Source organism: Strongylocentrotus purpuratus, unplaced genomic scaffold (genome assembly GCF_000002235.5).
Source record: "Strongylocentrotus purpuratus isolate Spur 01 unplaced genomic scaffold, Spur_5.0 spur5_scaffold_13, whole genome shotgun sequence".
NCBI lineage: Eukaryota > Metazoa > Echinodermata > Echinoidea > Camarodonta > Strongylocentrotidae > Strongylocentrotus > Strongylocentrotus purpuratus.
The window spans coordinates 7,106,573-7,237,318 of NW_022145598.1; the positions used below are offsets into that span (position 1 = coordinate 7,106,573).

Below are 130,746 nucleotides of genomic sequence, written 5' to 3' on the forward strand. Positions count from 1 at the left end.
TCTCTACAAAATATGAAAAGAGCATATGGCTGATATAGGGAGAGAGAGACAAACAGAGACGGAGAGAGAGAGCCCCTGATATCACTAAAAAAAAATAGAAAGAGCATCTGGTGTGGCTGATATAGGGAGAGAGAGAGAGAGAGAGAGAGAGAGAGAGAGAGAGAGAGGAGACAAGCAGAGAGAGACCCTGATATCACTACAAGGGTAAACCATAGAGCTCCATGGATAAACTGTAAATTGCCCTTTTGTGCACATCGGGGGAGACCTCAGGCACTTGTTGCTTCCACACCTGCAGTAAGTTGGGGCAATCTCTTGAAGGCCGGACTCCCCTATTTAAAAAGTCTTGTTTTCGGCCAAGACAGCTTACATGAGAACAGGGTCATATGTTGAGATAGAGAGGGAACGAAAGAGAGAAGGATAAATTGAGTAAGTGAATGATGATATGAAATTACCCATCACATGCATGTATTCTCTGAGGAGACTCTCCTTTAGAGAGCTAGAGAGAGAGAGAGAGAGAGAGAGGGGGGGGGGGTAAATTGACAAAGTGAATGATGATATGAAATTGCACATCACATGCATACTCTCTGACAAGGCTCTCCTTTAGAGAGCTGAGAGAGAGAGAGAGAGAGAGAGAGAGAGAGAGGGGGGGGGGGGGGGGGGAGATAGAAAGAAAGAGAGAGAGAAAGAGAGAAGGATAAAGTGACATAGTGAATGATGAAATGAAATTGCAAATCACATGCATACTCTCTGACAAGGCTCTCCTTTAGAGAGCTGAGAGAGAGATAGATAGAGAGAGAGAGAGAGAGAGGGGGGGGGGGGGGGGGAGAGATAGAAAGAAAGAGAGAGAGAAAGAGAGAAGGATAAATTGACTAAGTGAATGATGATATGAAATTGCACATCACATGCATACTCTCTGACAAGGCTCTCCTTTAGAGAGCTGAGAGATAGATAGATAGAGAGAGAGAGAGAGAGAGAGAGAGAGAGAGAGAGAGAGAGAGAGAGAGGGTGAGAGATAGAAAGAAAGAGAGAGAGAAGGATAAATTGACTAAATGAATGATTATATGAAATTGCACATCACATGCATACTCTCTGACAAGGCTCTCCTTTAGAGAGCTGAGAGAGAGACAGAGAGAGAGAGAGATAGATAGATAGAGAGAGAGGGGAAGATAGAAAGAAAGAGAGAGAGAAAGAAAGAAGGATAAATTGACTAAGTGAATGATTATATGAAATTGCACATCACATGCATACTCTCTGACAAGGCTCTCCTTTAGAGAGCTGAGAGAGAGATAGAGAGAGAGAGAGAGAGAGAGAGAGGGAGAGAGAGAGAGGGTGAGAGATAGAAAGAAAGAGAGAGAGAAGGATAAATTGACTAAGTGAATGATTATATGAAATTGCACATCACATGCATACTCTCTGACAAGGCTCTTCTTTAGAGAGCTGAGAGAGAGAGAGAGATAGATAGAGAGAGGGGGAGAGATAGAAAGAAAGAGAGAGAGAAAGAGAGAAGGATAAATTGACTAAGTGAATGATGATATGAAATTGCACATCACATGCATGTCTTCTCTGACAAGGCTATCCTTTAGAGAGCTGAGAGAGAGAGAGATAGAGAGAGATAGAGAGAGAGAGAGAGAGAGAGAGAGAGGAAGAGAACGATAAAGTGACAAAGGGGATGGTGATACGAAATTGCACATCACATATTCTTTGACAAGATAAATACTTGTAGCATTTACTCAGAGGAGAGAAATAGAAAGGTGATGGACAGAAAAATAACAATAATCAATCAGCAACATTTATAAAGTGCTTGATACCATGTATACCATGTACAGCACAAGTGAAAGTCCTGAAAGTGAAGCTTAATGTTGAAAAAGACCCCGTTCTCATTCACTTCGTTGGAGCTGTATTACTAAGACCCGTTCCTCAGGAGCAGTTCTTAGGTGAGTGAGAATGGTCAAAGTGGTCCAGGAAGTGGACTTCTGGACCGCTCCAGAAGACCACCTCGGGAGGTGGTCTTGAGGAACGGGTCTTATTAAGAGCGGTTTGGACCGCTCTAACGTGCAATGTGAACGGAAGCGTACTTTGACCGGAAGTGAGCTAGTGACGTTCCGTGCGAAACATGTAGTACGGTACATACGGTTTGTATTCCGCGCACAAAAAATTGACCTGCTGACCTGAGCTGCCATAGCAACAAGACCACTTTGACTCGTGGAGCCATAAAAAACTGCTCGGAGTGTGAACGCTCGCAAACAGTTCCTCAAGACCTGTTCCTCTGGAGCGGTCTAACTAAGACCACTTTCAAAGTGAGTGAGAACGGGGTCAAAGTGAGAGAAAGAAGTAGAAAGAGAGAGAGAGAGAGGGGGGGGGGGCAGAAAGGAGGGGGAAAACGATACGGGGGGATAGAGTAGGAATACAGAAAGGGATGGATGAAGGAGAGATGTGAGGAGAGAATGGAGGATTCTGGAGATTCAGAGTAGGCAGACAGAAATTAAAAAAAATATGGGGGTCGAAGAAGAGGTAGAGTAACACATGAAAGAAAACTACAGCTTGAAAGTTGAAACTTCTTTTGAAAGAGAAATTGATGGAATGAAGGGATCGGATAAATAAAAATAGATGAATATAGTACTTTATTTTGCAAATATATCACTTGTACATTTGGGCTAGATATATTATCGCGGACTTAAAATGGCATGCTTACAGTATTTACATATTGATTTCTTTCAATGCTGTTTGATTGGCGTATACGATTATATGATTATATGATAGCGCTTAGAGACTTCGGTGATAAGCGCTTTATAAGTAACGTTTTTATTATTATTAATATTATACATTTATTTTTTATATCATGCCCAATAATGTGTTTACATTTTTTAAGTAGCTCCCTCTCTACTATCTCTGTCTCTGTCTGTCTCTATCTCTCTCTCTGTCTCTCTCTCTCTCTCTGTCTCTGTCTCTCTCTCTCTCTCTCTCTCTCTGCCTCTCTCTCTCTCTCTCTCTGTCTCTGTCTCTCTCTCTTTCTCTCCCTGCATCAACTAACCCTCAGGATAGGGAGAGCGGTGGCAAGATCACACTCATTTGAAACATACATGGGATATAGTATGCTAAATATAATTACTCGTGTGAAGGGGGGGGGGGGGGGGGGTTCAATCTGTGCTATACATATATGCTCTGTGTCTGCCTGCAGGCACATAGAAACATGACAGAAGAGTGCAACAAGCAATTAGTGCACACTGTAGTCAACAATGAAGTGTGAGTTACATTTTGTGAATGCTGCCCTCTATAGACAGCATACATGAATTTTAGGTACTGTACACAAGTGAATGCACCCATTGGCAGAAATAAATGAAACGATGCATTCAGGAAGATGCATATCATCATGTTCATTTTGATACGTTGCAAATACTGCCCTCTGGTGATAAGTGCACTAAAGTATTTGTCTGCTCCTAGAATGTACATGTACGAGACTCCTTTCTTAAAAATTTACAATTGGTAAATTCACTGTTCAAATAAAAAAGGATGTTGACATACAGTTACAGAAAGTAGGTAGATTTTATATTTCATAGAATATACTGTCTCATTTGCTCTCTGGCTCTCAGCAGAAGATGAGTATGAATTGAATGTAAAGCATCTCATAAAATGTGTGCACCCTGTAATGGCTTTGCATTACCTTCTTGCCTGATGTGGCAACATGTTATTAAAGGCCCACTGCACTACTTGTAGCTACTTGCGCCCTCTATATAACAAACAATGCCTAATCGGTGACCATTGGTCCCCCATGATCCTCTTTTTCTTATGTTAACTGAGAGCTGAGTTGATGAGATAACCACCTGTCCAGTGACCTTGCAGGGCGGTGTAATCCCTCCTATAAACTAAGGCAGATAAGCTTTAAAGGTGAATAGCACCTCAAAGAAATTGTTTTAATTATCCCTAAATCATGTGCATGCTGATGTACGATATGAACTATACTTTTATCCATGTAAAAATGGTGTAATTAACAATACTTGGGAGCTGATTTGACTATCTAAGGTGATAAGTAACTCTGCCACACTAGAACTATGCGTACAAAATATATTCAATGTAATTTGTGGCCCCATCCCAACGAAATAATGTGCTACACTGACATACATGTAGTCATGAACACACGTCTTGTAACCCCCCCCCCCCCATCAAAATTTGGTCACATTTTGTTTTCTAAACACTTTGGACAATGACCCCCCCCCCCCCCCATCTCCCCCACCCCCTTGCATACACGCCTGGTTTGGCCAGTGCAATCAGTTTAATTGAACAGAAACTATGGTATACAGAAGACAATGTATAAGCAGAAGGGCATGTACAGGAAACTCTATTCTTGTACATCAATCAGTGTGATGAGAAATAAACAGACTTTAAAAAAACAGAATTTACTTGACTTTTGTTCCTGACAGATGTCCAATCAGTCTAACTACTAAATAATTATCCTGCTACACGTAAAGGAATACATACACAGTGAATACATCTACAATCAATTTGACATAAAAGGTCCTCACAATTAGTTTCTTGATTTTGCGACTCCCCAATCAGTCTAATTGCGGCGAAGCTTCCAGGCCTTTGTTCTGTGACCTCTTTCATTCTGATAATGGTATTTTGAAATCCTTGACGAAGCCAGCATTAATCCCATGAAAGGATGTATCTACATGGTAAGAGATCCCTCTAAGGCTGCGTTCATGCTTAAATTTTGAAGGCAGAATGAGCGATCTGAAACGCTCATCGTAAACGCTCATCGTGATCGCAGTTCCACGATGTAGTGTTCATGCTTACTTCTCTGGCTCCCCAGGCAATTCTCCGTGTGTGGCCTTAATTGGTCTTCCAGCTGGATTCGCAAACCTTCACTGTGCATGCTACGTAGACCCACTAGAGGTCAGTGCGTTGACCCCATTTAATGTAAACGCATCTTTTTGTGAGTTTACGATCGGCGATCGTGATCGCCGTTTTTCGGTGATTCTACAAAAGTGAGCTAAGACGCAACCGTGTTTTAAACTAAACGCGTAACAGATGCCTGATTCTGGCCGTCAAAATCAAGCATGAACGCGCCCTAATACTCTTTTCACACTGGTTTTGCTTAACCCAGTACTTTGCTTAGCCCCGTACTATCCTTAACCCCGGATTATTTTTTTTGGCATTTCACACACGCTGTTTTTAGTCCCGTACTAGCGCCTATTCCGGAATAAGAAAATTCACGCTGTTCTCACTGCAATTCGTTAGTCCCAGATATCGTGAATGTTATGATTGGACAGTGGGCTCCTTACTTCGCATCTGGCCAGCTGCGATACGCACCATTGCGTAGTACCGGACTATTTTTTCGTTTCTGTTCTCATTCATTTGCTTGGCACCGCAATTGCAGGGTTAGCAGGAGTTAGCACCACAATTGCGGGGTTAGCCCTGCTATTTTGCAGGGTTAGTTAACCCCGTTAGCTAGCCCACTGTGGTAAATAAGGGTCTGAATAGAAAGTGGAATAGGCTTAACCCCGGACTATAGGTGGGGCTAAGACCCCCCTTAACCCCACCTATAGTACGAGGTTAAGCAAAATTTTGCCAGTGTGAAAACAGCATTACTGTGAAGAGGTGCCACCAAGGTCATTTCATCTTTAAGGCCTGTCCTCATCAGCACGAGTTTGCCAAATAACCTGCTAGTTTCAGACTCTGGATTTTATCCCAAAGCTCAAAATTGCTTCCTCACCAGACCGATATGCTCATCACAAACTAGCTCAGACGGGCGCAAATTAGCCTGCTTTTTCCTAAGTAGTGAGATATTTTGGAAACAAGACCCAAGATATCTAAGGATATTTTCTCGACGAAATATCCCGCTTATTGTAGATGCGGGCTGATGAGGACGCAAATTGACTGGTATTTCGGGAGAGTTAAAATAGCGGGTTATTTGGCAAACTTGAGCAGATGAAGACAGGCCACATGTGTATTGCATAGCAGGGGGATGGGCACAATCCTGAGAAACAAAGAACATAGGAGTAATTTGTAAATCAAAGTTACTGCTAAAAGCTGACACATCTTAAATTTACAAATAAAACTGCAAGGTATGAAATACATGCATAATGTACAATTTAAAATACGTAAATATGAAATTAAGACATTCAGTAAGTAAATTGATATGATAAAAGGAATTTTAAAAAAGAAGGAGAAGAGAAAGAAGAAAAATGAGAAGGAGGAGAATAGAAAAGTAATACATAGGGAAAAGAAAGGAAGAAGAAGGAAAGATGACTGAGAGTAAAAAAAGAGTTTATATATTGACATGTTTATAAAAACCAGCAATAAAATTCAATAATAGGGGGTTTTCGTTTGTCACGTTGACATAGTCGACGTCTAATATGTGACGTCATTTCCGCGATCTGCGCATGCGTCGGGTCGTCTGGCGTCGTCAGGCCACATTTGCGAACCCGTTCATCGATGATTTGAGGTTCGTCAGAAAACTAGTGACCCGTCGTCAGAATGACATCATCTTGCTACATCGCAGCGTAAATCAGAAAGTAAAAACAGAAAGAGAAATTGAGAGAATGATTAAAAAACAAAGAATAACATAAGGAAAGACAGAAAAAAGTGTGATAGAATGATAAAAACAAAGAATAACATAAGAGAAGATGATAGAAGGAAAAAACAAAGGCTAACATAAGGGAAGACAGAAAGAGAAGGTGAAAGAAGGGAAAAAACAAAGAATAACATAAGGAAAGACTGAAGAGAAAGTGTAAGAAGGAAAAAACAAAGAATAACATAAGGAAAGACAGAAAGAGAAGGTGAAAGAAGGAAAAAACAAAGAATAACATAAGGAAAGACAGAAAGAGAAGGTAAAAGGAAAAAACAAAGAATAACATAAGGAAAGACAGAAAGAGAAGGTGAAAGAAGGAAAAAAACAAAGAATAACATAAGGAAAGACAGAAAGAGAAGGTGAAAGAAGTGAAAAACAAAGAATAACATAAGGAAAGACAGAAAGAGAAAGTGAAGGAAGGAAAAAACTAAGAATAACATAAGGAAAGACAGAAAGAAAAGGTGAAAGAAGGAAAAAACAAAGAATAACATAAGGAAAGACAGAAAGAGAAGGTGAAAGAAGGAAAAAACAAAGAATAACATAAGGAAAGACAGAAAGAGAAGGTGAAAGAAGGAAAAAATAAAGAATAACATAAGGAAAGACTGAAGGGAAAGTGAAAGAAGGAAAAAACAAAGAATAACATAAGGAAAGACAAAAAGAGAAAGTGATAGAATGATAAAAACAAAGAATAACTTAAGAGAAGATGATAGAAGGAAGAAACAAAGAATAATATGAGGAAAGATAGAAAGAAAAATGATAGAATGATAACAACAACAATAACATTAGGAAAGACAGAAAGAAAAGGTGAAAGAAGGAAAAAAACAAAGAATAACATAAGGAAAGACAGAAAGAGAAGGTGAAAGAAGGAAAAAACAAAGAATAACATAAGGAAAGACAGAAAGAGAAGGTGAAAGAAGGAAAAAAACAAAGAATAACATAAGGAAAGACAGAAAGAGAAGGTGAAAGAAGGGAAAAAACAAAGAATAACATAAGGAAAGACTGAAGAGAAAGTGAAAGAAGGAAAAAACAAAGAATAAAATAAGGAAAGACAGAAAGAGAAGGTGAAAGAAGGAAAAAACAAAGAATAACATAAGGAAAGACAGAAAGAGAAGGTGAAAGAAGGAAAAAATAAAGAATAACATAAGGAAAGACTGAAGGGAAAGTGAAAGAAGGAAAAAACAAAGAATAACATAAGGAAAGACAAAAAGAGAAAGTGATAGAATGATAAAAACAAAGAATAACTTAAGAGAAGATGATAGAAGGAAGAAACAAAGAATAATTTGAGGAAAGATAGAAAGAAAAATGATAGAATGATAACAACAACAATAACATTAGGAAAGACAGAAAGAGAAAATGATAAAGAATAGACAATGGAAAGATAGAAGAGAAGATGGAAGAAGGAAAAACAAAGAATATCATAAGAAAAATAGAGAGAGTATAATAGAATAATAAACGAAGAACAAAATAAGAAGTGAAAGAAGGAGAAAATGAATAAGCGCATTACGTCATCGTGTAGAGAACGTGTGTCAACTTAAAACGAAAAGGGTTATAAGGTAGTGAACAGGACGGGTGTCTGACGTCAATTTGCATCGTTAGAGGACGTGAACGCCGTCCTCGTCCACACAAACGAAAAGCCCCTCATGAAACTGTTTCTGACCAGTGTAATATTAGGTAGATAACTTTTGTTATCAATACAACAGGCTTGTCAATGAAACATTGAAAGGATTTATACTATAGTGTTTATAGGGCGCGTTCATGCTTGATTTTGAAGGCAGAATGAGCGATTTGTAACGCTCATCGTAAACGCTCATCGTAATTGCAGTTCCACGGTGCACTGTTCATGCTCACTTCTCCAGGCAATTCTCCTTGGGTGGCCTTCAGCTGGATTCGCAAACCTGTGTGCGCATGCTACGTAGACCCACTAGAGGTCAGTGCGTTGACCCCATTTAAACGCGTTTACAAATTGTAAACGCATCTTTTTGTGAGTTTACGATCAGCGATCGTGATCGCCGTTTTTCGGTGTTTCTATAAAAGTGAGCATGAACGCAATCGTGTTTTAAACTAAACGCGTAACAGATGCCTGATTCTGGCCGTCAAAATCAAGCATGAACGCGCCCATAGACAAGTAGCCATATCATAATCATACTTATACACAATATTGTTAAGAATAATGGTTTTGCCAATTTGTTTTCCAAAAGGACCACAGGTAAGTTGTGCCCCTCCTAAATCTACCAGAGTGAGTGTCTCATCCTCATTTCTCATATTCTCAAATGAAGAGTTTTATTCCAAAAGGAGCTAAATCCATTTTTGTAACTTCAGAGAAAAAAAGAAATTGTTTACCAGATTTTGTACAGGCATCTATGGAAAAGTGATATTAGAAGGTGCATTTTTTCATAATTGCTCCCAAATTTTAGGTAAATAATTTTGTTGAAAGACGAGTACTTAAGCGAACAATGTTCTGATATCAATAACTCAATTTTTATCAAAAGAGAATTTAGCTTCTTTTGTAATTAAGCTCTTCAAATACAGGAGCAACTTAATTGGTTCCCATAGACAATATGCTACGTTAGATATACCTGGAAGGTTGTCAAACAGTGCTGTATAGTGCATTCCCCATAATCATTGCCATGAATTTTAATTTGGCTGCAGCGAATTTACGTCATTTTTAATTAAATGCATACCAAAGAGCGGTATAACAAAAGAAAGCAATTTAATCTCTCAATGTTGATATAGTTGCATCATGTTTGTTGTGACATTCTTTCTATATTTATCTTTTCATGTGTTCTATTCCAGTATTACTTTTCCCCCCCCCCCCCCCTCTCCCTCTCTCTCTCTTCTCTCTCTCTCTTTCTCACTTCTCATTGTTTCCCTGATTAAAGTACCAACTATCTTTTTTCATACACTCTTTCTCATATTATTTTGGCTATCGATAATGCTATATAATAATAATAATAATCTCTTTTTTCTCTTTCTGTCTCTGTATATCTGTCTCTGTATGTCTGTCTATCTCTCTCTCTCTCTTTCATTTCACATTGGCTAGTATGCTCTCTCTCACAATCTCATGCTATTTCATCCACTACCTTCTCCTTCTTCCAATCTCTCTCACTTTCCACCTCTCTCTCTTTCAGTCTCCCTCTCTCTTTCATCTCTCTCTTTCTCTCTCTCTCTCTCTGTCTCTGTCTCTCTCTTCTCTCTCTCTCTCTTCTCTCTCTCTCTCTCTCTATCTCCCTCCCCCTCTCTCTTCTCCCTCTCTCTCTCTCCTTTTCTCTCTCTCCTTTTCTCTCTCTCTCTCTCTCCCTCCCTGTCTCTCTCTCTCTTCTCCCTCTCTCTCTCTCTCTCTCTCTCTCCCCCTCTCTCTCTCTCTCTCTCTCTCTCTCTCCCTCCCTCCCCCTCTCTCTATATATTGCTATAATTATGCTATATATGCTATTCTTCATGGCATCCTGCTACAATTTAATAAAGTATGTGGTTGGGTAGAGATGAGAGAGTTGAATTGAATTACAAGGCACTCCTAATTAGTTACATCTGACTGGGTAAACAAGGACTCAGTATGTTTGCTTGGATTCATTGGTTGTCAGTGACTTCATCATTTAACTATAGAATCCATAGGGAAATCACTAAATTATATCCATCTCTCTGATGCTCTTTTGGCATTATTCCTGGGGTATGACCTTCGAGGAAGAGGTCATAATGTTGTGTACTATTATATTGCCATAGCACCTTTTTGGCTAAGAAGTGATTGTCTGCATCATCATGATACACATTTTGTAAGCGAAAAATGTGTTGTGACCATTCTCTTCAATTTTGTTTTAGTGTGAAGAAAAAAAGAAACTGTTAAAGGCCTATACTGCACTACTTATAGTTACTTGCGCCCTCTATGTAGCAAATAATGCCTAATCGGTGACGATTGGTCCCCCATGATCCTCTTTTTTGTATGTTAAGTGAGAGCTGATTTGATGAGATAACCACCTGCCAGTGACCTTGCAGGGTTAATCCCTCATTTTGATCTAAGTATTTTGTAAATGTGGTCACTTTAAATTATACCAGTTTGTACTACTTTTGTTATAAAAATACCAGAAAAATATTTTTAATACAGGAAAAATGTATTCAATTCTTAAAGAAGAACATTTTGAAGTTCGAACTTTGAAGTTCGGAATGTGTATGGAGTGTTATATTCAATGTATGTAAAATGTTTTTGTTTGTGCAATTGTGTATGTGACGGCTACTTAATTGTGATGGTGCATTTTCCCCTCTTAATTAGATTTGGAAAGAGCTAAACCAAGATGCTCGACTGTTGCTGGTAATTCAAACTCACATTTTGGAGGACCACGATTCGCCCACCCGTTGCCACAAACATGAACAGAATACAAATTACTGTGCACATGCTGCTTCTCAAGTGCTTGTGGTTAACACACAGAATGTATACATCACGTTTTACTTGAGTGTCTGCTTTAAAGATAAAGACCAGTTATGGTCATCAATTGCATTGTGAAATAAACGTTGTGAAATCGATCAGAAAAGGTTGATCATCTAGCATAGATGTACTGCAAGGTTCTGGAATCATCAAAATGATAAGAAATTTGACCCAGTCTTCATAAAGGTACAAGCACTGTACACAGAAAGATGTATATGGGATTACGCACACGTGCGCGACACATACATTTTTATCTCTCACACGATGATAGATTAACTAATTTACCAAATATATCAATTAGTAGGTGGTTCCCAGCAAAATTTGTATCATCATGTATTATTCAAAACATATTCTTTCACATGATTGGTAATAAGAGCCTCCATTTCATTTTTTTAAATGTGGGCGTTTCCAATACTGGTCTTTACCTTTGTTTAAAGGTAAAGACCAGTTATGGTCATGCGATTGCATTGTGAAAGAAACGTGGAATCGATCAGAAAAGGTTGATCATCTAGCATCTAGCATCTGCAAGGTTCTGGAATCATCAAAATGATAAGAAATTTGGCCCATTCTTCGTAAAGTTACAAGCACTATACACAGAAAGATGTATATGGGATTACCCTATATCTCTCACAGACCATGAGAGAAACAAATTTACCAAATATATGAATTAGTAGGCGGTTTCTCGGCAAATTTTTTATCATCATGTATTAGTCAAAACATATTCTTTCACATGATTGGTAATGAGAGCTTCCATTTCATTTTTTGAAATTGAGGCGTTTCCAATACTGGTCTTTACCTTTAACAATGTTAAATATGAGATGCATGGCCCTACATGTTATCAGTGTCTGTGATATGGTGTAAAATATTGAACCCTAAAAAAATTGCGCTTCAAAATGATCATGAAGCGACTCAAAAATCTTTGAGTGACCGGTTTTACCATACTGTAGTGTTATAAAAACCGTTAGGAAAACGTAAAATGAAATTTCGATTTCCAATCATAAATATTTTGATAAGAAGTCAAGCGATCGGCTTGTAAAAATCCCTGACTATATAACCTAAAGGTTTGTTATTCTTTATTCCTATCTACTTTTCTCATTCACTCCCTGTCATATACTGCCATTCTTTCACTCCTCTTTCCTGCCTTCTTTTAATATGGCTTTCTCCTCCTTGTCCATACAGTTTTTACTTTCTGTCTTTCTTCTTCTGTCTCTCTTTACCCCATCTTTCCGTATCCTTTTGCTGCTCCCCATGTAATTTCCCTATCTTTCTCATCTCTCTCTCTCTCTCTCTCCCTATTGCTATATGTTCACACAGGGCCTTTGTTATTATAACCTTTGTGTTTGTAAAACCTCAAAGTTTTGAACAATGACTAACTATTAACGATGCAGGTTTTCAACAGACGAAACAACTTGTCTACAAAAAAAATTTATAACACGCTGGGCAAGCAGTTATTGTTACTACAGGCTGGCAAAGAAAATTGAACTTAATAAACCATTTTCGTAATGTAATCAAATGTAATGCACGAATCTTTGATAAGTGCCTCTAAACAAATTATACATTGCATGTTGCTAGGTACAACAAGCCGTAATGTTTGTCCTACCTAGCAACAGTTAATGTATGTAATTTGCATTCTGACTATTGAAATACAATTATTGGCTTCAGTTGAATGAAATAATGTGTACATCCCAACAGCACATCATTTAGAATGAGGAACCTCTGCTGCTTACAGTTATTGTGTTAATTGTATTGATAAGATTACTTGTGGTTTATAACGTAGCATTTCAAAACCACCAGTGCATCTGCATGGTCCTGAAGTACAAGATAAGTTTAAAACCACAAGCTAAATGTAAATGTTGCCGAACTCTCATGCAAACCCACCTCTCTCTCTCTCTCTCTCTTGCTTTTTTTTCTCTCTCTCTCTCTGTCTTGCTCTTGCTCTTTCTCTTTCTGTCTATGTCTCTGTTTCTCTGTCTGTCCGTCTGTCTCTCTCTCTCTCTCTCTCTCTCTCTTTCTCTCTATCTCTCTCTCTCCTCTCTTTATCAGTCTCTGTCCCTTCCCCCTCTCTCTGTCCCTCCCTTTCTCTCTGTCTTCTTTTCTCTATCTGTCTCTTTCTCTCTCTCTCTCTCTCTTTCTCTCTCTCCCTCCCTCTCTTTCTTGCTACACTTCTTACTTGTATATATCTTTCTTACCATATTCATATCATAATCAACTTTCTCATCCCTATCTGGCCTCTTTGCTCCTCATTCCCTACCCCCATCAATGATTAGGCCTCCACTTTTCCCTTCAGTAAGTGCAGAGAAACTCTTTTCCTTCCCTTTCTCCTAATTACCCCCAACACAGTCTCCTGGAATAAATTATGTTCTTAATTGTCCTCAAAGGGCAAGTCCACTCCAAAAATAACTTGCTCTCAATAGAAGCAAAAAAGTCAGACAAACCAATCAAAAAAACTTTGAGCAAAATCGGATATCTAATAAGAAAGCTATGAATTTTTAATGACATGAAAAACTTTGAAAATCACAAGAAAAATTGGCAACTCGCTCACGAGTCTGTGACGTCATTGTTTCACTATCCACTCATTTTTTCTTTATATTGATAATATACAATTCCAATTCCCCCTATATGAATCTTAATTCCTCACACCAGCATCCAAGTTATATTAATAGTAATATGGTTTTGTGTGGATGCACTAATATAGAGTAATTATTTGTTCAGTTAGATCATTAAAAACTGAATTTTTATAAACTATTTATATCAAAATCAATGATTATGAATATATACAATATTCAGAAAATAGTATCAATTCTTTAAATTTCATGATACAAATCATATAACCTGGGCAAAGGCATGGGGCAATCAAGTTTTGGGGATAGCAAGAGAAATTAATGGGATAAAAATATATAAAGCAATTGATAAATAGTGAGGCAATGATGTCACAAACTGAAAACCAAATTGTGTAGTGATTTTTTAAGTTCCATAGTTATTTATACTTCAAAAAAAATGTGTAACTTCCTTATGAATTATCCGGTTTTACTCAAATTTTGTTTGCTCTGTTTTTCTTGTTTTTCTGCATCTATTAAAAGCAAATTATTTTTTGAGTGGACTTGCCCACTAAAAATAAACATGAGTTCTGGTAGATATAAAAAATATATTCTCTCTGAATCCAAAAAAACTTTATTCACTGAATGTTCAAGAGTACAAATAAATGACAATTGCCAAATAAGTTTGGTAGAAAATGTATAGTGGCTGAGTGATGAGCAAAGAAAGATAAGAAATTATGTGCGTTTGTTTTTATTTCACTGGTTCAAGGGTTTGCTGTTTGTGAGACTTTGTACTCCCATTATTATGGTATTTCCACCTAGACTGGTGTCAGCGAATTATGTCCTACTGCACATGAAAATGGACTCCCATCTCCCTTTAAATTCATCTCACCCTCTCTCTCTTAAAGACCGTCAATACTACTGGGCCAGAAGGGATTAGACCACACAGCGAGGTCACTGACAGGTGGCTATCTCATTAACTCAGCTCTCAACTAACATAAGAAAAAGAGGATCATGGGGGACCAACAGGCATCGATTGGGGAAGTTTCAATATAGAGGGATCAAGTAGCTACACGTAGGAAGTGGGGCTTTAATCTCTCCTCTTTCCCCCTCTTACCTTTATCCCTGATAACGATACCCTTAAGCTTTCCTCAGTGCATCTCTTCTTTAATTGATATTAAAACCCCACCAAAAACCATGGGAGCTCATAGACTATATCTCACAAATGCGCACACTCAAACCACTTCATCATGAGTATCTGTATAATACACATTTGGTAAAAACTCCCACACTGCTTTTCATCCCCTCTCCCTTCATTCCTCTCTCTCTCTCTCTCTCTCTCTCTCTACTTCATCAGAAGCACCTGTGTAATACACATTTGGTAAAAACTCGCACACTGCTTTTCATCCCCTCTCCCTCCATTCCTCCATTCCTCTCTCTCTCTCTCTCTCTCTCTCTCTCTCTTTCTCTATCTCTCTCTACTTCATCAGAAGCACCTGTATAATACACATTTGGTAAAAACTCCCACACTGCTTTTCATCCCCTCTCCCTTCATTCCTCTCTCTCTCTCTCTCCCTACTTCATCATGAGTATCTGTATAATACACATTTGGTAATAACTCGCACACTGTTTCTCATCCCCTCTCCCTCCATTCCTCTCTCTCTCTCTCTCTCTCTTTCTCTATCTTTCTCTATCTCTCTCTCTCTACTTCATCAGAAGCACCTGTATAATACACATTTGGTAAAAACTTGCACACTGTTTCTCATCCCCTCTCCATCCATTCCTCTCTCCCTCTCTCTCTCTCTCTCTCTCTCTCTCTATGCATCTTACTCACTCGCTTCCTACCATCACTGATATATTTCCCTCTCTTTCTCTTTTTCTCTTTCTCTCTCCCTCTCCATAATACTCACTTCGCTTCCAACCATCGCCGATATATTTCTCTCTCACTTGTATCATTATACGGAATTAACAGGTCTGGGCTCGTATCACGGCAACGGCGTGCCGCCTTGATTGCTTGGGGATTCTCTATCCCATTAAAATTTGCCTCGTTCATTGGTGTGCAGAATTTTTCATGGTTCAATTTTGTTCTCCCCGTCTCTCCATCGGTCAGCTCCGTGTGCGCAGAGTAGTAGGCTCAGTTTGCGTGTGATCTTGCTAAGGATAGCTCACATTATCGAGTGCCTCTATAGCTATAAACTGACTCTCAAAACGGACATAATATTTGACTGCTAGCTACTGGCATGTAAGTCCACTATCTCTCGAAGACTTGTTTATTTTTCTGTTGCACATTCATCTATACCCATTATTGACTAGTGTAAGGTTCATTGATAAACCGGGATACTTGTGTGTATGAGTAAGCGATAGGTTGAATGGCATTTAATGGGCATCTTTATGGCAGGCTTTAGGTGATCGGCTATTAAGTAAAGAAGTAATGGCTGCGCAGTATGTATCCTATAATCACAAATAAAATGTGAAGAGTGTTTATGATTGAGAGGATCTTTGCCCTGTTTTACATACCGCGGCTGTAAAGCATGGAGATAATCAGATATGTCTTTGCTAATGTGACTTAATTCATTTAATAGTACTTCTCCTCGTGTTGATATCGCACTAAATTCTGCAGTATATCCACAGTACAATATAGGAATCAACCTACACATGCAGACCTACAAAACGAGGGTGATGTTTTCTAGTTTCTGCATTTTTGCTCATTCAAGTTGCACAAATTCCTTAAAAGATGTGGTTATCATTTAACTGTAAAAATGTTACGACGTCAGTTGTTTACGTATTTGCATTGATTTGCTTTTTACTTAAAGTGATCTTTCCATTCTCAAGTACGTAGTACCATATATTTAAACATCAATTATGTACAGATGTCGATTTGTCCATATAGAAAATTTAAAAATGATGTAATGCTTTATTTTTTTAGCAATACTGGTAGTTCATCTGTTTTGCTATATGTTTTTTTATTTCCCATATTAAAGTTCTATAATTTTGTGAAAGTAAAGTATTTTTCAGAGTTTGTAATATTGTGCAAAATTTGATATTCTTATAATATGATTTCAAAATAACTTCATTCTATACATACATATATTACACATTAATAACAATTATAGCTTCTAGACATTTTGATTTTAAATAATCAGTTCCATCTTCAGTACAACTTTAAAGCTTTCTTTATTGATAAGTTGAAGATTTTTATAATGCACTCTATCTTTCGATACATTCTTTTCATTAAAATTAAAAAACTGAAAGAAACACTATTACTTTGTGTTTTAGATATGGCACATGTCCCTTTCCCTGTAATGTGATTTCTGTGCGTGTGCTCATATTTGACAAACCTGGAAAAAAAATTCTAAAAACCTCTTGCAAATATTCCTTTCTTTGTTAGCATGAATGAATAAAGTGGGAATGTAAATATCATGCGTGTGATAATGTGTCCCTAAATAGAAAGCTGTTGACAAGGTACATAGAGGAGAGAGTTTGTGAACATGTTGAACAAATAGGGGGAAGGCTGTAGGACCAAAACAACATGATGAAAAAGGTACAAGGGAATTAAGGATGAGATGATAGGAGGAAAGCAATAATTAGTGGAGAGATGGAGAGCGAGCTAAAATTTAAGAAGAAGTGAAAAAAAGAAATAGATGAATAGCAAATAGAAATAATACTTATGATGATAATAGTGATGGTGATGATGATGATGATGATGATGGTGGTAGTGATTAGAAGAAGGAAAATAAGAAGAAAAGGAAAAAGGAAGATGAAGAAGCGGAAGCAGGAAGATTACCAAATAAAATAAAATAAAAATAGAACAAAGGAGAAAGAATAAGAAGGAGAAGGATGGAGAGAGAAAAATTCTAAATATTGCAAAAAAATGAAAATAGTCCTTCTGCATGATATTCATGTAGTATAGTCTTCTCGCTGCTCAACCAAAACACAATTTACCACCCACAAAAATGCACTTGGAAAACATCCAGATATTTAACACAAACAGTGAGCACTAAGTCTTTCATAAATGAGTTATTTTTTTATGAAATTGAGGAGTGGAAATCTCACAAATGACAAACAAAATGTATCTCCCATGCGTTAGACATGTTAACAAATTGCTAACTTACATTTTGTAAACAGTGTTGTTCAACACTGATAAGATAAAGAGGACCCATTGCCTAATATATATTTATGTACAGCTCATATATGTATGTATAAAATTGACTCCATAAAAACACTGTAACACCCCAAAATAGCGAAAACAAAGGCATCCTGGCATACAAAAGAACACAGGTTGACAAATCTCATCAGCAATGCAGAGGTAGATCTTTTTTTCTGTTATAAATTAGAAAGAAATCCAAGTTGCTTAATCAATACCAACTGTTCCTGGGACTATCAATATGATTACCGTATAGATGGTCACTACAAAATCTCTGGTATCAGATCCACCCCTTAATTCCCTTCTGTAATTTTTTTTACAAATTCTACATTAATTTGTATGATGAATTTGAAAATGTCATTTTTTATTTTCTCTTTATATCAAAGGAAAGACAAAGATGGTGGATAGGTAATCATCATTTTTGTTTTGTTAAAGGGGACATTGAGGATATACAGTTTAAAGTGAACTATTCATATCCCTTGTGAAGTTTGATGTTTACTGTGTTTGTCATAACGCAGGAATAAAAGGTGGATTGGTTGAATTAGGGCCTTTGTTGAATACTTTAAGATATAAGCTTTGATATGTCATATTCTCAACAACAACAAATTACAAAACTTGGTAAGGGTATGAATTATGTTGTTTGTACATGTGGGGTTGTTAGTAAGCTTGGTTATGTGTATTCAAAGAAAATCAACATTCTGTTCATCAGTGCTGATTGTATTAGAAATTAATAGAGGTAATTGTAATTTTGTTTAGCTTGCATTTTCAAAAGATTGGTATTTTTAATCCTGCTTAATTTCCAGCTTAAGTACATGTAGCTTAGAAGACGCTTGCTTGAAAAACATACTTTTCTTCACACACAGGAAGATTCACATGAATAGGATATAGAGCTTGTAAATGCATACAAAATCATCACAAGGCTTAATGTTAGCTTACATTTTATTTAGATGTAAAAAAAGAACTACTGATTAACAAACATCACTGAATATTGTGCCTTTTTCGTTATGGCAGTGTATTTTTGTCTCACTACATTTCACTAAGGTACCTTGAATTATTTAAAGAATTTATTTTAAAGAGCAAATTATTCTTTAGAGGCATTTTTGTGCACATTGTCTGTTAAAAGGCACACAGGGTTTGATGTAACCTTCTCTCAAAAAGGATAAGAAAATGTTTCTGCCTCTCAAGAGTTTTTCAGAATTTTTCAGAGTTTGTTTTTTTATCTTTCAAAAGTTGAATCTGCGTCGGCTTCAACGTACGTATTTGTTTTTTACCGCCTTGTCCAATTATCCATGTTTAGCCTGTATGATCTAATGTAACTCGTTGCTACACGTATTAAGCTATGTGACATTTTCAAGAATGTTTCTCGTGAACGTCTTGTGCCGATTCATAACTAATTAAATTAATATATGCCCTCGTTGAGCTGCTTCATTTCACTTACAGTATTACGTCAATGTGAGGGATTCGGGCCTCGTCGCAAATATGAATTCGTTTGAGCTTATATACTCTAATGTTTTATGAAGGGAGGAGAGAGAGATGGAAAAAGAATAGAGGCAGTGATGCAGATAGAAGAAATAGAAGTGAGAGGGGGAAGCAGTAAAACAAAAATGTATATATTTTTTTGTATTATATTTTGTATTCTATCGTTTATTACGTCAATGTGAGGGATTCGGGTGCAGTCGCAAATATGAATTCGTTTGAGCTTATATACTCTAATATTTTATGAAGGTATGGGAGAGAGATGGATAGAGAATGGATGGATAGTGAAAGAGAGGGTTGATGGAGAGAGAGAAAATAGAGAAAATGGAAAATAAAAAATAAGAGGATGGAGGAAAGAAAACAAATTGAGGACAAAAAGAGAAGGAGAGAGACAAAAAAGAAAAGTGAAAGAGAACAAAAGAGGAAAAAAGAAAGAGGCAGTGACAAAAAAGAAAGAATTAGAAGTGAGCGGGGGAGCAGCAATGGAAAAATGAAGATATTTGGTAGCTCAATTGATTACATATAATATAAAGTGTTTGATTGGCCATTTTTATTACTTTTCTTTGATTGTTTCATGAAACTAATTCGGACAGATGGTATTATTAAAAGTGGTTTAGCACATGGACGATTCCATGCAATGTGTCTGTGAAGACATATGATATGTATCCATTTCATCTATGTATGGAAAATCTCTTGGTATAACTATGACTAAAGGTAGTAATACCAGAATGCGCCATTATTCAATGGTCATGAAAAATATTTGTGCAGACTTAGATTTTTTCAAAGAGTTTTTATACTTGTATCATACAATAGTATAATAATAATAATAATAATAATAATGGTGGCTTCTTATATAGCGCACATGTCCGTCACGTTGTGATGCTCCTGGCGCTGCCAAAGTATCATTCCAAACTGACATTGCTAACTATGATAATTAGGATATCATGTTTTCTCAGAACTTGGATTTATGGATGTAGTACCTTTTGGCACCAAGCTCTTCATAGGTGTGTGGAAGACAATTTATTTCATACGGTACATCACACATTGCATGCAATCACCCACATGCTATTGTGCTGCCCAGAAATAGTGGAAGACAATCATTTCATAAAATGTATTCCTTTTTTTATTTCTTGTTTTGAGGATAAAACAAACTTAATGGACATTTAAAACTATAAAATCATTTAACATCTACTGCGGATCAAGTTGCAGCTTCAATTCTACCTAAAAGAGCTCTCAGTTCAACTGTTACATGATAGTGGTATAATAGTATAGTATTAATGACTGCTTTGAGAGAAATAGTTGTTTTATTACGCTCAAGGGAAGGTTAGAATTGTGCTATTCCCCGAGGCATGCCGAGGGGAATAGCCCAATTCTAACCTTCCCGAGAGCGTATGAAAACAACTATTTCTCGAATATTAAAGCAGTCATTAATACTTTTATATGCCGAAAAAAAATAGACTAAAAAATGAAAAATTAAAAATATTTCTCATTTTTGTCGAAGACGGGATTCGAACTCTTGCGTACAACAAGAGGTATACTGTAAACCAACGCTTAGACCACTCGGCTATGGCCCGCCGCTAACATGCTTGGCAGTTTTCTCCGATATATACATTAAAATGGATTGAAACCGGCTTCGCGTGTGATGAATGCTTCGCAAAAGCTCCATATACGGACTCTTCTTTTACTTTTGCAATGCATATTGGCACGAACTTAGATCAAGATCTATCGGCAGATGTTGTTTTTAATACTAGCAGTCATTAATACTTTTATATGCCGAAAAAAATAGACTAAAAAATGAAAAATTAAAAATATTTATCATTTTTGTCGAAGACGGGATTCGAACTCTTGCGTACAACAAAAGGAGTACCGAAAACCAACGCTTAGACCACTCGGCTATGGCCCGCCGTTAACATGCTTGGCAGTTTTCTCCAATATATACATTAAAATGGATTGAAACCGGCTTCGCGTGTGATGAATGCTTCGCAAAAGCTCCATATACGGACTCTTCTTTTACTTTTGCAATGCATATTGGCACGAACTTAGATCAAGATCTATCGGCAGATGTTGTTTTTTTGTTTTTGGAAGTTTATTTTCGTCTTCATGTCAACAATGCAAGATAAAATTGTCGGTAAGATCGATCGAGATTCAATCGTATTGAAATTACCGACCAATCCTTCGCACACATACGGCATCCTCCATCGCTCAAACCATTTTTTAACATGTAAACCTATGGGGTAACCATGGACGCTGACCAACTTTTTTTAATAACCATGGTTATTAAAAATATTGAAATGTTTTATGCATGGTTACCGAGAATTTTACAGGAACAGTTGAAGTTTATGAATGCAATTCGACCAATCAGATGGCTGGATTTCTTAAGTGAGGTATATAATGTTCGATGTGACATTTGATCTATACCATTACATTACATAGTGATAGTGATATGAGGTTTGACTAATCGAAAGGGCAAGGTTCCAATTTCATGATTTCTAGAATGTACGAATGTATTTTTTTTCCACAGCTAACGGTGATGTTGAAGGGGGAAATGTCTTTCTGGTGCATTACTGAATATGACCCATTTGGATGTTGAAAGGCTGTTTCCTAAATTGAAAACTTGATAGTTTTTTCAAAAATAATATCACTAGCGATATTATTTTCGATACTACATCCGCAATGAGTAATATATTTAGCATTATTGATAGTTTTTGTTTTGGCGAAGACCTTAGGTACACATGAAAGTGTCTGCTGAGTAATAGAAGGACGTAAATTTACTAGGCTTTTACTGTATGGAATTATATTTTTCTAGCTCTTAACAGGCTATATGAAGTTACCCAGTACATTTGGAATAAGAAATAGTTAATATTTGATACCTTTGTACACTTGATTTATGAATTTTCTTTCATCTTTGGTGTTAAATATTACTGAGGCATCTCCATGTTTTTGTTTACCTCTTTTTAAATGCAGATCAAATTCCTTGGCTTACATCTGTCATTGACGCCTGAAGTGATCGGTAAAGCGTGACAAAGTTTGACAGGGTCTTCTAAAAGCCTCATTGCGTGCCATCGATCAAGGAGCAGATGATAGAAGCTATAAAGCCCTGTAATACGATTATTCATCGTGGATCTCTGTAAACACACCCCTCTCATTAGCGACCATCTTGATATCTCATCAGCTCACACCTCTTGAAGATCATCGCATGCTTAATTTGACCCGATGTCCTGAGGTATCGAGACACAGCCGGCTTGTTTTTCGTGCATACTCAGGATGGTGACTAAATTATCGCTAATATCATAATTGATTTCTGGTTGACTGCCTGTGTCGTGTTACGTCGTGCGGCACGCTTCAACGGTTCCTCAAAAGACTTAACACGCTGAAGTGATATGTGGGGCAGTATCTTTTGTTGTTAGTAGCGTTTAAACAGCTGAGCCCCTGCCAAGTAACGTCAGAAAGCACGATCGTATGGATCTCATCGTGTGAAAGGAAAGAAAAAGCAAGTTAATGAAGCAGAAGCCATTGTCAATATGACATGAATTTAGACCTAATAGTAACCTGGTGAGTCGCTATATCTTACAACGTGAACATTATCATCTGGCTGGAATCAGCTAGACAAACACCTTCATCTATATTTGGTCTCGTCCTTCTATCAATAATTTCCAGCATCTTTGTGTCTCATCATTCCCTCACCAAGCTTTGATCATAAACCAAGCATGAAATGATTTTGTTTTGAGGAGTAAAGGCATGCCCAGTCTTTGAAGAAGAGCAAACATTTCAACTTTCAAAAGTGTTATTTGTAAAAAGGAATGATTATAGTCGAAGTTAAAGGGTAGACAGTTTATAAAGTGGTTCCTTTCAATGGACTGGTTCCCTTGGGGTTGTGATTTGTACTTAGGGGTCACTGTTAATTTGAAATGAATGTCTCTGACAAAGCGAACAGCGCGTGGCATCCCCTCCGACTCCAAGCACAAACGTCCCTACCCTTTCTTGGCGCACGCCGGCCGTCACTCCAACAACACCTACTACGCACCCCTGTCAGGGGGCGGTGATCTTCGCTTCTACCCCCCTCCCGGCACCACCAACCCAACCAAGCTCCGGCAACACCACCACCCGACAAGGACTAAGATGTCTAATGCATCACGGCAGGTGGGGAACCGCAGGCTTCCTCCGCTACCGGCACCGGGTCAGAGCAGACGGACCCAGCCGACGAGCCCCCATGGGGCAGGGAAGAGCAGTATTGGGGGATCTACCTACCATGGAAGCCAAACGTCTAGCGCTAGAAGCAGAGGTGGTAGCAGTACGTCCAATCACTCTAGTGTTCGTGTCAGTGTCAGCTATGACATGATCGTCAAAGGTAAGCAAACATTCAAATCATTACCTCATTTTGCCCTTTTTTTCCCTTATTTGTGAAGATGTGGGTAATCAATAGATGATAATATCAAATAATCATTAATCTAGTGAAATGTGAATGAATTTCAAGTACCATTACTACCAAGAAATTCTAATTATCTAGAATATAATGTGGCAAATAAAGATTTGATTCTTGAACCCCCCCCCCCCCCCAATTTGTTTGAAACTCTATTTATCCCTATCCCTTACCTTCATTCCTATTGTAGCAAAAGGTTTTTTTTTATACATGAATTTGTTTCATGATTATACAAATATCTTGAGCTATTCATAATTTTCATTTTCTTATACATCTCTATTTACACCGGTATAGCTGTATCATAGACAAAATGTATACAAACTTATAAAGGTATAGAAAACTTGATGCACATTGAAAGGATGTATTCTATTTTAATTTTTTTTATGAAAAGAAAAACTTTTATAAAATGAATCTACTACAAGTAGATTTTTCCACATGTCTTTTCTGTTTTCCTCCTTCATTATTTCTCTAAATGAAGTGCTCTTAATGTGAAAAATTGGTTTAAAAACATAGCCTAACTTTCCTACAGATTTGTACTAGGCTGGAGTGATTTTCTGCTTTTTTTGTGTGCAATTAAAGAGTTTATTCATTCTAAGGTTATAACTATAATAGTTTTGAAGATGGAGTTTTCTTTATTAAGCAAAGAAGGGACAAATGAAGAAATAATGAACCTCATTACCAATTGATTGTAAGATACATAGTGAACAAAGCATCACATTTCTTACACTCTGTTCATATCTTCTTGAGATTGTTTTTGTATAATAGCTCATGTATTATGAGTTTCATTTATTAAGGAAAAACAATTTTTCAGTTGAGAATCTCTTGTTTCTGCCGAAAGATATACATTTCTAACAAATTTGACATGTCCAACTACTATTACTACTTCTACTACTACTACTACTACTACTATTACTACTACTACTACTACTACTACTACTACTACTACTACTACTACTACTACTAATACTAATAATAATACTACTACTACATGTAATACTACTAGTATTACTATTGCTACAATGTTCTACTGCTAATTCTACTGTTACATGTACCACTACTAATTCTACTATTACTACTTCTACTACTACTACTGCTACTGCTAAAACTACTGATAAAACTATTACTACTACTGCTGCTATTACTGCTACTAGTACTTTTACTACTACAACTTACTACTACTACAACAACGTACTACTACTACTACTTCTACTACTATACTACTACTACTACTGCTACTTTTATAGTATGTACAATATCCTCATAATACAATCATTAGCCCAATCATCTAGAATATCAAGCTGCTGCTAGCTCGCTATAAAATATATATACCTGTAGTCGGATATGCTCACAAAACATGTGACCTTGGCTAGCCTTAAAATAATTGTAATTGGTCATCTAATTTATTATGAAAGCTTTTAATGATAGTCACTCTTGAGGACCATGGAGATAGATAGGATAACACGCTCGTAACCAAGGCTGTTGTGAGGGAGATTCAAAAACCTTCTCAATCAAACCTTCACAACAGTAAACAGAATGGAGGACATAGTATATGATATACTGTAACTAAATATGAGCATACAAAGCCATTATATACACATACTTTTGGAGGTTATTTTGCCGTTACGATGTAACACACAATCTTCCACTACTCTCTCTTCATGCAGTACACTTAAAAAATATGTCTCATTTTATTAATATCTGTACCTTTTTTTTCTCTCTCTCTCTCTCTCTCTTTCTCTCTCAACATTTACTTTTCTATCTTTATCATTACATGTTAGCACCATCTTTTGCCTGGCTCTCTTTCATAATTCTCCCATTCGCTTTTTCCCCATCTCTTTATTTCTCTCTATATATAATCTCATAATTGTGAATTGCTTTCTTTCACTCCCATTAAAAAAAATCTATCTCTATTTCTAGTTTCTTCTATCTATTTCTCTCCATCTGTCTCTATATTTATCTCTTTGTATGTATGAATTTAGATATCACATCCTCCCACCCTCTCTCTCTCTCTCTCTCTCTCGCTATCTCTCTCTCTCTCTCTCTCTGTCCATATCTCTGTCTCTCTTTCTCTATCTATGTCTATCCTGGTGTATATCTTTCTCTGTCTATGTCACTATCTCTGTCTTCATCTCTGTATATCTATCTTTCTTTCACCCTGTTACCCAGATCTAATTACATTAATATGTCATCTTTTCTCTGATACTTTGAGTTATTATTTTGTAGTATATTAATCTGCGTCTGTCTTTTGCTTTTTTAAATTTCTTTATTAAATGTATACATTTAGTTTGCTATGATTATTACATTAATATATCTGTACTGTACAACAAACTCATTTAAAATGATCAATTTATTATCCATACTGTGTGTGTTTTCTTCTTTTTTTTAAAGGAAGAGAAAAGGCAAAAGACGTTAAAAGTCCATACAAAATTCTCTGTTTGTTTTAAAAACACCGTGGAAATTGAATGAGGAAGAAAAAATGCCGCGGTAGAACAAGAAAAAAAAAAGAAAAAAAAGGGATTCTCTTAAATCCCAAGCAAGGTATTTGACATTTGTTATTTCTTGCTTTGGTTTGTAGTATTAGAACACACAATACACACTTCACTTTCATACATGTGTACACAAATATCTGAACAAAAGCCTTCGTTAATTTAAAAGCATTGCCGTTGGCAAAAATAAATACTCGCTCTTTATTCACGATATATCACACGAACTATAACTCAAATCTTGCTCTATTGTCCATCTGTACAATCATTGACATTTGCGCTTGCAGATTCCATCTAAAAATGGATCTTTTGTCTGTTTGCAGATATAAAGAAGATGCCGATACAATAGTTTGGGTGAATGGGCACTTTGCTGAAAGAAGTTAAATTGCCTTTTTGTTCTGTAAACCAGTTCAGTATTTGAAATACTGTAACTACTACTACTACTACTAGGGTGAACACACTGCCTGTGCAAACAGTCTGCCCCGCGAACACACACACACAACAGCAGTCAGTTGGTAGAAATAGCAATTTATGTAAATGTATTTAAAAAAACTAAACAATATTTTTAAATTTTTATTTCACATATATTTCAAGCATACCTTTAACTACAATTCTGTGTAGTTTTATTGTTATAGGCATGTGGGAAATATGTTAATTATTTAATTAGAATATTGTCTTTTCAGCCATGTGTGACATGGCCCGCTGATCGCCCATTGACTCGCGCTGCTATTCTGCGTGGTGAAAATGCACCTCAATGTATAAAACTCCCCTACAAAAATGCAATATCCTCATGTGTTTCACTCGTTGAATCAATTTGTTTTTTACACTCAAGGTAGCTACAACTGTACTGGGGTCACCAAAATTTTTCAGTCTGAAATTCAGTCCCTGTGGAATGATATGGCCTGTTAAATGGTTTCTCGGAAGATTGTCATAAATCCTCAAATCTGACATATTTTAAATAGGCAAATATACTGTGATGTAGCTGAAAGTCTACAAATTCTTATCATATGATCGGTCTTTCTGAATTATTTGTGAAACACATGAGGAAATAGCTGTGACGGTGATCCAAGTAATTTCCATCTCCATAGTTTATTGGCATTGCAAAAATATTTGGAATTTAAGGTTAATATTTGGTGTAAATATGATCTATGAATATATGATTTAACAAATGCCCCCAAAATGAACAGTTTGACTTTCCTAATTTGCATAATGAGTGCGCGAATATATAATTAGCTGAAATGCCTAATTTGTATATTTGATGAATATTCATGACTTTTTTAAACTTCAAATGAAATATATTTCCATACGTGTCTGATATACATAGGTTTCACTGATGTATCATGTTCGGTTTTGATTTTATCACATATGCACATATTAATTAGGCGGACTTAGTTATTTTCACAACTTTTTTATATCTGCAGATTCGCAAAAATTACTTATTTTGTTGGCTTCTGTTTTCAAAACGGTAATAAATATATGAATTGTCTTTTTTGTATTTTTTACCACAAAGATGATATTTTAGTGTCTGATAATTTAATTTATTATTTGTGTCCAAGAAAGTGATGAATTAAGTTGTCAACTTTGTCGTATTATGCCATTTTTGCCAATTTGACCAATTTTTTGGTAATTTTGCGATATAAAAAAAAATGGTATAAAATCACAACGCATTGACCGATTTCAATTCTGTTTTTAGTTTTTTGAAGCTTTCATGAAGCTTGATCATTTGCAACCATCAAATAACATGTGTTTGTTTTAATTATTGTTGGTGTGCTATACCTACTACTACTTCTACTACCACCATCATTATACTACTGCTGATGATAATAGTAATGATTATGATAGAAGAAGGAGGAGGGGGAGGGGAAGGGGGAGGGGAAGGAGGGGAGGGGGAGGAGGACAAGGAGGAGGAGGAGGAAGAGGGGGAGGGGGAGGAGGAGGAGGAGGAGGAGGAGGAGGAGGAGGAGGAGGAAGAGGAGGAGGAGGGGGAGGGGGAGGGGAGGGGGAGGAGGAGGAGGGGAGGAGGAGGAGGAGGAGGAGGAGGAGGTGGAGGAGGAGGGGGAGGGGAAGGGGGAGGAGGAGGAGGTGGAGGAGGAGGGGGAGGGGAAGGGGGAGGGGAAGGAGGGGAGGGGGAGGAGGACAAGGAGGAGGAGGAGGAAAAGGGGGAGGGGGAGGAGGAGGAGGAGGAGGAGGAGGAGGAGGAGGAGGAGAAGGAAGAGGAGGAGGAGGGGGAGGGGGAGGGGAGGGGGAGGAGGAGGGGAGGAGGAGGAGGAGGAGGAGGAGGAGGAGGAGGAGGAAGAAGAAGGAGAAGAGGAAGAAGGAGAAGAGGAAGAGGAGGAGGAGGTGGAATCCTATCCATTTGTAATATTTTCATTGACAGCCATGGATACATTCACATCTTCCCTAGATATAGATAACGTGCTGTCAAGTAACTAACATATTTTCATTGAAAGCATTGAAAGACGGTCCTTAATTTTTTTGATTTTTCAATAAATAAATGTTTTATTGATACTTTTCATTTCACAAAACATATTCCATGGATGGATACAATAAATCTTTTGTGTATTGATGCACATATAGCGTGAAACATTTATTATTAAATTATTCATTCATGTTCATCATTTTTTTGCAATTGGTTTCCTTTAATTCCCTTTTAAACTCACATATGCCTTTTGTATCCACGAATGTTCTAATATTTGTACAGTCAAACCTGCTTTTACGACCACCTGTAAAGAAAGACCACCTCTCCATAAAAGCCACATTTTGAATTTCCCTTGACTATGCTTCTCATTGAAACCTGTACTAAAGGAACCTGTACATGAAGACCACCTGCCTATAAAGACCACTTTTCTTGTGTCCCTTGCGAGGTCTTTATGTACAGGTTTCACTGTACCACTGACATGACTGTATTAGTGTTGTTGTTTGTCATCGACTCTTTTTAATAGGTTGCATTTCTTTTTCTCTCTCTGCAGGTTTGTCGACATATGGGAATGGATACTCTAAAAACAACAGAATCAGCCATTCACAGGCAACATCAGACCAGACTGGCCATATTCCAGGTAACCCCCTCCCTTATTCTTCCTTAAAGGCATCGTTTAACAATGTTAAATCTGAGATGCATGGCCCTACGTGTTATCAGTGTCTGTCATATTGTGTAATACTGAAGCCCTTAAAAATTGTGCTTCAACATGATCATGAAGTGCCTCGGAAAAGTGAAAAATAGTTGAGTGACCGGTTTTACCATGTTCATTTCTCCCAATAGACTGTAGTGTTGTAAAAACCATTAAGAAAACGAAAATTAAATTTTGATTTACAATCTTAAATATCTTGATAATCAGTCAGGCGATTGGCTTGTAAACGTCATTTGATTCCTGACTGACCTGAAGGTTTATGATTATGATTGCAGCATGAGCTAAATCCAGGATTTTGTTCCAGAATCTAAGGCAATGTTACCGATTTATGGCCAAATGATACATTAAACAAACAAAAGGAAAAAAAAAGTCTACAGCAAAAATCAAATGACATTACAAGCATATGTTTGTGTATTCATCCATTAATTAATTTGTTCTATATGACCGTGAAACAGATTGTATTGCATTCCACATTTCTATACTGTACAGTATACAACATGCAAATATTTCAAGTACTTATTACTTTTGCTGCAGTAGTTTGTAGAAGTGCTTCAACACATCATATATAAAGGAAGGCAGATTAAAAGTGTTCAACTTCAAAGCTGGGTATAGGTCTATTGATAAGCTAAGATTAATGAATTATTTCTGCTTTTTAAAAATTTTTATGATTGTGATGTGGAATATGTCCCCTATGTTTGTGTAGACTAATTTTCTGCTACCCTAAAAATATGTTAAAGTAAAGGGACTGAATTATACAAAATGTATATCAGTTTAATCTCATTTGATTGCATTAATTCTGTAGTAGATACAATGCAGGAGAATTCAAAACAATTGTGAAATGACAATATTAATGATTCCTTTGTATCTTGTATAAAATTTGTTTTAGTATCTATAGAAACTAGGTGGATCCTGTATTAAGCATTTGAGATTTTGAGAAAATGGTTGTCGGTGGGTTAAATGTCACTTATTTCTTTAAATTTTTTCCTACAGAAAATTTTACACAAGAACATATCCGTCACTACCTAGATGTATTAAAAATATATATTCTTGGGAGACTATATTATCAATCACGCCAACGGTTAAACACACTTATTTGCTGGAATTTTGTCGTACAGAAAATGTTGCACAAGAACATATCCTCACTACCTACAGTGTTGATAAAAAACCCCAGTTCTTAGATGACAATGTTATCAACTACACCAACGGTTAAATCACATTTTCTTGTTGTAATTTTGTCCTACAGAAAATGTTGCACAGGAGCATATCCGTCACTACCTCAATGAAAACCCCCAATTCTTAGATGACTATGTTATCACCCGCACCAACAGTTAAATCACATTTTCTTGTTGTAATTTTGTCCTACAGAAGGTGTTGCACAAGAACATATCTGTCACTACTTAGATAATTAAAAATAAGTTTTAGAAGACTATATCAATAATTACACCAACTGTTAAATCACCTTTTCTTGTTGTACTTTTGTCCTACAGAAAATGTTGCACAAGAACATATCCGTCACTACCTAGATGAAAACCCACAATTCTTAGATGACTATGTCATCAATCACGTCAACGCCGAACAGGTAGAGAAATGGCTGAACAGCATCCGCAAGAAACCTTCACCGACAACGAGTGCGGGACGAAGCCCACGGCACCAGACGCCAAGTCTGAAGCGACCAACCTTGCAGAGTACAACGTCCACCGTGGGTATCACTGGACCACTCAACACTAAGTTTGAGGGTACATTTGCAGGTAAGCATTATACAGTAAACAATTCCATTATTCATGCCCTTACCAGGTTTTGTGATTTTTTTAAAGATAAAGTTGGGTTTTGGTCATGCAATTGCGTTGTTAAAGAAACGGTGTGGAATCGATCAGAAAAGGTTGATCATCTAGCATATAAGTATTGCTGTGTACTGCAAGGTTCTGGAATCATCAAAATGTTAAGAAATTTGGCTCAGTCTTGTTTTTAAAAGTTACAAGCACTGTACACAGAAAGATGTATATGGGGCTACATGAACATGTGGCATAAAAATCTGTCTTGATTTTGATATTGTTACATGCCATATTTAGAACATGAAAGCATTTGAAGAGCCATGCTTTTCAGGGAACATTTTTCATCCGATGTTCTTCCACACTTACATAATAACAATGATAACGCTCATTCACCGTATTTCACCTCTTCCCAGAACGCAAAATTCTCTTTAATTATGTGCAAAATGGATTTGCCCCGGTGTATGATTCAGGATTGAGAATGTGACATATTTGTATGTCAGATTTCTTTGTGGCCCGAAACTAAATTTTGTTTCCTCTTGCAATGTTTGATATGTTTTTTTTTTTTTTACAGTTTAATGTGTTGTCTTATTCTAAACATAGTTTATATCAACTATGAAATCAGAAAGATGTAATAACTAACATGCAATCTGTAAAAACATTTCCATTTTTGTACAAATCAATATACCTTATTTAGCAGAAGGTTGCAAACACAATTTTTTTCTAGTGAGTTTTCTATTTTGGAACAGAAATGTTCATATGTTCTGTGACATGATTCATGACTACCCAAATCAATTTAATCATGATGTAAGCGATCGATATCAAAAGGCCATGAATTCTCCGGCTATAAATGTCTCCTATGTGGAAGGTAAAATCAGTAAAATTTAATGAGTAACCTTTTCATGGCCAGGATGGCACAGCAAAAATAGAGGAAAATAACTGTTCAATAACTACTCAACATGCAGACTAAGTAAGGACTGCTCAGCAAAAACTGAGGGAAATGATTTGTCAAATTATTAATTGGACTGCATGTGTATTTTTACATTCTGGTTGGATGTACCGTAATACATTTAAAAAAAATTATAGTCTTTTTAAAATTATCTCCGCAAGGCTTTCTAAAGTAATGAGCCATCACTGTTAATGACTTGCACATTTTAGGGAATGAGATGTGTTATGTAGATTTCAGTTACAGTCAAACATTTCAAAACACATTTTCTTGAGATAAACATCCGCCATACGGGCATCCCTATGCAGCCTCCCAATGGAGCTGATGATACTTGTCATGTTAGTACTCGATGTGTAGATAGAACAATGATATACTTTTGTACTCTGATGTACATGTAGATACATGTTTCAAAGAGAATTTTAAGTTCTGGTAGAGGTCAAAAATTTATAATTTATGACCCTTTTTAATTCTCTTTTCTTATCAGTTGAGAAGAATATCATATAAGTCCCCTGAAAATAGTTGCTTTTCAAATGTCCCCATGCTTATATAAGTACCTTCATGCATCATGTATTTGTGTAGTCCCATATATTTATTTCTACCACACTTCCATTTTCCTTGAATTCATTTGCCAATTCTATTATTTTGATGAATCTAAAAGTAGCATCACATTTTGTGTAGCAATGGAGGCAAATTAAAGGCTACAAGATACTAAGCATAAATGCATGCTTTGTCATCAGGGAGCAGTAATAGTAATTGTACATACAGGGCACTACAGAACATGTGACACAACTTACTGAATGTCAAAAGATCATAATTCAAAACTTGTATGATATTGTAACCCAACCAATTATTTCTCAAGTGTTGAGATGTTTTCAACATTTCAATTTAATGGCAAGCCAAGTCTAATTGCCATTATCGTAATGATGATTAAAACAGTCACAGTAATTAATGCTCACAGAAACCTTGTAAAATGAAATGTATACATGTATATAGAAATAAAATGATCAACTAAATTGGCTGTGTGCAACAGGGCATGACAATACTGCTCTACCATTTCATTTCAATTATGTAGAATATAGAAACACATTGTGTATATGTATGAATACATAAGAACCAATTAAAAGGAGGCAGTATCAAAGCCACAAGTGCACTTAAATGCATTGCTCCAAAGTACAACATTTCTCCCAGTTTAACTAGTCGACTCCCAAATTATCTTAATTCCCATAGGCTTAAGACAGGGACCGCCTGGCTACAGTAGGCTATGGGTTAAAGTATTATTCAAGCAATGATGACAGAAGTGCATGATTTATCAGTTAAATGTCATGTGATATTGGGATTCTTTTCCGAGGCAGTCCTCTGGCAGCTGCCAAAGCTTTACACCAAACAGTGTATCAAGGCATCATCCAACAAATTCAATAGCCGATCGATATGCCATCGCCATGGTAACAGGAATTGTTTACACAGCTTCGACGCACGGTGCGCGGGCCGGCTCCAAACACCTGGTGCTGTATAGCTAACGGGATGTACAAATATAGAATTGTGGAAAGCTAATGCTTTTGAGGATCGCTTACTTGAAACTGTTTGCGATGGGAAAACAGTGTGGGATTGGGGGATGATCCTTTTCATCCTCTTGTTAACATCGTTTGGTTAAAGGTAAAGACCAGTATTGGAAACGCCCCAATTTCAAAAAAATGAAATGGAAGCTCTTATTTACCAATCATGTGAAAGAATATGTTTTGACTAATACATGATGATAACAACTTTGCTGGGAAACCGCCTACTAATTCATATATTTGGTAAGTTTGTTTCTCTCATGGACTGTGAGAGATAAACGCACGTGTGGCGCACGTTTGCGTAGTCCCATATACATCTTTCTGTGTACAGTGCTTGTGACTTTATCAAGACTGGGCCAAATTTATTACAATTTTGATGATTCCAGAACCTTGCAGTACACACCAATACTTATATGCTAGATGATCAACCTTTTCTGATCGATTCCACAAGGTTTCCTTCACAATGCAATCGCATGACCATAACTTGTCTTTATCTTTAACTGCAGATGAATAACAGTGGATCTTATCATAGCAGACAATAATTTAATACTTGTAATAAAGATAGATTCTCCATCACTTTCTTTAATTCTTGTCCTTTTTGATTTATCATTATTGATTTACCAATAGAAGCCATTGGACTAGAACCATTCAGCATATGCATAATGAGAATATGTATGCTCAGAATGTAAACACACACCAGTACTGTAATATGATGCAACGACAGGACCTATACGTACTTGAATGAATACAGGGGGGTGTTTCACACATACTTAGATCGACTTTAAGTTGGACTTAACTATGGCAGGCCGTTCATGCCACTGTTTGCTCTCACCATTAAACTGGCATTGGTCTCTCAAAGGACGTACAAATCATGGTCACAAATCTACAGAATTTACATTTATGGATAATTCACTATTGAAGGAAAATCTAAAGATCATAATGGTGAGAGCAAGCAGTGGCATGAATGGCCTGCTGTAGTTAAGTCCAACTTAAAGTCAACCTTAGTCTTCATGAAACACCCCCCCCCCCCCCCCCCCCCCCCCCCCCCCCTCCCCGTCATTGAATCACATGCAAGACACTGTTCAGAATCATCACAGTGATAAGATATTGACTTGCATATGATCTTGCTTAAAGTCGTGCCCTTGGACTTTTTCCATTATAAAGAAAAAATAAAAGCAAAAAACACATACAATACAAATATTGCAGCATATTCTTGACTGCAATGTAGACCATGACAACTAAAGGGTCAGGCTGAAATATATGCACACTTGGAAATTCAATAGAAAATATGTTGTAATTACTAATATTTTCTAATCAAATGGGTTTCATTAGAGTCATTTTCATGTCATTTAGATACATTCAGTTTTGCTATTTTCTGTTGTTGCAAACTTTGGTCACTAAATGATTCATCACCTTAATTCAAGCATATCTTTTTCTCACTGCAGCATAATCACAAGATTAATACTACCAATGAAGAGTATAATGTAATAAACTTCTTAATTGACACACTAACTAAAAACACTGAAATGATGTGTAAGATGTTTAAAGTAATAAAAACAACGAGTGCCAAACAGAGGCGGATCCCAGATGATACAAGAGCCATCATCACCATATAAAGGAGTTTTTGTTACAGAAACTGTCATTAGGTGAATGTTACACAATATGAGCTTTACCTATGTATGCCTGTACAATGATTTGTGTAATCAGTAAATAGCTATACATTTTAAACTGCTTTCCGTGGGTAGCGCAATTGTGATTTTACTTGCATACGTGTACGTGCCGACAAACATGCATTGTTCATGTACTAGCTTGCAAACAGCATCTGAGACTCGTGTTGAAATGAATAAATCAAATAGGGACTGTTAAAGAGAGAAGCATGACATCACAGAAATACAGAAAGAATTTTCTTTCTGTTAAACCAAAGAAGAAAAAGGCAGAGGAAGGAAAGACGGAGATGATGGGAAGACAGAGAGAGACAGACAGAAATAGAGAGAGAGAGAGACAGAGAAAGAGACAGAGAAAGGGAGAGAGAGACAGACAAAGACAGGCAGACAGAGAGAAAGAGAGAGAAAAAAAAAGAGAGACAGACAGACAGAGAAAGAGAGGGAGAAACAGAAAGAGAGATAGAGACAGACAGAGACAGACAGAGAGACAGAGAGAGAAAGAGAGAGAGAGAGAGAGAGAGAGATGGGGAGGGTGATAATGAGGTTCATTAAGAGTCTTATTTAAAACTCCATTTGCAGCCACATGGTTGAATTGCGTTGAATTGCACAATGTGTACAGCATGTAAATCGTAATGATCAATCATTGTTACATAATCTATTTTGATCATAACAACATATCATATTATTATATATTATATTGACATAAACAGGTAGAGACAGAGAGTGACCAAATGGGACAGAAAAAGGGAGAGAGAGAGAGAGAAAAAAAAGAAGAAGACGGAGACAGATCAACAGAGCAATACATAGGGAAAAGAGGTGACAATGGAATCAGAAAGCAAAACTGAAAAGAAAGAGCTATACGTACATGATTGTGATTTTTAAAGTGGTACTGCACAATTTTCTCCATTAATTACCTGTAATTTCTAATTCCATACATTATATTAATTGCATTTTGTCAATATATTTTTCACTCTCTAATTATTTCATTTCTTTCCTTCCTTGCAGGAGAGTCGATACGAGCCTCACACAGCAATGCAAGGCAGTGGAAGGTAAGTGTATTATCTCTTGGACCCTTTTACTTTTTCTATTTTTTTTTTACTACACTCTCTGTGGTATTTTATCTATTGTTTTTGCATTTAATTTCATTAATTGTCCATATGATGTAAATACAATGACATCATTACATTCACAATTCAATGTGTGTAGTACTACTGAATAGACCTATATGTATTATTATGACTATTGTAGACCGTTTTAGATTATGAAAATGATTTAATCTTTGTAAACAATTGTTGTAATGTCATATATATCAAATCAAAATTAGGACAATTCATTGATTATTGACTGCACAAAGCTAGCTGCATTCGCATAAGTTAAAAGACACGTCTGCATTAGCACCTATGCATGGTAAGTGCGAATTTCATGCCATTTTAGTTTGTAATGAGAATTAACATTTTTTCCTCTATCAGAATAATGCCCTTGTTAAATATGTGTCAGATATATGAACGTCACTAGAATACCCATGGAATACCTAAATTGTATGACTGATATGATAGGCTGAAGATATTCCAAAAAAGCTTGTGGTTTATAAAAATATGTATGATGTCACTACAAGTTCCTTACTTTCGTGCCATATATTACCATTTGAATTCTTTTAATCTTATTTGTCGGTTAGAAGTAAAGTTGTAGAATTTCTGTGATCGAAGCTTGTAGCACTTAAAGGCTGGTGATTGTCTTAAACATTTCAAGGATATGTCTATTCCACTTCATCAGATAGCAGGAAACAAATCTAATAAGACAGTTACTGGTTTCAAGATATAGGCCTGGCAAATTTGAGGTTAGAGAAAGTCATTTAAGGCTCAAAAATGCAATTTAGCAAGGGACATTACCGGTAGGCATGTGCCGTGTGGATTAAAAGAGTCTGATTTATTGCACTTAGTGCTTGGGCAATTCCGCAAAATAGTCCTTTCCCTGGTGGCCGATTACCAAATTGGTCAAAAATAAGTCACACGAGGTGAGGAGAGAATATAATGTGTGAAATCTTCTGGAATCGGGCATGGTGCGACTGATGCAAACAATAGGGGCATTTACATCGCAAGCAAAAACCATGGATTCTTGTCACGTTTAGGAGTTTCATTGGAAGTTGCTAGGCAACGACCCATAAACACAACAGAGTAACTCGATTAAAAGAACCCGCCTCTGGACTGTGGTTTCTTTAAACTCCTGCCAAAACTGCCGGGTCTTTTTGCAATGAAATGCTCGCTTTGAAATGCCATTGAATTAGTTTTTGCTCATGTGACCCCTCTCACTTTTGAACCCGGCATCGCATGCAGAGCAGCAACATGTCTCAAATGCATAGAATTTACAAAAGTAACTAAAAAAAAGAACAAACTAAAAATAATTCTGGGTTTTTTCAACTAGTGTGAATAGGATTTTACACAAAATCATGATCTTTCGACCTGGGTTTTCTACGGTGTAAATGAGCCTAATATCTCCTTTCCATAAGCACTGTCATGTATCAGGATGGTGAGGTCAACAAGCAGGAGAAAGATGAAGGGTAAAATATTACCATGGTAACCAGTAAATGGAAAGGATAGCATCTCAACGTCACTAGGGGTATATATCTTCCCCTGGGGGTAGTGTGTGGCAAACTCGCCCGGGCTTAAAAGGCATTTTCGGTAAATTCTTCTCTCCTTTTATCTTCTCTTGTTCTTTAAAATCTCTGACACTCCCGGCTTTCTCTCCTCCTCTCCCTTTCTGTCTCTCTCTCTCTCTCTCTATTTCTCTCTTATTCCTTCTTTCGTACACACCTCACACCCTCACTTTTCTGTCTCTGCTCAACTGTTTCTCTGCCTCTCTATCTCTAACTTACCCTTTTTTCATATCTCCCATCTTCTCTCTTTCTCTCTCTCCTTCTCTGGCTTGCTCTCTAGCCCTCTCTCTCTCTCTCTCTCTGACTCTCCCCTGGCAATCTGTTTTTTTTTTCTCTCTGTCTCTCTAGGTCCATGCTCTCTCTTTCTCATTCTTTTTTTTTCTTTCCTACTCTCACTCCCTCCATCTGTGACCCCCTCTCTCTCTCTCTCTCTCTCTCTCTCTCTCTCTCTCTCTCTCTAATGTGATCCTTGCCATCATTCGTTAGGGTATCAAGAGACACGCGATGGTAATGGCATGGCTTCATAATCAAGTTGGACTCCCATTTTCAGATGATTTCCTTCAATTTGTGGATAATAATTCTTTTTGAAAAATAAAAAAACTTTGGAGCTGAGGTATGGCACTAAAAGACCTTGAGAAACGTCAAGAACATGCTTAAGTGCTTAAGCATGTTATTGTCCTTGGAGAAAAAGAAATCATATTCCTGATGAGAAACGTGCATGTATTGCTGTAAAGAAATTTCATAAAAAGCTATTAGGTGTTTGCTGTACTGTACACATTCATGCGTTTTTAAATTTTTTTTAAATCAAAAAAATTTCATTAAGAATTGATGATCATAAAATGCAATTCTGTGTGCCTGACAGAAAGGCTTGGACACATTTTGGTTGAGTTCATTGCTATCATTTTTTTTAAATAAAAGCTATGATGGAGTTATTTAATAAAGAAACACCCCTATCTTAAATGCATGTATATAAACTAAATAGGCATTCATTCATGTACATAAGTGAGTGGATGAAGAAATAAAACAACAACCAGATGTCTCTTTAATAAGCCATTTCTTTATTTTGGTCAATCTTACAGAGACAGATCTAAACACATTGAATAGAATGTTTGAATTTGAATTTGAATGTGAATTTATTAACAACAACACATCACAATAATGACAGTACATATGAACAATCATACAATGCAAAAAAATAACACTGATGCATGTACATGTATATATAACATAAGAGTAGTGTCGATTGAACAGTAATGGTTTAAATACGATATTTAGACATACATCTGCATACTATTACGTAAATATGTGTATTACTATATTTAGGTGAAGTTGTTAATGGGAACTAGAAGTTAGCACAAGTGCTAGTCGAGCCTAGTTCCAATCTTTGGCAAGATTTTTTTCTGTTAATTTGTTTATACATATGAATGTAAAACTTGTTTGTTTTGTATTTACATATATACAACAAAATAATACAGTATCATGTAACTTTTGTACATACTAAAATGAAAAAAAGAAAAAGAAAATAGTTTAAGTGTTCAGGCATTATAATGAAAGAAGACAAATCTTTGAACAAATAAAATCATCAAAGTGTTCATAAAAATGAAAAGGGTGTATTAATGAAAATAATATCATACAGATGTGCGTACATGCACAAATCCTTTAAAAGCAGCTATAATAGTATAGAAATCAGTCTATCCATGCATTAAGCATATAGAAATGAGAGAATTCAATCGTTAATGGGTTAATTCTATCGTAACTATGACAGACGCTAATTAATCCACCATACCAGATATTAATTATTTAACACTTTGATTGCTCGTTTGCCAGACATGCAATTGTGCACAAAACAATTGTGCACAAAACAATAGGCACCAATCGATGAAAGGATTGCTTTTTGCAACACAATGGCTTTGCAAAATGACAGATTTCTGGTCTTGACTATCTCCATGGTAACCATTTTAACACCTGTATAGATTAATCTTGAAATGGAAACAGTTTAATAATCTTGACACCTTTGATATACCTATCCCACAAAAAACACAATGGGGCATAGGACGTTGTTAGTGTGTGGCATATATACAGTAACGAGTTCAGCATGTACTGAAAAGCATGAAAGATACAAATTATGTACAAAACTAAAGGTACTAAATGTAAAACTTGTTATTATTTTAATATGTTGATTCTTTGAAAACGGAAAGTAAAGTTTAATTTAAAGTTCAAGTTCAATGCGTCGTGGACCATTCCTCACATATAATAATATGGAGGAGGGGGGGGGGGGGGTAAAAGTTCTTTGGTGCATGCACTCAAGCATAAACTGTTTTCCTTGTTTGAAAATAGGGGAACCAATTAGGAGCAGGGCTGGATATGAATGGTCAACTGACAACAAAATAATCAACATCAAATTTAGTAATGAAAAGAAATGCCTCCAATAAATAATTTTCTTGTCCAGTTCCGTTTATTCCACCCACCTGGGTAGGTTTTCATAGGGATTTATTTAATTTTTCACCACAGTCTCCAGAAATGTGCATAGAAATAGTTTAATATTGGAAGTTTTAAAAGGTGAGAAAAAAAACTGGCATTCAAATATTCAAACAAAGATGAGAAATCAGCATTTGTCAAAAGACCTAGTTTTTCTGGGTACTGGTACATTTCTGTTTTGCTTCAAATGTACTTTTGGCACTTTAAAAAAAATTCTCAAGCCAAAATGTAATGTTTGCTTTAAAATTTTTGATTTCTATACAAGATTGAATTGACTTGGAAACATTTGTTTCCCCTTCTGTACCTGTTCCAATTGCTATAGTATATGGTACATTAGCACTTACAAAAGCACTTCATTATCGCCCGCAAGAAGTGTGGGGGTGGGGCAGAAAGAAATGTCATTAAAGATCACTATTTGTTTTATAGATAGTATTTGGGAATGACCTATAACTTGTTGACAAATTTACAGCAACTCTCAGTCTCACACTGTTATTTGCATATATATAATGCGGGTAATCACGGGATGATCAACATTATGTAATTAGGAAAGTTTAAATTAACCATCTCACTCTCTCACTCTCTCTCTCTCTCTCTCGTTCTTTCTCTTCATTTAAGCAAAAGGATGAGGCATTACACCACATAATACGTGCAATTCATGTGTCCCCTTTGTCTCTCTTTCTCTCTCTCTCTCTCTCTCTCTCTCTCTATTGCTTTATTAAAGGTACTATGTCCCATTTGCAGGCCAAAAAAATGAAAAGGTTAAAGGTAAAGACCAGTATTGAAAATGCCCCAATTTCAAAAAATGAAATGGAAGCTCTTATTACCAATCATATAAAAAAATATGTTTTGACTAATACATGATGATAAAAATGTTGCCGGGAAACCGCCTACTAATTGATATATTTGGTAAATTAGTTTATCTATTGGTATGTGAGTGATAAACGCACGTGTCGCGCATGTGTGCGTAGTCCCATATACATCTGTATGTGTACAGTGCTTGTAACTTTACGAAGACTGGGCCAAATTTCTTATCATTTTGATGATTCCAGAGCCTTGCAGTACACACCAATACTCATATGCTAGATGATCAACCTTTTCTGATCGATTCCACAACGTTTCTTTCACAATGCAATCGCATGACCATAACTGGTCTTTATCTTTAAACTCCAACAGCTATTGAAAGATAATACTAATTTAGAACTTCCCTCAAAATGAAAGGGCTTGAAAATGTCTTCAAGTGGGAAAATAATGACCATTAGTTGATTTTCAGACCCTAGTACCAAATGGTTGTGCGTTTTGTGCCTCGCAAAGATTCTATCAGTTTAATGTTGGCCATTACAAGAATACACCCTTTCACGGTTGAGGCCGCCATTTTAATTTGTGAGTAAACATCGCGTCATCAATGTTTTCGGATACGCATGCATTGTTGCGTCACTGCCTGGTGTGTGTGCTCACATGATATTGACATGGGCGCCATTTAAAATTACGAGTAAACAACTTTGTTTACTCGTAATTTGATGTCAGCGTATGCACATTCTTGTAACCGTGAAAGGGGGTATTGGGTTATTGATGTAGACAAATGCTCATGGACCCTTTACAGCTCATTTTATGTATGTTACATGTATTACCAAAGAAAAAAAAGAAAAAGAAGTCAGTCAGTCACTCAATAGTGTTTGACAGTGAAGTCTAGAAAGTAAACAGGTTTCCTTGCATAATTTAAATACTAGGACACTGCTAACGTTTAAATTTCACAGACAGGAAATACGTGACATGTTCATAATTTGTGCAAAGTTCTACAGAATTTAATGTTGGCTGCAAATGGAACATATAACCTTTCATGTAACAGAAAGGGGCATTTCATCTAATGCAATTCATTTGTCTCCTTTCTCCTACCCTCTCTCTCTCTCTCTCTCTCTCTCTCTCTCTCTTTCTTTCTCACTCTCCCCTTTCTATCACTCTGACTCATTAATTTTTAATTTCTGGACGTATGGTTCTCGTCACGTTGCTCATCAATTTACTGTTAACAAATTTCCTGTATGACCTCAATCTTAACATGTACATTCATGAGTACAGAGGTGTCGAAGATCATATGGCCTTCATTACGCACATATGCTATGTAGCCGTGGGCTGACCTAATTCTATAATGTGTTTTAATAAAGCGCCTTTCTACTCGTGATGGAGGTGTTTGCATGTAGAGATGTACCAGGAGAGAGAGGGAGGGAGGGAGGGAGAGAGAGAGAGAAAGAGAGAGAGAGAAAGAGAGAGAAAGAGAAAGAGAGATAGAAAGAGAGAGAGAGAGAGAGAGAGAGAGAGAGAAAGATAATGAGAATGAGAAAGAGGGAGTGTGCGAAGGGGGGGGGGGGGGGTAGAGAGGAGAGGGGATTGGAGGGAAAGAGACAGAGACAGGTAGACAAAGAGAGACGGAAAGATAGGGAGGGAAACCGACAGAGACATATAGATATACAGAAATAGAAATGTATTACTTTAAAGACAGATACAAAATGAATGGAGAGAGGGATGTATCTAGTAAAACTAGAAGATTTTGTGAGAAAAGTAAAACAGAAAGAAGGGAGGAAGAAAGAAAGGGAGCGACAGAGGATAATACTTATCATAAATCTGGATTTATCTAGTTCTTCCTACAAAATTCGTCTTACAGCGCTTTACAAATATTATCATTACCCTGATCATCGGATTCACTCCTGCCTTTTTCAGAGCCACCACAATCCCAAGAAAGAATCGCCAAGTAATAAACACAAAGCATGATAATAAGGGGTAATATAATTGGGTTAGAAGGTAGAGAGAAAGCAAGAAAATAATTAAATAGAGAGGGGATTGACATAGTAAAAGTATTACATTTATTAGATTTTCATACTTATCTGTATCCATTCCATGGTATGCTCAAGCAACAGCATATCGTCCCTATTTTCACGAGGTGACGGTAGTGAATGAAAATCACATACAATTTACATGCGGATTTTCCTCACTACCGTCACTTCGTGAAAACAGTTACGATATTATCAAAACTTGGCTGCCCTAGTTTTTAGTTAGATCTAGAGCTGCCATTTGAGATGCTAAGTAAAAGGATTTCAATATTTCTTCTTGTATCAGTATCTCAATTAATGCCCCTGGGTTGAAACGGTACCAACATTGTATCACACATATATACCGCATCTCTTGCATGTTTATTGTTCCATGTCATCTTAACTCCACAATTCATAAGCTAACTTCAAATTAAGAAGAAATACATTTTTCATTGTCCAAAGGTATTTGAAGGCTTTGAATTTATGAGTGAGAAAAGTTCCGCCTTTGTACATACAAAGTGTGATTAAAATCTTCTGGTATTTGTATAATGGTAAATTATATTACTATATGCATTATGTCATATTATTACAAAAAGAAAAAAAAGAGTGTTTCTGATGGATATAATTTTACTTCTGTTTTGCTTTAAACACTGCATTGTAAATTGATTTATACAGTATATGGGTGGTATTCTCGAAAGCGGCCTAAGTTAAACCTGGCCTAAGTTAAACCGTGGTTTAGTTAGGCCAGGCTTAACTTAGGCCGCTGACCTAAGTCATTTTCATTTCTCGAAAGGTGGCCTAACTGATCCATGGTTTAAACCTGGCCTAACTTAGTCCATGGATTATTCACCATGGTTACGGTTTCTGCACATGCTCAGTACCGAAGCTGCGACGTCACAATGCACTAAGACAATGGATGCGCGCAGTGTGGAGAGGATGCATCACCTCGATAACTTGAGCAATATGACGTCACAATGCACTAAGACAATGGCTAAGACAATAGATGCGCGCAGTGTGGAGAGGATGCATCACTTTGACAACTTGAGCAATATGACGTCCAGGGGCGGCGGAGCGACTTCCAAAGCGGGGGGCAGCACCAACAAAAAGGGCACTTGCTGGAATTGTATCATTGTTAAAAGGGAAATTATCAGAGGTGAAAAGGGTCACATATCACACCTGAAAAGGGGCATTGAACATATTTTAAAAGGGGCACTTATGAGAATGAAAAAGAGGCACTTAAAAAAAAAGGAAATGTGCATTTGTTGTTAATAGGGGCACCTCTCAAATTTAAATAGGGCAATTATCAGAGGTGAAGGGGCACTTCTTAAAAGTGAAAAAGGGGCACTTATTGCAAAGGAAAATGGAAACTTGTCAAAGGAAAAGGGGCGCGTGTCAAAATTAAAGGGGCACTTATCAGAGGTGAAAAGGGGAAGGGTCACTTTTCCTATGGAAAAAGGGGCATTTGAAAAAGGGGGCACTGTACCCCCCCCCAACTCTTTCTCCCTATCTCCATCTCTCTCTCTCTCCATCTCTCTCTCTCTCACACACACTATCTCACATCATTGTTTATTTCTCTCACCATTAAATTGTTCTTTCTCATTTGGTTCCCTTTCTCTTTTACTCTATCTCTCTCTCTATCTCCCTCTCTGTTCTCTCACTGTTCTATTTCAAGACTTTTCCATGTATAATTCAATGAACCCAACAGTATGCACACTTAAAATCAAAAGATATGAAAAGAATATTGTATATAACATATCAACAATTATGTTCAATTTATTTATTTTTCTTAAAAAGAGAAAAGATTGTAATTCACAATGAATACGATTATAAAATTGAAGGTCAAATATTAAGCTCCAATAGCCTCATAATCTGCTACTTGAAACTATTAGAATTAAATGTTATGTATTTGTTACATTACTTTTTCCCATTTTTTTAAAACAAAGCATAGTCTACTTTTGAGCCATGTTTCATGACTTGCACTATATTATAAAACACATCATGAAACATGATTTCTTAAATGATTCTAAATCACAATTTTTCCAGTGAAACAATGAACATCTGATGTACATAAAAACATCCTTATGAGTGATGGTTGCTTTGTGGTTCACATACACAACAAGGACATATCAGGCTTTTTATCAATGGTTGCTTGTTTGTTACCATAGCTTCATGTTATGAGGATTATAATACAAAGGTTTTGATCCCCATGCAGTCACAGTTACAGCAGATGGAGTCTGGTTCATTGAAGAGGCTAAGTAGAACTTCATAGTCCTTGCAAGTATGTCTGTTGAATGAAAAGAGAAAAGAATGAAAGGAAGCACATTGAAACCTATTTCTGTTAAACATTAAAAAGGTCTTGCATGTACATTGTGGTAAAAGTGGAGTGCATATTAATCAATTACATGAAAGTATTGATGGAAAAATGTGAATGAACAAATGCCATCCTTGAAGTACCTGGGCATACAAACAACAACTTATTCGTACAGCCTACCTGTCAGATATTCAGCAGCTCAGTAGTTCTCCTTCCTCTCTCTGAATTTGTCTCAGTTATCAGGGAATTTGAATTCATTTATTTTACTGAAGAAAAACATCATCCTGAAACAAAAATAAAAAGGTTTATACCTCATTAAAATATCAAAGATCTACTCCATTGATAATTGGTCTTAGTTATAGTGTCAATCATATTCTAACTTTAAAAAAAAACTTAAGGCGCCTTTCATGTAGGCAGTGACTAGGCACCCCCTCCCCACTCAGTTACTAGTAATCATTGATTTACAGAATGACTACCGGTTTCTCTTTTAAAGTCAAGAACAAACATACACATTCTTGCAGTACTATCTCATAAATATGCTTGCACCAAGTTGTACTTGCCATGTCATGGCCTAAGAAAGCCCTAAGTAGTTAAAGTCTATAGCCAAGTTAGTTCGTTCCCTAAAATCAAGTCTAGAGGTCTACATCTTACTTAGATAACCAGCCGACAGTTGGCCTAACCTAGATGTAAACGCAGCCTGGAATGGAGATTTTACAAGGCCCTAATCGTTAGAGCCCAACTTTTCCAATTTGGTTCAATCTAGCATTAGACCAAAGATTGTCTTTGTTTATGTTATCTCCCAAAATGAGCTTCGTGAAAGGGAAAAAGTAAAATGAAAATTTACTGCACTATACTGTACTGCAGTTTGTAGGTCTCTAAGTCTTATATGGTCCATAATTGTTAGTGGTAGGTTTGAATTTTCTTCTGACCCAAATTTGAAAGTAATTAATCAACTGTTGATTATTTGTGTCTTATTTTCAGATAGTTCCGCCCAGAAGTCTAGGCCAAGCTGTCACTGTCAGGAGTGACTGGTAGCCATGGCAATCGAGCTGAAAATATTAGCTCATGTCGATTTCAAATGAATAAAAGTTTGAGTGTAGATTGCACCTACATTCATCAGACAAAACAATTTTAAATCACTTCATAATGTACCTGTAGACACATCTGCAGATTCATAAAATCAGCAGATCTGTTTAATAAAAATTGTATAAACATGATTTAGTTTACAAAATTTAGGCGTAATTACAGCTTTACTCACCAGCAGACTTTCCAAGAAAAATGGAGTATCTTTTTTTCCTGTTCAGGAAATAACTGGTGTTTGGCCAACTGGCTTGGAGACGCCTATGTGGGTGCAATCAATAGCACCGACCATATTAACGCCAGGGAAATGGCAGTAATTATACAATTCATGTTGGGTCTGCACTCTGCAGGACTGCCTCTCTTGTTGAAGGAATTGAGAAGTATTGCTCCCATCTCCTGGCAATGGCTATTGAGATGGACTTCACAAGGCGGGACACCGTAGCTTGGGAGAGGCCTTCTTTTTTCATCCCCATGCATCAATTGAAAAGAACCTGAAATAGCAGAAAATCAAGATGAAAAATATGTTGATATTTGATAAGATATTATAATTTCTCTTTCTCTGTAGCTTACTAATAGTATTATTAGACTAAACTACTGTAACATTATCAACAAATGTATGTCAAAAAAAGGAAGCTTCTGTCCATTTCCTTTCAATTTCTATTAGACCTGTCTAGACTAGACTCTTATTGATGAAATTTAGATCTAGGTCTAGTAATATTGTTTTTAAAAAATGATTTACTTGGGGGGGGGGGGGGGGTGGTTCTGAAAATCATAATCGTCCTGTAGAAAATTATTCACCAACAGCCACAACTACTAGCACTGCAGCTCAGGCAGAGGTGATACCAGACCGAAATTTCTGTCTCTTCGTTCGTTAGCCTCTGATTTGGGTAGGGTCGGCTCCTGAAAGAGAGGAGCCGATGTTATGTCTAAAAACAGGTTCATTGAAACTAACATGCAATTGAAATTAACATGCCACTTAGAAATGCACTGCAGCTGTTAAGGCACAGTTCATTGTTATTCATATTATTAGATGCATACACACAAAGAATGTATGCAAGGTCCTCTGTTCACTACATTATACATGTAAAAGCACATGGATATTGAGTCTGGATTAAACTACCAAAGCAACCACACGTGTTTCTGAAGGCTCCATTTTGTTTGTCTCTATACTTGCATTTATTTAGCTTAATAGTTATTACTTTCCAACCCACAACACAACAGCCGACACTACCCAAATCAGAGGCTAACGAACGAAAGAGACTGTATGCTAGTCCACTTTTAGGCAACAGCGTCTCAAAAATCCACTATAAAAGTAGTTTCTACGTCTAGCAATGATAGTTTTAAGGTGGTGTTAAGGTGGTATATGCGTACGAAAGTACAATAGTGCCAAGAAAAAATTATCCGGTAAGAAATTGCTCAATCTCAGGAAACGAAAATGTTAACCGACAATTATTTGCACGTATGGGACTGGTCTGCGAACACCATGAAACTTTACCAAGTTTCCCCAAAATGTATTCAGTTAAAAGCATTTTAGATTATCACCAGTACAGCAACATGAAAGTAACACAAATACTTTATTAGCTGGTGTAACTTTCATGAGCGCTTATCCGTACAAAAGAGTGTAAATTGTTATCAAATATAGAAATTCAAATGCAAAACTTACCGTTCACTCTCCGCGGACACTCGATTTCACTAAAACGTGACGTCACGCGAAGTTAGGCCGAACTATGACGTATTTAAACCTGCCCTCTGAGCGGCCTAAAGTTAGGCCGAACTATGACGTATTTAAGCCTGGCTTATCTTTAGGCCACCTTCGAGAATAGCAAAAAAGATAGTCCATGGTTTAAACCAGGTTTAGGCCACTGATTTAACTTAGGCCGCTTTCGAGAATACCACCCTATATGTTTACAAACAGAATATTAATTTCTTACTTTACATTTTAAATTGATTTATATGATATATATCTTTCCAAACAGAATATTGATTTGTTACATTACATTATAAATTAATTTATATGTTTATAAACAGAATATTGATGTACATCAATGAAGTTTAATAAATACAATACATTACAAATTACAATACATGTATATACTGCTAACATGTAGATTGAATAAAAAAGATTTTATTTGCCTTCCCAACAAAAATTGTCATATTATTAGCATTTGATGGTTCCATCATGTATTGGAATATAATAAGTTAGTCTTTAGTTGAAGCCTTATAAATGTAGATGTTTGTACGCTTACTTTATGAATTCATATTCTTACACGATGTACATCATTGTTGCTATCAGCAATGCATCAAATTGCATCTTCAAAATTGAAAAGAACTGTATAACCTTTAGAGAGATTAATCCTTGTAGAGCTCCATTGTGAGTAAACTCAGTCAGCGGAATTTTTATATTGACTGAAATGGTCTGAGACACTAATGTGTATTTACAGGCACTCTACAGTAACCCATTTCAAACTTGCCGTGATTAAATGGTTCGGATATGCTGGATGGAATTTGGGAGAGAAGGGTGGAAAACGGAGAGTGGCAGGGAGGGAGGGAGGGAAGCTTGGAGAGAAAAAGATGAGAGAGGAGGGATGGAGGGAGGGAGCGAGAATACAGGAGGGGAGATGGCTGAGTAAAAGAGAAAGAAGAGAAGTGTGTGTGTGTGTGTGTGTGTGTGTGTGAGAGAGAGAGAGAGAGAGAGAGAAAGGAAGAAAGTTAAAGATAGAGAGAGATGTGGGGAGCAACAGTATATCTAAATATAGATGGAGGGAGGGAAGGATGAAGAGAAATAACATTAGAGAGGAGGGGTGGAGGGAGGGAGCAGGAATACAGGAGGGAGTGAATGAAAAAAGAGAAGTGAGAGAGAGAGAGAGAGAGAGAGAGAGATGAAGAGGGGAAGAAGAAAGTTAGAGAGAGAGGTGGGGAGCAACAGTATATATCTAAAGGAGGGAGCAGGCTGGACTGACAAGAGCAGAAAGGGAAAACGAATTCTTCCAGAAATACAGATTGAGTAAAGTGCTGTTCATATAAAGGGTAGCAGTGTAGTGGGGAGAGTGGAATATGATAACATAGAAAAAGGACTAAAAGTAAATATGTTTATGTAAATCATTACTCAAATATTGCTTTGAAAATTGAAGTAAATATTTTCATCATTATACATTTAATGCTATCATTCATGAGGAACAACATATTAAATTCCATGCTGTTTGCAAATGCATTAGCTTTCAATTGTAATCCTTTCCAAAAAATATTCCCCCTGCATACAGTATCACACCCCAACTAATCTTGTTATAATTTTTTTTGGAAGGATGGATGGGGGGGGGGGGATCAGATATTGGCAGGATGGGAATCAGTGCCTGTTTCCATAGCAACTGTGTCTATGGCAGGTGGCTGAAGGTGATTGATACTACGATCGTCTCTCATCTCAACCACCTTGGGTGACCGTTCGTGATCGCTGCCTTCCTCTTGTATCCCACTCACTCTTACGCATGTAACTAATATCAGCGTCACAACAACTTACAACTTATGTTCTCTGTTTCTTTGTTAGTCTGGCTGTTTTTTCTAACTCGAATATTGTATAATTTTAATAATAATAATTACCGTACTGTTTTTTAGTCATTTTTTTTAAGCAGTAAAGCACTTCACCAGTTTAATACAACAGACCAAAGCGCTTATGGTATTATTATTACCCCGATTGCTGGATTCAATTTCTATACTGTACAAGGCATGCACATTCTCCATTCCCTGGGGAGCATTCCAGCTAGTTGCCTGTTTACGATGACAATGATGTTGCTTTTCAAGTTCAAATTTCCATGTCTCTATGTCATTCAATATTTCATGCAGATCCCCCCCCCCACTCCGCCCCTCCTCCTCTGATAACAACATCCCCTTACATACAATTTCTTGATGTTTCTGAAAAAGGGGTCGGACCACTGAAGATTTGATAAAGGGAAGGGAGTACATAATAATAATAATAATAATAATCTTTTAAAGTCCACTCCAAATTTTATAAAACCGAAAATGGAAATTCTTTTTGCCCAATTGATCGTGAGCCCGGCAGCCACTGAGCAGCGCCAGATCGATGTTGCTTTATCCACAAGGTAGCAGCAACTCCCGTCTTTTAACGTCTTTTGGTATGACGCGGCCGGGGTTCGACTCCACGACCTCACGGTTGTGAGGCAGATGCTCTACTGACTGAGCCAACACACCGGTATCTATGTACTTATCTATTCACCCATTTTCAACCCCATATGTTTCACGCAATAATTCTATGAAGTACAATGGATACATGTAAATTTAAATCATTCTACATCAACTCTGGCATGAGTAATCTCAGGCTTTGGTATTTTTTATTTGTAAGCTTGGTTGGTTTAAACATCCTACAGTGGCACTGCAAGGGTTTGTAAATCACTTATAATAATTGGAACTCACAATCTAGATTTGGATTCAAATAAATCATTCTTGCCTCTCTATTGTCAAAATGCTATTATCGTCATGACTATACCAGTACATTTCTTTTATATCATGCATAGTTTTCAACTTTCCCCTCCTTGGCAGTCGATCTGTCCTTTGCTCGATGAAACTGTTTATTTTTCTCATCAATTTATCCCTTGAATCTACTCATTTCTACATCAGCTCTATCACGGCTTCATACTTTCCATAACAGATCACTACTGCTCCTTCATTTGGCAATCTAGGTTTCCCTAATGACATACCGCTTCACAAATATTATCTATCTGGATTACTCTGCAGCAAATCTTATCTTGATCGATCTGATATATTTGCAGCTCTCATTTAATAATATAGCCAAAATGTACATCACTGATATATCTTCTCTCTTCTCTTTGCAAATCTAGCTCCTCTTTCTCGGGGAAATTGCATCTTTTCTTTTTTCTTAAATCTCATTATCCTAAATTGATTGAATCTTTCAGTAGCATTCACAAGTGGTACTCCTCTATTGAGTTGGAGTGAGATGTGTCTCATATCGATCCCATACTCATCAATCGTGGTTCTATTTCGTCCATTCATCAATACAAGGGTTTGACCTCATCTATATTCTAGTATCTGTGTAAACTCCAAGATGGTGTTCGTGAACGAGGATGAAAATGAGGGATAAACTATATTCAACGCACACACACAAAAATTGAAAGATTAATTCCTGCTTGGGTCAGAAAAAAAACATCAGCTCTTTATCTCTGACTGCTATATCTCTTTTTCCCTCTCCCTCCCTCTCTCTCTCTCCCATCTGCCTCTTGTATACTCCCTATTTCTTCCCTTTCATCAAGTTTGTATATCTTTTGTTAATTTTGCTCATAGTGTTGTCTGTTGAAACCCAGAAGGATGTTAATTCATATATTTTTACCCCCTCCCCCCACTTCCTCTCAACAGACAATTTTTTTTGTTTTATTTGTTTTTTTATATTTTTTTATTTCCCATATTCATTTTGGAACTATAATCTGAGCTAATGTGTATGTAATCATCAAAAAGGTGTTTGTGAACGAGGATGAAAATACTATTCATCCCACAAAAAATTGAAGAGTTAGTTCTTGCATGGGTTAGGAAAATATGTGCTTTTTGTCTCCGATATAATACATCTCATTCACTCCCCCTGCTGTTTGTGGGTTTTGATATTTCTCCCTTTTATTAATTTTGCTTAATGTTGTACTATTTATACCCAATGTTTACATTCTGATTTTGTTCTCTTAACCAAAGAGATATGAGCCGCCCACTTGACAATTACAATGTATGTTGCTCCTGTCATCATTTAAATAATCTGAAAATGAAGGGCGTGCAGTAAAATGATTGGAAACTTGTATTCATCAGTTGAGTTAAAACAAATAAAGCATTAATTTGAAAGATAGCCAGGAAGTTACCCTTCAGATGTGGACACAGATATCATTAGGTTGAGCAACAAGGAAATGTATTAGATAAGAACAAGTTTTTTTATTAAATTATAGCATAGAAGTTTGGTTGAATCATAGCATTGAGTTTTTTTGTTGAATAGTGCAGATAAAGAAATTGTTGGTTTGAATGATAGCAAAACTAGCAACTACTTGTAACTACTTGCGCCCTCTATATAACAAACAATGCCTAATCGGTGACCATTGGTCCCCCATGATCCTCTTTTTCTTATGTTAACTGAGAGCTGAGTTGATGAGATAACCACCTGTCCAGTGACCTTGCAGGGCGGTCTAATCCCTCCTGTAAACTACGGCAGATAAGCTTTAAATAAAAGGTTTGAATTAATGATTTGACGATAATAGCAAACTACAATTTTTCCCGATCTAGAGCATAAGTGTTGTGGTCTAGTGGATAAGTCACCCGACTGCAGATCACAAGGTACGGGTTTCAAGTCCTGCTGTGGCACTAATGTCCTTTGGCAAGATGTTAATCTACATTTGTCACTCTCCACCCAGGTGTAAATGGGTACCTGATGTGCTTGAGTGCTGGTTATTTTGGCAGCTCGGCTATAACCAGGGTAATATGGCAACGCGCGATGAGCGTCAGAGCCTGGCGGATACCGGCTATATATAAATATCCATATTATTATAAGGAAATAACATTTCTAACCTTTAGACAGACCGTGGCAATTAACGTAGACAGGCTTCACTGTATTTTAAAAATAACATTGATTCACACTGAACGTATGTCATCCTTGGAAACCTCATACGTCAAATCCTGAAATAAAGGACTACACTTTCATGTGATTCTGGTCCCTAGAGCTCCTGCATGTTGTCCAATTATTTACCTCAAGCACTCGCTGTCCTTCAGATATAGAGCAATTAGATTTTACAGCGCAGATGTTGCCAAAATTATATTTATTTCAAATACAAGAAGTTTTCAAAAGGCAGTTTCAAAAGTAAAGTCCTAATGGCTGTTTCGCAGCTCAGTGAAAATATGAAAGCATGCTGTTCATTTGGTAAGGTTTCTACCTCATTGAGTGATATTAACACTATTTTACAAACCTTTGCGGATCTTCATTTTTGAACGTGAGATTCATTAGAATGCAAAGGAAAAGGAAAGGAGCCAGATTAATCTTCTCAAGCAAAGGATGTTTTGAGCATTAAAGAGACCAAAAAGGTGTAGATCGCATACCAAAAAAATCATCTAAGAATTGCAGTGAATTGGCATTGTTGCCAGCATCAAATATTACCCAGGAATCCACATTTAAAAAAGGTTGAATACCATTTCTGTCAGAGCCGTGTGTCTACCTAATTATAATTTGTGGGCTTGCTATATCGTCGCTGTTTTCACGAAGTGACGGTAGTGAAAAAAAATTGCATTCACTTTGCGTGACGATTTTCCTCACTACCGTCACTTCGTGAAAACAGGGACGATATGTATTTGTGTTTCATCCAAGAAGTAACACTAGTGCCCCCCTCCCCAACCCCCACACTCCCTCCACCCCATAATACCAGTGCCCTAGCTGTCAGTGCCCGGACTTGTACCATGCCAACAAATGTAGACATGTATACATCAAGATAATCATAGTATGTACAATTTCTATCAGTTTATGATGAAGAAGTCATTCAAATTTTCTAAAATCTCTTTAGATGGAATATAATTTTCCACCCTACTTCTATTTCCGCTATCTCTTTCGACTTGAGCTCTAGCTGTAACCCCAAATTCCTAATCCTTTACAAGGACCCATATGTAGGTAAATGCATGTATACATCAAGATAGTCATAAAGTATGTACAATTTCTATCAGTTTATGATAAAGAAGTCATGCGAAAGAAATTAAATCTCTTTAGATGAACTATTATTTTCCACCCTACTTCCATTTCTTATCTCTTTAGACTTGAGCTCTGTGACCCCAAATTCCTAAACCTTTTAATACAAGGACCTATATTTTTCTTTGACCGTCATTTTGTGTTTGTTATCAATCAGTGGGTAAATTGAATCTTTACAAAAACATTGAGATGACAATTTAGTTTCCGCTGAGAATCAGGGCTTTACTAACAGGAAACAGAGAACGGAACTAGAGCCCTATTTTCACTTTGTCTTTTATAATTTAATTCATGAGAACACAGTTTTAGGGATCTTTCCAGATCTGTAGAGAGAGAAATAAAATTATCCCATGTTAAGGCCCACACATAGACGACGCACGGCTGGTGCATTGAAAATCGGAAAAGGTCGTGCGCCCGGCTTTTGTCAGGATTTGGGAGAATAGCGAGCTGACACCGAATGTGTAGTGTCTTGCTAGGTGCTGCACGTATATAGGGCCTGTGCTCCACGTATGTCTGGCGTTGGTCTAGCGGGTCTGGCGTCCTTTTGGCGTTTACGTCCATGCGTCAAGCTCCGCGCACACCTTTGAGCATGCACAAAAAATCCTGACGCACACAAAGAATGATTACGAATGCATAGTATTGGTCCAGCGTTGGTCCAGCGTCCCCTATGTGTGACCGGGCCTTTTAGCTATTGGAATAAGTACTTTTACATGTACGTGCAACAAAAGAATACACCTGACAGTGGCATGTACCTATTGCAAAGAACAAGAAGAACAATTATCTATCCATCTATCTATGTCCCATAAACTGTTGCTTGGAGGCTGTTGTGGTGACAATGAAATGGACCTTGTGGTACAGGTTCTCCATAACTTCCTGTTTTCAACGGTTCTAGTTAGCTTCTCAAATGAAACCAGTCCAATGCTTGATGTTTTCAGTCCATGTACTAGTTTGTCTGCCCCTCTTTCTTCTCCCATCAGTTCCTCCTTGCAAAATGATGTTTGCCAAGCTATTCTTCCGTCTATTTACATGCCAAAACCACTGTAGCTGCCTTCTTTTCACAATTGTCATGAGGGGATCATGTTCCCCTTTATAACTCGCAATTATCTCTCTCACTTTCTTGTTGGACATATGCGAAGCGAAATGGATATGCAGAAGCTTTCTCATACAATCTGCCATCAGTGTCCCTTTGGCAAGACATTGATCTACATTTGCCACACTCAACCCAGGTGATGTAAATGGGTACCTGGCAGGAATTCCTTGAAATGCTAGAGCGCCGCAGTGGCCGCCTTGCAATTCTAGTCCTCTGGAGTGGAAGAAGGAACTTTTGAGAAATCCACATGTATAATGACATTTTTTTTTAGTGAATAATAAATGGGAGATTGATATTTTAGCATACAACAAATGGAAGAATTTTCCCCAAATATATCACCAGTTTGTAACTCTTGTATGCATGTAGAGATTACAAACCATTTTGAAATTATAATTGTCTAATTATTTGACAGGTTTCCTTTAACTTTCCGCCAAACTTCCCACCAAACTTTCCACCAATCTGCTGTTCTTCTTATTTTTTTTAATGTTTTCATCCATTCAACTCATTAAGAAGGTTGGACTTCCAATTTAAATTATAATTATACCAGAGTGATGTGGTCTGCAGATTCCATCGAAGAAACAGGTTAATTTCTTTCCTTTCAAGCGGTAAGGATCGGTATCCAAGGATATTCCAAACCTTTCAGAAGATTATTAGATGACACTGTGCAGGGATGGAAAGCTCAAACAAGGCAAATAAAAAAGGAAAAGGGGACATTAGTGCATCATGTTACCGATTCCAACAGCAGTGCATAATTCATCATAATGTTCCATCGATGACAAATGTGAAGCTCCCTTGTTTTATTTTGTATCAATTTGTCATATCTCTAGAGAACCTGAGGGGCTATTGAATTGCCTCAATTTGATGGACTGCACTGCTGCCCTTTAAGTTTCATATTTCTTAGATATAAAGTTTTTTTTGCTCACACTGAAATTCAAAGTTGCAAAGCTCCATTGACAATGACATTCTGTAGTTTCAAAATACCAGTATTAACTGCACAGGTACCAAAAGTGTCGTTCATATGTCAATCATATTGACTGATAACACTCACCAATATGTGTATGTGTGTTCCTGACACTTCCTTAGGTAACAATTTGTTTTGCTATTTATGTTTCACCAGAAATTGACAATTTGTAGCTATATATGTACATCACGTCTGACTGTGGATGGCGGGGGGGGGGGGGGGGGGGCTGAAATGTAGCATTTTTTTTCTTCATGAAGGATAGAACATTTGCTCGCTAGGAATAATAATAGTCATTTTCTGCACTGTATCATCTGCAAACACACCGTCTAAGCACTTTGATTACGACATTGTCATTGGTTACTAGATTAGAATCGAGCTGTGAAAGCGATACATGGGATAAGATGAGACTTCCTGCCATGTTAGGCAAGCTTCCCTTTCATTCCAAATATCAATGAACTATCCATCTCCTGTTCTCTATTGTTCCCATACCTCCCATCACCTGCACGTTTTGACGCAGCGCCCGGCCCTCGCTTGACCCACGCATCACTACGCTTCCTCTCGCAATTTCCTGCCGAGTTGCTGAGGTGTTTCTAAGGGAGACAGCTCTGAAAGGGATTAGAAAGACGACTTGATTGGATTTCACTTTCATTTCACGAATTGTGTCGCACATTTAGAGGTGACCTAGTCCGAATGCTTTGATGGAGCATGTAGAAGTTGTGTGACATCTTTGAGTTGTACGCTTGTTTGTAGACGGGGAGGGGGAGGAGGTATGGGTAGCCTCGTTCCACTTTGGTGTTTTTTTTTGTGGTTTAGACCTAAGAAAATTATCTTTCATGTTCTGATGGAGACATATACAAATGAATAAAATAAAGCATTTACGTTCAATTTCGTTTTTTTTTTAGTTAATGATTTCATTGAAGTGAATACTAGTTGTAATCATGATTTTATGTTATTATTGTATTTTGTTAAGATCATTTTAAACAAGCCATTTATGTGCTTTTTATGACCCCCTCCCCCCCCCCCCCCCTCACACACCCACTTTAGACACTTTATAACATATGTTTGGATTGTGAAAGTTATATTTAATATATTGTTTTTATCTTGACAGGTGAATAAATCAATCAAATTAAATAAAAAATAAATAAATGAAACTTAGATAGCATTAGAGAAGACATCCCCTCGCCCCCCCCCCCAACTTCGGGGTTCGGAACGACTGCATGCGTGTTACCAAAATGTCTGGTAAAGGGGTACTTTTCACTCACCAAAGTCTAGCTCGTACATACATAAAATTTACTTTACACACCGGACTTAGGGGCTGGTTTTAAAAGGAGGGAACACGCATATGCATACCCTAAATAACAGTGAGTGGGAGGGCCAGTGACATCCCCCGTACCAGAACTACATATTAAATGTAACTTTTTGTTTCCTTGTCGTTTAAGAGAGAGAGAGAGAGAGAGTGGGAGAGAGAGAGAGAGAGAGAGAGGTAGAGAGATAGACAGAGAGAGAGAGAGAGAGACAGAGAGACCCACAGTGAGAGTGTGTATCATCTTTTCCCAGACACCCACTCTTGACCTTCAATTTACACCAGCTCCCTATCTTTGCTACTCTTCCTCTTAACTGGTACAAGGAAGGACACTTTAATCTACTTAATCCAGTCATGTCCATCTTTAATAACATGTAGTGATGTTTAACCTTGTACATGGCACTCTAAAGCTCAATAATTAACTTTTGGTATTACCAGGGAATGGAAGGTTATATGTATACACAGAGAGGTCGCAGTTGTTTTTATTTACATTTTGGCATATCAGTATTTAAGGGGGAACTGCTAGTATTAATTATAGCATTAGTGATGATTTACAATTTTGTCAAGTGCATTATAGTGCATGTTCATGTTCATTTAAAATGCCCCTATGCTTTTCGTAAGAGCTTTGGAAATTATGTTAAAAGACACGAGACAGAATAATGACTCTATGAACATATAGATTTTTTTTTAAATAAGAGAAATTGGTATGGTTCTGCAACATCCTTTTTTTGTCGCAAATCTATCGCTTCCAGACTGTATTCACTAGTTAAACAAATTCTTAAAGGGATTTGGTTTCTTTGTCTCAGATTCTGAAACAAAATACCGGATTTAGCTCATGCTGCAATGATAATTTTAAACCTTTAAGTCAGTCAGGAACCCCAAGACTTTTACAAGCCGATCGCCTGTCTGATTAATAAGATATTTATGATTGGAAATCAAAATTTAAAAAAACGTTTTCCTAACGGTTTTTATAACACTACAGTCTATTGGGGAAAATGAGTACCGGTATGGTAAAACCGGTCACTCAAAGATTTTTTACTTTTTTGAGGCACTTCTTGATCATTTTGAAGCGCAATTTTGTTAGGGCTTAAATATTACACCATATCACAGACACTGATAACACGTAAGGCCATGCATCTCAGATTTAATATTGTTACACAATGCTTTTAATGTACAATATTATATTTGATAACTTCATATCTTCCTAAGATCTGCATATTCTAGATGGCTGTCTAAATACAATGTTGATGAAAATGTCATTATTTAATTGTCAAATTAGCACCTGAATATGTATTGTGAAGCTTATACATCTGAATTGATCATACTACTCAATCATATCAACTATTTAGTTTGTTATAAACTTACGAAGCAGTCATTCTGCCAGTATGTGCTGGGGATCCCACTTCATTTTGAAGTAATCTTATTAAAACAAGTGTTCAATCTACTTGCCAGTAGTTAATTAGCAATTTAATTAACCAGCAAAACATGTAACCAACCAATTAATCAAGCTCATCATCATTATAATTGATTATAGTTGTTAAGGCATTGTATTTGTTTGTTTTCCCCACAACTAACTGAAAAAGTTCTTACACCATGTGTTTAATAATTGGGTTAAGAAACAAAACATTGACTTTTCAAACACTTTGTTGATGTTCTGTAGTGTTGGAAAATAACAAAAAACAAAGAGAAGAAAAAAAAGGTGACATTTCAAATCCTAAAAATATTCTGGTATTGCTTACCATTCCCTTGCTATCTGAAGAGTGTTAGTTTCTATGGTGATTTAATTGTGGACATGTCTATCGAATCAAGCTTTCACAGTGTTGCGGAAGCAGTTTTACAGCTCTGTGGACGGCATCTCGGAAAATACAATAACAATTGATTTTCCAGCCACTTAAGATTTGTTAAAAAACCTCCACGCAATTAAGTGTATGCGTGGCTTGCGTAAAATCTGTTATGTGTCCGTGTGATTGATTGAGATTTCCGCCACAGGAGAGGAGTCAAGAGATATATGACTTGGGGGTGTTTCACAAAGACTAAGTAAGATCGACTTTAAGTTGGACATAACTATGGCAGGCCGTTCATGCTACTGTTTGCTCTCATCATTATGATCTTTAGATAATATTTTTTCCTTCAATAATGAATTATCAAAAAATGTAAATGCTGTAGATTAGTGACCATGATTTGTACATCCCTTCAGAGACCAACTCCAGTAAATGGTGAGAGCAGACAGTGGCTTGAACTGCTTGCCATAGTTAAGTCCAACTTAAAGTCGATCTTAGTCTTTGTGAAACACTCCCCTGGTGTTTAATATGACACCCTGTGGGTAAAACAGAGAAGAGTAACCAGGAGAAATTTCCATAAACAAAGCCCCACCATTTGATTAATTTGAGGTGATAGTCAGCAAATATTAAATTAAATAAATAAATAAAGTGGTGGGTCCTTCATATTTGTGAATCTTCTGGAAAATGTCAGACTTCTACATCCATCACAAAGGTTTCAGCCTCATATGTTCATTGTCTGTGTGGAGCTACATATGTATGAAGTACTATACCTTAACAAAGACTTTATGCCCTCGGCTCAAACCACTTGACACGATGCGGTAAACTGCGTAAAAACACCAACGTGCCAAAATATAAATCATTTGATGTGTTCAAAGAAATAGGCCTAGCAAGTAGGGGTGAAAGAGAGCAGTTGCAAAACAGACAAAAATCTCCTTTCTATAATTACTTATTTATGTATTATGAGGTGAAATGTGAAAAGAAACTCTGTGATACAGATTTAAACAATGGGTACCCGGTAGGATGCGAAAGCTAATGTGCTTAGATTAGCAAGTGTGCGCTTGTAAAAATGACGCCTGGCTGGAATGCTCCCCAGGGAGTGGAGAATGTGCATACATTGTGTGCGGGTAAGCCTGAATCCGATGACTGGGGTAATAATATATATATCTGTAAAGAGCTTTGAGAGGGCCTTCAGTCCTGAAAACCGCTACATAAGAACTAGCTATTATTAAGGAATACTATATGTCAGATTGTCCACACACAGTTTATCAAGTATTCCAGTTTCAAAGACAAAAAAAAGTGAAATCTTCTTTGATTTTCAGTGAAGATTTTAATGCTTCCTTCTTTTATTCTTTTCTTGTTTTTACAGAGTTCAGCTTTTCAGGAGAGGAGAAAACAGATGTATGATCTTGCTATTGACATTCAGACGTACAATCATAGATTAGGTCTCATCAATGAACTAGCTGTGTGTATTGAGGAGAGGATACATGCTGATGGATATACACTCTATGCTGTTACTGGAAACGGCTCAGTAAGTCAAACAACTTTACCTACCTCGGCCCTGTCTTACAAAGAGTTGTGATTGATTCAAATCAATCGCAAGTTTGCAGTCTCCTATCTGTTATATACATAGTTGCAATTGATATCAATCGCAAATAAGTTGCGATTGATATCAACTCTTTGTAAGACAGGGCCCAGTTCATAAAGTTTAGTTTTTTAAAAAGAAGGATAGTTTTAAAAGAATAGCTTTAGGAAAGTGGAGAGAAGAGAGAGAAGAATCTGCTAGTCAGGGGTGACAAAAGCTATTGGAATTGCTATTACTTGAAAGCATGTCAACAATGGTTCATGTCAGGAGTGGAAATGCACTCATCTAATACGATCACTTGATTTTGGATTGGAAATCAATGCTCAAATATAATTGAATCCATGATCAGCATAGTTTTATCCACTCCTGAAAGAGTTTCAAACCACTACTTCTTAGTGGATTCCACTCTTGTTAGGAGTGAAATCAAGTCCAAAATGAAAGCTTAATATTATGACTTCTAAAAGAGAGCATTTCCACTCCTGCGCATCAAGACAGTGAATATATCTTGCTTGTCTTTTTTGGAATTTGATATTTTGTATGTGTATTTCAAAACACCTTTTTTGTTTCTTTTACTTTGTGCCTATAACAGGAATTGTATGAATACAAGAACAATGAAAAGAGGTGAGTGATTATGAATATGTATTTATTATTTTTTTATTTCTTCTAACTATCCATTTTCTCCTTGTGATTTTACAGCAATATTTGTATTCACTTATTGCTATCAATGTAGTAAAATGAAACTTGGATATAAAAATATACATGATATATTAAAGATATATTCTGGGACCTTTCTACCCAAATAGCACAACATTTGGGCACCCCACTGTCAAATAGAAGGATCTATATCCAGGCACCTCGTTGTTCAAATAAGTATGGAGGTTATCACGCACCTCGCTGCCTGAAATCCTTTTGTTTCTAAATGTTGTGAGCAACCAATGAAGAAAGACACTTAATTATCTTTAAAATCTTATTTCCTCATGAAATACAAATCAGTTTCTACTACTTTGTTTTCCTGAAATTGACATCATTCCAAAATGATAATCTGAATATTTATTTGCGATACCCTGGTTGAAACACATGCCCTTAGCTTATGGGAAATAAGGCCTGTTTCCATCAGCTCAAGTTTGTAAAATAACCCGCTATTTTAACTATCCAGAGCAGGACAATATCTGGTCGAGAAAATATCCTGAGAAATTTAGGTCTTGTTTCCAAAATATCCTGCTATTTGCGCCCGCCTGAGCTAGTTTGTGATTAGCGTATTGGTCTGGTGAAGACGCAATTTCGACCTCCGGGATAATATCCTGAGTCTGAAAATAGCAGGTTATTTGGCAAACTCGAGCTGATGAAGTCGGGCCTTTAGAGAATCTGCATGGTAGTCCCTAGGTTAATAGACCCTGTAGTAATCAAAGCATTGCCAACCTTGCCCCACCAGCAATCGCGCATCTCAGCTCAAGTGAGTGAGTAATGATGATCTATCAGACATAATGGGAATGATGGACGGTTGGATCTGTCCGGACCTCATTGATTTACAGAGCTATCACAACAGTCTCTTGTATTTCTCGTATGTTACAATATCTGTCTTGTTGATCGGTGCCTCTTTCAAGCCTTCCCTTTGGACACCATAAGCGCCCTAGCTCAAGAACTGCTCCAGCAAAACTAATTGACCTGAATGGATTGGGCTTCATATTTTATGTATTAAACACAAAAGAACAAGTGCCCTTTGGGGCCTTTATTGCAGGTTGCCTTCCTTTTTCACCTCTAACTGCTATTCCATTACTTAAAATACAGCATTTGTCTTTTATTTTATTTTTTTAATAGGAGGGGGGACAGGTTCATGTTCTAACAGGGCTTTAATCTTCAGGCCTCCCCCTTGTATAAAACTTACCCCTGATGATAAACTTGCCATCAATATTAACTACCATTGTGACATCACTCAAGATGCCAATCAAATCTAGGTATCCATTGAAGTTAATTACCATTAATGGTATAGTTACCATCAATGGTAAGTTTTATGCACGGGGGGGGGGGGGGGGGGGGGGGGGGCTGTACGATATAGGAATGATTATGATTTATTCTCTCTTCTCCTCTGATACTCTCTCTCTCCCTCTTTACGACTGGTTTTTAAGCTGTCATCACCTCTCACTTTCTTTCATCTGTTCTTTTTTCTCTATGCTTTGTACCTTCTTTCTTCATCCTCATTCTCTCCATCTCTCTTCTGTATTTGATATGCTCTCTTCCCCCTTCTTATAACTGTCTTCTATTTTCTTTACCCTGTTAAAACATTTTTGAAAGAGTTAATACAAAAACATGATAAGCAGAGATGCATGAATTTATTTTTTGTATTATTTACATACATAATTCATATATTTTATTTATTTAATTTTCAGTTCTCAAGGTTGACAGCCTAAAGCTTCAATTTCTTTATTTTCTTTATTTAGAAAGCTATTATTCATGTATTTTTCATGAATATATCAATTTCTTATTTTTCTGTTTCTTTTGTGCATTTGAAGTATATAAAACTCCACATTCATCACCACGAATGTTCCATGATTAGGGGATGTTTATGAGGCAGCCCTGCATGTACAGCTGTGGAAATAAATCCCCTAACATTGACTGTCAATGGTACAGTTCTTGATTAGGAATTTAAAAGAAAAGTGTGCACGGAGGAAAGAGATGGCTACAAATGGGTTGCAACCTACTAGGTTATGAATCTGAAAACTCTGGATTTGTTATACATCTAATTGCAGTCAAACATAAGAGGCTGTAACCAGACTGACAAAAGTAAACTAAAGAATAATAATAACAATAATATATAATAATAATAATAATAATAATAATAATATTCCGCTTTATATAGCGCCCAATACATCAATACAACAATGTGTCTTAGCGCTTAACAGATATATTATTACCCCGGTCATCTAGAATTGCCAAGAATTGGTCAGTTTTGAGTAGGTTTGGCAGAGTGATTCAAGTATCATAGGCTGGTTCTGAATAAGTATATCTTTACCTAGATCCGGGGGGTGTTTCACAAAGATCCTAAGTTGACATTATCTCTAAATTGGACTTAACAATTATGGAAAGCCATTAGCATCCTTGAAAATATTTTGTAAAAAATATTCTATAAGGCATAAAATGTGATTCAAATCATTAATTTTTTCTATTATCTTGGGATATTTCAGGTTCTTGATGTGGAATTTATGACAAGTCTAAAATACTTGAATTTTGCTTTTGAATGTATTTCATTTTAAGGCTACAAATGGCTCTCCATAATATTTAAGTCCAACTTAAGAGTTAAGTTTGACTTAAAATCTTTGTGAAACACCCCCCAGTTAACACATGACTGTTTGCATGCGATGATGCATATTGGCAACCTGAAATGCAAAGATTAGCATTTATCAAGCAGCTGTTTCAATACATATAGGGAAGAAAATAAACTATGCTTCCACTTTCCTAGAATTATGTCCGTAAGACACACATTTTGTCATTTGTATAGGCCTTATACAGGCCCGTTTGGTTCTCGTAGGCAATTGATTAAAGAGGATTGTTTGGAAAAGCTGGCATTCATCTATATTAGGCAAAGTCTGGCAATTCCAAACAGTTCTTGTCAGATTATCTTGTCAAATTATCTGGTGTGAGTTATCTTCTTCTTCTTTTTTTCCTTTCTTTTAAACTTAAAGACTAAAATCCATATTAAAGCTAAATATTTCTCTCTCAAATAAATATCTCTTATATGTTTTGGTCATTTTCACATCCCAAAAAGTTTTTTTGAAACATTTATTTAGAAAAAGAAAAGAGGTATTTTGTTCCTTTTTATATTAAAAGATGAGTTTTGCCATAATATCATCTTGGAGCTAATCTTGAGCTCTGCTGCGGGCATCGAATGATCTTTATCTACTGGGTGCAAGCCCAAAAAATTACTTTAACAACAGATAATAACCCAGTTTGCTTCAGTTTAAGTTTATTTATTGGATTCATTTTTAGGATTCCAAAACCTCTCCTTCTATGTACATGGACTTGATCAACCTTTCAGAATCACTTCTTGCACAAAGTACTAACACATGTCTAGAACTCAATGTTATCCTTAACATTCTTCCCATCTCAATCATCAAGTCTGTTGATCCGTGGGCAGATACTGATTGGTCTGAATCTTAATGGGCATTTACAACGCAAGCAACAACCCTGGGTTTTTCTCACTTTCCTTAGTTTCGTCTGAAGTTGCTAGGCAACCAACCATAAATAGAGCAAAAAACCCATCTCGGGGAGTGATTTTTTTTTCATTGTAAATGAACACTTTCAAAACACCAGGGAATTAGTTGTTTTTTTTTGCTCATTTTACTCTCCTCACATTCATGCTATTGCCTGCAGAGCAGCAACAAGTATATGTGCACTTCTCAACAAAAACAAAACAGCATTTTTGTTTCCAGTAATGTCAATGATGATTGTTTTTCATTGTTGGGATTGTTTATGGTGTAAATGGGCCTAGCTAGTATTGCGCTATAAGAAACACCCTCTTTTGGATCAGAGCCTGGTGCTCGCGCTCTCATTAAAAACCTAGCAAGGGATGTATGTAAGACACGATGATGGATTGTAATGGCCATCCATACAGGGAGGATTTATATACAGAGATGAAGGTTTGTTCTTCTGACATTCTTCATCTAAGCAGCTTGATCTTTTCCATTGATGGTGGGCTAAGGGGCATAATGAGCATATTAACCCCCCCCCTCCTTAACATATCTTAAAATGCACAAAAATGCCCTCTTATATTTTCTTTTGTGCCAAGTTCAGATTCTATACCCAAATGGAAATATTCATCCTTTTTATATATTACTAGTATACCATTATATGGTACAGTCAAACCTGTATACAGAGACTGCCCAAGGGCCACAATAAGTGGTCTTTGTAGACAGGTTTCTTTAGTACATGTTTAAATGAGAAACCATTTTCAAGGGAAACAAAAATGTGGTCTTTGTAGACAGGCGGTCACTAGAGCAGGTTTGACCGTATGCTTCAAGAAACAGACAGTATGAGTTGTGTGCAGTGATTAGAGTGTCAATGTAATTTTTGCAAATTTATATTTAAAATCAAGACTTAGAAACCTGATTTCATTGTGACTTTCATAGGAAATAGGATGTCTCTAGGATTTAGTATCCTCGTAGTTTTTACTTGCTTTTGTTATCTTTTTAATTTTCAATTTAAAAGTTTTTTCTTTTATTTGATTCCTTTCCTAATTTTGGCTAGTTTTATCCCTTTACCAGCAGTTTCATTACCGGTATGTTGTGAATGTCTATTTTGTAAATCACAAGGAAGTACCAATTCACAGTATATGTCAATAATATTTCATTTGAAATGATGTGTTCTTTGGAATATTTGTTGATTTTTTAGTGATTCCGGTCAGCGACCTAGCTGGGCAGTGGCTAAAGGTCAGACCATCACTGGTTATGTGGCTTACTCCGGTCAAGTGGTCAATACCAAGGATCCTACAGGGGTAAGTTATCTCACCAACTTAACTTTTTTTTCTTCCAAGTTGTAATATTGAATTAAGCTTTACAGTTTTTTTATTTTTATGCCTCCGCCACCGAAGGTGGTGCCGGAGGCATCATGTTTTCGGGTTGTCCGTCCGTACGTCCGTCCGTACGTCCGTACGTCCGTCCGTACGTCCGTCCGTACGTCCGTCCCGTTTGACCGTTATCACAATATCTCAAGAACCATTTAAGATTTAAACTTAAGACTCGGGAATAGTATTTATCACCATAGGAAGACGATCTGATTAGATTTTGGAGTACGTAGGTCAAAGGTCACAGGTCACAGAGGTCAACTTATGAAATTCCTTGTATTGAGTTTGTTATCATGATATCTCAAGAACCACTAGAGATTTAAACTTCAAACTTAGTGATAGTGTGTATCACTATAGGAAAACAATCTGATTACATTTTGGAGCACGTAGGTCAAAGGTCAAGGGTCATAGAGGTCAACTTTTGAAATTCCATACATTGAGATTGTTATGATATCTCAAGAACCACTGGAGATGTAAAAACTTCAAACTTAAGGATAGTATGTATCACCATAGGAAGACGATCTGATTAGATTTTGGAGCACGTAGGTCAAAGGTCAAGGGTCACAGAGGTCAACTTATGAAATTCCATACATTGAGATCGTTATCGCGATATCTCAAGAACCACTGGAGAATTTTCACTTCAAACTTAATGATAGTATGTATCACCATATCATAATATCTCAAGAACCACTGGAGATTTAAACTTCAAACTTAATGATAGTGTGTATCACCATAGGAAGACAATCTGAGTAGATTTTGGAGCACGTAGGTCAAAGGTCAAGGGTCACAGAGGTCAACTTATGAAATTCCATACATTGAGATTGTTATCATGATATCTCAAGAACCACTGGAGATTTAAACTCCAAACTTGTTTAAATTGCTCTATGGCGGAGGCATCATTTTCGACTGCGCGCAGTCAAAATTCCATCTAGTTTTATTATTGAATGTGTATGTTTTACGTATTACCTTGATTTCCTCTTTACCTATTTATATTTTCTTTTATTTATTGATTAATTAATTTATTTGATTATACATTCATTCATTATTTATTAATTTATTTATTCAGTCATACATTCAGTCATTCATTCAGTCATTCATGCATTCATTTAGCAAATATTTTATTTTATTTTTTTGATGAATACATGTACATATATTTTGGGATATATCGTCGCTGTTTTCACGAAGTGACGGTAGTGAAAAAAAATTGCATTCACTTTGCGTTACGATTTTCCTCACTACCGTCACTTCGTGAAAACAAGGACGATATCCTAGATTTCCTCTTTATCAATTTATATTCTTTTATTTATTTATTTGATTTTACATTCATTATTTATTGATTTATTGATTAATTAATTCATTTATTCATTTATTCAGTCATACATTCAGTCATTCATTTGTCCAGTCATTCATTCAGTCATTTATTCAGTCATTTGTGCATTCATTTAGCAATTTTTTTATTTTTTTATTTTTTTATTTTTATGACTATAGTACATCTACATGTAGGTTAATGTGGATTGTTTTTTGTTTTTTAAACATTACAACAAATTGGGGTACTTTGAAGATTACCAAAAGAAGGTTTCAGAATTTCAGAATTTGGCCCTTAAAGATCCCTACATGTATAATACAGTACCAAGTTTCCAAGCAGGCTTTATATCCAACAGTTCAGAAGGCATGGTTTTAATCATAGTTCCTATTTATTTATTATGTTCATGGGTATAAAGAAAACAACATTGTTCTAGACGCTCGGTAAATAATGAATTAATTTAGAATTTCAAGAAGAAAATAGTACTCACTTGCATCAAACTGAGTAGTCAAAATATTTGATATTATTTTCTTGATAGGCTGCATAGCCCTTTAAAGATTACCAGAAGAAGAATTTCAGAAAAATGGCGCTTAAAAATGAAAACCCGAGTGAATGGGAATGGGGATGCATAAGTTATGCACAAGAATAGCTGTGCACAAAAAAAATTCATGCCAGATTACGTTACAGCAGATTGTGTGAATGGAATTCTTTACAAACACATAGTGAAATTATTTGTGGTGTTACAAAATTTGAACATGATTATTGTTTGATGTTTCAATTTGGTACTGTAGGACTGTTTTGCAAATCAACATGTATGTATCTGATGGGTAATGTAGGGAATGTTTTTTGTTATCATCCTGAGATTTAACTGGAAATTCTGAACAAAAATAATTATAATGATTATGATGATGACGATGGTGATGATCATGGTAATGATTAACAATATCAAGGTAAAAGTAGTATTAATATGTAATAATAATTATAATGATAAAATTAATGCTACAAGTAACGATATTAATGATATTACTAATAATTGTAATAGCAGTAGTGATGATGATGGTAATGTAATGATACTACTTCTAATAATAATCATAACAATGATAATGATAATGAAAATGATAATAATTATATTGATGGTAATAATGATGATATTGATATTAATAATAGTAATATTAATAATAATAATATTAATAATAATAATAATGATGATGATTATGATAAAGATATGTATGCTTCCTTGTCAGTGCATCACCAAATCACTTTTGAAGAAGAAATATACCAATTTAGATTGTGAGAATTTTTTAAATATCTCTCCAAGTACAAGTATGTGGATAAATGGATGCTAAACATTGCTTTTGTACATGTGAACTCATGCACTACTACATGTTTAGGTACAAACAGTCGTTAAATCTGAGTGTTTCTGACAATGCTTAAATTTTCCATACCCCTCTAGAGTATAGGAGAAGTGGCAATATTATTTGCGTGAAGCGTAATTTGATTTATATCTGCTTTAAGTCCATCAAGTTTCTCCTGATAGTATTTGACGGAGATGGTATGAAAGCTACTTCTGCCCTCCGACGTAATTTGATCAATGACACAAGAGAGAACATGGTTGAGTCGTATTCCCCTGGGTGAACGTAGAAACCCTCTCTCGACCTCTCTGTCGGTCATGGAATATTCCAGAAAAGGAAAGTTGGCAGATTATATCAGAGGTTGAAATTTGCTTTAATGCAGCATGCTTTTTTCTGTTGTACATGTAGTAGATGATGTATAAGAATGGGAGTGGAATGTAGGAGTAAAAAAGTATAAAGTGATATTGTATTAGAAAGGTAAAGAGGAAAGTAAAAAAAGACAACAGATGTGAATACTACTAAGTGGATGAAGATAATGAATGATTTACAGGAAATGCAACTACAATCTGCTATCAAGTAAATACAGATATATAACTTGGTCTTGTTTGAACATGTGATAAAGTGCTTATTATAAATATTTATGTATGATGTCATCCATGATTTGTATCTGAATAAAGATTTATTTCAACAACAACAACAACAAAATATTTTGAGATTCGATGCACATAACAACAAAAAAGAAGAAAAAAAAAGAAAGGTATACCATATTGATTCAAGTATAGGATACAAATTAAAAGGGGATTTGTATTAGTCACATTCTAATATTAGAATGTTCAGTGATTTCTTTCTTGTTTCTGCAAAGTGTGACACTCTCTGTGATTGAAAATCAGTAGGATTTCACCATTGAATTTAAGACATTGTTTGACTATGACTTTTAATATGACAGTTCTTTATATTTTGTGAAAAGTAAGAGTTGTATTAATGATATTTCCTTCTTTCGCTACTGCTCTAGATAGCACAGATATGAATAATGATATTTTTTGTAGTAATTTTATGGTATAATTGACTTAAAATGATATTAAATATTTGTATGTATTTGACTGAGATTATATAATTTTTGCATAGATTCCATGCCTTTACTTATATGACTTCACTTTCTCTTTTAACCAGAACGAACTTCACCCTCACGGTGTGGCAGCACAAAGCGTAACAGCCCACGCAGTCTTGGCTCTTCCAGTAATCGAACTCACAGATGAACTTTCAGGTATTTTGCTGAGTATCATTTTACTATTTTTTAACACGGTGTCATGCCACTTCATTGTTACTAGATCATTAATATGATAGTTTGCTTTGTGCCCTATTTAATAAAGAAAATGAACCTATTTTGACCCATTCAGTACTAATTGCACTTCATTTAAAACACATATCACCGCTTGTTCGTCAAAAGAGAAATATTCAAAATCGTTTGTTTTAATATCTCTTATTTGTTATCATGCTCTTACATTTGTACCCTATATCACTCATTTTATTGTTTTCTATGTTCCTAAAGTATTTCCTTATTTGTCACATAAAAATTACATGTAAACTGAAAATTAGGGTATCACAGACAGAGGAGACAGAAAGGTTGAGACCCTAACGGTAAGATAAAGTAGTGTAGGGAATAACTTGTTAATTAGAGTTACAGAAGATAAAGAAAGTACACACGAAAAGATAGAACAAGAGATACCAGGCAAGAAGAAAGAGAGAAATGGAGAGAGAGAGAGAGGGTGAGAGATAGAGAGAGTAAGATGGAAAATAGAAAGAGAGGGACATTAATAGAGAGGAAAGAGTAAGGGGAGATACATTACAAGAGAAAAAGTGAAATTTAAAAAAGAGGAATTGAGAGTACCAGTAACAGATTAATGAACTGAATAGGTTTACTTTACATTGAACAAAACTTGAAGTATTACATGCTTTAGTCCATCTAGAACAATGATTTAGGAATGATTTAGAAATGTGCCATGGTGAAACCCTTGTGACTTTTTTCAAAGTATTTGTTCTTCTTTCACTCATTTTGTACTCAGGTATAGCACTTCCCAAGTATGTTTCTCTCTATTTAATATTTATGTAATCACAAATCAAATAATCACACACAAAACATTGAAACACATAAAAATACATTATTAAAACAGTATTACGCAATCAAATAAAAAGAAGGTTGCGTTCTGGTAATGGCAAAAAATCTTTTGTGAGCTTTTTTATTCATTTTGGTTAACTTTTCCCAATTGCTTCCACACAGTTTCTTGTACAATGCAATAGCATGACCACAGCCTTGTCTTATAAAGGGTTGATATCGATCGCAACTTATTTGTGATTGATATCAATCACAATTATGTACATAAGAGATAGGAGACTGCAAACTTGTGATTGATTGGGGAACTTGCGCCTGATTTGGATCAATCACAGTTCTTTATAAGACAGGGCCCAGAACTCAATTTTATCTTCAAGCTTTAATACATAAAGATTGAGACGAAATGCTTGGTATCCAATTTGTTTAATGTCCTTTGGCAAGACATTGATCTACATTTGCCACACTCCACCCAGGTGAAGTAAATGGGTACCTGGTAGGAATTTATTCCTTGAAATGCTAGAGCAGCCATGCTAAAGCCAGGGTACTAATCGGGAGCGCCAGGAGGGTCAAATCTGACTGACATGAGCGCTATACAAGAACCCACTATTATTATTATTATTCATTAGTCGATCACTCTCTTGTTTTTCATGATTTGTTCCCTTTTTTGTGAACTTTTTTTGCACCCTAAGGATCCGATTGTGAAGACCATGACCAATTGGCGGGTATGCACTGTATTCATTGTTTGTGACAAAGACCCCATTCATATGCACGCTTTGGCTCGATCTAGACCGATCTAGACCGATCTGGCTTGATGTAAGGCCTTGCTTTACACTGCAGATGTCTTATCTCATGTATTGCAAGAACATATAGTTACAAGTAGCTGCTAATTAAGACCCAGCTCATATTGCCATGTTGTTTTCATAAATCTGATTGTCAGAATTGGAGTAGTAAATGTATGTTCCATAAATATCATTATTGTGTCCACCAAAGCAGGCCATAATGTGCCTGCCTGAACATTGAAGTGGGAAAAGAGTTCATAGTGGTCATGGTAATCCACTCAATTTGTCTGGATCGAACCCAGAATATTCTTGTGATATGAAAGGGGTCTCCTGTATAGTATATGTTTTATAAACCGTTTTTTAAATTTATTTATTCAATGTATTATTCATTATATTTGTTTGTTCAATGTGGTTAAGACTCATATGTAGATTTGCTATAGACTAGATGCACTGACAGGTCTTCTTTTTTATAATTACTTTCATATAGAGTGGATCTATTGCTATGAGATATTATTAGAAACTAATCAATTTGAACTTATAGATCCTTATTAAAGCGAGAGTGTTTTTACTGCATGAATGCTGACATATTTACAAGCTTTGCTTGGATGTGTATGCATGTCAATGCTACGACAATTACAACTGTTATGACTACTACTACTACTACTACTACTACCACTACCAACATTACTACCACCACCAACGTTACTACCACTACTACGACCACTACTACTACTGCTGAAACTACTGTTACTACTATTACTTCTACTCCTCCTCCTTCATTAACCACCACTACTTCTACTACTGCTACTTTTACTACTACTACTACTACTACTACTTCTACTTCTACTACTACTTCTACTACAACTACTACATGACTACTACTACATGTAATTCTACTACATGTACTTCTACTACTACTACTACTACTACTACTACTACTACTACTACTACAACTACTACTACTACAACAACAACTACTACTACATTCCTACTACTACATGTACTTCTACTACTAATACTACTACTACTACTACTACTACTGCAATGAACTACTACTACTTCTACAACTACTACTACCGCCACTACTACTACCACTACTACTACTAATAATAATACTTCTACTACTACTGCAATGAACTACTTCTACTTTTACTACTACTACTACTACTACTACTACTCCTACTTCTACTACAACTACTACTAATAATACTTCTACTACTACTACTTCTACTACTACTACTATTACTACTACAACTACGACTACTACTACTTATACTTCTTCTACAACTAACCAAATTTTACTTTATAGATCCTTATTACAGCAAGAGTGTTTTTACTGCATGGAGGCTGACATATTCACAAGCTTCGCTTCGATGTATGCATGTCAATGCTATATATGACAACTACGACTATTACGACTACTACGGTACTCACAAAACTCATGTAAACACGATATATGTAGTAGATACACTACTACTACCACCACCACCACCACCACCACCACCACTGCTCCTTTTACTTCTACTACTACTACTACAACTACGACTAAAATACAATGTACTACTATATGTATGACCACCATTACTAGCACTACTACTATTATTGCTGCTGCTACTGCTACTAATATGACTACTACTTTTAAATCTTCTACTACTCCTACTACCAATTCCCCTACTACTGCTACTACTTCTACTACAACTGATACTCCTACTTCTACTACTTCTGCATCAACAAACAAATCTTTTTTTCACTCTGGCAAAGAATAATCAAGGCATTCGTTTCTGTTTCACTTCTTCACAGGAGTGTTGGAGTTCTATCGGACTGAAGCCAAGGCATTCTCTACTGAAGATGAGATGGTGAGCGATAAGTTTCTTTAGATGAATATTCCCATACATGTATGGTATTGTTATAAGTAGGCATCTGGTAGGATGAGTGAAATACTTTCTAGTGGTGTGGAGATGGTGCACTCTACATGACTTGGATAAATAAACAAAATTAATAATAATAGGCATTTATATAGCGCCGTCTATCTAGACAAATCTATTCCGAGGCGCACAAATTAATTATTACCCCGGCTTTAGCCTAGCTGCCATTACGGCGCTCTAGCATTTCAAGGAATAAATTCCTGCCAGGTACCCATTTACCTCACCTGGGTCAAGTGTGGCAAATGTAGATTAATGCCTTGCCAAAGATCATTAGTGCCGTGCCGGGGATCGAACCTCGTCCTTTGAATTTCAAGTCAAGTGCTTAAACCACTCAACTACGACACTTCTACATAGGAACAATTATATGTATAGGGCATAGAAGTATACTATAGTATAAACTGCTATTATTTGAAAATAATGTATATATTATTGTTATTATTATTCTCTTTAAATACCTTTAAATACTTTAAATTCATCTATTTTCATTTTCAGCATGCTGACTCTTACTTATTATGGGGCACACTTACAGTGCATTATGCTCAGGTAAGTTAACAATTCACAAATGCACTGACTATACATATGTTTCATTATCTTAGCCACACATTTCATTCTTTGCAGAGCCCTGTAATGTTGTCTCATAAAGTTATAGATTAGGCCAACTATATACCACAGAAAAAGGGGCTTTCCCACTTTGTATTATTTTGCTGTATTTGGCTAGCTATTATCATTTGTGTACAAACATTATAGTTACTTTAAGTTTTACATGTAGTTATAGACATACAGAGAGTAGTTCTAATATTATCACTGGTAATTAGTATATTTACATTACGAGTCTTGGGGGGGGGGGGCTTTGTATTCATATATTTTCCAATCATGATACAATTCATTTGTATTTTCAAACCTTGTTCGACAAATCTGAATATGTTCTTTACATATATGCTATGTTTGATATATATTTGTGAATTAAAGACCGTCAAAACTACTGGGCCAGAAGGGATTAGATAACCCAGCCAGTTCACTGACAGGTGGCTATCCCATTAACTCAGCTCTCAATTAACATAAGAAAAAGAGGATCATGGGGGACCAACAGGCACCGATTGGGGAAGTTTTCTATATAGAGGGAGCAAGTAGCTACATGAATAAATAGCATTGTATGTGATTGCACATCTACTTTTTGTGTAAATTGACGCTCAAAAATGTAGTTTATGCATATGTTTGCTAGTGTACACAACGTACAATGTTTTTTGCAATTGTACTGCTTTTGTGCATTTACACAGTTCTGCAACATTAAATATTTTCACAACTTGTACATATTATGATTTGACTAGTCCCATCAATGCATGTACTTGTTTGTCTTTGGTCTGCACCGCTTCATGTTTTCACTATTTGACTTGTATGTATATGGCTCGCTGTCTTCATGTGCTTGTGCTTCGACGATTGCAGTTTGGGAATGACAAGGACTTTGATAAAAAGGTTTGTGAAAAAAGTGAATTGAATCAAAGAAATACAGTGAAACCTATGTATCTAGACTGCTCAAGAAAGGCATGAAAACTGGTCCTTACAGGCAGGTGGTCATTATGTACAGGTTCCTTTAGTACAGGTTTCAATGAGAACCAATTTTGGAGGGATATGACAAATGTGGTCTTTATAGGCAGGTAGTCTTCCTACACAGGTGGTCGCTACAGTGGGTTTGACTGTTTCTTTATTTCATAGGGAGAAACATGAAAGTAATTAAATGAGATGAAAAGTACTTGTGTATCATCACATTTAAGATTTTCTTGTTTGTTACAAAAATCTAATCTTAGAACTGGCCAAACATCTTGATAATTTAAACTTCGATATAAGTTTAGCATTGAGAACAAAAGCCTTTGAAAATTACATACGTGTAGGTAAATTTCTGGAGTATATTGGCTATCAATTATTTCTGTTGATCTGAAAGCACTTGTCTATCAACTGTAAATTGTCTTGCAAACCTAATATGGTAATAAAACACATGTGTCACCTATTCTGTTAAAGGGAAATCCAACCCAAATAGACAACTACTCTAAAAGAAAGCAGATAAATCAGAGAAGCAAACTGATGAAAGTTTCAATTAAATCAGACTAAATAAAGGAAAGTTGTAATCGCTATACGTATGGGCACTTCTTTTATTGGTTTGATATTTATCAAATAACACTCTTTGTAATAACCAATATGTTGTTACTCTTTCCTCTATGTAGCTGTATGTAGACATGATCAGACAGCGGAAACAGAATGACTTCCTGCTAGCAGTGACAAAGTGAGTCTATACTTCTGGAATCAAATTTGTTTTTCTTTCTTTCTTTATGTTATACATCCCTTATTACCACCATTAAAATACCAGTTGGCCTTCCCTGTCTTTGTGCTCCTCTTTTACCTCTACTAAGTCCTTGTATTTTATGTCTTAACACACTTTTAACAGTTCTTACCTTGGTTCCTCTGCCTTCTGATGTTACCCCTGGGGGGGGGGGGGGGTGTTTCACAAAGATCCGAAGTTGAACTTATCTCTAAGTTGTACTTAACAATTATGGAAAGCCGTTAGCATCTTTGAAAATGTTTTGTAAAAGTTATTAATATTTTCTATTATCAAGGAGATTTCATGTTCTTGATGTGGAATTATACATGATGTGTCAAATATACTTAAATGTCTGCTTTTGACTATATTTCATTTTAAAAAATGGCTCTCCATAATTTTTAAATCCAACTTAGAGTTAAGATCCACTTCGGATCTTTGTGAACACCCCCAGTTGTTACACCTACCCTCTGATCTACTCCTGTATTGTCAGATCAGTGGCATAGCAGGGGTCCAGCCATTCAGGGAGAGGTGAGGGGGGGGGGGGGGCACTGGTGTCCTGTTTGGAAGGTAGATGGAATTTTGATGAGCAAGGGTACAGATTAGGGAGGGTGTTGCCATTAATTGGTCCTGTCTCCCCCTCTCCCTCTCCCTCTTTCTCTCTCTCTCTCTCTCACACACACACACACACACACACACACACTCACACACTGTTCGTCTTTTTCTACTTTTCTTTCTTTCTCTGTCTTCCCTCTCACTTTCTCTCTCTCTCTCTCTCTCTCTATGTCTGTCTTTCCCCTATCTTTCTTTGTCTGTCTTCCTTCTCCCCCTCTCTCTCTCTCTCTCTCTCTCTCTCTCTCTTTTTCTCCCATATTCTCTGTCTTGTCTTCCATCTCCCTTTTTTGTCTTTCTTTTCTATCTCCTCCTTTGCCACTGTATATTACCCCCACCACACTCCTTCAACAAAACATCTCCCGTATCCTCCAGTGCCATTTACATAAGTTCACCTCCATTCATCTAATTCTTACCTCAGTACTTCCTGCCTCATTACAAGTCCCAGAAATTGAAGCTCCTATTTCCTCTTCATCCTCTTCAGAAACCTATTAAAAACCAGCTCCATCATCAACATCTTTATTTCCATCTATACTCTTCCACCATGTCTTTAACCCTTTGCTTATGACAACTAGGTGGATCCTGTATTAAGCTTATGGCAGTGGGAGATTTCAGTAGTCAGAGGATTAACATCTACAGGACTATATTCCCTTAAGCATCTTACCTTTTGGTCATTGATACCTCGTTCTTTTCATCCCGAAAGATTACCACTAATGGTGAAAAGAAATACACCAGGTATCTCCTTTCTATTAGTCTCAAAATTTCTGAGAAAGGCAAGTGTGATGGCAAGAATGAGAAAGGGGCAGTGGTTTACCACAGGGAGGTAATTTGACACCTGTTCTATTCTCTCTGTAACAAACTGGAAAGTTCTCTGCTCTTTTGTGTGTTCTCTATATTGTTATACAAACAAGAAATATGATAAAACAATACAAGCATAAATCTTAATGAGCAAAGGTGAAAAGTTGGATGAGAGAAAAAAATCTATATACCTTCTCAATTTTGGTTTCACGGATGTTAATTTCACAGATGTAAAGCAATCTGTAATGTTTTTGGTATAGAAAGTATATTTGCAACTGTATAGCTATACATGTCTAGTATGGTTGTAAAAGTCAATGTGTACAGCATGTTGAACAAGTCATTTGTACAATATTACTATGTTGTTGTTTTTTCACATTATTTTACAGATCCATCTTCACAGATATTGTCAGTATGGACAGTGTGATCATGAAGATCATGGTAAGTGAGCTCAAATCATGATGAATCCCTTATCACCTATATCAATAAAGGACTGTAACCTGGGGAGTGTTTCATAAATCTTGTTATAAAAAAACAAGCTACATTAACTGTTATAGGCTTCTGAAATCATGGCATTTGATTGGCTGGGAGCAAATTTGTCATAGATATTTAGCATTAACTTTTTATAACCAGTTTTATGAAAACAGGGCCCAGGGCTGCCACCACAGTTCCTTAGTTTTGGTGGCATCCCCCTCCCCTATATCTTTAGGCAATAATCATGTGCATTTGCATGCATGTACATATATATGTCCACAGACTTTTCCTGAAACAAGCTCTCTGTGTTCCAAAATGCTGACTAAGTTGATAACCCCTAACCTATAGGGGTTCTATTACTCTGCAATAATGGCCTCACATAAACACATACAGTACACAAACATGTGCTCTGTACAGTGTGTATGCCTCTGTGATAATGCCTCTAATTATCAGATTGGAAAACCTGTTTAGACAACTTTTAGGCAAAGTTTTCTTCTTTTCAACTTGCCAATATGATCTTTAGCAGCCAATGAAAATGTTCTTGTATTGAATATTCCCTAACAAAGATGGACATGGCTCTTGGTTTTAATTTTGTTTTTGTATTTTCCTCTCGAAATATAGAACTTTGCTCAGAAGTTGGTGAATGCTGACAGGGCTTCACTGTTCCTGGTTGATAGCAAGAAGAACGAGCTTTATGCCAGGATCTTTGACATTGGTAATGGCCTTGGTAATCCCATGGTGGACAAAGACCAAAAGGAGATCAGGTGAGAATCATAAAAAAACAATAATAATATTTGGTTCTCGTATAGCGCATAACACATTATATAACGTCTCTATGCGCTTCCATTGAGCTTTGGAAATTATTACCCCGGCTTTTAACATGGTTGCCATTACGGCCCTCTGGCATTTCAAGGAATTAATCCCACCAGGTATCCATTTACCTCATCTGGGTCGAGTGTGGCAAATGTAGATTAATATCTTGCCAAAGGACATTAGTGCCATGGCGGGACTTGAACCGCGGACCTTATGAACTACAGTCCGGTGACATATCCACTCGACCACGACACCTCTACTTTAATGTGCTGTAATGTCCATGTTTATTGCAGGTTTTCGATGGCTAAGGGAGTAGCAGGACATGTGGCATCCACAGGAGACATTCTCAACATCCCTGATGCATATCAAGATGAGAGATTTAACAGGTACAGTATTAGGAGAATAATCGTCACAACCATTATAATGGTAATGATAATGATAGTAACGTTGGTAAATACTAATCCTGTTTACATGAAGTACTGATACTTGTAGTCATTGCATAGTATTCGTACACCTGTAAATTTAAATGTACTTTAATTGGCAAGATTTGGATAAAGGCTATTTTAATTACTATGCAATTACCCCAAAACAGGCCTATTAAACTGTACTGTCATTTTATTTGCTACAGTATATGCATCAATATGCATACTTGTTCATTGTCCCTTTTATAACAATTTGTCTTACCGGTATGTACTAACTGATACAAACAAATGTGATTGAGTACCAAAGCTCTGTAGTTGCTCATAAAGAGAAAATACAAAGAATTAAAAACTAAATCATGGAAGAGTTTCATGAGGATGGTTGTAATACTGGTTTGAAAGTTCTGTTTGTCTGACGTATACGACATAGTTATCACTAAAACTACAGCTACTGGCGATCAGAAAATTGGCGGCATACTTCAGTCTGCCTATTTGTGTTAGAGGAAGATGTCTGAACTTTGGAAATCAAAACTGTTACAAGCAACTTTACTTTTGAATGTGATATAAGAACTTTCAAGCTAAGAATTAAAAGCATTTTCTCATTTTGTTTTCTTGACCAATGACAGAGAGGTTGACCTGCAAACTGGATATGTCACCAAGACCATCTTGTGTATGCCTATCTACATCAGAGGAAAGTGAGTAGACACAAAGAATGTTTTTTGTTTGTAGGGTTATTTTACCTGACTGCTAAGAAAGCATGTGTCTGCTTGTAAGTTAGCAACCAGGGGACCGACAGCTTTATGCTCTTCTGCGAGGGACTTGGTAATGAGGATTAATGCTTTACAAAGGGTAATTAATGGCGGATCTTGGCTTTTTGAGCATCCAAGATCATGAATACCCTGTTCCTACAACAACTTGCATGCATGCTCTTTCTTGTTTTCAATGACAAGATCAAGCACGCAGTCTTTATTTGCTGTGTGGAATCCAAATTTGTTTTCTGTAAAATGATTGAAACTCCTCCAAGGAAGCCTAACATTCTCAGCTGTTGTCCTAATGGCGGACTGATAAACATTAATAAGCCAGAATGAGTCTTGAGAGCTGAGGTATTTGTTTCTAGTTCATCATGACTGTGCCATAGAACAGCGATGGCCTGGTGATAGAGTCGCTGCCCGGCAAGCAGTACTGTAGATGGCTGGTTTAGACCTCCCTGGTTCCCACAACAAAAATCAACTTGTTTTCAATTACAAGATCGAGCACGCTGTTTTTATTTGTTGGGTGCAAGCCCCTCCCCCCCCAAAAAAAAATTCTTACAACAATTGTAGCTCAAAGGTTTGATAGTTAGTATCTCAATAAAATCCCCTGTGAAATTGATGTTGTCGGTACGTTTGATCTGCCTTGCAGATAAAATCTATGATCGAGCTGTGTCATCTACATTATTCATTTATAAAGTCTTCTGCTTCTGGAGGCAAAATTAATATTCGAGGGGGATTACATTTAACTGCTACATACTGGACCTTCCTGTTAATGGCAGGGATATTTTTGCCGAAAAATTGATGTGCTACATGTATATGAAATGGGCATGTTTCTTCTGAGGGTAAAATTGATATTCAAGGGACATTACATTTAATTGCTGTTTTCATAGATTCAATGTGCTATATGAAATAGGCATGTTGCTTCCGAAGGCAAAATTGATGTTCAAGGGGAGTTACATTGAATTGCTATGTACTGGACCTTCCTGTTTAATAATGGGAGCGATATTTGTTTGCAAAAGATTCAATGTACTATATGAAATGGGTATGTTGGAACAAAATTGAACTATATATGTTCACATTGCAGCAGATTTTGTTCATTATGGTAAACAAAAGCATGTAAGAAAGAAAGATTCTGCCATGTGTGAATACACTGGATAACACCTCCCTAAACCAATTCTTTGTCTTGGCAGTGTGATAGGTGTTGTTCAGATGGTAAACTGAAAGCATGTAAGAAAGAAAGATTCTGCTATGTGTGAACACACTGAATAACACCTCCCTAAACCAATTCTTTGTCTCGGCAGTGTGAAAGGTGTTGTTCAGATGGTAAACAAAAGCATGTAAGAAACAAAATGCCATGTGTGAACACACTGAATAACACCTCCCTAAACCAATTCTTTGCCTTTGCAGTGTGATAGGTGTTGTTCAGATGGTAAACAAAAGCATGTAAGAAAGAAAGATTCTGCTATGTGTGAACACACTGAATAACACCTCCCCAAACCAATTCTTTGCCTTTGCAGTGTGATAGGTGTTGTTCAGATGGTAAACAAAAGCATATAAGAAAGAAAGATTCTGCCATGTGTGAATACACTGAATAACACCTCCCTAAACCAATTCTTTGTCTTTGCAGTGTGATAGGTGTAGTTCAGATGGTAAACAAGAAGCATGGTCTGTTCACACGAGCGGATGAACAAGCATTTGAAACGTTTGCAGTCTACTGTGGTCTGGCATTGCATCATGCAAAGGTTAGTGTTGTAAAAGGATTCATATGCAGTGCATATTTTTGATATGAAGTTACAAAACATAATTTTAGAATTACGATTAAATATGAACATGACCAATTGATGAAAATGGCACAATGATTCATATAGAGGGTCTACAGTGCATATTTTGGATATTAAGTTGCAAACATAATTTTAGAATTATGATTAAATATGAACATGACCAATTGATGAAAATGGCATAATGAAATTATAAACTCTAGACTTGTATACAAAGGAATCTGTATATGTATATGTTTGTACAAAAATATAGTGAATTATGAAATTGATAGATGGTTGATACGAGACATGCCAGTACACGGACTGTACAATGTATACTACATGATCGTCTACATGTACCGTGCATGATTAATTAGCAGTTGGGCATTAAAACAAAAAAGCTGCCAACTTCTAGTTTGTCATACTAGTGATGTACATGTATACAGATGTTTTTACCTACGTATTGAGGGGTCAGTGACACAAAGACATAACTTCATTTTGGTCATTTTGAGAAAAAGTGGTTTATGTGTCACTGAGCACTTTGGCCTTAAGAAGTTAACTAGCCATCGACTTCAATTGGGTGTTGGGTGGAGTTAAGTCTATGTGTTTTCTGGAAAGCCCACATTTTTCTTAACATTTTGATATCAAATACTCATTTTGGCAAAATATGGAGTTATGTCTTTGTGTCACTGAACCCTCAATATATGACTTCAGTAGATGTAAACATACTATGATTTTATATGTTTGTAATTTTGATTAACTTTTAAAAGATTATGTTAGAATTTCTTTACTTCAATCAATATGTTGGCTGCTCAGCTAAATGACACACCTGATGAACAGCCTATAATTATATTGACAACAATATAAATAATATACAGTAAGCTTGCGGGTGCACCATGTGAGAGAGAGGGAGGATTGAGGAGTCCTGAAAAGTACTCTCGGTAATCTTTCTTGAGGGTGTGTAGTCCTGAAAAGGAATGTTGGTGTAGTATATAAATAATGTATAATTTTTCTTATCTTAGGTAGATATGAAAATACATGAATATAATCTGTTTTTGTTGTTAAAATAAGAGTGATGATAATGACACTGACTAGGATCAATATGAAATTGTGAATCTGACTTTGATTAAGGCAGGCTGAATCCAGTACATATTCATATTTAAAAAGAATAAGTAATTTGATAACATTGAAATAGCCATCACCAACGGTTATTTCATACATTCCTAGTATATTTTTATACTCATCAGTGTTATTATACAATAAGAAGTTTAAAAAAAAAAACTCATTATTTGATACAAAATTAAAACTACATGTTCCTTGTTTTTTAAGTGTTCCAAGATTGGATTGTAACCATAGTAGACATATTCTGTATATTATACAGTATATGTCATTTAAAAGAAAGTTATTACTAGCCCCTGTAGGTTTTAAAAACTGTTAATTGTCTTTCTATGCCAATAAAAATGGAAACAGTAAATTAAATATTACAGTTTATTTTACACCTCTTTAGTAGATGTAAACCAATTCAAGGAATTATATTTAAGCAGTAAATCGTATATCTTTTCAAAATGAACAAATCTTTGTTCATTATTTGCATTGTGCCCAAGTGAGAGGTTTTTTTTACTCTCATTAAGCTGAAATAATGTAAAGGTAAACTTTGATAATGTGTAAAAAAGGGTAGTGAATTTCATCTTGACTGTTTTTGCAAATGAAAATAATGGCGAACAGACATTTCATTTCACACTTTTTTTTTACCTATATAATGATCAAAGATTCATTCATTTTACTGCTAAAATATAATCCCTTGAATTTGTTTATATATACTTAGAAGTGTAAAATATATTGCAATATTTCATTTACTTTTTCCATTTTTATTCAGATATCAATAAATAATTTTTAAACTGTATCACTGTAGTGATAGAAATACAGGTGTACTATGAAATTCAATGAATTTAGTTTGAGTTATGCTGTCTACCCATAAAAAATTAAAAATACCTTGCATTCTCCTTCTATTTCAGTTGTACGACAAGATCCGTCGGTCAGAACAGAAGCACAAGGTAGCTCTGGAAGTATTGAGCTATCATGCTATGTGTGTGGATAATGAGTTCAAGGGGCTCAGGAACATGCCTCTTCCAGACCCTATGCCTGACATAGCAAGGTAAACTAAAACCCTTCTGGGCCCCGACTCATAAAGAATTGATATCAATCGTACTATGTACATAAGAGATAGGAGACTGCAAACTTGCAAACTTGCGATTGATTGGAAGAGTTACGATTGATTTGAATTAATCGTAACTCTTTGTAAGACGGTGCCCTCTTGCCACAGGCACCTCAAAGCACCATAAATTTTGATGTGTATGTATCTGTAGTACATGCACCTACCATACCTCACATTTAATGTATTGGCTTGTATTAGACTGATATGATGAGTTGAAGGACCACTTTATAATGCATTTTAGCCAATTATGGCTTACTGTTTAATACAACTCGAATGAAACACAATATTAATGTGCAGGCTAGGAGTGAACCCTTAACTTCTAAATTCAAGGCCAAGTTAATAAACCACTAGTCCACATCACTTTGACAAATCATTGATAACGATATACATTTACATATCTATGTTTAATGTACCTTTCATGTAGTAATAATTATAATAATAATATTCAGTTTTTTTATAGCGCATAATACGTTATGAAATAACATCTCTATGCACTTCCAAAGAGATTTGGAAATTATTACCCTAGCTTTAGCTCCAGCAGCCGTTATCAGCGCACAGTGCATTTCAAGGAATTATCCTACCAGGTACCCATTTACCTCACCTGGGTTGAGTGTAGCAAAGGTAGATTAATGTCTAATGTAACGCACATGATGTTCAGGTACATGTACATGTATCTTATTTCTCTCCTTTTCTTTGTTCGATTCCTCAGATATGACTTCTCACCTTGGGGTCTGGATGAAGAAGCCAAACCTCTCTATGTTCTGTGTATGTTCAAGGACATGTTTGAACTTAACAAGTGAGTCGTCACCACCATCTTGATTGTCTTTTCATCATCGTAAGACACCACCAACAACAACACCATCACTATAGAACATCTATTCCTCTCACCATCTTAAAGGAGCCAAAGCACTAAAAAGCGGACCTATTTTTGCAATATATTTGCTGAAAATTAATTTTCATTTTTGTCTTCTTTCACTATGTCTTATGACTTGGATCCAATGTCACTGCTGAAGATGTCACAGCTAAATGTATATCCACACTCTTTCAAAACATAGGATTTGTGAATACCTAGAATTGCCATTATGTAGTTCTTATATTCAAACTTGATGAATCTATTGGTAGTGAGGCTTTTTCTTCTGACAGATGTCTTGAGGAATCTCATTTTCCCACCTTTTTAGATAGATCATCATTCTCCTGGTACTAAAGAGTATTACAGATGGTTATCTGCTACATGTAGGTGCAGACTTTAAATTCATATTCCTTTTTTAACTCTTAACTAGTTGAATCATTGTCTTAGAAATTAGAAATATCACTCAGACTAAAACGCACACATCAGATGTGGGTCCCACCTGAGTAACTGTTTTAAGTTTTAAGTTGTCTGTTTTGAGAATAGAAAATAACAAATATATGTACCTTCTTATCTCAACATTCATTGTGTTCAATTGCAATCACTCTTTTAAATGCATAGTACATCTTTTATTTTTTCAATGCCGCTACCTTTAAATCATTTTGTTAGCATCTTATCTTGATTTTCATTTATTCGCCATCGCTCCTTTGTCTTAATGTTATTATATACGATTTCTCTTTTAACCTATATTTCTGTCACCTTCATTAAACTTACATGTGTCTTCCATCTCATGAACTTCATCTGTTCCATTCGCCATGAGTACTTTATCTTACGTGTACTTATACATCTTTTCTATTCTCAATCACTCCTTTAGCTTATCTTCAAATTGTGAATTGAATATGAAAACTTATACAGAATCACTTAATTCTCATATTCCTCCTTTTTATTTTAAGTTTAATGTTCTTATTCACCATAACTTCTTAACATATGTATCATCTTACCTTAAATTGCAACTCAAAATTCACCATCTTTATTCACCATCACACTTTTATCTTGGATCCATTTGACTCACCACCACTGCAGAAATTTATCTTCTACTTCTTCTCATTCATTAACCACCGTTCTCTGTAACTTACTTACCTTTCATCGAATTCAAAATTGCATCTTTTTTCCAGTTCACTATCACTCCTTCTATCTATCTTACCTCTTTTTCATCCACTATCACTCCTTTCACTTGCATGTGTCGCTCATGTTATCTTCTATTTCATCTCTTCCATTCACCAACACTCTTCTCAGTTACCTTCCACTTAATCTTATCTTGCATCTGGTTCATTCACTGTTACTCTTTTTTACTTATCTTCCACTTAATCTAGACATGCATCTTGTCCATTTAGCATCACTCTTTTTACTTATCTTTGCCTCAATCTTGACTTGGATCTGGTTTATTTACCACCACTCTTTTTACTTATCTTCCACTTATTCTTATAATAATAATACATTACATTTATAATGCTCCTAATACAATGTTTCTAAGCGCAAGAGAAAGAAGAAAGAATAAGGAAGGAAAAGGGAGAAATACTAAAGGAACATGTTAAAAACATTGAATTACAAGTAAACGGCAAAGAAGAATATGACATTACATTACACAAAATAAGGACTGCATTGAAATTGATTGCATCTTGTTCATTCACCCTCACTCTTCTCACTTGTCTTTCACTTAATGATATCTGGCATCTTGTTCATTCACTGTCAATCTTCTTACTTAAATTCCACTTTTGACTTGCATCTTCTTTATTTACCATCACTCCTCTAACTTATCTTCCTTTGAATCGTATCTTGCATCTTCTTCATTCACCATCACTCTTTTCACTTATCTTCCACTTAATCTTGACTTGCAACTTCTTTATTTACCATCACTCTTCTTACCAATCTTCAACTTAATCTTGACTTGCATCTTCTGTATTTACCGTCACTCTTTTTACTTATATCCACTTAATCTTGACTTGCGTATTCTTTGTTTACCATTACTCTTTTTACTTATCTTCTACTTAATCTTATCTTGCATCATCTTCATTTACCATCTCTCTTATCTTTCGCTTAATCTTATCTCGCATCTTCTTCATTTACCATCACTCTTTTTACTTATCTTCTACTTAATCTTGACTCGCATCTTCTTCATTTACCATCTCTCTTCTTACTTATCTTTCACTTGATCTTATCTCGCATCTTCTTCATTTACCATCACGCTTTTTACTTATCTTCCACTTTATCTTGACTCGCATCTTCTTCATTTACCATCACTCTTTTTACTTATCTTCTACTTAATCTTGACTTGCATCTTCTTCATTTACCATCTCTCTTCTTACTTATCTTTCACTTAATCTTATCTCGCATCTTCTTCATTTACCATCCCTCTTTTTACTTATCTTCTACTTAATCTTGACTTGCAAGTTATTCATTCACCATCACTCTTCTTACTTATCTGCCACTTAGTCTTGACTTGCATTTTATTTATCCACTGTCACTCTTCTTCACTTATCTCTCACTTAATGTTATCTGGCATCTTGTTCATTCACCATCAATCTTTTTACTCTTATTCCCCTCAATTTTATTTTGCATCTGGTTTATTTACCATCACCTTTTACTTTTCTATCACTTAATCTTATCTTGCAACTGATTCATTCACCGTCACTCTTTTTGCTTATCTTCCACTTACTAATCTTGGCTTGCATCTTGTTCACTCACCATCACTCTTGTTCTCATTGGTATTGAACACAGTCCACCACCCGGCCATCCTGACCATCAACAAAGGTATTCAACCAGAGAAGTAGAAGAAATTCAATCTTCAAAACCCTCTTTTTTTGCAGTTTGTGTGGTTTTAGAAAAATTACCTCATTTTGATTTCACTTGTCAGAGACCTGTAAGCTTTATAATTTTTCAAAATGTAGCAGGAATATTAAGTAAACTCAGAAAGGGAATTCAGCAGGAATTCAGCTCATGTACAATTTAAATGATAATATGAAAAGTAGTTAACCCCTGGTATTACTTTTGGAGATAGATAATTGGCAGTCTAATCTTTCATGAAATAAAAACCTTGTTCTTAATGCAGCAGATAGTACAGATGCATGTTTACTACACACAATGTTGCATTTTTTAAAATTAAGATTTTTTTTTTTTTTTTTTTTTTTTTTGGGGGGGGGGGGGGTAAAATAGGAAAAACAATAGCATGGTCTTTAAGCATAATAGAATGATTTACTTTTAGATTAAATATCTTTACCTGGCTTATTTCTAATCATATTTTCGTGAGCCCCTTAATTAACAATGTTCACAGGCAGGTTAAAATATAGCTAATTGCCTTGAAGAATCAGGTCTCTGAAATTTTGCAATATATAAGCAGTTGTCATTAGAAACTAACATAGTTTACAAAGTAGAATAGAGCTTTGAAATATGATTCAGTGTGGTAATGCCGTGACTAACATATTGATACAGATTCATGTAACCCCCGTCTAAAGATTTTATTGGACATATAGTGATTCTAGGATAAGCAGATAAGCAGACGTCTGACCAGCCCTTGGCCCTGCCAATATGTTCCATTTCATTTGTTTATTTCCATGTGAAGATAAAAACAATATTAAATATTCTTCAAAATATGAACTTATATAATATAATGAGATATCTGAAGGGGGGATCATATAAAGCACATAAATGGCTTGTTAAAAACAACTTTTTTGCACTTGCATTATCAATAATGACTTCTTTTGAATCTCTGCACTCATACCCGTCTCTGCATTTTTAAGTTTCCACTCTTGTTTAGATAAATGGTCTAACCTGTCTATAGCGACCGCCCAAGGGAAACACAAAAAACAATCTTTGTAGACAGGTTCCTTTAGTACATGTTTCAATGAGAAACAATTATTAAGGGAAACAAAAAATGTGATCTTAAGATTATATGCTTGTAATCTTTAAAAATGTGCTAATTTAAAACTGGTTTAGGCTACTTTTTTATTGAGTTTTTGGTATTAACCTCTATATTCTGCACAAATTATGTAAGAAATAGTATCAATGAAAAGAATTCATTCACAAGTTAAAATGGGTATTGTATGATTTCACAAATTTATTTATACATTTTGTTCCAGAATTACAGTAATTTGGTAGGAACAAGGAAGTTGCAACAAGATATTCATAAAGGAAAAGAGCAATTCATTCAATTACCCCATCCCTCTTTTACAAACTTTCAAGTGAACCAAATGGATCACTAACTCCTAAAAAAGAATACTAATGCTATTATACCCAGTTTAAACAGCTTTTCCCGTTTGAACCAGACCAAGAATACAGTAACTCCATGCATATATTTAATTTTACTTTTTGCCGAGCACATTATTTTGAGATGCTCTTAGAAGCTAAATATCTGCAGAAGAGCATGTAGTTCTTATTTTCATTTTTTTATTGAGATGACTTAGTTTTTGTTTTGTTGATTTGCTTTTTTAGCAAAATAGATTTTGCGCTTGTCTATTTTTAAACAGTCCTCAGACCCCCACCCCCCCCCCCCACCATCACCTCACAGAAAAAACTGAAATGAAATGAAATAAAAATTAAAAAAACCATTTGTTTTTTTATACCATTATTCAGATTCTTTTAATTTATCGAGTCCACATTCCACCAACCCGCTTGATTCATTCTTGAACTGAATGATATAAATAGAATAATATAATTGTTGAAAACTATGAAACATGTTTATTAATGAGCTTGAGAGTAAATATTTCATAATCCATTTGTCTGGTGGAGGCTTTTTTTTTTTTTAATTCTTTACAGAACTGGATATTTTATTTGTATTGCAAATATTTGATCTTCTGAAACTAACCTAACAACTTTGCTTTATTCTCAAAGATTAAAGTCATATATATGGATTTAGAATATGCATGCTCGATTGTGTTTATAATGAAATGGCAACTGTCTGTTTGGTTTGGGCTTGTGGTTAATCGTACTATTAATAATTATCTTTCTTTCTTTGTTCATAATTAGAAGTGAAAAACAATTTTAGATTGCATAATGATTTGATGTTGTCTTACATGTAAGAGTAGGAAAATAGATGTGCCAAGATATCAGTTCATAAATGATGAAAAACAATTTGGGCTTCCCTAGCCAATTTTCTTTGGTTGAATATTTATATTGTAAATGATTTTTATGGATATCTCGAACTTGGAAAGGTAAGTACAAAATGATGTAAATATACAGACATATACTTAAATTGTTAATATCTAAGAAAGCGGAGTAGAAGTGTGAAACTCACACTTTTCTCTTTTTGATAAGAGAGATATGAAATGCAAGTTGATAAGTGCTTGATAGTTTTGTTAAAGCCTAGTAGTATGATATTCATATTATAAACATTAAATATACTTACATGTATCCCCTGAAGTATATGTATCAATCTTCGAACCTTAACATGCAATCTGTGAAACAGTCGTGGAAAATATCATCAGAGCATATGCCATACAATTCATTTAGTGTCCCATTATACAGACAGTGAAAATCATATTAAAAAGAAAATACATTAAATCATGTTTTAAAAGGATTTATGAACATAGTCTGAGCTGGAAGTATTTGTGATGCACAACAAATCTCTATTCTGTGCAGGAGGGGCAGATCTAAAAATAATTATGAAAAAGGGTCAGATTTCCAAGAAATAGTTGACAAGCCCCCCCTCCCCCCCGACCAAAAATATTAATTGATCAACGCATTTCCTTTCTTGTTTTTAGTCAAAAGTTAGAAGGGGATATGACATCTTATTTTTGGCCTTAAAGTATGTTTGTAATTTAAGTATGTCAAATGTTTTTTGAAAAGTGGGAGGGGCCAGTTGACCCCCTCCCTCTCCCACTTCCCTCATCCACCAGTGCTGTAAAGAGTATCCAATATCTTTCCAATGTTCTTTTTAGGTTTGACTATGATGAGCTGTGTCGTTTCATCTTAACGGTGAGGAAGAACTACCGCAGAGTGCCCTACCATAACTGGACCCATGCCTTCTCCGTCGCTCACAGTGTATACACCATGATCATGACGGGGCAAGGACAAGTCTTTAATCCATTAGAGGTAACATTAGTGCTTTCTTCTTAAAGGGAGTGTAGCTTGGCAAATACTGGTTAACGCCATCTACATCTTCTTTTGGACAACTGCACTTAAACAAATGGACTTGATTAACGGTAGTCAGCGACTTAACCTCTACAGTCTACATGGTCAGCGTTCACGAAACAGACCGAAGTTCCCCTCACACTTCGGTTTCACATATGTTGCACGCACGTGATTGCTGCGGTCTGGTCGTCCATAGTCGTATTATACCCGATTGGCCCCAAGTCAGGCCACAGGAAAGACACATAGTTTCATCAGGCTACACTCCCTTTAACCCATTCAAGTTTAGAAGTTTTGAAAAGTTTAAATAGATAGGTGTTGCTTTGTAGCATTGGCTTCATTGGCTCCGGATTTTGGCCTAAGTGTGAAACATTATTCCTATAATTTACTCTTCCATTGTTTAGGACAAATACAAATTTATTGTGAATGAACTAGTGTGAATAACAATCACAAAATGACTAACAAAATAAGCTAATTTGTATATTGCCAATTTACAGTTTCTAATCATTTTTCAATTAAATTGCTCTTATTTATGAAGGGCACAATGTCCATTAAAAGCACATTTACTCAGATTTCTCTGTGACTATTGCTCATTCTGCACATTTGGTATGTTTATTTCATATACTTCTGGATCTAAAGATCTTATGTTTTGTTGACATTTTATTTACATTCCACTTGCCTAAACCTTACCATTAAAACGATGCCTACTGGTATTCACAATTATTTTGAAAGATGTTTCTTGGAATAAAGCTTTATTGCAAGTATTCAAATTTGTCTTTGACTTTAAATGCTAACCCCAAGAATTTTAGAATTTTGCATGTCCACAGGTCAGATGATATTGTATTTAATGCATCGTAATTGCTTCCCTTTTACCCTTTGTTCAACCTTTGACCCTATGTTCGACCTTTGACACTATGTTCAACCTTTGATGCTATGTTCAACGTTTGACCTTATGTTCAACCTTTGACCCTATGTTCGACCTTTAACCTCCTCCAGGCCTTGGCTCTGTTTGTAGCCTGTCTGTGCCATGATCTTGATCATCAGGGTAAGAACAATGCTTTCATGGTGAACACAGCATCACCCCTACTGTATATTCAACCTTTGACCCTATGTTTAACCTTTGACCCCCTCCCCTCCAGGCCTTGGCTCTGTTTGTAGCCTGTCTGTGCCATGATCTTGATCATCGGGGTAAGAACAATGCTTTCATGGTGGACACAGCATCACCCTTAGCATCAGTGTACTCTACCTCAACCATCATGATTACAGCTTTCCTTTGACCCTATATTCAACCTTTGACCCTGTGTTTAACCTTTGACCCCCTCCAGGCCTTGGCTCTGTTTGTAGCCTGTCTGTGCCATGATCTTGATCATCGGGGTAAGAACAATGCTTTCATGGTGAACACAGCATCACCGTTAGCATCCGTCTACTCTACCTCAACCATGGAACATCATCACTTCAACATGACCATCACAATCCTTCAGGTAGGCATGTCTGAATTTTTTTATTTTTAAATTTTTTTTACATACTGCATGTCCAACAACCCGCCCTAAAATGTTGACTTGATCACAAATTCAACAGAAAACTTTCAATAATAATTACCTATGTCAAATAAACATGTAACTTCATCTCTCCTCCCTACGTTTTCTTACTTCACCTTTTCCTATTTCCCTTTGCCTGTATGTTTAGTGTTTAATGTGATTTTTGTTTTGTTAAATTAAGTTTGTTTTGTATCTCATGTTTATTGTATGTATATTTCTTTATGTATTGGGCACCCCATTAATCAAGCCTTGGCTTTTAGGGGCAACCTGACCATTTATACTGTATAAATAATATTCTTATAAAGAATGAAATGCCGATAATACTGAAATAACAATAAAAACATACCTATATTTGTATATAAACTATATGTACTAATATGGAGGAAAAAAAACAGCATGAGAAATGGACATTTCTGCATTGGAAGTGTGTCGCCCGTGGGTGTAATCTTTGTTTTAATGAATTCCTTTTCTTTGCCATCATGGTTTCTTTTTTGGTTGCACGAGGTTGGCAGCTCTGCTTTCATAGCTTTTCATCTCTTCCATTTACCATCACTCTTTATACTTATCTTCCACTTAATCTTGACTTATCCCTACACTCCAGAATGATGGTCATAACATCTTCAAGCACCTCTCCTCAGAGGAATACAAGCAAGTCCTGGGTGATATCAGACATGCTATCCTAGCTACCGACCTCGCCCTCTTCTTCCCTAACAAAGCCAAGCTCAAGAAGATTGTGGAGGAGAAGAACTTCTCATGGGATAACCAGGAACACAGGTAAGAAAGGAGGGGCAAGAGAAAGAGGGAGGGAGGGAGTCAAATCATTGTTTGTTGGAATATCAATTCCAACATTAAACCATGGGTGATTTGAAGCCATTACCTTCGTACCCCTTGGATGAATTTTCTTTTAATAAAATTCTAAAAAGCTGCTGTAAAGGATCCCTCCGTTGCACTATATGGTCCATATAAAAGGCCTAAAGTGTAATATTTGATCAAGCCAAATCAGGCCAAGTTTTTTTTTTACTTTAAAGAGAAAAAAATCACAAACACCTCTAACTTACTGATATTTTCATGGACATGTAACTAGTAGCTTTTCAAAATTGTGCCTGGAAAAAAGGTTAACATTTCAATTGATGAAATCAACTAAGAAATAATCTTCTAGGATTTTTTTTCAAGGGGGGGGGGGGTGCAAGAGTTAAAAATAACCCCCCCCCCCCCCTGGAAAAAAAGATGCAAAAGCTTTTTTATGCTAGCAACGAAAGGAAGTGCATTATTGTTCAAATTGCAACAAAGAATCCCTGTAAAAATCAAAGAATGAATTTAATGATATATTTTTGTATGCATTTTTATTGCTTCGTATCATACTGTTTATTCTTAAGTTGATTTTCAAATGAGTTGCAAATCTAAAATATTCTGAGCTTCCAGAGTTATGAGGGTAAAGAGCTTCAAGTCATGCATGGAAATGTAGTGGGTTTTAAATAATGCTAATACTTTTGACAGAAAGGTGAATTTTTCCAAGTGGTTACAATTTTAGATGTGAGAAAGATGCTTGATGAGAGATCAAACTCATTTGAATGGAGTGGTTGAAAGTTTCACTTTCTTTACAGTTTCACGGTTTCTTTACGGGTTAGTGTGACCCCTGTGTCAAAAAGGGGTGTTGTGAGATGCAAGAATTTGTGAGATGCAAGAATGGGTGATATCAAGATGACTGGTGGTATAGATGAGGTGCTATGAGGGTAAGGAGGGGTGATATCAAGATGACTGGTGGTATGGATGAGGTGCTATGAGGGTAAGGAGGGGCGATATCAAGATGACTGGTGGTATGGATGGGGTGCTATGAGGGTAAGGAGGGTTGATATCAAGATGACTGGTAGTATGGATGGGGTGCTATGAGGGTAAGGAGGGATGATATCAAGATGACTGGTGGTATGGATGGGGTGCTATGAGGGTAAGGAGGGGTGATATCAAGATGACTGGTGGTATGGATGAGGTGCTATGAGGGTAAGGAGGGGTGATATCAAGATGACTGGTGGTATGGATGGGGTGCTATGAGGGTAAGGAGGGGTGATATCAAGATGACTGGTAGTATGGATGGGGTGCTATGAGGGTAAGGAGGGGCGATATCAAGATGACTGGTGGTATGGATGGGGTGCTATGAGGGTAAGGAGGGATGATATCAAGATGACTGGTGGTATGGATGGGGTGCTATGAGGGTAAGGAGGGGTGATATCAAGATGACTGGTGGTATGGATGAGGTGCTATGAGGGTAAGGAGGGGTGATATCAAGATGACTGGTGGTATGGATGGGGTGCTATGAGGGTAAGGAGGGGTGATATCAAGATGACTGGTGGTATGGATGGGGTGCTATGTTGGTAAGGAGGGTGATATCAAGATGACTGGTGGTATGGATGGGGTGCTATGAGGGTAATAAGGAGGGGTGATATGTATGGATGGGGTGCTATGAGGGTAGGGAGGGGTGATATCAAGATGACTGGTAGTATGGATGGGGTGCTATGAGGGTAAGGAGGGGTGATATCAAGATGACTGGTGGTATGGATGGGGTGCTATGTTGGTAAGGAGGGTGATATCAAGATGACTGGTGGTATGGATGGGGTGCTATGAGGGTAATAAGGAGGGGTGATACAGTACACGCCGAAAATCTCCGCAACACGATTACACGATTTATTTTTAGGATTACACGGTTTACACGATTCACCTGAATCGTGTAACTGTGTAATCGTGTAAATTTACACGATTGAAGAATGTCGCTCTGAATCGTGTAATCGTGTAAATAGTTAAGTGCATTGGTCGGATGATTCGACCAGCTGTAACAATCGTGTAACTGTGTAATCGTGTAAATTTACACGATTGAAGAATGTCGCTCTGAATCGTGTAATCGTGTAAATAGTTATTAGGGTTATAAGGGCATTGGTAGAACGATGCGACAAGCTGCAACAATCGTTAAATCTTATCCTGCTTACACCAATTGCTTTATACACAACTTACCTTCAGTGTACATCAGTTAATTACTGTACTTTATATTCGTGTATAAACCTCAGCACTTTCCACTAACATGTATCGTATACTAATCCGTGAGACAAGGTAGGAAAACGTCAGAAACAGGAAGACATGATAGATGAAATAGTAAAGGAAAAAAGATAGCTACGAGAAGGGAACATATAAAAGGAAAATGAGGGTTGAAAGGCACGATAAAGATAAACAGAAAAAAAGAGAGAAAAAGGGGAAAACTAAAAAGTTGACCGGAAGAAAAGAAAGAGTGAAATAGAGTGATAAAAAAAGAAGGGCGAAACCTAGTAAAATTAACAGAAATGAGAAGGCTATGAAACGGAGAGGAAAAGAGACAAATTAATAAGGTAAGAGGGGAACATAATGAAGGAAAGAGAGGCGAGAAAGATATGGGGGAATGGAAAGATATTGAAAGAAAGAGAGAGAGTGAGAGAGAGAGAAAGATAAAAAAAAAAAAAGCTTTAGTTGAAAGAAAAGGGGCACCGATCAGATTTTAATAGGGGCATTTATCGGAGTTGAGGGGGCATTTATCAAAAGTGAAGAGGGGCACTTCTCGTACTTAAAGAGGGATACTTACTAGAGATTAAAAGGACACTAATGAGAATGGAAAATGGACACTTATTGTAAAGGAAAATAGGAACTCGTCGAAGGAAAAGGGGTGTGTGTCAAAAGAAAAGGAGCACTTATCAGAGTTGAAAAGGGGAAGGGGCACTTTTACAAATTAATAGGGACACTTGTCAAAGTAAAATAGGTACTTTTCCTACATACAAAGAGGCACTTTGGGGGAACTTGAAAAAGTGGGGGGACACTGTGCCGCTAGCTAAACGTAACTCAAAGACAGTTGGCCATTCACTTATTCTATTCATTCTCGGCTTGCAACTGTTCCCTACACTCTGTAGCCAGTGGCTTACATACTTACGTACATGTAATACCTATTGTTCAGGGGGATCCTATGTTCAAGGGGAACCCCCTGAACAATAGGTATTATGTAAGGATCTCTGCCTGTAGCTAGGGCAACGGCCTTTGTCCCCGGCGAGGGTCAATGGCAGGCCACATTCAGAGTAAGCTTCTTTTGTATGTGACAGGAAGTGTGCCCTTAAGCCTTGACCGTAGCTCTTTATACATATAGCTGAATAATGCAATGTTGTAAAAGGTAATTTACGAAAATGAGGAACGCTAAAAAAGCAATAAGTGATCAAAGTCTAAGGCCCGAATTCACAAAGGAGGTTTGTCGACAAACCTTGGTTTTCGTGCGTCATATGACGCGTTTTTACAAACCAGGTTTGTAAAATGGATAATGATTGAATACAAAAAAGTATAACGATATTCATAGTAACGAATGAGCTGGTGAACCGTAATTCTAATTGGTACAGCCTTGTAATGTAAGAGTATCACAACATACTTAATTATGTTAGCCCTCCTTTACATTTTGTAATCATTTTTACTTATTTACAACTTAGGAATAACAAAATTCCCCTTTCCTTCGTCGTTCATCGCTTTTTTCTTTTTTCTCACCGAGGATTAAATCCGAGAGTGCTTTTCGGGAAGTGGACTGATTTTTTTAACTTTCAAACATGCTATAATAAAACTAGAGACAAGACACTGCAATTAAAAATATATACAAGAGAAAGAAAGCGTAATCTTCGCTATCCCCTCGTATCGTCCACGTTGTCAACCAAGAAGTAACTTCTTGCTTTTACTGAACTAGACGTCCTTAACCTGCTCACCATTACCACTGAAAATAAATTGTAATACAATTCCAGCGAGCAATCGAATCGTGTAAATTTTGAATCGTGTAATCGTGTTGCGGAGATTTTCGGCGGGCAGATTACACGATTACACGATTCGACCTGAATTGAGGAATCGTGTAATTTTACACGATTACACGTTTACACGATTCAAATTTCGCTTCATTGGCAAAAAACGAATCGTGTAAAAATAAATGGTTACACGATTCCCGCGAGCAGTCGAATCGTGTAAATTTTGAATCGTGTAAATCGTGTTGCGGAGATTTTCGGCGTGTACTGTATGTATGGATGGGGTGCTATGAGGGTAAGGAGGGGTGATATCAAGATGACTGGTGGTATGGGTGGGGTGCTATGAGGGTAAGGAGGGGTGATATCAAGATGACTGGTGGTATGGATGGGGTGCTATGAGGGTAATAAGGAGGGGTGATATGTATGGATGGGGTGCCATGAGGGTAGGGAGGGGTGATATCAAGATGACTGGTGGTATGGATGGGGTGCTATGAGGGTAAGGAGGGGTGATATCAAGATGACTGGTAGTATGGATGGGGTGCTATGAGGGTAAGGAGGGATGATATCAAGATGACTGGTAGTATGGATGGGGTGCTATGAGGGTAAGGAGGGTGGTATCAAGATGACTGGTGGTATGGATGGGGTGCTATGAGGGTAAGGAGGGATGATATCAAGATGACTGGTAGTATGGATGGGGTGCTATGAGGGTAAGGAGGGTGGTATCAAGATGACTGGTGGTATGGATGGGGTGCTATGAGGGTAAGGAGGGTGGTATCAAGATGACTGGTGGTATGGATGGGGTGCTATGAGGGTAAGGAGGGGTGATATCAAGATGACTGGTGGTATGGATGGGGTGCTATGAGGGTAAGGAGGGTGGTATCAAGATGACTGGTGGTATGGATGGGGTGCTATGAGGGTAAGGAGGGATGATATCAAGATGACTGGTGGTATGGATGGGGTGCTATGAGGGTAAGGAGGGTGGTATCAAGATGACTGGTGGTATGGATGGGGTGCTATGAGGGTAAGGAGGGGTGATATCAAGATGACTGGTGGTATGGATGGGGTGCTATGAGGGTAAGGAGGGGTGATATCAAGATGACTGGTAGTATGGATGGGGTGCTATGAGGGTAAGGAGGGTGGTATCAAGATGACTGGTGGTATGGATGGGGTGCTATGAGGGTAAGGAGGGGTGATATCAAGATGACTGGTGGTATGGATGGGGTGCTATGAGGGTAAGGAGGGGTGATATCAAGATGACTGGTGGTATGGATGAGGTGCTATGAGGGTAAGGAGGGGTGATATCAAGATGACTGGAGGTATGGATGGGATGCTATGAGGGTAAGGAGGGGTGATATCAAGATGACTAGTTGTGTGCCCGGGAGTGGAAAATGGAATCTCAGTCAGGGGACAGTTGATTTTGGATGGATATAGGACATGGACATGTAAAGATGTGCTTAAAAGTGAGTGTTGAGAGTTATATTAATCCAGTTTTTTTTCCTATAAGAATCTTGATGAGGCCAACACCCCTAGCCTGCACCCAATCCTTATCTCCTTACGATTATGTTCTCCTTGCTTACTAACCCTGCACCTCTACCAACAACCCCACTCCTTGAACTACATACATCTCTCTCTCTCTCTCTCTCTCTCTTCTCCTCTCTCTCTCTCTTTCTCTCTTTCTCTCTCTCTCTCTTCCATGCTTGTATTGCACTGTTCTGTTGAGTTCTACTTTACACCTAGTTGGTTGGGTTTGTCGTATTCTGTACTTTATCACGATGTTTGGTGACCACTTCTTTATTCATATCACATTTTACCAGCTCTTAAAGGGAAAGCCCACTCTGACATGAAGTTAATTTGAAAGACAGTCAAAATTGAATAGAATTGAAAAGATATCAAAAAATTAAAATTTTAGATAAAGAACCCATTAATCTTTAAAGTCTTGAAAATCATGACACAAATTTGCATCTTTGATTTACTTTTCAGAATTTGATCAGAATTTGTTTATGTCAGTGCGGACTTCTCTATTTAAAGGTAGTGGCAATTGTAAGCAATAAATGGAATTCATAGCACTTGAAAAATTTGCTTCGAAATCAATTAAACATTGGTGACAACTTTACCATAGACATGCATGAAAATGAAAAAGAAGATATCCCATTGGATTAATAATTTGATAATATTCCGCTTTTATATAGCGCCCAATACATCGATACAATGATGTGTCTAAACGCTTTACAGATATATTATTACCCCGGTCATCGAATTCAAGCTTACTCGCACACAATGTATGAACATTTTCCACTCCCTGGGGAGCATTCATACATACATATATGTTAAGATCATTTGTGGATAAGTAACATCCCAAAGCAATTGATTTTGTATATAGCAAATATTTTAGGGGAAAGACATAGCAAATAATGATTTTATCTTATTTGTGTTGTCATTTAGGGGGATGGTAGTGAGTTACTGGTATCTGGAGAAAAATTTGACTCTTCCCACTACCCAAAATGTTATTCAACTCTTTATGAGATACTTTAAATCTTTATATGCCGCGAAAATAATATCCCAGTGCCACATTGTATTAATGGTGAGATAGATATATACAAAAGGCTTCAAGGTTATTAGCTGTTCCGGTTGAATGTTAATCTATACCTGCATTAAAAGCGTTGTCATGGAGCTAATCAAGACCGAAAAAATGGGTAACTTTGAAAACCCATTTTGTTGCGTAAAGTAATCCCCTCCATTGGAGCCTATTATTTTGTGCAAAATTGCACGTGTAGCAACGAGTGACCGTGCAAAGAGACTAAGAAAGCAACTGAAGTGTTAACGATATTTAGCAAATGCCACTACCTTAAAACAAGTGACGTCTTTTATGTGAGTGTGCTCTTTACTTGTATTGGGTCTTGTGTGGTTTGCTTTTTACTCTTTGTTGTGTGTTTTTTTGTCACAGAGTCCAGATTTCTCTCTCTTAATTTTTTGCATTGATTGTAGTCTCTATTCTTTGAGAAATAAAAATGTACGTATTGTCTTTTTGTGAGGAATTAAACTCAAGCAATTAACTCAAAGAACTATTATGAAAGAGAAAAAAACTATTTTATATTGACCAACAAAAATTAAAAATCAGAGGAAAAGAATTTTAAAGCACATTCAAATTGATTACCTGTGCATTCTATAAATGACAATTGTTAACATTTTAGGTACATTTTAGGTAAGCTTTCTGAGTGCCGTAATCCACAAAAAGATGGAAATTTGGACAGAATATGACTGTTTGCTGTGTACATGTATATATTTTCATCACCTTTACACATTTAATTTACCACATTCTCTCTCTCTCTCTCTCTCTCTCTCTCTCTCTCTCTCTATCTATCTATCTGGGTTCATGGGTAGCATGAAGAGTCATTTTGAAAATTCACTCAGTTCTGAGTTATATCACTCAGTTCTGAGTTATATCACTCAGTTCTAAGTTATTTCACTCAGTTCTGATTTATTTCACTCAAAGTGGTTAAAATGTGCATATTCGGCATGAAACATTCCTTCAAATTTGAATTTTGGTTTGGATTCTTTAGCTTTGTATTTCTGATGCTCTGTAAATTTATTATTAAAAAGAGAGTATCCGATTCTTGATTTAAATAATTGATTCTTTGAGTTACAAAGATTTGAAGGAGAAGTACACACAGGTTATTTCTTGTATGGGTGGCTTCATTTACATCCACATATACATGATGAAAGTTCATATTAGTTTTAATTTGAGACTGAATTGCAAATCACTCAAGTTAGTCACTTTTCTGAACAGATATTGTACAGACATCAAGATAAAGGCGTTCAAAATTCAAATTTTTATGTGAATTTCTTTTATGGTTATTTCTTGTATGGGTAGCTTCATATACATCCACATATACATGATGAAAGTTCATATTAGTTTTAATTTGAGACTGAATTGCAAATCACTCAAGTTAGTCACTTTTCTGAACAGATATTGTACAGACATCAAGATAAAGGCGTTCAAAATTCAAATTTTTATGTGAATTTCTTTTATGGTTATTTCTTGTATGGGTAGCTTCATATACATCCACATATACATGATGAAAGTTCATATTAGTTTTAATTTGAGACTGAATTGCAAATCACTCAAGTTAGTCACTTTTCTGAACAGATATTGTACAGACATCAAGATAAAGGCGTTCAAAATTCAAATTTTTATGTGAATTTCTTTTATGGTTATTTCTTGTATGGGTAGCTTCATATACATCCACATATACATGATGAAAGTTCATATTAGTTTTAATTTGAGACTGAATTGCAAATCACTCAAGTTAGTCACTTTTCTGAACAGATATTGTACAGACATCAAGATAAAGGCGTTCAAAATTCAAATTTTTATGTGAACCTTCTGAAATCTTAAAATCATTTTGTTTTCCTTATTGCCTAGTATCATTGCCAGGAGTGTCATTTTTGACAGACATGGGGCATTATAAATATTCACTTTTATTATTATTATTATGAAAACATTTTTGTTATAAAAACTTTTTGTTGTTGACATCTCTTTATCTGGAGAGATTCCCCAATAATACTTCTTGTAACCGTTGGTTCTTTCATCTATACTTTTAGCACTTCATGTACATCTGGTTGATTGTGATTCTTGATGTGTATTTCTCTTTGGCATGTTATTTTTTTTTTATTGTAATCAGAGTTTGCAGCGACATTTTTAATCACTTTTTTACAATTTGCACAAAGAAGTGAAATGAACAGGCATTTCTACATGGCAGAAATGGACAATTATTTCCAAAAATATTTAAAGTAAGAGACAAAGGAAAAGAAATAGAATCATCTGGGATTACATTTTTTTTTACAACATTAATTTATATCTGCAAAGATTGAAGTGCAATTTTCACTACCCCTCATTTATTACATAGTAAATGAATATCAACAGCACATTGGCATGAGGGAAGGGTATAGAAATTTATATATTTTTACAAGTGAATTAACACAGTTTCCTTGTTATCATATTGTAATTCTCACAAATGAAACATGTAAGGTTAGAATGACAGACATCATCCTGATATTGATATTGATATTGATTTATCTTGCATTAATTTAATGGGGACAGATGTTATGTGTGTCAGGGTACATGTACAAGTTCTCTATCATGTATTTTCCATGTTATAATTTAATATCGTTCACTATCAATTTCTACACATTGACCTTTTCCACTGTTTCTGATCACATCATCTCATCATTTATGTACTAAAATACTAAATGTCACTAACACATGTGTATATGTACTATGCAATGTTCTCAGTTGTCCTCAAATCGTCATACATTTTTATATTCAATCACTCCCGTTCACTTTCCTTATCAGTCTATAAACTCCTTTAAATTCTCAACATTCCTAACGTCCTTCTTAATTAAACCCCTCTTTCCTATGTCTGTACTCGCCATTCTGCAAAGGACATTGCTTCACATTCATTCTCATGAAACTCACATTTTTCAGAATATACTGTGTTCAAATGACTAACAAAAGTCTTCAACTTCTACTTATTCTCACAGTCACCATCACATTCAAGTCTTGTCTAAAACCCAACAACTCTTTTTTCCTTCTTCACTTGCAGTAACTTTCAAAATTCCTTCCAAAGCAGCTCTCACCCATCTATCTTTCCAACAACATTTCGCCAACCAACACTCTCCCCAAAAATATTTCTTTCAATACCTCTTCTTACAATTGTTTCCAACAAATATTTCCATATTGTAGCAGCTATATAAATTTTTCTCCTCTCCATGCTATTCATTTGACATCATTTGTTGAAAGTCATTTTGAACATACTGAATTTAAAAGAAGTTATACAGTGTATATTGATTCATTTTGAAATGAATGTTGTCTGTTCAAAGCCAGTACGGCATTAACTCATATACTTCTACAGAGTTAAGACCTCTCGGGCTCTCCGAAAACAATATACAATACAACAGAAAGCTCTTATGAAGTATATTTATCAATCAGGGCCGGTATTCAATGCGATACTCTGCTTAAGTAAAACTTTTACTTAGCATTTGGCTAAACTAAGTAAAATGTATTAACTCGTATTCAGATCACATTTAAGCAAATTACTTTTGCTAGCCGACTTTACTGCAAAATACTTACTAAAAAGCATTGTGACATCACACAGTCAATCAAAAGCTATGTGCAATTTACGTGTTGCATTAAATGCACGCTAATATAATTGTGTGCAGCTTATGATGACTGCGTATGAAAACCATACGCCTGTCAATCAATATTTCAAAATAATTTAATCAAGTCTGCTAAGGAGCTATCTTAAATTTATGGTAAAAAATTATTCAGAACAGAACCATCAACTGAATACCGAAGATGGCGAAGTATTTTTATATCTAAGCTGAAAAGTGAGTAAAAACTCATATTTCTGACTTAAGGATTGAATTGAATACCGGCCCAGTTCTGTATTTATAGAGGATTGAGATATATTGTAGTGTGATTATTACATTCTGTCATAATCCACATGATATTGGACTCTGAAATGTTTTCAGAATACTGTTACCTTTGAAATTCAAACGACATTGATGAACATTAAGTGTTCTTGATTGTGCTCAGTAGAATATACAAGAAAACTTTAGAATACAGTTGATGCTAAATCTTTAAATATATATTTCCATAAAAAAACTCTTCCTTGGACAAACTGAACAAGTATTTTAATTCATGAACATAAACCTTTTTTTACATTTTGTACATACATGTATGCATGAAAATATATCTGCCCTAAATAACATAAAACACATTTATATCAGTTGTTATTCAAAATATTGAATATTTTCATCCTGAAAAAATTACAATCATCTCCCTATCATACTGTATTTCACCTGTATACATGTACATATACATGAGCTGTCCATGTACATTATGGAGAATGATATCATGTATGTCATATAGGTATATGTGAATGATGAGAAATACATCTTATATCAGTAAACTCAATCCAAATCAAAACAATAGTGTGATTATTGTGTTATTGTTAATTATATTTTACAACAATTTGCACTAGTCTTTTGGTGCCAACGTGACATTAGAATTCCCATTAACCCTTTCCCTGCCATAGCAAGCACGAATTGTCAATGAACTTTTAAGAGCTGACTTGTGAATGTTAGTCTTTGTTTGATTGTTGAATTTCAGTAAAAAAAAATATCTGCTTTAAGAATGGAGTTTACTGTTCTTTTAGTTTTTGCTTCAAGAAAAAAAGTAGCAATTTGGTGGTTTCAGAACATATAATTAGTCATTCTTTGGCCTTATTTCAGCTGATGGCAAGGAAAGGTTTAGTCAGCAGATACACTTTGTTTTATTTAGAGAGATCATTTAAATCTGCACTTGACAGCATTTCTCCATGGAGTTTATCCACGAGTCATGCTTATTTGACTAATTATCATTACCATATGTTTTGTGTGGTGATATTTTTGCTTGTTTGCAGTGAGATTTGCATCGATGCATTATTTATGTAGCATACTAACATGAATTGCTTGGTTTTCTCCCCTCTCCCTTTGTTTTTATTCTTATTTTTATCATTCCTCTTGTGAAAATGGTCCAAATTGCTGTCCATAAACGCACATCACTTGCTATAACATGGATGAATGCATGTGCATGTTTTGCAATTTCACATAAATCATTAATATTTTATGTTGGATGGATTTTTGCATGCAATGATATGTGTTTGGTGGCATGTATTGCTTGTTTGTTTTTTGATATTGGTAATTTTTTATTTTTTATTTGATGAATTTTGTTCAATGATTTGTTAATATATATGCCTGCACTTTTAATATAATCTATATATTGAATAATCGCTGTACGTGTTTCATGCTATTTCTGCTTGCACAAATGCTCTATCCTCATTCTCTCCCTTTCCATTCTCTTGTTGTAAAAAAAAATTGTGATGTAATTGTTAATAAACCCAGACAATGCGTCAAGGCATTGTCAATGACGGCATGCGATTTAGCCGCAAATACCAAACCATGGCACATTCAGCAACAGACGGTAAAAGTGATCTTCGATGAGTTCTACCAACAGGTAGGAGGAGCCTAATAACATTATATGAATAATGCAAGATGCTTATGAATATATGAATATTTATGTCATGCATTGTGGTATGTTATATACTAATCAATGTTTACTCTCTAATTCTGGGTTGATATGTGTTTGTTACGAGGGTGTGTGGGTGTGTATGCAAGTATGTGTGGTGTGGTAAAGCACGGAAGTATGATGTACATGAACATGAATATGCATGAGGAATCATGCATATTCATAGCCACGCAGTGCTCTTTCTTCCACTGTGTGTATTCACAAAATCATTTTGAATGTCTGTATCAATACTGAAAATGTAAATGTTTGTTAATCATAATGTGTTTGTTTTAAAAAGTTGTTAATGTGTATCACTGTGGTATCAAATTCTTATACACTTTCTACATTTCTGATTTATTTCCTTTATTTTTGGAAGCCTTCTTTTTGTCTTTCAAGAAAAATATTGTAACAAGATTGATGTTTTTTTTTATATAATGCCTTTATTACCTTTAGATAGTACTTACCTTTAGATAGTACGAGGTATTTGTTATTTATGCTCAATATGCTCATTAAGGCCTTTTTAATTCATGGAAGATAGTTATTGGTTTTCCCCACACAGGAACTTTAAATTTAAAAATAAATGAATTATACAAATTTCTACAATTAGTGATATTGAAAGTGTTATTGTATCTCAATTTGTATACACCCATGTAGATTCTGAGAAGGCTATTTTTCATTCTTAAGGTCTTGTATCTAGAGGAACTCAAAATGCAGTGTGTTTTTGCTTTCTTTGTTTATGTGGAATTTTTGGTTCATTCTTATAAATATTAAAAATTAAAATTTCAGATTTTTAATAAGCTTTTAGGATTATTGGAAAGAAATTTATAATTTTTCTAAATGTCAAGGCAATTTGAGTTTGTATTCTTATTTTTGTTTCCTTCTCCCTATAAATGTAGCAAGAAAACACTGACCACTTTGCTGCCTCTCACTCTCTATGCATGTCTTGGTATATGTAATTAATTGATTTACAAAATTATTTCCCACCCCCTCCCCATTTTCCCCCTACTACATATGGTCACTTCTTTTCCTATACATCCCCCCTCTCTCTCTCTCTCTCTCTCTCTCTCTCTCTCTCTCTCTCTCTCTATATATATATATATATATATCTCTCTCTCTCTCTCCATCTCTTTCACACACTCTCTTTCTCTACTCTTTTAAGTATACCCTATCTCACTTTTTACACGTATCTTTCTTTCTCGTTCTTACCCTTTTCTGTTTCTTGCTATCTATCCTCCACTCCGTCTAAATTGTCATTCTCTGTATCTCTCTCTGTCTCTCTGTCTCTCTCTCCCTCTTTCTCTCTCTCTCTCTCTTTCTCTTTCTCTCTCTCTCTTTCTCTCTCTCTCTCTCTCTCTCCCTCTTTATTTCATTCTCTCTGTTTCATTTTCTTTCTTAAGGTATACAAGCTACATGTTCCAATTAAAATAACACTAACTTACACATAAACAAGCACATATGAGTTGTTTACATAAATATTCTTTTCACTGTTCACACAGATGACTCACTGTCCATATTGATTTATTATCACCTTTTAAATATTAGTTTCTGAATTTTATGTCTTTCTACCCTATATCGTTGTCATTTCTATAGTTTACTTGGACCATGTCTTCAAAATTCTGTCTTCAAAGTTCAAAGATCTCAATAATATCATAAAAATCCTTTGTCAGAAACAAAACAGAATTGACTACTCATCTCGAAATATGTTATTATTGAATAAAACTAATATGAAATACAGAAAATGGGTCTATACTTTAAAATTGAAAAAATCAATTAGTCCCTGCCCCAAAACTTAACGCATTCTCAAGAGAGAGAGAGAGAGGGAAGCAGCAAAGTGGGGGTTTGTCGCCCTCTGTAGCTGGCATTGTCAAAAGATATTTTAAGGGATGATAGCTAGCGAATCGGTGGAAGAAAAGAGTGTTTATCTTAATATTTCTGTAGAGGTCTGTGCCGCTCTATAGCCATGACAGCCTGTGATCTGGTAGCTGTTGTCAAACCATTTGATCTTCAACGAAAGGTTGCACTTGAAATCTTCGAGGAATTTTATCAACAGGTGCCCCTCTACACTCTCCTATGTCTTTCTTGTGTGTGGTTTTTTTTCTGACTCTTTAATCACAGAAAGCTCAAAGGTCACAGAAGGCCTGTCATCATCAGCTCGAGTTTGCCAAATAACCCGCTATTTTAACTATCCCGATCGTAAATTATCCAGCTGATTATCCTCTTCATCAGTCCGCAGTTGCAATGAGCGGGATATTTGGTTGAGATAATCATCCCAAAATATTTTGGACTACTAGTAGTTTGCAAATATCCCCCTATTTAGCAAAATATCCTGCTATTTGTCTGGTGCGTCTTGATAAGCCCGACGACTCGAACTACGAACGCTGAGCAAAATATCTCGAGCTTATTTCTCGAGGTCGAGTCTGATGAAGACGCGATTTGAAACTTCGGGCTTATTTCCCAAATTAGAAATAGCGGGCTATTTGGCAATCTCGAGCTGATGAAGACATACCTAGAAAGGGAGTTTAAAAGTATCTATATTTTTGCACCTTTAAGAAAAAAAATTACGATTTAGAACGTTTAATTTTTAACTACCGGTATATCCTGCAACACTCATGCAGACAGTCTTTTCTGAAGAAGATAATATTTCAAAAACAAATCGTCCTTGTTTTCACGAAGTGACGGTAGTGAGGAAAATTGTCACGCAAAGTGAATGCAATTATTTTTCACTACCGTCACTTTGTGAAAACAGCGACAAAATTATCTATACAAATTAGTAATGATCAAGCCTTTTAGATTTCTGTGATTAAATGAAATTTAACATTTGCCCTTTTGTATCTAATCAACATTTGCAGTGTATCATGTGTGTGTGTGTGTGTGTGTGTGTGTGTCTTTCCCACTTGTGTGCTAGAATGGCTCGTGTGCATGTTTTGTTGAAAGTTATTCAAATCCAGTGATATTGCATGTGTAAGAACATTGCCATATACAATCCTCATAATGTATATTTTGGTTTAAATACTTTAGTACCAAAAATGATTTAATTACTTTCAAACAAAAAATGAATTCGCAGGATGAAAATTTTGAGACTTTCTTCATGATGGCTTGTTTGCCACTATATACAAATTGCAAAATATATCTGATTCAATTATTTCTAAAAAAATAGTACTTTCAGAAATCCAAGTTTTATAGATGTTGTTATTTACAAGTTTCTGATTCTTGATTAAGAATTTATCTACATGCACTTACTTCATACTGTTCCGAAATCTCTGTTGCATTACTTGTGTATGAACAGTTAGCAACTAAATTATTCATAAACTTTCCAAGATTTAATTTTGTTAAGTATGTGAACAATTGATTTGTCCTGATTTATGTTGCTTGAGAATGGAACATATTAAAGCTTACATCTAAAAGTATTCAACAAATGCCCTAATTCAACAAGTCCACCATTCTTGAATTATGAAAAACCAAAATCAAATTTACTAGAGGAATGAATAATTTGGTTGTTAAGTGTATATTTCAGGAGTACACTTGAAATGTTTAGTTACATTTAGACTATAACTGTAAAGGAAAGCAAGGGATATTTCTAAGTGGGATATATTTTGCCTTTCCTAATCCTGGACATCTACTTTAACTAAAATATAACATGAAAAGGTAACCACTTCAATTATGCTGTTTCTTAACAATTAAACCCAACTGATTAATATATATTACATTAACCCTCTCATTTTAAGATGGCAATGGTGTCCTCAAAGCCATCAATTTGTCAAAAACATTACAAAATATGATGAGCCTTCTTCCCAAGCTCATAAAATGTACAGACTTCAGATCTTCTCCCTTTACGCAAACAGTTTTCATCCAAGTTTCACACAGTACCACCCAAGCTCAAGAAGTTAACATCTTCTCTAGATTACATGTCGTTCAGTTTCAAATTGAATATGCTGGAATACCACCTAAGCTGACAAATTATTTTCATCTCAGTGGCATTCTATCATAGTATTTAAGTTGATAATTGACACATTTCCTTTGATTTCAGTCTATTAGAATATTATCAATGTTACATGTACATGTACACAATACTGTGGTAATTACACATCTACTTTAAAGCTGATACAAAATTTTGGGTGATATTTCGACGGGATTGGATTATGAAATTTAAAATTTGCATTACCATTGTGAAACCTAGTGTTAAAATAAGCAACTTTGACAAAATTGAGCTCGAAAGTGGTAAGGATTTTCTGAGTTTTAAAATTGAATGGGGTTAATTTTATTTTGCAATTCATTTTACTGTGATTAATATTCCATCAAATTACATTTCCAGAAACCATTAATATATAGAGTATACATTTTTCATTCCATTGACAAAATTTATTTTTGTAATTTACAGAATCCCATATTCCAGACCATATTACATGTAAACATCATCAAAACAGCTATTATTATTTTTTTTTTGGGGGGGGGGGGCAAAAAACAAATGATTTATGAATACAATATCTTCATTCAAAGTAGGTTATGCTGCATGCTGCATGTGATTTGGTTGAATATATTCAAATTCATAATTTATAGTTTTTTAATTTGTTCATTTTTGTATAATAACTTTCTAATCATTCCTGAAATTAATATTTTTAATTATTTTAGGCTATGTTGCATGTTGCATATGATTTGATTAGGGAAATAAGATATATAATTAATAACTAATGTATTTCCCTTTTTATCTAATAACCTTCTAATAGTTATTAGAATATTTTTTTTAATATTTAGGTTAATTTGGATGCCGTTTGTGATTTTGTCAAAGAAATTCAGATTTTTAGTCCATATATTTTATGAATTTTTCATCTCCCCCCCCCCCCCCAAGTAACAGGCATACCATTCTCAGACCATAGCCTGATTTCAGACACTGTCATCTTCCAATTTAAGCTTTCTCAGGCTTTATAATGTACAGAAGCCATTTTTCAGGCTGATATGATGAAATAAAGAGGTTTCCCTATAACCATTTACTTAATAATTATCAAACAGTATGTTTAATCATGTTAGTGTTATATGTTTCATTTATTTAATTCATTCGTTTCCATGTAAAGATAAGTAAAAGTTACATGATATTCAAAATACTAATATATAATGGGATATCTGCAGTGGGAATATCATGAAAAAGCACATAAATGGCTTGTTAAAAATGATCCTAAATGAAATGAAATAAGCCATCTTTGAGTTTTTTGTTGATTAGGCAACTAGATAGTGGCGCTTTATAAATTCCTGGATTGGATTGGATTGTTTTGTTTGTTTGTTTGTTTGTTTGTTTAATTCAATGATGTATGTTTGTTTGTTGTTGTATAGGGTGATGAGGAGAAGGCAGCAGGCAGGAATCCAATCCCAATGATGGATAGAGACAGGGCTCATGAACTTCCAGCCAATCAGGTAAGAGCATGCATAATATGTCTTTCAAATAAAAAGATTAGTTTACCAACATTTTTAGATATTTGGATGTTTCTCTCCTGAGGACCTAGTGAGGAAATATTCCATTAACCTGCTATTAAAGGTAAAGACCAGTATTGGAAACGCCCCAATTTCAAAAAATGAAATGGAAGCTCTCATTACCAATCATGTGAAAGAAAATGTTTTGACTAATACATGATGATAAAAAATTTGCCGGGAAACCGCATACTAATTCATATATTTGGTAAATTTGTTTCTCTCATGGTCTGTGAGAGATATAAGGTAGTCCCATATACATCTTTCTGTGTATAGCGCTTGTAACTTTACGAAGAATGGGCCAAATTTCTTATCATTTTGATGATTCCAGAACCTTGCAGATGCTAGATGCTAGATGATCAACCTTTTCTGATCGATTCCACAACGTTTCTTTCACAATGCAATCGCATGACAACTGGTCTTTACCTTTAATAAATGAACTACAATGCTTGGAGTCAAGTATGCATACATTACTAGTTGCTATGTATGGCAAGCCTCAGACAAGCTTTCAGCTTGCCAAGAACAACCTTTGTTTAAAAAAGTATGCATGACATTTTTAATATTAGCAAACTGGTCTATTGAGATAGATTCACCATTTGTCACTTTCACGTTAGTCCAATAAAGGCTCTTTAAAGGCAATGTCGTGTTTTGGTAAGCCCTCAAAAACTTCCTCTGGTTCAAATCTAAGATTGCCATAATGTTTCTACATACACAATGTACATTTGTTCATTAATACATGAGAAAAAGGTTGATTGCTGCAGTCCACTCTTTGTTATAATATTCGAGTGAAACAAGTAAATACCATATAGAATAGACCATTTTCATAATGTAACTAAATTTATACTTCAGTGCCTCGATTCAAATTATTTCGAATGAATGTACTTTAATAGTCAAAATGCAAATTGCATATTATTACATGTTGTTAGGTAGGGCAAGCCAAAGTTTTTGTCCTACCTAGCAACAACTAATACTGTTTTCACACTGGCAATATTTTGCTTAACCCCGTACTATAGGTGGGGTTAAGGGGGGTCTTAGCCCCACCTATAGTACGGGGTTAAGCCTATTCCACTTTCTGTTCAGACTGGTTTTTACCAAAGTGGGCTAAAGTTGGCTAACCCCACCTATAGTACGGGGTTAACTAACCCTGCAAAATAGCAGGGCTAACTCCGCAATTGTGGTGCTAACTCCTGCTAACCCCGCAATTGCGGTGCTAAGCAAATGAATGAGAACACAAACGAAAAATAGTCCGGTACTACGCAATGGAGCGTATCGCAGCTGGCCAGATGCAAAGTATGTCCAATAATAACATTCACGATATCCGGGGTTAACGAAATGCAGTGAGAACAGTGGGAATTTTCTTATTCCGGAATAGGCGCTAGTACGGGACTAAAAACAGCGTGTGTGAAAAGCCAAAAAAAATAGTCCGGGGTTAAGGATAGTACGGGGCTAAGCAAAGTACGGGGTTAAGCAAAACCAGTGTGAAAAGAGTATATGTATTCAAGTTGAGTTCTGACTATTCATATACATATATTTGTAACAGGTAAATGAAATACTTTGTATCGAGCCGCTTCACAAAGGCACATGTATACCGGTAAATGTTGTTAAATTACTTAAATGGCCTATTGTGATTCCAGTTACCTACAGGCGTACCGAGGCACGTTGAAAAGAGAAAATTCCAACTTCTATATATTTGACTGAGTACCAATGAGTACAGTAAGAGTGGGAATAAGTATTTAGTTTTGAGCAGTGTCCAAAGAAGATTTAAATGATATCGATACTCTAACTTTGAACCCCTAGGTATCGTTTATCGTTGGTATCTGTCTGCCGTGCTATGATCTCCTGGCCCAGCTAGTGCCTTCAGCCAAGCCGATGTATGAAGGAGCAGCGTAAGTCTTTTCTTTCAAAGTCAAAGTATTACTTAAGTAGTCACCCAAAGAAAATTCATGACAACTGATAATTATGGACAAATTATATATGGTAGAAAGATTTTCTCTTGAAAAGCATGAAGAAGTTGCTGAAAAATCATATAGATATCATGGAAAGATGTAAAAATGCAATCTAATTGCTACCTGTGTCTCCCATGTGACGTCACGAACCTTGACGCTCTACAGAGGACCGCTGAATTCAGGCAGAAAATCTGGATCTCAAAATTAACATTTTAGAGATATGATTACTGCAGGCCTAAAACATATTTTGAAGAGGGAAGCTGTTTGTAATGATATGAATTTTGCATCAGTTTAAAGCACTTTTGATTCTTTGGGTGACTATACTTTAACCTTTCACCGATGAATGCTGTTGAGTCAGTTTTTACAGCATGTAATATTTTTTACTTTTTTCTTTCAATGTGTTATAAAAATCTCAAGTATAAAACTGATTAGATATCAAGTGGCTATAAGTTAGGGGAACAGCTGCTGAGTACCCCGCCACGCAAGTAATCCCAAGAAAAACCAAAACCAAAATTGTAATCCTTACCCTAACCCTAACAGTATAGCCCTAATTTGAACCCCATTAAATCTTAACCCAAATACATGCGGGAGAGTATTCTACTAAGCCAGATTTTTTAGTCAAAATATACATTTGTAATACATGACTTTGGCCGACAGTTGGATTTTACATCAACTTTAAACTCTGTAAATATTTTCATAATTTGGCAGATTGCCACGATGAAGATATGAATAAAACTATGAATTGACCTCACCGTCAACAGTTAAACAAGAGAGTTGTTCCTACGAGTAAATAAAAGCTTGATTCTTTTGCATTTTCATGTAAAATACTGGTTGGAATAAGGAATTCAATTTCAGAAAGCTTTTCAAAATCCAATGTCATTCTCTATGTACAAGAAGAAAGGCATTATCATCATTAAGCTTACTTGTAAATGTCAATCAGATAATGTGATAAATCAATAATATAGTAATATATATATGCTACCTCATTCATTCAGAATTTTAGCAAGAAATTAGTGCATCCTATTGAATATGAGCCTTTAATTATTGTTAATTTTCCATTTAATATTGAAACCTTCAGGAAGAATCTTCAGAACTGGTCTGCACTGGTTGCCAAGCAGAAATCTGAAGAAGAAGATAAGAAGCCCGGGGATGAAGAGGGCAAGACAGATGGAGACGAGAAGAAGGAGGAGAAGAAGCCAGATAAGCCAGCTCCTCCTGCTAAAGCCCCTCCTCCATCTCCTAAAACCAGTAGCATCCCTAAAGAAGTACTGGAGAGTGATGATGGCCTGGAGTAGATCCTGTTCCAACGGAAAGCATCTATTTGAATACATCCACACCCTAAGCTTAGAAACCAGGTTAAAAGAATTACTGAATTCTGTTCCTCTTGAAAGCATCTATTTTAATACAGCGACGCCCTTAGTAACCAGGTTACAGAAATGACTGGATTCTGTTCTAACGGAAAGCATCTATTTAAATACAGCCACATCCTTAGTAACCATGGTTTCACAAAATGACTGGATTCTGCTCCAACTGAAAGCATCTATTTGAATACAGCGACGCCCTTATAGTAACCATGGTTTCAAGAATGACTGGATTCTGCTCCAATGGAAAGCATCTATTTCAATATACACCCACACCCTTAGTAACCAGGTTCCAAGATTGACTGGATCGTGTTCCAACGGAAAGCATCTATTTGAATACAGCCACACCCTTAGTAACCAGGTTCTAAGAATGACTGGATTCTGCTCCAACGGAAAGCATCTATTTGAATACGGCCACACCCTTAGTAACCTGGTTCCAAGAATGACTGGATTCTGCTCCAATGGAAAGCATCTATTTGAATACACCCACACCCTTAGTAACCAGGTTCCAAGATTGACTGGATCGTGTTCCAACGGAAAGCATCTATTTGAATACAGCCACACCCTTAGTAACCAGGTTCTAAGAATGACTGGATTCTGCTCCAACGGAAAGCATCTATTTGAATACGGCCACACCCTTAGTAACCTGGTTCCAAGAATGACTGGATTCTGCTCCAATGGAAAGCATCTATTTGAATACAGCCACGCCCTTAGCAACCAGGTATCAAGAATGACTGGATTCTGCTCAAATGGAAAGCATCTATTTGAATACGGCCACGCCCGTGTAGTAACCAGGTTACAAGAATGACTAGATTCTGTTCCACCCTGCGCTTAGTAATCAGGCCTCATTCATGGACTTGATGTGAAATCTTTGTTGAAAATGGGCCTTTAATGGTTTGACTCTCACGAAACTGGCTATGTTAAGAGGATCGTGGTTGGTTGAGAGCAGAATGTCATCCAGCAAAATGAAACAGACAAGCAAATGACTATGAAGTACAAATGAAGCATGAGGCATGATTGCAAAGATGTTCATGGCGTACATGAATGTGGACCAGTGCAAGTAGGTGTAGGTGGGTGGACAATAAAGCTTATCTGTACTAGTTTGGCCAGGAGGGACAAGACTTCTCTGCATGGTTACGGACTGGTGGTTATCTCATCAAATCAGCTCTCAATTAACATAAGAAAAGGGGATCTTGGGGGACCAATGGTTACCGATTAGGCATTGTTTGCTATATAGAGGGCGCAAGTAGCTATAAATAGTGCAATGGGGCTTTAACATCAACCATTAGATGCAGGGTTCTAATCCCTGACATGGTACTAACACTCCTCGTCAATACATTTATTTGTATCTGCCACTCTCCATCCAGGTGAAGTAAAATGGTACCCATTACGAAGAAATTCCTCAAATACTTAAGCATCCTATCTGGGTAGCGAGGCTGTAGCCGGTGAAGTAACACTATTGAGCACTTTAGATCCTTTATATGGAAAAGTGCTTTATGAATCCCTCTCTTAGTACAACATATATTGAGTTAAGTCCTTGCATCAGCTTCATTATACAGGATTCTGTATCCATGACAACCATTGAATACAATGGGAACATCAACAAGTCAAAACATCAACTGAAATCAGGGATTTTTCTCTTCGTCATCTTCGTAATCATTATTGCTCTTCTGCATTGTACATAGAGACATATGTACAATGAACGCTGAAAAAGAAATCTATCTGAAAGATCTAATGTTAACAGTTTATTTTGAAAGACATTTCACTGCAGTACAATTGTAAGTAACATTTTTGAAAGAATTTGAAATTTGATTTTTATGCCATTCATAGCACTACAATATGAATTATTGTAATAAAGCTCTATGTACAGGTATTTAGTTTAAGTCTACATGAATCATAAGCATTACATGTATTTTGTGCTGAGAAAATAAAATGAATAGATGAAGTATGAGTACTGGTAGCTATGCATTTCATAGTGCATTTTTAAAAGCATGTTGATTTTCTTACAAGAGAAATTTGTACAGTATGTTTATTCATGTGTTACATGTTTTAGTTGTACATGTACAGATATAAATCTACCATTGATGTGTTTTAACTGTCAATTTTTCAGCATTCTATGCTGGTATTTGAAGGGGAAGAAAAACAGGTGCATTTTATATAAAACGAAAAATAACTGAATTGTACATGCATTATGATAGCAATATGAATCTTAGAAATATCAGTATAGCACAGGTACACTGTAGATATAATGTGAAATTATACTTTATTTTATACACTATTTACATGCATGAATATAAGACTGCAACACTAGCAAACAGAAACAATTCTGACAAAAAATTATTTGATCATAAAAGGATCACTGGTAAACATAATCACATTATTGAACTTGATTTTGAATGTAAGAAAAAGCCTCTCCATAAATTTTAAGAAAACCATTAGCAAAGGACTGTAATTATTATTTTTAGTAAGAATAATGGTTCTATACACATAACGTGACAGGTTACTTAAAAGCATTTTCTGCCTCTGTCATAAGTTTTGATTTTAATAGTCTACCTCTGACTAAAATGTTCAGGAACTCGACTTGATTCAGTATTTTGGGCATTTTTTTCAAATTTGTTCTCTCTCTCCTCTTTTTGAAATCATGGAAAGGAAGGCACGTATCTGACGAGTACTGGAAAAAGTCTTATTTATTCATGACAATATTTTTGCTATTAATTAAAATATTGTATTAACAAAATTGTTTTGTGGGACATTTTTTAATCAATTTGGGATTTACCAGTACTTTAAATAATTTTTTTTTTTTTTACAAATTCTGGTCAAATGCTCCGGACAAGACATTAAACAATAATTTGTGTTCACACGTTGATTAAATCTCCCTATATTATTAGGAGAAAGGTTTTCTGGCATGAAAGTTGTCATTTGTAAACTGGGAAATCATTTTTCAAAGATGCTTTAAATCCTTCAGTAATATACAATATAGTTCAAATGTATTACTTTACAAGATATATACTTACATGTATAGTACATGTAGACAAAACAGGTATTTTTATAATGCTCATGGATACCATTGCTACACATCTGCATAGCAATTTACTTTGTTATCCCCAGCGCATGCTATTTCTTGTGTAAAAAAATATTTATCTTTCTGTGTCAGATGTGTGAATGTATTTTAAACTGTAAATAGGCCTTCTTTTAAAATCATTTAAATGTACATAAAACACTTTTTTCTGAACCAATTCTGTGCCAAATTTTTGCTGCTTTTATTCCTGGACTTTGGAAATAAATTGCTTTTAGTTTACTTCTACCTTATCCTACAAAATAGTGCACCAAACAGGTTAAGGATGATAATAATCACTAGTAAAACCTTGAATGAATGTAATACATGTACATATAGCGTGCTAGACTTGTGCTATTGCTTAACGAGTACTCCATTAGGAATACATGTATTGTCGATTCCCACATACATGTGCATACACTGTCCATGTACAAAATGTATTTCTGTATTTCTGATGGTTTAAACTCTATTATTCAGTCGTATTCCTTTCCTCTATGGGTAATTGCTTACACCAGTTATGGGTTACGTTCATGTTATTAGGACTTCACTGTTATTATTTTTAAGATTCAATTCCATGCCTTCATGCTGAAAAATGAGATAATATATACTTTATATTTATTATTTGTAATTGTAAATGCTCATTTTAGAGAATTTAAGAGAATTCAAACTCCACAAGATTCTAACATACCTTACAGTGAATTCCTTCAAAATTTTGCTCCAGCCGATTTTTGTTTTGTTTTAAATAATGAACTGAAAATGTTTTTTCAGCCTGATTATAGGTAAAGGTGCATTACTTGTACATCCATAATACGGGAAGTTAGACTGAGAAATTTTGTATCACTAACCAAACACCTACATTATCAAAACCAATTTTTGTTTTGTTTTTCCAAACCAAAGTAAAGAAATAATCCAGTATGAATTTCAAAATATTGATCTGAGGGGGGAGTTTTTCTATTAGTGTAATAGCAATAAGAGGAATAGTAGGCAAGAGGATTGTATGCATTCATTTTGATATTACTTGCACATTCAGTAGTTGAACTGTTTGTAATGTACTTATAATGAACTTGTACTTGGGAACTTAAGTGTAAAACATTACTCTTTTTTTAGCCCTCCATCCATCCATCTCTCTCTCTCTCTCTTTCTGTCCCTCGATGACCCTCTGTAGTACTACCAGTAGCATACAATGCTGCTCACAGTTATTTTACTGTAAACATTTTGTTTTAAAAACTTTTACTGTAAAAATGGAAATAATATGAGATGTACAGACCTGTTCAAAAGCATCATACTTTTCCTGTTATTGTTTTGTTTTTTTCTGTAAAAGCTTCATGGTTCTGTTGGTGTGCAAAACAAAAGTCAGCATTCATGATTTTTGTTATTTCAACTATTAAGGGGGATTTGAAAGTAAGGAAAAGATTTTCTTATGTAATTCACTTCACATCTCCATAAAGAATGGGTACTACAAAGTTGGTGAATGTATTATTATCATGAAATGATGTGTAAAGTACATTGTAGGAATGTAAGATTGATAAAGTGTTTTTATGGAACAGTATTAAGATATGAGTTTGCTTGTTGTCTGTACTGCAACCCATCCCTACCTAGCTTTTAATTAATTTATTGAAAATATAAGATGCATTATGATGATACAATCATACCTAAAGGCTTAAAAAGTGTACATATAAAGTGTAAGATTTAAGGGAGATTTTGAAATGATAGATTAATATTGATGTAGATACCGAGTATCATGATTATCTTCTGTTTGTTTTTATATGTATATGTATGTTTTTATCGAAAAATAGATGGCTATATGATGCATGGCGCATTGTGAACACCCAAATGTAATTATCGTCACATGAAATCCGCCTAGCAGCTTTTTTAGCAAAATGTTAAAGAAATGTCATTATGTAAATAAAAGAATCTCTTCTTAGTATAGCATTGAAAGGTTTTAATCCCTATAGGGGGAGAATTGTTTTAAACATTGAGGTTGTGCTCAGTTATACCTGAATTTTAACTTCAAACAAAGTTTGTTTTAGTCTTCTTTATGTTCATTATTGTGTATAGAATATCCTTTGGCTCAGGTTGAATTTACATGTATCAGTGAAGCGGGTTGAAATCAATCAGCATTGATATATTCCTAATACTGTTCTTAACAGGCCTGTTTTCATTAGCTCGAGTTTGCCAAATAACCCACTATTTTCAGACTGTGTATATTTTCCCTAAGCTTGAAATAGCATTTACACCAGACCAATACGCTCATCACAAACTAGCTCGACGGACGGACGCAAATTAGCCAGGATATTTTCTAAACAAGACTAAGATTTCTCAAGATATTTTCTCGACCAAAAATCTTGCTAATTATAACTGTGGGCTGATGAAAACACAAATTAACTGGCTATTTTGCGATCGGGATAGTTGAAATAGCCGGTTATTCGGAAAACTAGAGCTGATGAAGACAGGCCTACTGTTCTCAACATACCGGGAATCTTTTCTCACGTTCTCAATGCCAGAAGGACTCTGTGTCAAAGTATTGAGATATTAAAGCCCTTCTGGCCCCAAACAAATCTCTAATAAGTAGTTAACATGAAAAATTAATTATCCCAAAAGTTCTTAAATTTCACCCCTGCAGTGAGAAATGTACACCATTGTGTGGCCTAACTGCATTTTAATTTGACATGTGCATGCAATATTCATGTACATGTACACACATACACTTTTGATATGTATGGTTCTTTAGTTGTCTGAAGGCAAAGTGTGCTACTATTATTTGCCGCTACAGACAAACGATGCGACGTGTCCAATGTTATCAATTGATCAAATCGATGAAATGTGTTTATGACTTGATGTAAAGATATTCAGATACTTTAAGGGGGAAATTTGTTACAATCATGTAAGCAAATAACAAGTTTTAAGTTAAAGGGATAGTTAATGAGTTCTTGTTTAAGACCACAAATGCCTTCAAAGTGCATGGTTATTGCTCTTATTTTCTTTAATGACATATCTAGTGCCCTTATAGAACCTTAAAATTGCTATGAAGGTAATTTTAGACCCCAAAATGTGTGAAATTTAAATACCACTTTTTGTGTTTCCCTTGGGCGGTCGCTATGGACAGGTTTGACTGTACACACATGTGCCTATCACATGCTTTATATGGGTTAGGGTTATGTACAATATGTTGTCATTTTGGAGGCAGAGGAACGTTAACTCAATTACATTACATGTACTTAAATAGAGCATAACGCCATTTTGACTCTGAACAGAATATCTTCTGTTGTATTTTAGAATCAATACATGTACATGTATGTTGCAATATAAGCCAGATTTATTGAATGTGCTGTGCTTGTAAAAATTATTTGCCTGAGCAATAGATTTGAATAGATTTTATTTTGTTTCAGAGATGCAATACCATTGACCTTGTTTTGATTTGAAAATAAATGACATAGACTAATGTAAAGCTTTGAGTTTGTTTCCCTTCATTACGTGTGAGGTTTGATTTAAACAACATCTTACATACATTTACTTGATGAACGTAATAAACTTGTTGTAATATACATGTATGTGTATTTACATTTTGACAATCTTACATACTGCAGTACAATAGAATTAAAGTAGATTCACACACAAAAGTTCTGCCTACTACCCGCTTTGAAAGTGCTCCTTTCAATATGATTTCCCCTTGTTATTTGTGCTAAAAGATTTTTGTTTCTGTCTATCTCTCTCTATCCATAGTCCATGCTCTATCTCTCTCTTCCATTACATTTCTCTCCTCTTTCTGTCATGTGGTATGTTTTATTCATTATCGTTCTTCATTTTCCATTTAGTATCTTGCGGTCATTGGCTTATTAATTCTGCTTTTCAGTTAATAATGTAATTGGTGCCATCAACTTCACTCATCCAATAACATTTTTCTGTTCCCCTCTAAACTGTCTCTCCTCCAAATCTTTGTTATCTATTTTTATTTGCTATTTTGCTTTCGTTTTGTTGTGGTGAATTGATCCAGGGGCTGAAATAGAGAATAAGGGGAGCAACATATTGGGCCTGTGTCTTGTAGGCCCATTCTTGTAGTCAAAATCACCAAGATTATGGAGTTTGTGAGGTCAGTTAGAGGGATAAAGTGTGACAGCGTGGAAGTTTGAGATGAGTTGCAATAATTTCATGAACAATATAGTCATCTGTCTCTCATAACTGAAAATGACTTTCATAAGATTTGGTAGAAAATAAACAACACACACATAGATAATATGAATACTAGCAAGACACTATTTATTCAGCAATACATTGTATTTTTAATATGATTAATGCAACATTAGCATGAAGTTTATCCAATGTAAAAGGTATACTAGAATGAATTCTCGCTGGGAAAATTAGGTATGCTATGAATACAGAATTTTTCCCTGTTCCCTATTAGCATAGACAAGAATTAATATGTCTTGAAAATATACTGCATTATATTATTTTCAGATATATGTAACACAAACAAATCTAATAAATAGTTTTACAATGGATCACCTGTGATATAACTTACCATTTATAAAAGCAATAAAATTAGTATCAACTCATGGTGTTTATAAAGAGGGTGAACCCATCAAACCATATTATTGAAAAACAAAAGACTTCTGAATGTCTACAACCTGATTATTGCCGATTTCGTCAGAACGGTCAATTAAGGTCACATCACTGTGGCTGTAGCTGAAACCTTATCTTTCAAACACAAGAACTATATTGTATGATTACATCTAAGGATGGAAGATATCACCGGTTTTGAGAAAAATCATGGACATAGTTTTTAAGAAAAAGAATGAACAGGATTTTAATAACAAAATAAAAGCAATAAACTATTAGATTGCAGTTCTTTACAGTTCAATTTGGGAAAAGAGTCATAAACACATCATTAATTCATACTTTGAAAATGTTACATATTGTCTGTTAGGATCCATAATGGCATTTACTCATTAATATACTCATATTCTTAAACACTGACTTTAATAATGCCCTTTGGGTTTTGAACAGTTCATAAGCTAAGGCAGCAACACCTATTTATTATACAGCATTAATTACCTTTCTTTTCAACTAAGAACATTGCAGACAATGAGATAAATTGAATTTCATACATTAATCAGAATTCAATCAAATGTAAATTTAAGATTATTCCAAAAAATACTTGTTCTTTTACTTAACAATATTTAAAGCCATTTCTATCAAAAGATCAGTAAGCCTGATTCGTCATCCCATTGTCGATGTGGAAAAATTGCAAGCATCAAGTAAGTCGGGTGAACTGATATGTCACATTTCAAACAATTAAGAATCATACGTTATTGCTATCCAAATTTACAATGAAGTAACTGTCTCAGATTGACATCATGAATATTAGAAGTATTTGATTTAAAGATATTTGAATAAACATTCATTGAACTCATATGAATTGGAACAAATGTATATTGGCTTGCTCCAAAAAAGTGATATTAAAGCATATATCAACACTTTGCTTGCTTCCTTCGCCTCTCTGCACTGTTACTCATTTGCCACACATGCAATTTGGGACAAAATATTAGGCGGTAATTGTTGTAAGGATTGATTGCGCAACAATGAAGTTTCATAATTATCAATTTCCGGTCTTGATTAGCTTCAAACAACGCCTTCAACACGGTTATACATGTACATCAATGTTACACGGGAAACAGTTGAATAATCTTGAAGCCTTTGGTATATCAATTCAATGATAAATACAATGTGGCACAGGGAGATTATTTGTGTGGCATGAAAAGAGATATATCTTTCCAGTATTACAGTGCAATATCATAGTTTATGCATGTACATGTGGATAATGCTTTACATACATGTAAGCATAGCTTTCTCAATAACTTAGCAATTTACAAGCATTTTACATGAAATTCAATAGTTCATAGTGCAACATGCTGGCTATATTTACATTATTTCAACAGGCTTTGTCACCCCCCTCCCCTCCCCAACAACCACAAAAATTACTGTAATATCAAGTACAAATAAATATTATTGATAGGAGGCCCTCTTGTGTTTGCACTGGACATGGTGTATTTATTAAGTGGCCTACGTGGGATACATTACTAGAAGTATATCCCACAAAATGATGAGCGTATTTCACAAGTCGGCACGACGGGTGAACTATTCTCAAAGCAAGGGCAATATACCCTTGTACCTCGCAAAGAAAATCCAATCAATATCATTAATACTAATTGTATGATATCTAGTACCTCAAAAACTGAAAACAATTTTAAAAAAACAATGAAGCTCTTTTGTACTACAACAAAAAAAGGCCTGATTTCTAATCTCACGACTACTATAAAAGCTACAAAGTACTGACAAAGCTTTACAAAATTTTGCTTAGTAATAATTCCTCTCGTCTTAGAAGAGCCATGCTGCACTGCTTTATATCTATGGCAAAAGCAACACATCTACAAATAGTCTTTGATTTCCAAATGCATGATTACACTAAAATTGGCAGTGTAACTCCCTACTGCACCAATAAAGATACATGTATATACAAATTAATATCCATGAGCAATATTTAGCATGACTAATCTGCCGATACTATGAAAAGCCGTCCTTACAATGGCTCCTCAATTTAAAGGCATGATAACTTAAATGTGGTATACAAAAAAAAGCTAATACATTTAAACTGAACTATAGTTAATAATATCAGAGAAAGAGTTGGAGAGAATAAAAATGGAGAGAATGATAGAGAAAAATAGAGAGATAGAGAGTGAGAGACTGGATGATAGAAAGAGAAAAGGAAAGGGGGAATGAAAGGTGAGATAGAGAGAGAGAGAGAGAGAGAGAAAGAGAGAGAGAGAGAGAGAGAGAGAAAAAAACATATTTAGGTGAAATACATAAACTCAAGCATTTCCCAAAGGATATAAATGATAAATAAATGCAAAGAAGATAAACAACAATGAAAATTAATCGTTATGACACAGAAATGCTTAATTTGACCACATACATTGTCTACAACGAAGCAAGAAAAGGCATTAAACCTTTTATATTTGAGCCCTACAAGCTCTCAGATTAGTATCATCTTTAATGCAACCATGCAAAAAAAGAAAGCATCTAAAGTGTCTATTAATTCCTAAAATACTCTAACAAAACATCATGAGTGATAATACATCAGCCATTGACATATTAATGACTATTATCATCATCATATTATTACTTACAAATGAATAACTTCTGTAAACTTTTTAGAGTATTCAACATCCCAATGAAATCCATATTCTTAAGGCAACAGCATTGTCCAATCGTATATTTTCAGCTCTCTATCCTACAGAAAATGATATTACATTATTCTCATCTACACTCTACATTATAGAATGCACTATATGATCTACAATGCACAATACAGAAATAATTGAGTATATATTCATAGATGTGTGACTGAATACGAAATAAATAATCATGCAATGTTATGTTGTTGATTTCTTTTTGCACAATCACTTTCAAAACAAAGCAAGAAATTAAAAAAAAACATATATAGTATCATTCTAAAGAGGAATAAACACACTCCTTGATGAATAATAATCAAAGCGATGATTATGCCATGATAGAGCTATAATCAATCCAACTGGAGTTTCTAACTGGAGTTAACAAACTTAACTGAAGAAAATTAGAGTCAATATGAATACTCTTTGATTCTTCTAAGGTAGCAATATAAAAAAATGGCGTGTAACTATTTACTTATTGACTTTGGTATTTTTCACTCTTAATAATGTAGAAAATATCTATTTACCATTATCATACTCATCATACTGAATATTATTTGCTAACCAGTATGATGAGAACCAAAACTAAAAATCCTATTTTATTAGTAACATTCCATATAAATCAACCAATATTAATCATCATCATAATCAGCATTATCAACAATAACTATCTGTGTTCTGCAATGTTACACTTGTAATTCTGCAATGTTACACTTGTAATTCTGCAATGTTACACTTGTATTTTTATAGCAAATTGAATTACAATATGTGATTGGCTTTATAATCAGTCGTAGACACATATTTTTATTTCCAAACAGTGAATTCGCCCTTCTCAACAGCACATCCGACATATCAATTCACTGCAAGACAAATGCCAGTCCCATGCATGCATTTTTCTGTGAGTGATTTGCAGGATCTTGATCCACCCTCAGTACAGAAGAATCCTTTTCTCCACTGGTTTTCTACATATAGGGCACTCGGACATACGATCCCCGCAGAGCTGACAGGTGCCGTGGCCGCACAGGAAGATCATGTTCTTGATGCGATCCAAACATACAGGACAAACGGTCTGGATATTGTTAGGGAAACAAATGGAAAAAGCAGTTTAAAAAACAAGTATTATCAGGAGTAATGATAATATGGGAAGATGACATCAAACAATCAGAACTGGCAACTTTGGGGCCTTTTTTTGTTGTTGTGTATTATTTTCTGCTGTTTCATACATGAATCAAATTTGTATTTCAAAGTTTAAGAGTGAAAAAAATAAAACACTGCAAGTGAAAACATGTTTGTTAACAATTATTTAAATCATGAAAGTCATGAAAGTCTATAAACTTGTTAATCTACATTTGCCACTCCATACCCAGGAAAGAAATGGGGACCTGGTAGGATGTGAAAAGCCTTTGTTAGTTGCCATATGCCCTCACCGTGACCATATAGTAGGCACAAAAGCTTTCGTCATCCCCCCCCCCCCACTCTGGGGTAGGAGGGACCACATTCGTGTTCCTAAAATCTCCAGTAAAGGGGTACTTTTCATTCAACAAAGTCTGGCCCGTAGTGATAGGGTGTGCCTTCAAAGGGAAGGAACATGCATATGCGTTTCAATGTTTCTGAGTGGGGGGAGGGGGAGGGGGGACCTGGCGTCATCACACCGGGTCCCCATTTTGCTCTTGGGTATGGAGTGGCAAATGTAGATTAATGCCTTTCCAAAGGACATTAGTGCTGAAAGGCTAGATCCATGCTATGCCACTAAGCAGCTAGGAGATTGATCTCACCTGTTCCTTGATGTCATGTAGTTGTTGCTTCAGCTTGGTCACCTCCAGGTTAGTGTTGTTCATCTTGACCGGTTTCTGGCTGGACGACATCGCGATGTTAGCGTTCCCGCTGTTGGTAGGTCCGGGGCTTGGATTGGTGTTAGTGTTAGTGTTTACGCTGGTGTTGTTAGCGTTGCTTGCTGCGGTGTTGGAGGGCGGAGACGGCGCTGTCGGTGATGACGGTGGTGCTACAAAACGAAGAGAACGTTTGAGAAGAGTTATGAATTTGTGTACACCTGTAGTAATAACACATGTCAATCTAATGCTACATATCCAACATGTTTCCTTCCTTTTCTGTATTACTCATTATAAACAAAAGACAGTCGTTGAGATTAATAATGATAATAATAATCAAATTTCATTTATCCTCATTATCCATATCATCATCACCATCATCGTCATAATCACTACCATCATCATTATCATCATCATCATCATCATCATCATCATCACCACCATCATCATCATCACCACCATCATCATCATTATCATCATCATCAACATCATCATCATCATCATAATCATTATCATTATCATCACCATCACCACCACCACCACCACCACTACTACTAAACTACCAACGTCATCTAGACCCTTACCTTTCCCTCCACAGCAGACCACAAATGGTACGGTCTTCTCGATATCGGAGCGGCACTGGACACATTTCTTCATCAAACTTCCACAACCTGAAAGAAAAGCACATTTAACTATCCTGAGGAGTGTTGCACAAAGACTAAGATCGACTTTAAGTTGGACTTAACTATGGCAGGCCGTTCATGCCACTGTTTGCTCTCACCATTTACTGGCATTGGTCTCTCAAGGGACGTACAAATCATGGTCAGGAATCTACATATTTTGATAATTCATTATTGAAGGAATAAAATATTATCTAAAAATCATATTGGTGAGAGCAACCAGTGGCACGATTGTCCTGCAATAGTTAAGTCCAACTTAAAGTCAATCTTAGTCTTTGTGAAACACCCCCCTGAAATAAAATGTCGGCAGATAGCTTCAATCAAACACATTAAAATATAAGAAGGGAATACAATGTACATTGTAACTGCTATAAAAATCATGTTTATGTATCCGAGGGTATCGATAGAGATGTACATTGTAACTGCTATAAAAATCATGTTTATGTATCCGAGGGTATCGATAGAGATGTTCATTCACCTCTGAAGTTGTTACAAAAATACAAACGAAATGATAGCAACATAATACAGAATTTTAGAGGTAGATAAAATTAATAAAACAATGTAGTGCTTGTTGCCAGTACAGGCTGTTAATGTTTGAACGGATAATTCTATACCTAATTCCTATGTACAAACGTGGATACAAAAAGTGAAGTTAGCGGAGCCCAACAACAACAAAAACTCTGAACGGGAGAATAGAAATGTCCATTTTAAACGCTTCAGTGAATAGGCATCTACAAAAAAAACCAATTACCTCCAAATGAAAAAGAAATATCAAACTAAAAAATATTTATTTCAACAACAAAAAAAAAAAAAAAAAATAATAATAAATTGATTATTCCCTACACTGTTTCCACTTGTGTATGAGATAGAGAATGTGTTCATACCGTCACAAGCACACATATGACTGCAGGGGTGGAACAGGACAGATGCCATCTTGTCTGAACACACTACGCACTCCTCAATCTAGAATAAAGGAAAAGACAGATAAAATAATTTCATTAAAAACATGACTGTAGTATCATAATCACAAAAGTACACATAATCGTTTGCTTCGTTGAATTTCAATTGACTGTATCTATTATATGAATAGAAGATGAAATAATTTTATTTAGCAGGTAAACATACAGTGAATCATGAATTTCAAATTGACAATTAGGTCAGGGGATTGTGATGTAGTCGCGGATAACTCTCCCGTTTGTCGTGTGCAAAAATCCAATTAATTTCTGTTTTTCTCCCAAGTGCCTTCTCCTTTGAGGTACTACTCAAAATATATTATGGATAGCATATAATTACAGGTCCTCTAAAAAAAGAATAGATACTCCTGATTCATAAATTTTGAAAAAAATGAAAGTTTATCATTTGTGTCTTGGAAGAAAGGGGAAAGATGTCTGCCACTAGATCGCAGAGACATTACCGATTCAGCCAATTTGACGAGCCTATACCTATAGTGATTAAAACTTTGAACATATTCATAACTTCCTCATATTTTGTCTGATTTCATTCAAACTTTCACCAGTCTACTGCCTTCTTCTAGAGTAGTCTGCTATCAAGGTTTGATTTCCCTTTATTGGAAGCAGCCCTGGGCCAGAATACAAAGTGCAGGAGATCAAGAGTATCCTCAGTGCATAGCCCTAGACCCTATAAAGAGTCCTCTAATCAATCCAAAGTTTGCCATCTTTTCCTATCTTTTAAGTACATAGCTGCGATTGATATCAAGTCTTTGTAAGACGGGCCCTTCTAAGAATAGTAGGGTATAAACCTTGGTTCTAGACTGGACCGGTTCTTTGCAGATGAGGCACTTCTTGACCCTAGGGGAGCAGAGTGAACAGGTGGCGATGTGTCCACACGGACCAAACAACGTATCTCGTTTCATGTCCGAACACACCATGCATTCCTCTAGAGATTCCTGTTCACCGGTGTCCGAACCATCCATTAATAGGTTGGATTGACTGAAATATAAAAAGATTGAGGTGGTTAGAATATTTCCTTGACAGACTCCAGATATGGGTAGACAGGTTGTGCTGAATTTATCTGGGAAACAGTTACAAAACACTTTAGCTCTCACTTGTACTAAATTGGATTGATCGAGTAAGTAAGATTTGCAGTGCAGTCTCCTTCTATCTATAGAAAATAGGGTGTTATTTAGATGAGAAATGGACAGACAGACTAGTTCATGCATAGCCTTGTAATTGCCACACTGATAAGTGTAAGCCCTTCTCTACGATCTGACCGATACTCAAATGAACCAAATTAATTCAAAGAATACAAAATTTTGCTGCATGGCTTGTCACAAGGTCCTGTTCAAATGAATCTATCTCTCTTATATTGAAGAAATTACACTGGTTATCTATTCGTGATGGAATTGAGTTCAAAATCCTTGTCTTAACCTTAACGTGTCTGAAAGGATTGGCTCTTACATATATGACTGAACTGCTTACCCAATACGTACCTAACAGAAACTTCAGGTCTCCCCAAAAGTCTCTCCTTACTATTCCCCAAATAAATACCAATTTCTACAGGTCACGCTCTTTTCAAGTTGCATCAACAGTTGATGCAAGCTACAATTTGTGTGAAGTGGTGGTTATTTTACCTGACTGCAAAGAAAGCATAAATGCTTGTTAGTAAGCAACCAGAGGAACAACGGCTTTACATGTAGGTCCTCTCCGAGAGTCTTGGTAATGAGGATTAATGCCTTACCAAAGGGCACTAGCGCATCGTCTTGATTTCGAACCCGGGTCCCCGGATTACAAGACCACTGCTCTACCAACTGAGCTATCGCACATCATCCAATTCCAGGGTAAACGGGAAAGGGCGAAGGGTAAAGGGCAAAGGGCAAAGGGGAAGGGGGAAAAGGGAAAGGTTGGGTCCTCTAAACTCACCTATGCTTCTCCTTGTGGCATTTTGCCAGGGCTCTGCAGAGGTTTGGATCAGGACAGAGGTCCATAGGAGACTGGCCTTTCTTGTTCTTGACGTTGAGGTCCGCTCCGTTGGCTGCAAGGAAGCAGGCGATAGACGCACTGCTCTTCTTGTCACCAGATTGAGTGCCAAGACCCATCAGGAGCTGACAGAGTAAAGAGGAAAAGTGGACAGTTGGGTTACAGATTTGCATCGTGCATTTGCTACACCACATTACGTGAGTTGATCGTCATCTGCTGTGTACCTCTTTGATTACACAGAGGGCGTGCATACAGAACTGACCTTTTACAGTTTTATATTGTCTAGATTTGTCATGATGGTCCCGTTATTCAGGCACAATGTACCTACATGTCCATGTAAACCTAAGTGTTATGGGATGGTAATGTAGGTACCAGTACTATCTTGTTGTCCGACAGGGTGCTAAGATCCAGACACTTAGACAATTACAAGAACATTGAGGGCTGTTTTTCTACCATACTCACTCTACAGCCTTATGATCCAACTCACATTGATCCATCAATACATGTACCGGTACTTAACTCTCAGCCTACTTTTGGACCTAAACATTTCTCTTCTCTTTGCCAGACAGGGTGCTAAGATCCATCACAGTCTTAGATAATCACAAACACATACTTTAAAAAATGGATATGACAAAACCAGGATAAGCCATTAATACTCCTACTATTAATTAGTTTATTGGAAACTAACCTTAATCCTAACCTTGATGGGTCATATAATAAACATATCTCATTTGGTCTTATACCACTCCAGTTCCAAGCTATTGTTCAATATTTTAAAAAAGTACATATACCTTTCGCGCATCCATTCAAATAGATAA

The 130,746-nt window shown here is 36.0% G+C and overlaps 2 protein-coding genes across 2 annotated transcripts in view; one reads left to right on the forward strand and one right to left on the reverse strand.

Moving 5' to 3' along the window:
• Positions 1–15,329: 15,329 nt before the first annotated feature.
• LOC592747 (probable 3',5'-cyclic phosphodiesterase pde-5) lies at positions 15,330–114,190 on the forward strand. Its single transcript, XM_030982796.1, has 28 exons — positions 15,330–15,761; positions 22,104–23,487; positions 29,012–29,098; positions 30,658–30,918; positions 36,108–36,151; positions 60,650–60,811; positions 61,455–61,486; positions 66,251–66,353; positions 70,248–70,341; positions 73,767–73,822; positions 74,384–74,434; positions 75,335–75,364; positions 76,111–76,169; positions 77,999–78,050; positions 78,705–78,847; positions 79,190–79,282; positions 79,942–80,010; positions 81,695–81,809; positions 83,840–83,979; positions 84,749–84,835; positions 87,665–87,697; positions 90,820–90,973; positions 92,335–92,490; positions 93,149–93,321; positions 105,273–105,384; positions 110,761–110,841; positions 112,693–112,781; positions 113,920–114,190. The coding sequence occupies exons 2-28, from the start codon at positions 23,052–23,054 to the stop codon at positions 114,134–114,136; spliced, it is 3,129 nt and encodes a 1,042-aa protein (XP_030838656.1). The 5' UTR covers positions 15,330–15,761; positions 22,104–23,051; the 3' UTR covers positions 114,137–114,190.
• An 11,014-nt stretch (positions 114,191–125,204) lies between these two features.
• Positions 125,205–130,746, reverse strand: part of LOC753410 (E3 ubiquitin-protein ligase MIB1) — an 11,643-nt gene continuing 6,101 nt past the window's right edge. Inside the window, exons 4-9 of the mRNA XM_030982797.1 lie at positions 129,872–130,053; positions 128,752–128,941; positions 127,877–127,955; positions 126,850–126,983; positions 126,259–126,333; positions 125,205–125,552 (exon numbers count right to left, since the gene is read on the reverse strand). Coding sequence (XP_030838657.1) covers positions 125,412–125,552; positions 126,259–126,333; positions 126,850–126,983; positions 127,877–127,955; positions 128,752–128,941; positions 129,872–130,053 — 801 coding nt within the window. The 3' untranslated portion in view covers positions 125,205–125,411. The remainder of the gene's footprint in view (positions 125,553–126,258; positions 126,334–126,849; positions 126,984–127,876; positions 127,956–128,751; positions 128,942–129,871; positions 130,054–130,746) is intronic.

Bases quoted from the DNA above. Each gene is read 5' to 3' on its own strand.
- LOC592747 (XM_030982796.1), top strand. From the start codon at position 23,052: ATGTCTCTGACAAAGCGAACAGCGCGTGGCATCCCCTCCGACTCCAAG. The intron at 74,435-75,334 runs GTAAGTTAACAA...CGACGATTGCAG, and splicing joins TTACAGTGCATTATGCTCAG to TTTGGGAATGACAAGGACTT. The intron at 80,011-81,694 runs GTGAGTAGACAC...TTGTCTTTGCAG, and splicing joins CCTATCTACATCAGAGGAAA to TGTGATAGGTGTAGTTCAGA.